The sequence below is a fragment of the Sciurus carolinensis genome, chromosome 16 (assembly GCF_902686445.1).
Source record: "Sciurus carolinensis chromosome 16, mSciCar1.2, whole genome shotgun sequence".
Classification (NCBI taxonomy): Eukaryota; Metazoa; Chordata; class Mammalia; order Rodentia; family Sciuridae; genus Sciurus; species Sciurus carolinensis.
The window spans coordinates 3,413,519-3,545,680 of NC_062228.1; the positions used below are offsets into that span (position 1 = coordinate 3,413,519).

The following is a 132,162-nucleotide window of genomic DNA, read 5'->3' on the forward strand; positions in this document are numbered from 1 at the left end:
TTCACTTTTCTTTTTTTAGCTGTGTGGACCGAGGTCCCAGCCTGGGTGTGCCCCCATTAGAGGTCTGTGGAGAAGTCAGGGAGGAGGCTGAGGTGTGGCTGGTGAGAGCAACCCAGCCGCACCCCGAACGAGCCTGGCTTCCCCTCCTGCTCCCTGTGGTCTCTCAATTTGCCATATTTGTGATCTGCCGTGTACATGTACTGTTTCAGAGAGACTAAATGTTTTAATGTAAAAGACCTTTCTAGAAAGGTCAAACAAGGTTACCATTTGCCGTATGAATCATGTGCTAGTGTATTGTTGACACTTGGCTTTACCCAGGTTAACGTTGTGTGTTTCTTGAAGTTTAGTAGTTTGCTTTTTAGATTTGGAGGAGAAAGCACGGTTCCGTGAGGCGTGCCTGACGGGTAGGATTCGAAGGGCGGCTCGGCGTGTCACGCTTGCAGGTTGATGGAGAGGACATCTAAGAGCACAGCTGAGTAGATGCGCTATGCAGGGTCAGCCCAATGCTGTGCTGCTTTGCCAAGTTGGTCAGGGGTTGGCACCTCTGTAGTGCCCCACCCGGCGCAGGCACTCGATCCAGGCTGCTGGCCTGCCCAGGCAGAGTGCTTGACCTTCTCCCATCATCTCCCCTTCCCGAGGCCACACGCAAGATTTTTGTTCTGCCAGGTGTGGTGGCTTACGCCTGTAATCCCAGCGGCTCTGGAAACTGAGGCAGGAGGATCACAAGTTCCAAGCCAACCTCAGCAACTAGGGAGGCGCCAAGCAACTTAGCAAGACCCTGTCTCAAAATAAAAAGTAGAAATGGGCTGGGGGATGTGACTCAGTGGTTAAGCACCCCTAGGTTCAGTCCCTGGAGCCAAAAAAAAAAAAAAAAGATTTTGTTGTTCTTCTGATGGGCCCTGCTCCCAGCTCTGAGGAGACCCCCTGGCCTCCTGAGGAGTTTTGTGAAATTTGTAGACTGTGTTGCAAGTTCATAATGGCCCATGTCTACCGTCAGGTGTCATGCCGAGCAGTGACACTGCTTTGAGAGCCTCCCCTGTTCCTTACCCGCCTTCAGCCCCTGGCACTCACGGGCTGTTCACCACCCATGCAGGGTGCTGCAAGGTCAGGATCCTCCAGCGTACAGTCTTGGCTCCTCTCTCCAGCGTGCTTCCACGTTCATCCCTGTCATGTGGCAGCAGCGTGTTTCTTCCTGTTGCTGAGGCCTGTGGACAGATCCAGTTTCCCACCCACCTTTTGGAGCGTACCTCTGTTGCTTCCACTCTTCAGCGTGTGTGAATCAAGCTGCTGTGCGCTGCCCTGCGCGCTCTGGAGCAGGGTTTTGTGAATGCTGTTTGAAGTTCAGGTGTGGCCTTACTGGGTGTGTGCTTTGCAAGTCTCCCAGGGCTGTGGCTCTGCCTTTCCATTCTTGGAACAGTTTCCTCTCTTTCATATTTTTTCCTTTTGTTCTCTGTGGCTTTGTTCCCTGCATCTACAGATGTGGACCCTGGTTCTTTAAAAACAGAAACTTGGCCGTATTGCTTATGTGGCTACAAGAAAAGTTCAAAATACGAAGTTAGAAAAAAGAAACAGGAGCCCACGCGGCAGCCTCCTCACTGGTGCTCTGGTCTCCTAGTTCACCGGATTAACTGGGCGTCTCACCTCTTTGGGTCTTGCCTAGGCTTTTAGGCAGTGTGTACTGTCACAGCAAGCTGCACCGTGGTGCTCTTGGATGGAGCACGGGGACCTGTGCTGGAGACTGACACCTCATGGGCCAGCCCTCCCAGGGCCCCGAGGGCGCTCGCCTGTAAAGCGGGATCTGGCTCTTGCGCTCTACTGCAGTGCTGGGAAAAGGTCCTGATGACCCAGTCGGTCTCGTCTGGTGCTTCATTTGGGGTGGTGACTGCTCTGGCCCTGCTTCCCTCCTGCTCCCACGCTTGCCCTGTCCGCCCGGCTCTGCCCTGCCCAGCCTCCTTCCTTGAATGCCCTGTCTCCAGAGTCCCCGCATGGCACCTCTGCAGTCTCGGGTCTGTGGCTGAGCTCATCTGTTCTCACTGTGCCTGACACCTCTGCTGGGGGCTCTCATTCTAGGTCAGAGCTTTGTCCACGGCCCCTTGGATCCAGTGTGCTGTGATCTTCACATTCTTCCCGAGTCTGGCTCCCAAGTTCAGAGAGTCAGTGATACTTTTCCATCCTGCTGGCCACCATGCAACTGTGTGTCTTTCCTGTGACTGTCCCCGTCTCCTCAGGCCCTGCAGCCATCCTCCTGCTTTCCCCCTCCTACGGTCATCGTCCTCTTGCCAGCCTCTGCTCGCTTTGTTGACAGTGATCTTTTTAAAACATCTGTTTTCTTACCTGAGTTCAGGTGCCTCTTGTGCCCACAGAATAAAGCCCCAACTCCAGGCTCTGCACATGGTACTCAGAGGACTGGTTAGAGGACCCCGTCCTGTCCTCTTGTCACATCTGCCTCCTCCATGCTGTGACCCTCTCCCCTGTCTCCCGGGTCCTGCCTTGCTGGTCTGCAGGCTGCTCATGCTGTCCTCCTGGTTGGCAGTCCTCTGGTTCCTCCAGACAGAGCCCTGATGTCTCTCTCACACTGTGCTCTGCTTTGGGAGTCTTATTTGCAAGGCTCACTCCCACCTTGCTGGTTCCAGAGCCCCTGCGCCAAAGCTGGATGCAGTTGCATGTCCCTGGGGCCTTGTGTAGAGTCTGGTACCCCCACCCGTCAAGTTCGACTAAACATCTCTCTCCTGGTAGGGTTTGGGTGCCTCCCAAGCCCTGTACTTGTATGCCTGCAACAGAGATTTGCTTCTTTCTGTTTTTCTGAGGTTGTCGGTGATTGTGAACAACGAAGCAATGAGGAGCCTAGATAGCTTTTTTTTTTTTTTTTTGGTACCAGGGATTGTACCTGGGGCGCTTAACCATTGGGCTGCATCCCCAGCCCTTTTTTACTTTTTGAGACAGCCTTGCTAAGTTGCTGAGGCTGGCTTTGAACTTGTGATCCTCCTGCCTCAGTCTCCTGAGCCACTGGGATTATGGGCATGTGCCACTTTGACCCAGTTTAAAAGGCAGTGCTGAAGTAATCATACCTTGATACTTTTTATCTTAACTGAACGCCAGAATAGTCGTCTCTTTTGTTCACTTATGTCTTGTGAGCTTTGCTTATGGCCATGAAGAGAAGAGGAAGAGCTTCAGAAACTTGCTTGAATTTGCCGCTATGACGGGCCCTGTCTGCTGCGTGAAGTCTGCGTAGGAAGGAAACAGAGCAGCAGGCTGCGGCTTCTGTGCCTTCCAGCCTGCCCTGGGGACCCCTACTGGGAGTGTGGCTGTCCTTATTGAGACACGACTGACACATGCTGTCATGTGTCACACATGTAGTTCTTGGTTTTGTTTTAAACAACTGAGTGAATTTTGTCTGATGGGCGCTGGTACCTGTGTGACCCCCTTCCCTACACATGCACAGGGTCTCCACACAGCCATGTCGTCAGCTGAGAAGCCACCTTGGGGCTCTCCTTGCTCCTTTTCCCTGGTAGGATTTCTTTCAAAGTCAATCTGTCATACAGTGGAGTCACACTTGGTGTTTTTGGGATTGTCCATGCTGTTGCTGGCCTTGGTCATTCCCTTTCGTTGTGCAGAAGCATTCCTTTCTTCGTATGACGTGTCACGGTGTGCTTGATTGTCTCCTCTTGACGGCCCTTTGGATTTTTCTGGTTAGCTTTTGTGATAGCTACAGCAACTTCGTACAAGTTTTTGTATTCAGATTCTGCTTAATTTTCCTTGAGCAAATGCTGAGACATGGACCCACTGAGTCATAGGGTGGTGTTTGTTTAACTTAGAAAGTATCAGACCCCTTTCCCAATGATGGGTGTGTTGGTTGCTTTCTCCGATTTATAAAAATAATTAGGGATTTGGTCTCATTGAAGGAATCCTGCTATATCTGATGCCTGCTTTGGCACTTCAGCATTTTTAAGCCAGCTTCTGATTTTAAAACGTTGCTAAGATAAGCTCATTGGAAAACATTTCAAGATTTCATCGAGCATTTAAAGTTGTTGGCTATTACATAGATACTTGAATAAAGTCACTAGAAGTATTTTATTTTGGTACTGGGGATTTAATGCAGGGGTTCTCTACCACTGAGTCACATCCTCAGCCCTTTTTATTTTTCTTATTTTGAGACAGGACCTCACTAAGTTGCTGAGGCCAGCCTTGAACTTGTGATCCAGTTCTTGCCTCAGCCTCCTGAGTTGGTAGGATTACAGACATGCCCACTATGCCTGGCTAAGTACTGTATTTTAAAAGTCACCACTTTGACTTTAAGCAACTTGAAATTCATGGCCCCATTGGTTGTTAAAAGGCTCAGAAGGGCTGGGCAGGGTGGTGCACACCTGTAATCCCAGCTTCTCAGGAAACTGAAGCAGGGGGCTTGCAAGTTCAAGGTCAGCCTGAGCAACTTAGTGAGACCCTGTCTCAAAACAAAAAGGGCGGGGCTGGGGAGATAGCTCAGTTGGTAGAGTGCTTGCCTTGTAAGCACAAGGCCCTGGGTTCGATCCTCAGCACCCAAAAAAACAAAAACAGAAACAAAACAAAAAGGGCTGGGGATATACTTAGTTCAGTGATAAAACACTGCTGGGTTCAATCTCCAGTACCAGAAACAAAACAGACAAAAACCCCAAAGAGCTCAGAGGGACTCAAGAGCTGGAAGGATGTCAGGGAACCCATAGACATGTGGTGTTTGCTAAAGGCTTGGGGCAGAGACTGGTGAGTGCTGAGGAGGGCAGACTCCTGAGGAGTCTTGCAGTGCGTGGGGTGGGAACAAGCCACCAGCAACAGAATCTGGCCCTGGTGGGCCTGGCAGACCGAGGCAGGAAACATGCACAGTGTCCAGGGTGTTGGGAGCCACCGTGAAGATTTGACAGCAGAAACTATGGGTACTTGACTCTGCTTGCCCCACCAGATCCCTGACCTCTCCTCCACTCAAGCCTCCTGTAAGCTGCTCACAGCACCTGCTTCCACCACAGGCAGCAACTTAAGACTCACTTGGGCAGAGCCACACTGCCTTGGAGGGATTGAGGCACACACAGTGGACAGACTGCTGGCCCTCGGAGCCAGTGTCCGTCTCTGGAAGGGCTGCTGTATGTGACTTTTCATTACTGAGGTGCCTTGGCTGAACCTGCAGTTTGGAAGTGGACTTACTGGGTTTTCCTCTATTTTAGAATTATTCTTTGTGTATTGGATGCATAAAACTGGTGCACATTTCACTATATGGTGCTCTTGTGACAGTCGCCCTCCTGCCTTCCTGTGGTGATCTATTTTATGTTCCTTCCTGGGCGTTCCCTTCTCCCAGTCCTGTTTTTAAGTTTTTAAACTTTATCATCATATATTTTTCAGTAACCAGGAAGTTCCCAGTGTTCCTCTTTTTGTTTTGCAGACAGTCTGCCCAGTGTGGGAAGGTGAAGCCTGGCCGTGCTGTTTGACTCTCTTCTCCCTGCCCTGTGCCTGCTTGGAATTCCTTTTCTCTATTTCTTTTTGGTTTCTTTCTCTCTTTGGTAGTCACTTGGTTTTATTTTGCACCAGGTGGGGACACGCAGCAGTCTTCCTGAATAGAGGGGAATAGAGGTCCAGCTTCAGTGTTGATGGCCATGCGTCTGAGGCAAGTGTCTGTCCAGTACCTTGTTCTGTGGTCCAGAAGCACGTTAGCTTGGACAGAGGCGTTCAGGAAGCACAGCTGGTGAAGAGAGCCATGAGGACACCAGCACAGCACAGGAGACCAGGGCCCTACCCTTTCCTTATGCACTGTCGGGGTCCAGCCCCATTCTTTCGCCTGCCGTGTTGCCCAGGATTTGGAGACCCCTTTGCTTCCTGCTTTCAGCTCACCTTCTGGATCCCTCCAGAACTTTCCCTTTAAGGTTCTGCGTCTGGAACATCATCATCTCTGCACCGTGGCTTGCAGGTTTTTCTGTAGCAACTTGCTTTTTCCTCTTTAACTCTGTGCCGTCTTCACTGTCATACTTGCTGCCTGAGGACCTGGCAGAAGCAGGTTCCCTTGATGGCTCTGCTCCTGACTGTGGCTGTTTGAGACCTGTGTGCTAGCCAGGCTCTTTGTTCTTAGGACGGAGCTGTGTGAAGCTCTGGGAACCTCTCTGTCTGTGGATAGGGTGACCCGGCAGCCTCCTCCTAAAGAAGTGTGGTGGACCCTGCATCTTATTGCACCCCTGCTCTTGGTCCAGCTCTGTGCTTCTAAGAGGATCCCTGCACCTTCCAATTGCCAGGGTTCTGTGAGCCCCACAGGGCAAGCCCCAGGCACCTCCCTGAGCAGGTGCCCTTCACTTGGTTCTGGAGCTTCCTTTGCCTGCCTTGCGCCCTGCCCTGTGGCTGTAGTCTGCTTACCCACCAACTCTCGGGCTCCCTCTCCCTCTTCCTGGAACCCCTGTGCCGTGGCTAGTGAAGCAGTGTGCTGATGGTGAAATAAAGGAAAGCCAGGTTGGACCTGGGTTATCCCTGGGATCTTTCCTAGATTTTGGCTCACAGATTTGTATATAATACTGGGGCTGCAAAAGCAGGAGGAAAAATAGATTTGAAGTACAGTGCACTCTGGCGTGGTGGCATATGGCTGAGGCCAGAGGACACTTCCAACGTTCAAGAAGATCTGAGGCTTCTTAGACTCCATCCCCCCAAAAAAGTACAACAGAATGAACAAACAGTTTCCAGATGGTCATTGTTCATTGGTAATCAAAACTTAGAAGAGCACTGATTTCCTAGTTGAGGTTGTCTGCATGACAGAACTTCATGGGTAAAATGTTAGGTGGCTGGTAGAGGCTCCAGAAATTGATCTTGTCTGAAGAAATGTCACACATTTTTCTGTCATAAAATAAATAATTTCTAATTTAACTTTATTGTCTTTTAGATCCTATCACATAGGACAGCATGCACCTTAAGATCCTGAAGAAAAGGCACAAAATGTCCAAGTGATGTTTAGAAATAATCCGTGAGGTAAGCTGGTGACTCCAGGTCTCCCCCAGCAGCTGGCAGATGTGAGTGGTGTGCACAGGAGCAGTCCAGGCTGAAGGCAGCAGGTGGCCCTCGCACCTGTGGGCTTCGTGCCTGCCACTGGCCCTAAAGGAGAAGAGTTCTGTGTTGGGTTGGGTGTGGCCAATGTTAAGACGGGGACACTCAAATGTAAGTGGAATGGTGGGTTTTAGGTGCAGCGGTGCCCGGATAGTGCACATCTGTGGCATTGCTTTTCCTGTCCTGGGAACAGCTTTATGTGGCCCAGGCAGAGGTCTAGGACTGTGGGCAGAATCCCCCGGCTGGGAAAATGGTGGTGCCGCAGCCACGGTCATACCAGTCTGTTCAGGGCTCTCCAGAGTGACCGTAGGGTGATGCTGGGGACTGGCGTGTCGCCCCGCAGTGGAGCACCTGCCAGCCAGCACCACAGAACAGCAGTGAGACTGGCGACTTTGGCCCTTGCATACTGGTGGATGTACCTGGCTCCTGGTGTGCATGCACATCTTGGCTCTGCATCTCAAGGTCCTGTGCCGCTCTGTGGTCCCCAGACTTTGTGTCAGCTCCGTTGAGGAGCCATCTTGGCTCCCTTCCCACTGCGCTGATGGAGTGTGCATGTAGTGACTCAGCGCATGCCAGCCCTCTTTCTTACCCAGAGCAGAGACCTTGCTATCTTGAAAATGAAGTGCTTTTTGGACCTCATAATCTTCTTATCGATGTCCAGTGGATGTTATAGACTTGACACTTCAGAGTCAAATCCCAGCCGGGCACGGTGACCACGCCTGTAGTCCCAGTGGTCTGGAGACTAAGGCAGAAGGATCACAAGTTCAAGGCCAGCCTAAGCAACTTAGTGAGGCCCTGGCTCAAAAAAATAAGGACTGTGAATGTGGCTCAGTGGTAAAGGTCCCCTGGCTTCAATTCCTGTGCCAAAAAATATGACTCAAACACCACACATCACCACCCTGATGTGCTCTCTAGGAGTGTCCTGCCATTGCCAGCACACAGTGTCTTTGTGGGTCCATGTCTTACATGGATGCCCCTGCTGTCCACGCCTGCAGCAGAGCAGCTGTCACAGGTCGCATCCCACGCTGTGGTGGTTCTCACAGGGCCTTGCGGGGAAGCCCCGGTGTTAGTTGGCGCACTTTTAAAAGGCTCACAGGGTCCTGCTCTGTGACAGAAGTATAGCTTGTGGACTTACTGCCACCCAGCAAGCCCCTTTCTTACCAAATGTGTTCTCCTTGAGGGACCCAGAAAGCACAACGGCTCTGGTCAGATGAATTTTTCAGCTTGAGGCCTTGGTGTGCCTGGACCCAGAGCTACAATTCACTCGGAAGCTTACGTGGAGATCTCAGGAGATTGTTAAGGTCAGAGAGAGAGGGTCCCTTTCCTTTTGTCACATCTTAAAGCAGACTTGCCCTTGTGGCAAGCCAGTACCCAGTCTCACAGGGGACAGGGAGAGGAGACCAGGCCTCTCTAGAGGACCTGAGGGCAAGCAGGGCTGGGGACTGACGTGGTCAGTGCCTGGAGGTGTGGCTGGTGAGCAGGCCCTGCAAACTCTGGAGGCAGAGGGACTGGCAGCCGCATCCTTGGCCCTGTGGCCAGGCCCTGCTTGTGGTGCCAGCAGACAGTTGCAGGCATCGTCAGTGGATAGTTCTGCCACTTCTCAGAAGTGAAGGACGTTCTAGAAGCAGGTTGAAAACAGGAGCCAGACCACAGAGGGAGAAGGGGAAGCAGACTGGGGAAGCAGGTGCACTCAGCCAGGGTCCCTCGCCCGTCCCCCTTGCTGCCGGGGTTGGCTGAGCCTCTCTCGTCTGCCCTGCGAGGCGGCAGAGGGTGGGCGGGTCCTCTGCCGTGCCGGGGCCATGGACTTGCTTGTAGCTGTCCTTTTCATCCTCTTGGCGTGTGGCCAGGTGACAGCCTCACGTCCTGCGGTCTGACCTACACCCTGGGGCCTGCCATCATGCACAAGTCATCAAGGCAGAAGGTCTGAAGTCCAGCTCTCGACTGGTTAGGCCTCACGTTCTTTTCTGCCTCGTGTGCATGGCCTGACCTCATGAAATTGCCAAGGCAGACTGGAACGTCGGAGGCGGCTCTGAGCCCGCGTAGGCTCAAGCGCGTGTGTGCACAGGTGCGTGTCCCGCCAGCCTCACCAGCTCTCTGTCCACCCCGCAGGGCGTGTCGGGGAAATCATGCAGCCATCAGGACACAGGCTCCGGGACGTTGAGCATCATCCTCTGCTGGCTGAAAATGACAATTATGACTCCTCGTCCTCCTGCTCTGAGACGGACATGGCCGACAGGGTGTGGTTCATCCGTGACGGCTGCGGCATGGTCTGCGCCGTCATGACCTGGCTCCTGGTCGTCTACGCGGACTTCGTGGTGACGTTTGTCATGCTGCTTCCTTCCAAAGACTTCTGGTACTCTGTGGTGAACGGAGTCCTTTTCAACTGCTTGGCGGTTCTTGCCTTGTCCTCGCACCTGAGAACCATGCTCACTGACCCTGTGAGTATCCAGGCCGGCTCCGGTGTGGCGGAGGCCCGGTGCAGCCTCGGCTGTTGTGGACTTCTGGGTGCGTGCTTTTGTGGTGCCTCCGGGACTTCCTGCGGAGCACGCGCTGCCCGAGGGGAGTGTGTGTGCACTGGTGGGAGGCAGTACCCCGGGCTTTTGTCAGATGGGGAGATCCTGCTGGAGCACTTCACTTGAGAGGGGTCCCCTTGCCTGGACCTCTGGAAGGTAGTTTCTAAAATCCCTTCCAGTTGGCGTGTTATCCCCTAAAGGTGGCCTAAGGTTGAGAGGCCTGGCTCCAGGGGTCACCCCAGCTGACCCTGAGGGCTGTCCCTGACCACAGATTCCTCTGGGCTTAGGTTGGGTGTCACCTAGTTCTTTCGCTTTCTCTTTAGTCCCTTGTATCAGCTGGCTGGCAAAAGGCCAAGGTCCCGCCTGCCACTGGAGCAGAGGAAGGCCTGGTCACTGTTCTGCAGGTGTGACCTGTTGCCCTGGAGGGAGCAATGGCAGCGTGGAGTTAGAGGGACAGCACATGGCGTGAGTGGCCAGCATGTGGGAAAGAGGTGTGCTGGGTTTGTGTTTGGAGCGGATTCCTGTTAGAACCAGAGAGGAGGCCCCACCAGCTCCTGTGGTCCTGGTGCCTCGCAGTCTGGACTCGGAGCCTCCACCTCAGGAAAGCTGCTTCTCTGAGGCTCAGAATGTCCTGTAGGCAGACTGCAGACCCTCGGGCATCCTCCTACCGCAGACCTGCCCTAGAGCTCGGGGCAGGTGCCATGGCCTGCAGATCACACAGGAAAGGTGGCCAAAGGCAGCCAATGCTGGCTTCCCACTCAAAGAATGTTCTCTGCACGGCTTTAAAGCGCGGGTGGATGCCACGGGCACAGGACTTGTGCTTTGCACTCGTCGTCCACTGAGCTCTGGTCCCGCTGTCAGTGTCCTCCAGGGTGCTGAGAAGGCATGCTGTGCTGCAGCTTTTGGTAGGTGAGGGCAGGGCTCCTTTTTGAGAATGACCTGGTACTGACCAGCCTGAGTGTGGTTTCCAGCTGATGCTTGCTGGGTCTGAGTCCATCACACAGGGCCTTCTGTACACCGTTTACCTTCTCTCCTGCTTGGCTAGTGGTGACCTTGGGCATCTGTCCCTGGGAATAAGTCAGTGTCCTAAATGCAATGGTGACTTGATGTGGCGTCTGCCAGTGGTTTTGTGGCCTGGTCTGGTTGTGGGGTCTTTGGCCACAACAGAGTCTTCTGCAGGGTCGTGCTTTCATGACCTTTAAAGGACTCTTCTCGTTTCCTCTTAGGCAGCAAATGCCCCTCTGATACCTGCACCCTTTCTGATCTAGGGCCACACAGAAGGACATTCCTAGGACAGGGGCCACGATGGCAATTTTTGTTAGAATATTGCAGTGTGGGAAAGCCCAGTGAGCGTGGAAGACTCCTCCCTGGGTGGCAACAGCCATCCAGGTGCAGGCCTGTGGACATTCCTGGTGAAGGACTGGGCCTGTGGAAGCTTCCTGCTCCTGTGTGCTGGGCCTGGGAGGAAGAGGCACAGAGATCTCTGGGCACTTTGTTTCTGCCGACAGGTGCCCTGGTCCTGGACGTCTCTGCCTTTGGACTGTCTGGTTACTCAGCAGCCCTATCCTGTCCCTGCCTTTCCTCCTCAGGAAGATGCCTCAGTGCCCACAGGAAGGGCAGGGCAGGAGGTGTGTGTGGGCATGTTGTCTGTCTGCAGAAAATGGTGAGTGCAGCCTCGCCAGGATGGGACAGGCAGAAGGAGGCACGGGAGGCGGGCAGCACTTCCCACCCAGCACAGCCTCGTGAAGTTCAGTTTACGACACCGCCACACCAATCTCAAAACATCTGCATCACCCAGGAGGAAGCTCCACGCCTTCCCCATTGCTCCTCCCAGCCCTTGGCAACCGCCCTCTGCCCAGTGATTTGCCTGCTCAGAGCATTTCATGCGGATGGAGCCACAGGGTCCGTGACCTTCATGCTGGCTTCCTTGACAGGGCCACTCTTGCAGAGAACCTCAGCTCTTGAACCTGTCCACGGTTTAGTCATCCTCCGCTGTGTGGGCGGGTCAGCTTGTTCACAGTCATCATCATCAGTGGCATTTGGGCCGTGGCCAGTTTCTAGCCATCGTGAACAACGCTGCTGTGATTTTCAAGTACAGGTTTTTGTGTGGACGTGCATTCCTGTCCTTGGGCACATACTTGGACTGGAATTGCCAGATGATGTGGGAACTCTGTTTAGATGTTTGTAGAACTGCCAGATTCTTCTCCAGGGTGGCTGTGCTGTCTCCTGTTCCCACCAGGTTGTGCATGGGCTCCAGTTTCTCTGTGTCCCCACCCACGCTTTGGTGTCTCTTACGACGTGGGGTCACTGTGGTTTGGATTCAAGCATTTTCAGGTGTCTACATGTCTGCTTTGGAGAAACATCTGACTCTTATGTCCTTTTGGATGTCACTCTTTCAGTGTGTCACATTTGGGCCTGGTGGCATCTTATAGAAGACACTGGGACTCAAAGTCAAACCGAGGAGCCCGTGGCGGGATGGCACCCGGCCCCTGGCAGACGATGATGCTCTCAGGAGGGTAGTGGAGAGGCTGGCAGATGCCTGGCATCCTCTGCCCTGGGCTTGTGCTGTCTTCCTCAGTCCCTCAGCTCCCCACTTCACTTGGCTGCTGAGACCAGATCAAGTTGGCATCCTTAAGTTGCAAATCCACGTTTCTGACTGGCTCAGCAGGGTCATGCCCAGGGTGGAGCAGGGCTGCTTTCCGCTCTCTACCAGGTCATGCTCTTGCTGTGCAGGGTCCGGTGTGGGCTGAGCGAGAACCCTTCTGCCTCCCTGAGGTGGAGTAGGCATCCTGACCAGCAGGACTGGGTGGCGCCTGCGGGGAGTGGTCTGGGCTCCTGTCCTTGAGAATAGTCACTGGGACTTTGAGTGAGGCATGTGAGGAGGAAGGGCCGATGGCGTTGGCAGTCAGACATCTGGTTGTACAGTGGTGAGCTCCGCTGCCGGCAACAGAGACTGGCCAGGGCTGATCTTGGGAGCACACGGGAGCCATCACTGTGCCCTCTGCTGAGCGCAGCAGTGCCTCTGTGCCACCCAGCGCTGCCGGTGTCTTCCATTTGACCTTCAGGGACTCTGGGGAGCACTGAGAAGGGGCAGCATGTCCACATTGGGATGGGAGGTCGCCTGGTAGGGAGAGCAGAGCGGGACTCGCCCTGCGTGTCCCCACAGCCCCTGCTTCCTACCAGCTCCCTGTAGGAGGCTTCAGGCACTGGCCGGTGCTCACCTCCTGGGTCTTTTAGCACAGACCTCATCTGAGCACAGGACACGCCTCTGCGGCAGCGCGGGGGCACGTGCAGCGGGCTCCCACTCTCTTCACCACTCTTGCCCTCCGTGGTTCCCACAGTGACTTTCCTTGGGATCTTTTAAAATTGAAGTAGCTTGGTCCTTTGTGGGTCTGCAGTTACTGACCTGGCCTGGGACTCGCCTTTTTTAAGTCCACAGGTCGGTCTTAGCTGCCCCTCTGCCAGGTCCTGTGCATCCGGGGTGTGTGACGGAGCAGGACTGAGATGGGCACCCCTTCCTGACGTGACATGGGTGGGGCACTGTCCCAAGACTGGGCCCGGCTGCCCTCACCTGGCTGGCGGGGGGCAAGTGGCTACTGGAGAAGAGGCAGCACAAGTCAGGAAGCAGCTGCACTGGGATGCCATCTGGGCGAGTGGGCGAGGAGGGAACTGGAGGGCACGTTCCGGAAGCATTCTAGAAGAATCCTCCATTTGCAAAAGGCTCATTGTGGCAGAATGAAGGGTAGTCCCCACGGTGCTCCCGGGGCTGCCATCCAGCAGTCCTGGTCAGCCTTGGTGGCCTTGCTGTGCAGTGGCAGGTGCTGGGAAGGGCGCTGCCTCCTGTGGAGTGCACCTTCAGTCCCAGCTTCTCAGAGGCCATGGCGTGAAGACCTGGTGTCCCGTCCAGCCATAGCAAGAAAAAATAGGACACTCAGAACGGGAGGTGCCGAAGGCCAGCGCAGCCTCAAGCTGTGAGGACTGTGGGCGCCAGCGCCTCCGTGGGCAGGGCCCGAGCGATGCAGAAAGTAGCTGGTGTGGGCGCGTGCTGTGCAGAGCTCTGGTGCCCTGTGCTTATGTGGCATCTGCGCAGTTCAGGGGCTTGGGTCAATCCAGTCCCCTTCTTACTGGGGAGACTCTGACACGCTGTGGGTACTGTGCACTGTCACGGGACTTCAGAGCAGTGGAAAGGGTGCTTCTTGTGCAGGGGTGTGGGTTACAGACTCCCAGTTGTGGTATGCAGGTGACATTTTACCCAGTGTCATTTGAATTTTCAAAGACAAGAAAGTTTCAACCTGCTACTTTCTGAGCTGCTTCCAGGAAAGACAGGAGTGTTAGGAAACATCAGCATCACTGCTAGAGCAGTGTCCCCAGGGGCTTTGGGTGACGGGTGGGACAGCAGGTTGGCCTGCAGTGGGCCTCAGGCCCCAAGCCCACAGTACTCACCTGCAGGGATCCAGGTCGCTGGCTCCGGCCACGGCCCAGCCCAGCCCCTCGGCTTTAAGGTGCTCCAGCTGTGGGCAGAGCCGCAGCTCCCCGAGCCCCTGCCTCATCGTTGCCCATGCCAGCATTGTCTGTGTGGCCTGGGCTGCTGCCCCGCAGCGTCTCACTCTCCAGATTGGTGCTGTGCTTCCGACCAGGCCCAGGCCCTGAGCTAACACATGCAAGACCCCGTCCCACCTTGAGGCCTTCAGAATTCTGATTCATTCCACCTGGCCACAGCTTGCAGGATAATCCCCCACAAGTGGATTTTCATTTTCACTGCCCAGAGAGCAGCCTGCCCAGGCCTCAGCTGTCCAGCCTACTCTCCCTCCCTGTCCATCTGTCCTGTGGTGACCCTCAGCCTTTCTGGCTGCCTCTTGCGTGGCTTTGCCCTCTCTCCCCTTGTTCCTGCTCCCGTAGCACTTGGACTGGGGCAGTAGCACTCTGGGCCGCCTCCTTGCCAGGCACAGGTCGGGTGGGAGTCTGGGCCCCGACTCGAGGCCTGTGTGTGAATGTTCTTGAGGAGCTGCATGTGATGTGACCGTGACAGCCGGAGTGCAGTGCATGCTGAAGTGGTTTTGTTATTGTCCCCAGTGCTTATCAGACCAACCCTTCCCAGTAGCCTGGCCATGGGGAAGTGGCGCCTGCAGGCTGGGGACCGCTAACTGCCCTTGGGTTGGAACAGACATCACCTCTTGTGTGCCCTGTGGTAGGCTAGAAACAGCTCAGGTCATTTGGCAATACGTGAAAAATAACAAGGTATTTATTTCTTGTGATTTTATTTTTATGTAAAATAAAATGTCTGGTCTTGCCTGAGTCAGGGTTACTTTTCATATTTAATGTGCTCTAAGTGATGGCCACAGCATTATGATTGATGGTACATGACATCCAAGATGAATTCCTGAGCTGATTTTTTTTTTTTTTTTTTTCTTTTTAAAATCTTCCTCTCTCCCCAACTAAAATGCATTCCTCTGCCGTAGGGGGCAGTGCCCAAAGGAAACGCTACAAAAGAGTACCTGGAGAGCTTGCAGCTGAAGCCCGGGGAGGTGATCTACAAGTGCCCCAAGTGCTGCTGCATCAAGCCGGAGCGTGCCCACCACTGCAGGTGCCGCCTGGGGGTCCTTCCTGCCAGGGGAGCCCCAAGGGAATGGCTTCCAAGGCCTGGCGCCGCAGGCAGGCGGGCAGGCGATGCTCACACCTCCAAGCTCACGTAGAGTCCAGGGGGAGGCATGGAATCCCCAGGAAGGGCCACCATGTGTCTGGAGTCACCCTCACCTGCAGGGGCTCTTGGGGGCTACAGTTAGGTGCCAGGTTCTTTAGACGTGCTTGCACACACAGTTACTGAGACAAGGATCAGAAGCGTAGCACGAGTGGACACGTCCCCTCCGTCGTCCCCCTTCGGCTCTCTGCTGCCTGCTCTGCTTCCCCCACCCTGTCGAGCCCTGCCTTCCAGGGAGCACTGCCTCTTGGGGGAGAGGGAGCGTTGATCCCGGTGCTGAAGTGTGCCGGCCTGGGATGGTCCCCTTCCTCGAGTGTCCTTATGAGTCTCGTACCTTCTGCTTTCAGACTGAAAGTTCAGGGCCTTTTTTTTTTTTTTTTTTAATATGTATATATATTAAAAGATGGACACAATATCTTTATTTTGTTTATTTTTATGTGGTGCTGAGAATCAAACCCAGTGTCTCATACATATGAGGCAAGCACTCTACCACTGAGCCACAACCCCAGCCCGAAAGTTCAGGGTCTTATACAACCCATGTCTTTTTTGTAGTGGGTCAGGATTTGCCAAGATGAACAAACTGGGGCCGTTTGATGGACTCCAGCTAGGAAACTGATGTTTTGTCAGTTTCCAGCTAGGAACGGTGTTTTGTCTCCTTCGTGGCTGTTATGAAAGCTTTGAAATGTTCATAGTCGTGCAGTTTGGCCAGAAGGCACCCAAAGATGCCTTGGTGTAGCAGCAGCAGAGGAGCCCTCGACTGTGGGGTGGGGCAGTGGGTAGTGACTGTAGTGGGCACGTTGTCCTTTTCACACCTCCGCAGCTGTAGTGAAAAATCAGTTATATGATTTAAACAAACAATGTGGTATGTGAATTATACCTCAGGTCTGTTTACAAAGATGATGTGGAAATACTTTGAAAGTTACTGGATTAACCTGTATAGTAGAAATCAGGCAGAGAGCTGGGTGTGGTGGCATGTCTATACTACCCAGGAGACTGAGACAGGAGGTTCTTGGCGATGTAGGGAGACCCAGTCTTAAAAAGGACTGGAGATGTAGGTCAGTGGTAAAGTGCCCCTGGGGTTCAATCCCCAGTAAAAAGAAAAATGTGGGGGGGTGTAGAACAAAAGAAATTAGGCAGAGAAACTGTATCCATGAACAGAAAGTGATGCTGTTAGGAAAATGTCATGAGAAGTTAAGAGCTGTTGCCACAGACACTTCACTTGATGCAGATAACTAGCGTGAGCTGTTTCGAAACATCATCAGTAGCAAGTTAGTTCAAGTGTGAGGTGTGAATAGTCGGGGAGGAGTGAGACGCAGGTGTGCAGTGGGCGATTCGAGACGAGCACGGACTCAGTGGTGGAGTCATTTCCGGGTACCAGGAGTTCTTTCCCTGCGTGTTAAAGTCCAAGTCCAGGTTTTTTCTGAAACTTGCACACTCACAGCATCAGGAGCTTGACTGCAGAGTCTGGGAGCACCGAGGCACGTGCAGTGGGACTCTGCGCTGGGCCTGCTGGCCTGCGGCTCCGTCCTCGGGAGCAGAAGGCATTCAGTCTAAGCGAATTCGAGTTAGGAACCTCCAGGTGTGCGTGTGTGAGCACGTGTTGTGGGTGTCCGGGGCGTGCTGCATTGACTGTGGGTTCTGACGAGGCCCCGCGCCAAATTCTCCTTTCAGTATCTGCAAAAGATGTATTCGGAAAATGGACCATCACTGCCCATGGGTGAACAACTGTGTGGGAGAGAAGAATCAGAGATTTTTTGTACTCTTCACTGTGAGTAAAAATGTCTGTCGTGATCTCATTGGATTTAAAATCCGCCAGCTAGAACCTTGCCCGACACCTGACCAGTTGCCCTCCAGCCTTCCCTCCAGAGTCCAAGAGCTCCCCAGCTGGCGCACAGGACTCGCCCATGGGGCAGGCTTTCTTGTCCCTCGGGCTGCTGCTCTGGTGCAGTCCTTCCTGGCGTCTTGACTTGCCAGTGGGCTCCTGCTCTGCACTGTGCTGGGGCCTGTTTCCCACTGTGGCTTTCTCTAATTTTTTTTTTATTAGTTGTTGATGAAACTTTGTTTATTTCATGTGGTGCTGAGGCTGGAACCCAGTGCCTCACACATGCTAGGCTAGTGCTCTGCCCCGGAGCCAGCCCAGCCCTTCTGAGTCTGTATTTTGAGGCAGGACTCTAAGTTGCTGGGCCCAGCCTGGGACTTGCAGTCCTGCTACCCAGCCTCCACATTGCTGGGCTCATCGGCACAGGCCCTGCACCTGGCTCCACGGTTGCTTTTTCTGTGGTAATTTCACTTGGTCGAGATGCTGTGCTGCAGGCAGACGTCAGCAGTGGCGATGTGTTCCTGCCTTGTGTTTTCTAACAAGTAAGATGCTTCTGGAGCAGCTGGCTGTTGGAGCCTCCTAACCAGGCGTCTCCTTCCAGATGTACATAGCGTTGTCTTCAGTCCATGCTCTGATTCTCTGTGGGCTGCAGTTCATCTCCTGCGTCCGAGGGCAGTGGACAGGTAAGTCCTGCTCACGTGGGCCCTGGGCGGGGAGGTGTCAGGCAGTCCATTTTCTAGTTTGGAAGGGAGTCCTTGCTGTTTCTCAAAAGCACATGGCTGCCACTTTGCCACTGTACTAAAGCATTGCAATTATTCTTCCTTAGTAGTTCCTGCTAAGCAATTTTAGTTGTGTTTTGCAGGTTGGACTAGAGGGAAGTTAGTGCCATTGCCACCAGGCTTGAACTTGCCTGCTGCTGGCTGCTGGTCTCTGTTCACAGCAGTCCTTTGCTTTGCTTAGTCTGAGTGAAGCCAGGAAGCATCGTCAGAGCAGGTGACCACTGTCGCCTTAGACAGGTGGTTGGGAGAGGTTCGCCCCAGGCAGTGGATGGGGAGTAGATTCCTGTGAGAACAGCACAGATCCCGGGCTGGTAGAACCTGGGGGATTCGGGGTCCCTTGAACCTGCTGGCAGGGCAGTGGTGTGAAGTTTGCTGGGAAGGGCAGTGCTGGCCCACTCCTCCAGGATCAGTGACCTGCCCTTGACAGCTGGAGCATGCTCCTGACCTGGCCCCGTGTGCGGGGGAGGGGAGGGGTCCCTGCGTGCCGACCTGCCGTCACAGCTGCCTCGCTCTCGTTCCCAGAGTGCAGTGACTTCTCCCCTCCGATAACCGTGATCCTGTTGATCTTCCTGTGCCTTGAGGGTCTGCTGTTCTTCACTTTCACTGCGGTCATGTTCGGCACCCAGATCCACTCGATATGCAACGACGAGACGGTAGGCCTGCCTAGGCCTCGAGCGCTGGGCCGGACGGTGTGCTGAGCTTCCCCGGGTGCCGGCCTCGGTGCTGTGCAGGGTCAAGTCTGCAGAATTGGGCAGGTGGAGCCGGGCAGGCTCCCAGCCCCAATGGGCTCGGTGGACGCAGGGCGTTTGGCTGCCTGTGTCCTGGTGCTGCAGTCCTAGAGTAGGTTCCTGGGAAATACTTGTGGGATAAGTGGACAGAAACATCAGTGCCCAGCGTGGAGCCCCTTGGGCGGTCTCTGCTGGCCAAACCAGACCCTGCACCCCATGAGCAGATTGCGGCCGTTCCCTGTTTTAGCTGCTCTCCTGGCCTGTGTCTGTCACCAGCCCTTCCTGGGCTGCCAGCCACTTGCTTGTCTTTCTGCTTCCAGGAGATCGAGAGACTGAAGAGCGAGAAGCCCACATGGGAGCGAAGGCTGCGGTGGGAGGGGATGAAATCCGTCTTTGGGGGTCCACCCTCGCTGCTATGGATGAACCCCTTTGTCGGCTTCCGATTCAGGCGACTGCAGCTGAGACCCAGGAGAGGAGGCCCGGAGTTCTCGGTGTGAGGCCTCTCATCGGGCTGGGACTTGTCCTTGGACTCTCGGTTGCCGGCTTGGATCTGAACAGGCCTCAGCCTCCAGATGGCATCGGCAACCAGCGGGCGAGTGTGGCCTGCAGCCAGCAGCCTCGCGGCCACGCGATGGGCTCTCCCCAGCCCTCATCTGAAGGGCACGCGGCCACTTGGGGCGCGGGGTCGTCTCCTCCCTGCAGTGGCATCTCTTAGGGACATTTGGGTGCTGCGTGGCCTGTGCGCTCCAGTGGCATGTGTCCGCAGAGACCCATGGCCTCCGTGAGCTCTGATGCTTTGCAGTGACATGGTAGAAGTTCAGTGCACTGGACGACAAAGGCAGCTTCCAGAACCTTCCTGCTGCCCCAGAAGAAGCACCCTTGACTCTTGCTGCAAGTCTGTGTGCGCCCGTCTGTGTGTCTGTGTGCGCGTGTGCATGTGTGTCAAACTGGCGTGTTGTGTAATGGCTGTGTACAGCAGACGAGCGAGTTTTCAGAAGCCGAAGTTTCAGGGAAGAGGGGCGAGCTGCGGCGGGGCCCCTGCCAGGAGTCATGAATGTACTGCAGGCCGGAGAGTATCTTGATCCAAAGAACAGTCATTCCTGTGTGGCCCTTGTCGCCCTCCGTTTTGATTTTACTTTAAAAATCTTGAGGACTTGGAACTGATCTTTTGTTGTTCCAGGCAAAATAGCGATGTGCACCTGGCTCAGTAAGAGGCAGGTGGCCTCAACCACAGCCGTTCGGGTGAGGTGCACCCTGGGCGCATCGACGCGGGGCCGCCTTCGGCCCTGGGGCAGGCGCGTTCTCCATGCAGGCAGCCCTGATGCCCGAGTTGGAGGGCACCACCAAGTGGCTTTGGTTTTTATGTTTGTTTCTCTACCCACAGCACAGGTGATAAAATTGGACCCTTGGTGCGAGCTCAAAACTATGCCAGAAAGAACAGCTCCCCTCCTGGGGACTTGCCTTAAACTCAACTGGGTTGTAGTGCTGCCCGCCCCCAGGGAGCAGCGGAGGGAGCCCGAGGCCGCCGAGCTGGGAAGGCGGTGTTCCCACCCCCCAGCCCCCGGCCACTGCGCCTGACCTCCCCAGGCTTCTGCTGCTGCAGAGGCACACCAGAGGGGCCTGCAGAGCCCGTCCTAGCCATGTGACAGATCATGGGACTAGAGTCACTGCAGAGGCGTGAACTGGCACAGCCAGGGGGCGGCACAGCAGGGGTGACCCAGGACAGTGAGCTGCAAAGATTGTTTTGCACCTTCACTGCGCATCTGTGTCTGGGCCGGACGCTGTGGGGCTCTGCGGGAGGCTAAACGTGCGCTTCCTGATCATCAGTCATTGTCAGGCGGTTGGACGCCGTGAGACCGGGCAGGTATGTGCAAATCAAGTATACTTGACCTCTACCCTCCTTTCAGTGTGACTTTTATATGAAATAAAGTAACCAAGCGACCGTTCTCAGACCCTCTCCAGTGGCACAGTTCTTGGAGGGCAGGGGTGGCTGTTGTCTCCAAACCTCTGTTGTGCACTTGACAGGCGACTTGGGTGTTCACATCCTCACAGATTTTGCCCAGACACATGATCCAGTAGCACTTCACCCTGGAGTTTCGTGTAGCTTTAGCCTGAACAGTTCTTGGTCATTTTCCAGAGTTCATACTGGTAAAAACTATTAAAATCTCTTTATATGGTACAGAATATCAGGCACCTACAACTTGATTTTAGTTCATTTGGCAATTTAAAAAAATACCTGCACTCAGGTGAGTGCCCCTTACCACCGTGCTCACCCTGGGGCGTGTGCTGCCCGTAGTCACGGGCATCCCCACAGGAGCGTAGGAGCCTGGAGCAGGGAGGCGCGTTGCCGAACCGACGCAGGCAGGTGTGGCCTGCAGTTTTGCTGAGGTGCCATCTATCCCCCTTCTGTTGGGGTGTTGAGGTGCCACCAGAGTGAGGCAGTCTCAGTACAGGGGGACCTGAGAACGCGGCCGGCTGGAACCTGCCTTCTGCCGTACTCGGTAGCACAAGGGGCCAGCGTAGCATCCGGGTGCCCTGGGGCAGGTGGCCTCCCTACTGTGCCTATGGGGTCCATGGACTTGTTAGCCAGCTGGTGATTTAAGCAAGGACAACCTGAGGACATGCAGGGAAAAGATACAGGGACCTTGGCTAGCTAGCGCTGAAAACTGGCTGCCGTGGGCTGTGAGGAGGTGGGGGCAGGGCAAGGCCCATGTGGCAGTACCCAGGCTCTGAGCCAGGAAGGGGTTCCAGGCCCTGTGCAGCTGGTCACATCTCGAGCTGCACCTGGGGCTCCCCCGAGGGCCCTGAGCATTTCCTCCTGCGTGTTCGACTCTCTCGCCGGGGCTTCCTGATGACTTGAAGCTGACGCGAGACGCTTGGCAGAGTCTCCCAGATGTCTGTCTCAGGGTTGGGCGTGGAACCCATGGATCTGACCTCCACTCATGGAGACCTCCAACCTACTGTCACATCCCAAGGTCTGCCTGTTGAGCTTGCTGCCCCTAGGAGGTGGCATTTCACAAAGAACAGGCCAGTTTCCCTGGCGCCCTGCTGGCTTAGCAGCAGGCTTGCACTTCCCAGGTGTTACCTGCCCTGGGGACACGTGCCCGATCCTCTGGGCAGGTCTTGCTTACTGAAAACCTGCATCCCGTCCTGTGCTCAGACTAATGTGCATGACTTTCCGAGGCCCAGAGACGCGGCCTGGGGGCGAGCGATCCCGTGCGTTCCGCGGTAGTGCTGGCTGTTCTGCCAGTCGTGTGCGTGAGTAACCAGGAGAAACTGGCCGCGTAACCACCCTCTGCCTCACACGGCAATCCAGAAGCCAGGCTCTGACGGCCAGGAGCTGCACTGCGTGGACTCGCTGCCTGGCTGGACGTGCCTTGGCCACACCCCTCGGGACTGGACCCCAGGGGATGAATGCTGCCTGAAGGGTTGGTGCTGCAGGTGCGCAGGGACCACCAGGGGGCGCCAGGAGACAGCAAATGCCTGCACGCCGCTCTGGTCAAAACCCAGGTGTTTCACAGCCGTCGCGTCCATCAGACTGCAGGTGTTCACTGAGCACCTACTCTGCGCTGGCAGGGTCTCTGCCCTTTTTAGACACTAGCACGAGGCGTTGCTCATACGGCCATGCACTGTGCCTCCTGCGTGGAGGAGCAGGAGGAGAGAATGCTTAGGAGGACATGGGAGGGAGAGCCATCCAGGAAAAGACGAGCAAGCCACCTCCCACGAGTCCAGCTTGAAGCCACTTTTGGAAATAAACAGTTCTAAAGACATTTCCACCTTGGGGGCTGCCTGAGGACACCTGGTGCAGGGTGGGTGGGGTGCGAGTGGCCAGGGGGCCTGCACTGGCCGCTCGCTGGCCTCTGCTGGAGGTCCAGCATCTGCAGCGCAGGGGACAGTGACTTGCTGGGTGGCACTGCAGGCTGGTTGTGGCCCACCCTTGGAGATCTCGGGTGGTCCCTGGCTGGGGAGGGCCCACCAGCACTGCCATCAGTGAGCACTAGTGTGCCCCAAGTGTGGGTGGGACTGGCTGGGCCCCCGGGGACAAAGCGACCTTTGTGCAAGCTTTTGCCTGGTGGGGTGGTGGGTCCAGGCAGCGCAGCCCCCACAGCCACCCCTGAGCCTGATTTGCTTGGCCCGACCCTAGGCCTCTTCCAGCACCTTGCCGTCCCAGGTCCCAGGAGGGTCTTTTCCCAGACGCCGCCCTCCCTGCCTGCCCGCACCTCTGCCCGCCCCACTAGGGCACCGTGCCTGAGCCGCCATGCCCCAGGTGAGCTGCTGCCCTTTCTCCGGCATAGTTTCTCAGAGTTCCCTCCCTACCCAGCAGCTCGGGCATCGCAGGGAGCTTGTTAGAAATGGAGGCTCCTGGCCGACCCTGTCCTGATTCAGGAGGACGTCAGCAAGCTGGCCAGGCAAGAACCACAGCGCTGGGACAGCCAGGAAGGAGGAGGTCTCCGGTTGGAGGGAGCAGGAGAGCGGGCCTTCTGAACTCGGTGCAGCCAGAACCACCAAACCTAGCCACCGGCCAGCAGTTGTGATCCCGGCCGGGCGCCAGCCAGCTGTGTGCCTCTGCACCGACTCCTCACCTGTAGGACCAGCTCCTGCCTTGTGTAGCTGTTTGGGTCAGTAAGGAGTCATGAGGGCTGAGGGGACACGACACAGCGGCCCCTGAGGAACGGCAGTGTTGGGTGGGGTGGCCCGAGGCATGTGGCCCCCGACAGGCGAGGGACAGGAGCCTGGTGCCCGCTGGGCCTGTTGCCCTTAATGACTAACAGGATGTTCTTAGTCAAGATGGGCTCACGGGTTTTTTAAAAACCAAATACTAAACTAAACTGAGTTCGTTTCTAACAGCTCCCGGCAGGGCAGACATTTACCGTCTCCCCAGAAAGCACTGTCCCTGGCGGAGGTGCTACGGGTGCCACTGGTGCGTCTCTGGAACCGCAGACGCTGGCGCTTCCCAGGCCCTCCTTCCTCTGGCCCCGCGTGAGGTGCAGGCTCCCAGGCTCCCCCCAGCCATTTCGGGACGGGACGAGGCTGCAAGCGGGGTGAGGTCTGGCCTGCCCGACAGCACTGACTGCCGAGGTCCACAAATCTGGGGACTTCACCTCGAAACTCAGACTCCGCTTCCCCGGGTCCCCATTCCCACCTGCCCAGCTGGCAGGAGCAGGGCCTGACGTGCCTGTGGACACTCCTGGGACAGCAGTTGAGGGGTTTTAGAAAGGATTTCTCGGAATAGACTTCACGTGGCATTCACGTAACCACCTTGAGTGGACAACTCAGGTGCCCTGTTCCCGAGTACATGTCCTGCCTTGTTCTGCCACTAAAAAAACCACGTACCATCCAGTGTCGCTTGGTGCTTGGTGACGCTGTGCCATCTCACCGCTGAGCACCTCGTGCTGTGCTCAGAAGGTCTTCAAACACTCCCGTTGCCTGCTCAGGAGCCGCTGCCCACACCCCCTGCCAGCCTCGGGCACCCCTTTCTGCCTCCTGTGCCTGGCTTTGCCCTTGTGAACCTCTCGGGAATGGAATCCCAGCACGGGGCCTTGGTGTCGGGCCTGTCAGTTGGCGCCACGCTCCAGGCCCGTCCCTGCCGTGGCACTAGTGCCCGCGGCTGCTTGGGGTGAGGGCGCTTCCCGTCAGCAGCTCCACAGGCTGGGCCGCCCCTGGGGCTTGCTCCCCAGACCTGAGCCGAGCCGTTGGCAGCTGGGCTGGCAGCACTGTGGGCGTGTGATTGCGGGCAACTGAGGTTGTGTGTGCTTCCTTGTGACCCTCAGGTTGGCCCGGCCTGCACCGTCCAGGAAAGAGGCGAAGGACTGTCCTGCCGCTCTCTGGGCCTTGCCCCTCCCGCAGCCTTGCATGCCGTTTCCCAGAGCCTGGTGACTTTGGCTCTGTAGACTTGGGGAGCCGCCGGGCATCCGTTTGTTTGGGTTGTTCTGTTTTTGGTTCTGGGCCTCAGGCACTGAGTGTTTTTGAGATCAGGTCCCTGAGCCGCTGAGGCTGCCTGGAACTTGCCATGCTCCTGCCTCAGCCTCCCGAGTCCCTGGGATCACAGGCGTGGCCACCGTGCCTGGCTGCATGCCCGTTAATCAAATGACCCAGTGGCCGCTTCTCCCTCATGTTTAAATCCTGGCTCAGACACCTCCTCCAGGGAGCCTTCCCTGGTCACCCCAGTCAGGGTTACTGCCCCTCTGATCCCTCGGCCCTGAGGCGTCCTCACAGCTCCTAAGCCCCTGCGTGTCCCCGATAGGCGCAGTGTCCGTCTCTAGCTCAGTGCAGCTCTGTTCCTTCCTGGATGGCCCCTGACTCAGCCTTGAGAGCATGGAGAATGGATGACACGGAGACATGTCTGTCCTGACCCCTCTGAAGAGCCCCTGCCAGAGGACAGCTGCATGGCAGTGTGCTCCGTCCAGCTGGAGCTGTGCTGGGGAGGGGCCGCTGGTGGCTCCCGTGGCTGCGACCCAGCTGCCCTGTCTGCCCAACTCAGCCAGGCTCGGTGCAGCCCTGGCCAGGCAGTCCATGCTCACGAAAGAGAGCCACGTTGCCCAGGCCGAGGCCCTCGCTGCCCGCTTGACCAGAGAGTCCCTTCCACCCTGAGCAGTCTCCACCTGATCGCTGAAGTTTCCTGTGGACCACTCTCCCTTTTGTGGGAATTCAGAGGAGTTGGTTCAAAACCTGGGGTAAAGGAGGCTGGTTTGCTCCCTCGGAACCAGCGAAACAGGCAGCCTGAGACCTGCCGGTGGATGGGGCTTGTCCTTCCCTGCGGGGACCTCGGGCAGAGCGCCACGCACTCGGTTCTCCCTCTGAAGATCTCACTCCTGGGGCTGGGGTGCCCCAGTGCCTCTCAGCTGTGCCTGGGAGAGTCCCAGGGGGCCTCTGCGCAAGTGCATCCCCCTCCTCCCCGTCCTGCCTCCACGAGAGCAAGGGCTGCTTTCCAAGTCCCCCGGAAGCCTCTCCTGAGCCTGCGGCGCGGCGGGGCCTGCTCACTCCATTCCCAGCCTTCACCACCCTCGGAGGGCACGGGCAACTCAGGACGCCTGCCCCTGGCCACCACAGCAGGCCCAAAGGATAGGCAGAGGACCACGGTGGGCCAAGCAGCAGCCTGCCGGGGAGCACACTGTCGGCCGAGACGCTCTCGCCGTTCGTTCCCTGCCGTGTGGAAGGCCCGCCTGCATCGCTGTCCCTCTGCTGGGGGGAGCGTGAGGCCCCCACGGAGCAGCCAGGAGGGTCAGGAGAGGTGTCATCCCAGCACCCTGGGGGCCCTGATGGCTGCCAGAGGCAGAAGCTCCCTCTGCTCGAGTGTCTGTCCTGGACAACACAGGTGTCCCTCCTGGCCAAGGGCTGCTGGGAGAGGTCAGGACAGGTCTCAGAAGCGAGTCTAGGCTTGTGGAGCACACATGTAGGGACTTAGCGTCTTGGTGACCTATTTGTAGCGTCTTTGCCCAGAGACACCTAAGACAGCTGGGGTGTCCAGCCTGGATTTAGGACAGACTGGGGGGGGGGGGGCTGAACCAGTTTAGACCTGCTACACAACTGACCGAGGCCACCCTCACCCCAAACCTCAGGATGCCGGAGACACAGCAGCTCTCATGCCTCCAAAGCCCGCGTCCCAGGCTTGTGAATTTCATAGGAAATCAGAAGTCTCTGAGAACTAACCAATGATCAGACAGATTCCGTGACCAGCTCCGACCTCCATCCCATCACGAAAGGAAAACTTTGCCCCAACAATGCACGGAGGGGATCTGGGTTCCGGCAGTCTTGGATGTGGACATGCTGGGGACACCTGCTCAGTTTCCTTGATGACTGGGCAGTGTGACGGCCCAGGTCTAGGCCCCTGAGGATTGAGTGGGGAGGTGTACAGCAGCAGAAGCGAGTGCTTGGTTCTGGAAGCCACAGGCTGAGTGTCCCCCGAAACTCTAGGGGAGGACCCCAGCTGTTCTCTTTTGGCCTCTGGCACTGTCAGCCATCTTGGGTCTCCCTGGTCTGTGGACATTTCACTCCAGTCTCTGCCCCCATCATCCCACATCCCTGTCCAAACCTCTCTCCTTATAAGGACACCATCCAGTGAGGACCCTTGGTGCGTCATTTACGCACCAAGATGGCACCAAGTAGGGCAGCTTCTTGCCCAGGGGAGCTCAGGGTTGATCTTGCAGTGGTTTTATGGTGGCTGGAGCTGGGACCCCGGTGGTCGGGACCTGCTGCCAGGAGCCCTCTTGCCCAGCCCGTCCCCTGGAGAGGCGCCACAAGCCACCATACCTGCGAGCCAGCGCCGTGGCTCAGGCGACGCGGGTCTGCCCGGGGTTCCGGTCCCCGCTCGGGCCCCACCGCGTCTTTCCTCACAGCCTCTGCTTCCTCGTGGTGCGCTGAGCTGCAATGGGAGGACGGGGTGGCCTTGGGCAGGGGAGGCACTGGGGGCCCAGTGGAGGTCCCGCAGCTGCCGCGAGGGCGCCTGCCGCCAGCAGCCAACAGCAGCCACTTTCACAGCCCGGGAGGCCAGAAGTCCAGCAGGGCCAGAGGTCAAGATGCAGGCAGGGCCAGAGGCGGGCCTCTCCGACGCTTCCTCGCTCACACAGCTCCTCTGGCTGCAGGTGGGAAAGGCTGACTCAAGACAGGGCGAGGCGGCCTCCTGGACAGCAGGCCGCCCTGCCCACCCCACACCCGCCAGGGCCCTTTGCACAGTAGGTCCTGGAAACCCAGGTTCCGAGAAAGAGGGTGAGGACGTGCTGGGCGGGCAGGATCTGCTGCCCACAGGCGGCTGGAACTGAGCTCCAAGGTGGCGCAGCCTGGGCTGGCCAGAGGCCTTCTTTCTGGAAGCAGAGGATCCCACTGAAACCGGCGCCTCCGCAGTCCTTTCCCATCTTTCTACTGTTTTTGACTCTTCAAAGAGGTCTTGTCCGGCCCAGGAGACGGCCAGGTCTGCCAAGCCGCAGCTCCCAGAGACCCGGCTAGGAAATTTCCATGGCCAGGGCCTCTCCTCTCCCACAGACCTGCCCGAGCCCAAGCCAGCGCCTTCCTGGGCAAGCGGCCGGGCCTCGTGCTCCTGAAAACCCGCTTCTTGCTGCGGGTGTTGCTTTTGCTCGTCTTTTCCTGTCAAACTTGATGTGACCGAGTGCCCCGCATGAAGGTGGTGGCCCTAGTCCAGGACTTGGAGACCAACTCAGGAGAGTCTTCTGCAGATCAGTCTGGCGGGGCCCGGCTGTCTAGTCTTCCCGGCCAGGACACGCAGGCCTCTTCCTGCGGGCTGCAGGAGCCCGTGTCGTGGCAGGCTCTGCTCGGACACAGCCCCCGGGCCCGATACCCAGTGTCTTTCACTTTATTTGATTCATGCAGAAAATCATGACTTACACCAGGTCTCTGAGTCCGGGGCTTTTGTGGGGTGTACTCATTTTGAACTTCTAGCAGGCGTAGAAGGATAATTCTCCCACCACCAGGGCCTTCCCTCCTCGAGAGGAGGCTGAGGGCTGGGGCGGGGACTGGGTGTGGTCCCGGGGCCAATCAATGACAGCTAGGGATGCACCTGGGTCCAAGTCCCCCTCTTCTTTCTTTCTGAAAAGTCCAATTGGCTCAATTCACCTTGTTTGAAGTGAAGAAAAGGAGGAGGAAGAACAGCTGATGGAGATCCCTCTCGAGCGACTTGCTGGGCTTGCCCCCGCCATGCACGGCCTCCTGCAGGACCAGCCTCTGTGTACGAGGGAGGACCTGCAGCAGCCCCAGGACCCCTCCTCTTGGCCGTCAGGGCTCATCTTCCCTCCGTGAGGAGGATGTCTTGCAGAGACTGTTGTCTGTCCAAACAGTGACCCCTCAGGGGCACACCCCAGGGCTGAGACCAGAGACTGCTGCAAGGCAGGAAGGTAGTCAGGATTCTGCTCCTGCCCTTGCCCAACTTCCAGGGCGCCCATTGGAGAAACCTTCGCCGTCTGGGTCTGTCCACGCTGTGTTGTCCTGTCTATCCGGTCCTCCTGGGGAATGTGGTTGGTGGTAGGCCATCTCAAGTATCTCCTGCAGGCTGGAGGCTTCGGTATTGCCTTTGTCAGGGGACTGGCTCCTGCCCTGTGCCCTCCTGGCATCAGTGGGACGGGCCGCCTCAGGATCACAGCAAGGCCAGAACCAAGTGCAGGTGGTCAGGCCCGGAAGGGTGCCATTCCCCAACAAGCCACCAGAAGGCACTGTGCAAGCCACATCACCACTGCCCCCGAAGGCGGCCTGCGGCCACCCGTGGCTCCTGGAGACTTGGCCAGGTTCAAAAACCTGGCCTGGAGCTTCCAGCTTCTCCTCACTCTGCTTCACACTCTGCCCTGGCAACGCCGGCCTTCTTACGGTGCTGGGAAGAGGACATTTCCTGAGCCGCAGGGCTCTGGCGGGGCCCTGCCGCTTCTCAGAAGGCGGTCCCGCCCTTCACCTGGAGGTGGCCCAGCAAACCTCAGGTCCTGTTTAAATGCCAGCCCGAGGGGAGGCTTTCCAGAACCCTCCATGACCGTGCATCTGCTGCAGGTCACCCAGTGCCACCTCCTCCCGGGCTCACGCTGTGCAGTTCCACTCTCAACTGCACCGGGGCCTCCCCGCCGTCTGCTGCTCCTGGTCAGAGTCCACCAGCCCCGCCGCGCGCCCGGCACGCAGGAGGAGCTCAGTCCCCTGCGCCTTTGGCACTGGAGATTTCTGGCTTCGTGGTGGGGTCAGGGACCCGCGCGCAGGACTTAAAGTCAGACCCGGAAGCCACCGAGAGCTTCATTGGACGGGCGAGTGAGGACGGCGTCACAGCAGCCAGGCCGCGCGGCCCTCCCTCCCTCTCCGGCCTCTCTGAGCAAGAACCACAGAGGCAGCGGCGACGCCATCTCCAAGTCTGTTGCCGCTGGCCGCTGACCAGGAAACCTGGACCCCCTTCTGCATGCTTGGCCCACCAGGGGCTCCCCGCTCCTGCACGTCAGGCGGTGGGGTTCTGACCCTCCTCTCTGGGACCGTCATGGTGGCCATCCTCTCTGGGGGGGCTTCAGCGACAAGTCAATCCCTTGTTAATGTGGTGCTGGGGTCGAAGTGGCCGGAAGTTAGCTTAGTGCACCTGTGCTGCTGAAGAACCCCTCCTTCCCCGACAGGCGGGACGCTGAGCAGGTAATCCCTGACCTCAGTCACCCTCGGGCGCCAGTCAGCAGTCAGCCCCATCAATCCTTTTCTCTTGACTTGATTTCCAACGAGCTCCCTGTTTATTTTCTACATATTTACTGCTGCCCCTGGCTTTCTCGCCCACTTTGGAAGCAGCTCGAAGAAGACCCCGAGGACACAGTGACCTCGCCTGCACTCACGCTCCTTGCTGGCTGCACCCCGCAAGCCGACCTTGCCATCACAGCTAGCATCCTTCCATTCCCGGGTTGCAGGAGCTGCTCCCGGGAGCTCTGGCCACAGCGTAGTGTCAAGCAGAGTGGAGCCGTGCCAGCTCCCTGCCCAGGTCCCTGTCCTCTTTGGTCCCCTTGTTCCTCCACCTCCCCTGGGTCTCCTCAGAGCGGCACAGGGTGGAAGATCGGAGGCTGTGGCAGCCTTGCCTCTGTCCCCGGCGTATGTCGCCACCCTCCCGTGCCCAGGTGCTGAGGTGGAAGTGCCTTGAGCCTGGCTTGCCTTGGGGGCCAACTGGGATGCAGTCCACCAGGCCACTTCACCATGTGCTGGTGCCCGGGGGGCAGGGAAGTGGGTCGGGCAGCCAGGCGCAACCCCAGCCCTGCCCAGTGCCCCTCCCCTTGGCACCTGCCCAGAGGCACACGTGGCCACGTGCACGGAGACACACACACGAATCGCGTGGAGAGGCACCCAGTTCCACAGCGGGACACTCGACACACTTGCGCACACGCTGCCCCCACGGCACTGGAGCAGCGGCCAGCAGGTCAGCACGCAGCCAGCCTGTCCAGGTCCTAGGTGCTGTATCTGCAGGTGCTGGAGGGCGGCCCCGAGTGAGCCTCCGTGTGCCAGCAAGTGCCCCTGTGGGCGGGCACCAGAGAGGAGCCAGCTGAGCACCACGTCAGGCCAGCTGGCCTCAGCCTGACCCGGGGACGGCTCTGCAGACCAGGTCAGCCTCAGTATGGCTGGTCTTAGGCAGGAGCGGGGTCTCAAATGCAGGTTCCTGTCCCCAGAGCCACACATCTGGGGTGTGTGCCACACAGAGGCAGCCGAGGGAAGTCCTGGCAGGAGGGGGTGGGCACCCCTGTGGGGAAGGACAGGGGTCTGTGGGGAGACTGGTCACCCACGTCACCTGCCATGCACGTGGCTCCCACTGGACGCACACAGAGATGTCTCCCTGGAGAAAAGACAACTTGGCCTGAGCAGCTCAGCTTGCCAGAGCCTTGGGCCCCCCCAGCACCCCCTCCACAAAAAAGAAAAGAAAAGAGGAATACCTTAAGTTTGTCCTGAATATGGGAGGAGAAGCGAGAGGACCTGCTACCTGTGAGCACTGGTGCGGCCACCCCAGGCCTCAGTGTCCCCTTTGGGGCCCTGGGGAGGGCCTGCTGAGCTTCAGGGACGGGACCGCGCGTCTCCAGACCCAGGCCTGCACCGAGGTCCCTGGGTGCCGCTGGCCTCTCAGGGAGAGGTGAATGGCAGGTGGGCCAAAGGCAGCTAAAGGTGGGAGGGAGCAGGGGCCAGGCCCCCACTAGACGTGTGGGAGGAGAAGCCGGAGCTGCCACCCAGGCTGCAGCCAGGAAGCAGCCGGCAGGAAGCGGCTGTCGGTCGGCTGGGCTCGGGCAGGACCCAGTCTTCTCAGGGCAATGCCAGGCGGCTCCGGGAAAAGCTGCAGGCCCATGGGAGGCCGTGCCCTGCCCTGGCCAGCAGCCTCGGCTGCCCCTGATGACAAAATCAGAGACCATGCTGTCCCTGCCAGGAGGTCGGGGCCTGTCGGGGCTGGGGCCTGACTGAGGGGCTGGAGAGACCCGGGGCCTGGCCAGGCCCAGGGCCAGCGGCACCCGACACCCCCCTTTCCTCTCCCCGCATCCAGATCCTCCCCATGAATACGTCAGTGGTTCCTGAGGGCAAGGACGCTCAGGTCGCACGGGCAGGGCCACGGTTCTGCTGCCAGGCCACTCTACTTCCCGTTCAGTCTGACCTAGCTCACGCTCAAGTCCGGCGACCACCCCTGGGTGCCCACAGTTTTCCGTTCCTCATCTACAGTTGGACCCGATCCCACGGCCTAGCTGGTCGCCTGACTCTCTCCTCTATTTGAAGCAGCTCTGTGCTGCGAGGCGAGATATGGATGAGGACAGAGCCCGACATGGCGTGGCCTGGGAGAGGGGGCGGAGGAAGGAGCCCACGGGCAGCACGGCTCCTTCCCAGCCTCTCCCTCCCCAGCGGCAGGACAGTACCTGGGAAGGAGACGTCCATCAAGCCTGGACCGCAGCCTCTGGGAGGCCGAAGCACTGACCCTTCCCTGTTGAGAGCACAATGGGCCCTGAAGGGAAAGAGGTGAGCCCGGAACGCTGACCGACCCTTCATCCTCCCCCCAGTGGAACGCTGCCCAGCAGAGGCGGATTTCGAATTCTCCCGACCGGTGTCCCGAGTGCCCAGCCTGTCACCTCAGTCAGTGATGAAGTCACCTCTCCGTGCGGCACATGTACGCACAGACTCCCCTTGGGCCAGCGGCTGGTTTTCCGTCAGGAAGTGGCTCCCTGCTGGACGGAGGCTCTGCCGGCCCGTGGAGGTTACAGCCGACTGTGTCATTTTGTGCTAACAGCTGACGTTTTTGAAGCGTATGGCCAGTGACTCTGTCCAGCGTCCCTCAGCTGAAGCTTGGGTTGCCTGTTTGGGTGACGTGTCCTGGTGCCCCATCAGGGCACAGGCTCACTCCTGCACTGATGTCAGATTGGTCACTCGATTGGCCTCTTTGCTGGTCACTGTCTTCCGCTTTGTAATTAATGACTTGTGGGGAGATGGAGGCTATAAATACCAGCTCAGGGCTGCATTGGACCCACCTCCCGATGCCTGGGCACGGCGACCCCCGTGTTGCTGTCTGTCACACGGCCCGGCCGGCTTGATGGTGACTCTCCCGCCCTGGTTCTGGTTTCTGCTGTGGCCTGAGGGAACAAGTGCCCACTCGCCCTCTGGTCTCTCCCTGGCACCACCCTGGTCAGGCCCCACAGGATGTCGAGGGCAGCTGGTCCCTCCAGGTTGGTCCCCAAGGCCAGCATCCACAGGTAGGGAGGGTCAAGGGCCACGGGCTCTGTGCATGGACATGCAGGTCCACATGGGCCTCAGCGCCCTCCAGGACAGCCCCTGCTGCAGCGTGGACTTTGGAGAGCCAGATAAGCCCCCTTGGAGTCTGCGCCCGGACTTGCTAGGAACACCTGGAAAAAGTTACCCCATTTCCCAATTTCCGCCGATTGCTCCTGGACTGTGGGACACTGCCCTTGACCACACGGGGACAGGAACGGGGTGTGCCCCTGCACTTAGGCTGGTAAGTCATGTGCAAGCTGGGGCTTGTGTGGACACTTGTTGGCTGAAAGGCAGACGTCACCTGGACACTGCAGCAGGTGGCGGAGACTGTCTACAGGAGGGTGTTCTGGAGCCTTCCAGGGCCACCTCCCGAGGCCTGGGTCCTGGCCCAGCCCCTCCCCTTCTGCTGCCCTTCTCTGGAGTTCCCACTCTGTCTTTGCCTCCAGGGTGCCCCTCCCTTCAGATCTCCCAGAACATTCTCTCTTACAAACTGGGCCAGGGCTAAGGTGTGGGCCTCCAGCCTGAAACAGCCATGACCGGGACCCTCCCGAGCAAATGAGCTGGGCTCCCCTGAACTTTCTTCTCAAGGGGGCCTGGACCTGAGCTTCCTCCGCGAGTCTCCTGAAGGTGGGCGGTGGCCTTCATCTCTGGTCCAGCTCCTTGTCACGCTGCCCCAGGCGGGTCCTGGGGCCGGGTGGGGTCATGCTCTGCCTGCCCCTGCCTGCCTGGTTTCTGCCGTGGGGAGCTGAGCTGAGCCCCTCCCTCCTGTGATGCCCCTAATAGCTCGTTTTCACGCTTCCACTCTGTCCTGCGCCGGGCCTCTTTGATGGTCAGACGGTCTGCCTTGCCCCTGGCCCGCTGGGTGGGCAGGGGTGGGATACCTGTGCGTGGTGGACACGAGGCAGGGTTTGTGGAATGGGAGTGGTGATCGGACACCCCCAGCACACGGTCCCTCTCCGCGCTCGTCCTGAGGGTCGCGTCTGGACGACTGCTGATGGAGTCCCTCCCTTCCCTTCACAGGCTCCTGAGGTTCTGGGGACGGGGAGGCAGACTCCTCACGAGGCGTTGCCTGGAGGGAGGCTGCTCTGCAGGCAGCACCGGCCACTGACCAGTGCTTCAGCCGCTCTCCAGTCCTGGAGGGCCGAGGTTTAGCAGCTGGCCGGGAGGTGGGGGCACCCGGGCCTGGCTGGGTGGAGCTGCAGGGGCCCCACACTGTCCCCAAGACCTCGGCTCGGGTGGACACACGGAGCTTCCGCCTGGGCTTGGCTGTCCCCCCGGGGTTCCCTCCACGATGGCACAGGGTCTGAACCCCGGGTCGCATCGATGTTCAGATTCCAGGGCCTGGGGTCCAGGTCCGGGTCCAGGAGCCTGCCAGGGAGAGGCCCGGGACCCAGGCCGCCAGAGTGGCCTGTGACTCTCTACAGAGGGTCCCCCAAATCCAGAATCCCGAGGTGGGGACCCCAGGGAGCCACAGGCGTTCAGACGACACTCCTAGCCTGGCAAGGCTGTGGTGACCGCGGGGTGGAGCCGGCCGTGAGCCACCGTGGGCCTCGGAGCATGAGGTCAGCAGCCTCTCAGAAAGCCAGGTCTGGAACCGTTGCGCAAGGAAAGAAAAACGGAAACAAACAAATAAGAATAAAGAGGGAACGTTTTTCCTGCTTTAAAAAGGGCTGGAATCAATTTGGGGTTAAACCCAGCTGCCCACGCAGACTCATTCCGGCTTTTAAGTGTCTTTCTATGTGATTTATCTCCTCTCCGCGAGGGACGCTGTTGGGTCAAGGTTTCCGTTTGTTCTGGAGGAGCCTCTCTCCGGCCTCGGGGAAGGCCTCCCAGGACCGGCCAACTCGAAAACCAAACCCACCAGAAGACGGAAGAGTAAATAAGTGCTGACGCCAAGAGGGTCCCAAGCGTCCCACCATGAGTGGCCCAGGTCCCTCTGGCCCTGGCCAGACCTGGGTTTGAATCCTGCTCTGTGTCTTGTCAAGCTGCTTGACCTTTCTGGGCTCTGTTCCTGCATCTATAAAACGGGACACTCGTCCGGTGGCCTAACAGGATGTGATGGGTATTGGCCAGACTGGACCCGGCTCACGGGGGCCTCTGGAGGGGGCGGCTCATCTTTTAACCCGGAGACCCTGAGAAGGTGTGGACGTCCTGGCTGTGCTTGTCTTTGTCGGCTCACACTGGACAGGCTCTGGAAGGCGCTGGTGACCACCAACAAGCGCTGACGGTGACCGACGTGTTAAGATGAGGCTGTGGAGACTCAAGCGGGGAGAAGCTTCCATTTGTTCAAGGACTCGGTCAACCGAGAAAAGAAAGGGGTTCTTCTTTAGAAAATGGTTCTCAACCTCACGGTCAAGCCATTCCTTTCCAGCCATAAAAAGTCCTTCCCCAATTCTGTGAAGTCGGTTGGAGAAAAGGACTGACCGCGAGCCAGGTTGAGGTGTGTGGGAAATGCAGGTGTGGACCGGGTTTCCTGAGCACCCGGGAACCAGGCTGAGCTAGCCAGGAGGGCTCGCTGCTCCTGCCGCAGGGACCAGGGCAGGGCAGCAGGCGAGACCTTGGATTTCGCGTCCATGTGGGGAGGGCAGATGGGCTGGGTGGCTCTGTCCTGCTCACGGGGCCAGCTCACGCGGGGTCCTCGCACTCCTGCCCACACGGTGCCATTTCTGCGGGACGCAAGGCGAGCCGCTCTCCTGGTCTGTGTGGAGCAGCCAGGGCCTGCCCACTGGCCAGAGTCCAGACTGACCTGATGTGGCCAGCGGGGCCGAGGCACCAGCCAGGTCAACGCTCAGAGACGGGCCCTGCGCCACCCTGGTAAGTCCATCAGTTCATCCGGGCAGCTGTGGCAATGGGGGCGGGACTGGGACCGGAGGCCAAGAAAGCGATTCGAGGTCAGCACCAGCAGGGCCAGACAGGCAGCGCAGCGAGAGCCAGCCAGGCCAGCGGGCAGCGTCGGCCCTGGGCCAAACCAAGTACTGTCGGCAGGGCCCAGGCCAGCCGAGCAGGAGGCCAGCGTCGGCACCAAGATGCTGACCAGGCCTTGGAAGGGCCCGGCAGTGGGTGGGAGCAGCCGCCAGCCCGGGGACACGGACGGCTGGCCCTGGCTGAGGCCCGGGAGAAGCATGGGCCAGAGCCAAGGTGGCAGGGCGTTGGGTGACCTCAGGGATTGGGAGGCAGCTGAGCCTCGGGCTCGCCGCTGCCATTAGTGCTCTGACCGGAGGTCAGGACACAACTCAGCTGGGCCAGCCTCAGGCAGGGATGCCCCCAAACTCCAGGAATCTTCCTGACAAGCCAGGGCAGCTCAGAGGCAGGGCCGGGCCCCCGCAGGCTAACTCACCCTCTTCCGTGTTTTAGGAGGGAGAACCTGGGAACAGGAGGACACGCATGGCCACCCTCAACAGTGGCTTCTTCTCCCTTGGTGCCCCTACCCGGGGCCGGTGGAGGGGAGCCTGTGGGCTGGCCTGCGGTTTCCAGCCAGCTCAGCGATGGCCATGTGCGGTGGACAAAGCCCTGCTGTTCCACAGCAGTGGGGGAACACAGAACATCTCAGGTACGTACCCCGTGTGCCTGAGTTAGGAGGCGCTGTGTGACCAGGAGGCTCCCGAGTTCCTGATACCCGGGTCTGAACAAGCTGACATTCACTTCTCTCCAGGGCAGAGGGAGCTGGCCAGGCTGTGCCGCTCGCTTCCAACGCGCCTCCTCTTTGACTCCAAAGCGCTTGCTCTAGCTCCTGCCATCAAGTCTACATCCCAGAGAGTGAGGAGGAGGAAAAGGTCAAGGGAGCCCATGCCCATTCTTTTTAAAGCCACACTCTAGATAGCTTTGCCCACACTCTACTGGCCAGACAGACGTGTGGTCATCCCTAGCTGCAAAGGAGGCTGGGAAATGGGGTCTACAGAGTCGTCTCTGCTCACTGAGAACTGAGGCGTTCCAACACCAAGGGTCGGGGGAGAGGGGCGGGTGATGACAGGAGATGGAGGGACGGCTGGGCAGAGGGCCACGGGCACGGCATGCAGGTGGCCTCCAGGGGCTGGAGGAGGCCCAGAATGGCCCTGCCCTGCAGCCTCTGCAAGCAGCCGGGCTGCCCTCGCTGACCTTGGCCTGTGGGTCCGTGGGGACTCGGGCCGCTGACCCTTGGGGAGAGCAGGCCCAGGCTCCGGTGAGCACACCTGTCTGTGGGGCTGCTGCTGAGCCTGGGGACTGAGCCACCCTGTGTGACACAGGGCACGGTGCTCCTCGTTTGGAAGCCTGTGACGTCCTCTCCTGCCCCGCAGGCCAGGTCTGGGTGGGGAGCTGGGCTCCGCCCTGGAGCGGGTCTGGGGTCCTCGCGCCTCTGGAGCCGTCCTCTGCCAAGCTCAGGCCTGGCCTCCTCGTGAGCTCAGCCCAGGGCCCTTGAGGAGACAGCCCAGCCTTGGCCTTGGCCTTGGCCTGCCTAGGGACTCTCGGGTGCCGGGCCGGCTCCTCTGCGTTTTTCTCTCCTGTTCACCAGCTGGCCAGGGAGAAGCGGTTCTGTCCCGCGGACTCCCCAGGCCCCCTGGCCTCCCAAACGCCCCAGTGGATCGGATCACGGGCTCGGATCACGGCTCCTGCGGCAGCTCCTTTCCCTCCCGCCCCTACCTGGAGGCTGCTGCGGCGCTCCCTGCTGTAGCCTGCTGCCCAGGGTCTCTGCTGCCCCACCTGGACGTCTTCCTGCACCTGGTTGGAAGTGTGGTCTCTCCCTTGACCTCTTCAGATGGCATTTTACAAAGGCCCCCCTGTGTCCAGCACTGCCTGGACCTTCCCAAGCTGACCACCCCTGTAAGGTGTCCTTCAGAATGAGGACCGTTAGCATGTGCCAGTCCCCTTTTAGACACAAGGAAACAGGCTGGAGGGGTCCCCACAGTCTCCCTAGGCATCAGGGAGCCAGGGGCGCCGGTAGGGCAGGTGTAGTGGGCACTGGGGTCTCTGGTTGCTGCAGGACCCGTGTGCAGAGACCATCACTCCCCTCTGACCGTGGCTGCATATCCACGGCTTCTTCCAGAAGGGTGACCCTCAGGCCCCGGGACACCCCTCTTCCTGACACGGATGATATGCCAGCTGCGTCCAGGCGAGCGCGGTTCCTGCAGCTCTGGCTGGCAGCCCAGCTCCTGGCCAGGGTGGTGAATCAGCAGAGGGGGCTGAGCCCTGGGGACAGGTTCCTCGAGGCCGGAGGAAACAGGACCTCTGGCAGCCCTGCAGAGGCCTCCTCTCAGCGATGCGCTTTCAAAGGGCTGGCCAGAGCCCACCTGAGCTCTTGGCCCAGCGTCCTCAGTCCTGGAACCCGGCCAGCCAGGGAGGAGGAGGACTGGCATTGAGACTGGGCTCTGAGCCTCATGCTCACCTGCAGAGGCTCAGCCAGGTGCTGTGTGGACCAGGCGGATAACCGAGGGCACTGACCATCTTGCCAAGAGCCTGCGGAGTCCAGGTTGCGGTGGGAGCAGGCAGGGGACCAACAGTGTGAGCCCTGCCCTCCGGGGGTGGCCGAGGGGACTCTCACAGTCTTCAGGGAAGGCCAGCTGTGCACAGAGGAGTGGGGCAGCTGGCAGATTTGGGGGCAGGTGGGAAGCCACTGGAAGCACAGGTGGGCAGCTCACAGGCCACAGGGACAGAACGCTCCTGCAGGGAGGAGTCGGAACCCATGACTGACACACCAACGGCCCCAGGAAGCCCCCCCCTCACTACAGGGGGAGAGAGGCCCTGGACAGGGGGACTTTCTAAGGGCACAGCGCTGGGACCTGGGGGAGCTGAGTGTCCCCGGCCTGTGCAAAGGCCCAGAGGTGCAAGGAGGCAGGAGCAGTGGCCAGGCTGTGCCATGAGTCTGCACAGGCTGGCAGCGGCCAGGGTGTGGGGTCCGAGGCTCACCTGCCAGTCTGGAGGCCAATATGATGGTGAGGGGCCCCGTGGGGGATCTGAGGAGGTGGGCGCTGAGGACCAGCAGCCTTCCTCCGGAGCCCTGCCCGCTGCCTCGGCCTCTCACCTCTGCTGGGGCAGACGTTCCCCTGGAGGGGTGTGGGCTGCTTATCTCTCGCGGCCGCGCAAACATTTGAGCTGGACGGGACTTAGCCTCCGTACACACGGCCTGGGCGGGCCTCGCAGACCTCCCTGGCGCTGCCTGCCATGGAGTCCAGCTCTCTGGGCCTGGAGCTGCTGGACTCTTCCTGGTGGTAAGACCAGCCCCTGAGCCCTGCCTGAGGAACTGGAGGGCGCAGCCTGCCTCGAGGACTTCACGCTGTCCACAGAAACCCAGCTGCAAAACCCAGCAGCAAAACGGCCTTCGGAAGGACCCAGGGTCCGAAGCCGCGCTCTGCTCTGCCGTGTTGAGGCCTGGCCACCGCCAGCGGGCCAGCACAGAGCCCTGACCTGGAGGCTGAGCTCCAGCCCAGGCGTCTTTCCTGAACGTTTCTGCCTGAGGGTTAATTCTGGGAAACTAAGCTGTTCACGGCAGCCCTGTACCGGCGTTGACAACGAGAACGGTTCAGAGAAGCGCGGGTTTTCAAAGAGCCCTCTGAAGACGTGATCTGCACTGGACGACTTACACCCTTGGGGAGCCAGTGGGGGGCTGTGGCCAGGGAACAGTTCTTGCTGCAGTGCGCAGGGCTGAGGCGGGTCATGTCCCAGGAGCTCTGTCCTAGCGACCAGCAAAGTCTGAGGAGGACCTGGGGCTTCCTTCTGGACATGACTGTGGTCATTTGGAGAACGGACCCTGCCCAACCCCATCTTAGGGTGTGACGGTGGCCTGTTTGGGACACGTGTCCTGGTTCTTCCCACTGCTGGCTCCCTTTCCCTTTGGCGCGTATGAAGCACCTGCTCAGCCTGGCAGGGGCAAGGCCTGCAGAGCCGCGTCCCTGAGCCAGGCCAGCCGCCATGCGGCGTGTGCCCTGGCACCACACCTTCCTTACCAGAAGCCCCCTGGTCCCCTGTCGGTGTCCCCTTCTAGTCTGATGGACAGCAAGGAGGGTTTTGCATCTGTGTGGCCTGCTGTCCTGGAGGGCTTCTGACCACCCGCCGACTGCGAGAATGTGCATTCCCAACAAGCCCCCAGGCAAGGCCGGGGACGGCCCAGGGACCCGTGACAGCCACCGACACAGGCATGGGGCGTCCGCCCCAGGACCCTTTCTTGGGTGACAGGTGTAGAGCCTCAGTCGCCCCCATCTGGCGTGTGGTCCAGGTGAAGGACCGAGCAGGACAGATTGGGGCGGAGGAAGGCCCTGCTCCCGCAGAGGTGGGCTCACAACTTACTGTCCTCCTCCGTCCCCGGCGCTCTGCTGCCCCCTAGCGGAGGGGGTTCTGCTTGGCCTCCTTTGAAGGGACATAAATGGACCCTGATCCGGGACCCCACGGCCAGGGCGCTCACGTTTGCTCTCTCAGGATCCGATCCATATCAGCTGTTTGCGCCTTAGTAAGGATGAGTTAAGTCCTCGATTCTCTTCTCTGGGGACATTGACAGTTACCTCCTTGGACAGAAAGGTTTGCTCTTGCCTTTAGGCTGCAGGTACCAGAAAGAGGTGGAGGTCTTGCCTTGCCTTGGGGAGCCAGGCCTCCTGAGCCCGCGGGAGGCCTGGCTCAGGGCTGTGCCGCAGCATTCCGCCTGGAGCCCTTGCTTGTGCTGAGCGGCCGAGGTGACTCCGCAAGCTCCCTGCAGGCCCCGGCCAGTCCCCGTCCTCCTCTACAGACGGGCAGTGGTGGTGCCCGTGGCTGAGATGCGCCTTCCTCACTGGGCAGCTGAGCACGGAGAGGGCCCACGGCCAGCCGGCTCCACGGGCCTGGAGCTCAGGAGAGGCAAGAGTGAATTGGGGTGCTGGGTCCCCACAGTGGACACCACTCACAGCCTGGGACAAGATGACTCTCAGAGGCAGAATGAGTCCAACCAGAAGCAGGGGGACCAGGCTGGCCTGGCAGCAGGAACCAGAAAAGACGCCCCGAGGCCACCGTGTGACCTCCTGTGAGTCGGTCGTGTGAGCCAGGGAGGGACCTTGAGATCTGGAGGGGCGGGACTGACACCTAAGGACGGTGCCCCCACGGGGACAGGAGAGCAGAAACAGGAGCTGCGGAGACCAGACAGCCACCCACGCCAGGGCCACGGCCAGGCAGCCGGAGCCCAGCAGCCGAAAGGCAGAGATGAATGCATGAGGACCTGTCGCCCTCCGGCGTCCGCCTGTCCATCCACGGGAACCTGTCCGTTCACACGCGAAATGCCTGTGCAGACCGCTGGTCATGTAAAACGGTCATCCCCCTGCGCCCGCGTGTCTCCAAGTATGACCTGCACTCTTGCCTCAAAATGGCAAAACTGAAGGGTCCAGCCCCGCCTTAGACCCGAGAGTGGACTCTGTGGGTGGCCCCCATGTGAGGAGGTGGGACAGGCTTTCCTAGTGTCCGAGGCAGCGGGAGGCTGGCGAGTCCCTGGACATGGCTGGGACAATGGCTCGGGCACCAGGGTTGTGTCCAGGAGGGAAGGAGGGTCAGGACCTTGTTCAAGCTGAGGGGAGGCCACCTGCTGGACCGCAGGGTGTGCTGTGGGCCCAGGTGTCCAGGGTCACAGGGACCCTGCCCCGTCCCCCTGCTCCCGAGGCAGCCAGCAACACAGAGGCTACTGGGTCGGCGCTCACGCTGGGCCTGGTCTTCCTGACGTCTACACAGCTGCTGTGCGTCCAGGGGAAGTGGCCGTGGCTGATGGCCCGGGAGCAGCTGGCGGGGTGGCTGCAGGGCCATGTGGAAGTTCCCAGGCCTCAGGGAACACTTACGTAACTGGCTTAGAGAGGACGTTGGGAGGTGGGTTAGTTCAGGGGCCAGGCACAGTCTGGGCGCCTCAGCCTGGCAGGGCAGGCCCGGCAACGCCGATCCTATCGTCCTCAAGGTGCTTGGCAGAGTGCTGGACAGGGCGGAGCGGGAGCCAGGACTGGAGCAGGGCCAACCAGCCGGGCAAGCGGACCAGCAGCGCCAGGGAACTTGGACCTGGCCCTGCCGAGTCAGAACGGGGTGGCCCACCTGTGTGCTACCAGCCTGCTAGGCGCCACGGCAGGCGCCACGGTGAGCGGCCGGCGGTCAAGCAGGGCAGGTGGCGATAGCCGCTGCACCCAGGGGCTCCCAGGGCGCGCTGGCACAAAGCTCAGCCACCCACCCTGCCAGCCGCGTCCCGAGGTGGCCCGGGCACTCAGTGGGCCCCCGCACCTCTCCTGGGCAGCTGGCTGACCCCTGGTTGGGTGGAAGGGCACCCGGGTGTGGAAACGGTGGAGGCAGATGCATCCTGGTCAGATGCACCTTCGTGGCCAGGAGACTCTGGGGCATCACCAAGAAGCCCTGTGCCTGTTTCCCCACCTGCAAATGGAGGGTGGTGGTCCCAAGTCCCTCCTGTGGGTGGCACCGACTGCTTAGGCAGAGTGGCGGCTGCTGGTCTCACCGAGTCCACCGTCCGTCTTTCTCTGCAGAGAACGTCTCCCACGGTGGGGTTGGGTTTGCAGGTTTTATTGGGAGAAAAGAGTCCATTGAACTTAAAAAGAAATTTACAATGAGCTGTTAGAATTCAGAACATGGTGCACCAACCTAGATTTGTTAATGCAGCAAAATGCATCTTCAGAGAAGATCCCACGCTGAGGGCCAATCCTGGCCGGCAAGTCACTGTGGCCATGAGGGCGTCGAGCCAAGGGTCCCTGAGCCCCTTCTTCCTTCGCTGACCAGCTGTTACTCTGGAAAAACTATCTCTGCAGAGGATGCATGTGTTTTCCTAGAGCTGATTATTCAAGCGTGGTGTCCTTAATTATGATATTTTCAAGTAGAACATTAATAAAAATTTAGGAAATGGAGAAAAAGAGAAGACAATCCTGAGTTCCCAGAGAACCTCTGTTAAGTTCAGTGAATTTCCTTTCAGGTTTTTTCTCCACATTGCATTTTATTTATTCTCCTAGGGACCAAGTTTTCCATCCATTTAAGAACAAAGACACTTTCCTATTGTAGATTGCAATTCTCATGTTGCTAAGACCCAGGATGAAAAGGTTTTTCCTCCTCGCTCCCTCCCCAGCCTGGAGTACTTGGAGTTACCGTCCATCCAGCTTCCCTCTTCCCAAAGCCCGTGTGTCCCCCAGGTCAGGGTTGCAGCCTCGGTATCTCTGGGGGCCAACCTGATGTCTGAGTGGCCAGCTGCCTCCTACCTGGCCTCTGGCCTCCTCTCTGCAGTCCCCTTCCCCCGCCCAGCTTCCCTGCCCCGCGGCGACCGACACTCCTCTGGGCAGCGCGAGCGCCACCCGCTGCCAGCCTGCTGCCGACTGTATCAGTAGGACTGTGGCCAGTCCCAGCCCCGGTACCCCGAGAACAGGTGGCAGGCGCTTCCCAGAGCGCAGTGTCCCCGCGCGTGCCGGGAATGAGCAGGCCGAGGCACTCCTGGTTCACGGGGGATGTGCCCCTGCCTTGGTCCCGGCTCCGCTGGACTCTCCCCTGCAGGGCCGCTGGGGTTGGTCCTTGGTGTGGAGATGCAGGGACGGACTCTGTGGCGGCCTCTGGTCTCTGGGCACTGTCCCAAACCTCAGGTCATCTGAAGTCCTGGCTCCCGGGTGGGAGCCACCTGCAGTGGCCACCCACCCCTCCCTGCTCCCCAGAGATGGGAGTGTCCATGCCTTGGCCAGCCAGGAAAGGGCCACCTGGGGCCATTCAAAAAGGCAGCTGGCGAGGTGAGCTGAGGCCACAGCCCCGGGGACTGGCAGCCCGGAACTCCCTGCCCTTGATCGCGGTTTGGGTCAGGTCACCAAGCCCCTGGGGGCCTGCAGGGATCACACAGGAAAGGCCACGCGGACAGAGGCCTGGCGTGTGAGGTCACTCGAGCGGGCCGCCTCAGCTGACCCGTTCTCTGGCTGTCTGTGGCATCCCTTTGGGCAGCGGCAGGTGGTGGGCTTGTTCGCACAGCCACACAGTCCAGGACGGAGGCTCCGGCCAAGCAGGGAAGCCTGGCCCTGGCTGCCGGCGTCTAGGCTGCTGGACGGTGGTGCAGCGTCCGCCTCGGCACGGCCGGTTCCTCCAGGCGGCTCTGGCAGGAGGGAGACTGAGCCCTGGGGAGAGCGGGCGGCGGGCATAATCCTCTCCCCCCTAAGGGAGCCCAAGCCCCGGCCACACCCAGCGGGCAGGGCATGGCTGGGCTGCGGGTCTTCCAATGCTTGCTGGGGGTCAGGGCTGCCGTGCCAGCCACGCCTGTGTCCCCGGATGGCCACCCCATCCACAGAGGGCTGGGCCCCAGCTGGCCTGGCCAGGGTCTTGGTTCTTATCTCCAGGACCTTGGCCAATGACTTGCCTCCGGCCTCAGGTACTCGTCTGACAAGTGGACACAGCACTTCCTGCATGGCAGACGAGGCCTTCCAACATCTGACCATGTTCACGCCGCTCCACGTTCATCACCTGTTGGAGGAGAGCAGGGGGCCGGGAGAGGACAGAGAGGAGGGAGGACAGGCGGACAGGTGGACAGGTGGACGGTGGGTAGTGTGTGGATCAGGGCGTCTGCAGGGAGACAGCAGCTTGGGCTGCCTGGAGGGCCAGGTCTCCCACAGGGCCCTCCCGCTGTGGAGACCCCCTTCAGGATCTCCAGCCCTCTCCTTTGGGGGCCCTGGGGTCCTAGGCCACTCCGGGATATTGGGGCTCAGACAGGCTGTCACATGAGTGCCTCGGCTTGCAGGCCCAGGGACTCTGGGTGGAGGTGGGGAGTGGGCTCTTCTCCCTTGGGCCTCCAGAACCCCGCCGGGGCCTCCTCCTCTCAGCCGTGCGAGGCTGCACAGGTGACTGTTCCCACCGTCCTGAGCTCACTGAAGAAGAGGATGGCTTGGTTACAGGGACGTCGAGGACCCTGTAGACCCGGGGAGAGCTGGAGGACCAGGTGGGGAGGCTCTGCCTCCAGAAAGGACACCTGAGGTCACAGCACAGAGCCGGTCGACGCATCCCTGGGGAGGAAGCCGGCCTGGCCCGATGGTGCCGCCTCAGATGACGCGTCAACGGCAGGAGGCAGGAGGAGGTGAGGCGCCCTCGGGCGAGCCATCTGACCACTGTTATTTTGCTCTGTCTATGTCTGCCTGCCTACCCACCACGCCAGAAGCCACCACCCGTGCTCCCGAGAGGTGCCAAGCCCTGCTTCCCTGTGAATCGAGGCAGGGGCACGTCCCACATGCCATGGCTGCAAGGGCAGGCTGAGCCTCGGGTCCTCTGAGCGTCTCCCCGGGAGGGCTCTGCCCTGGGCCTGGGCCCCGGGGCCCTGCCAGCATCTGGTTTTAGGCTTCTGCTCCTCCAACTCAGGCCCAGATGGAGAGAGACCGGACTGTCCACCTGCCTGCTGTGTTGGACTCGACGGTCCCTTTCCTCGACCCTCAGGCTCTGTCCGAATCTCATCTATTGTGAGAACATTCCCTCTCAGAGGGAGGCTGACGCTGGGGCTGGCCGAGGACAGCCGGAGGGCCTTGCTCCGACAGCAGGCCAGGAAGTGCCCGGAAGCCCGGGTCCTGCCAGCAGCACCGAAGCAGGCCCAATGGGTGTGTGCTGGGTCCCCGCCCACCTGTGTCCAGCCTGGGCCACAAGTGTATGGGTGACCAGGTACAGGGGGCAGGGACGGCCCTGCCAGCTCACAAACGCACAGGGACAGGGGATGGGGCTCACCCTGGCAGCCGGCGTGAGATGCTTGTTTCCGGCAAGATTCAAGAGAGAATAAAGTGGCGGCAGGGGTTTTATGGGGACAGGACGTTTGCCAGGGTCAGTACTCTCCCCACAGGGCGAGTTCATCTTAAAAATGGAAGCTTCACCACGGCGGCCTCTGGGCCTCCTCAGCCACAGGAGCTGACGCCAACGGGGCCTCCTCGTCTGACGCAGAAGGACACAGTGTCCCTTCTGTGGTGTCCCTGCCCCACAGTCTGACTCTCATCAGGAAGAACCCACGGACAAACCCAGGCTGAGGCCCATTCTGCAAACCATCTGCCGTTAATCCAGAAAGGACGTCAACACCATTAACGGGAAGGCAGACTCCAGAATCCAGGGCACCAAGGGGACGGGGAACCGCAGTAGCCCTGGCCTGGGGTCTCCTCTTGCCCTGAGGACATCTCAGGGATGGTTGGTGGCATCGCGGCCTGGTCTCTGGCTCAGATCCTGCTTTCTGGGTTGCCCCTCAGTGAGAGAAGTTCCTCGTTCCCAGGAGCACACGCCCAGGGACCCAGGAATCCAAGGTCCCCGTGTTCTGTACTTTGCAGAGACACTGAAAGAAAACTGACCAGGCAGACGTGAAGGACCTCCAGGGAGCCAAGGCCCCTGGGAACCCCCATCGCTGGCCCACCACTCGGAAAATCACGTCTAATCAGGTCCAGAAACAAGCGCGAGTGTCTGCCAGGAAGCCCAAAGGCCACCGCCCCTCCTTCCTGCCATCCCACTGTGGCTGCCTTGCCCAAGGGGGCCGCCGGGACGGGGAGGGCGGGGCAGGGAAGCAGGGCGTCCAGGAAGGAGACCCTGGGCCACAAAGGGACAGTCGGGACAGGGCTGGACAGCAGACAGTGGCACTGGTGACCCGCCGGCCTCATGATGTGTCACCGGGTCTGACGTGGCACCAGGATCACCCCACGCAACAGATGAGGTGTGCGAGGCCCATGGTGAGGCTGGCCCCTCGGCCGAGGGTGGGAGACCCGGGAGCAGGAGGGTCCAAACGCAGCCGGCCGCTCAGGTCCCCGGGCCGCGGAGCGCTCATCAGGAAGACCTGAGGTCACACCAGCCGGGGCTGAGCAGGGAGCGAGGGCTGACAACCAGGACCCGGCCGCTCCCCAGCACCTCCCCGCCTGCCAGGGTCCGGGAGGGAGGCAGCAGCAGGAGGCCGGGCTGCAGCGCAGTCACAGGGACGTGTCACCTCTGGCCTCGGACCAGATACTGTCTCCCGAGTTGATGTCCTCCTGCAACCTCGTTTTGGAAGCAGGGTCTTAGCCGATGTGACTGGTTAGGGACCTCGAGGTGAATGATCTGGATTTAGGGCGGTCCCACCTCAATGACGAGCGTCCTTACAGAAGAGACAAGGACAGCCAGGCAGGGAGAGAAGGCCCGGCAAAGACAGGCAGAGACTGGAGTCCCGTGACCACCACGGCGGCAGGAAGGCCTCACCAGAGCCTTGGTTCTGGACGTCTGCCCTCCAGAACTGAGAGAGGCCACTTCCTGTTGTTTCAGGCCACCAGATTCATGGTCACTTGTCACAGTCACCCTGAGAATCGAGGCATCTGTCATGGGCTCGCAGGTGAACCGTGGAGGACCCGCTGGGGTGGGCGCCACAGCCCCGGTAGGGACGCTCGCCTCCCCAAACTCCCGTGCAGCTAGGAGCAGCCGCGAGCCCTCTCCTGCCTCAGGGAGGAAGTGGAAACGGACCGGCTGGACTTCTGGACAAACTCTGGATCCACATTTTTCTTGGAACAAAGTTGTAGCCCGGGGGTTCTGCTTCCAGGAATGGCAAAGCAGCCGCCCTGGGACCAGGCGCTCCGCACGTGACAAGCAGGAGCCCAGACAAGAGGGAAAGGCAGCCACCTGCGGCCACTGAGAGCAACCGGGCAGGCAGAATCGGGGCGTTGACCTGAGAGGAAGGGCAGCTGTGAGTCCCGGCTGGAGCCTGTGGTCCTGAAGGACAGGGACGCAGCAGCGACTGTGGGCAGGGTCATGGTGTTAGGGTTTGGGTGAGTGTCCCTCAGGCCCACCTGTCGGAGGCTCAGCCCCAGCCCATGGCACTACCGGGAGGCGGTGGAGACTTGGGCAGGTGGGCCTGGTGGAAGAGAGCAAGGCCCTCAGGGCTGCTCCCTAAAGGGGCGTTGGGGCCCCAGCTTCTTCCTCTCTCCTTCTGCTGTCCCGTCTCCATGAGGCGAGAGACCTCCTTCCCGTGCCCTTCCGACATGATGCTCTGCCTCACCACGGGCTCTAGGCAATGGTGCCAACCAACCGTGGCCTGAAACCTCCAAAACTGAGCCAAAATAAACTTTCCCTCTTCGGGAGTGATTGTCTCAGGGACTTTGTTATAGTACCGCAAAACTGATGAACACACGGAGTCACCTGAGGGGAGCACCAGTTCCCAGAGCCCTGGCTGATCTCTGAGCCAGACAGCAGGTGACCTCCACGAAGCCCAGCCCGGGGATGGACTGGACAGGGGCTGTAGCAGAGGCTACTGCCGTGGAGCAGGAATTTGGGTTTGGATCCAGCCCACTCAATTTCCTGCTGAAACAGAACCACACTTGAGTCTCCAGATGCAGAACTTACCCTGTCCAAGAAGCACCCCAACGATGCTGGATACTCACAAAATGCAAAGCACCTTGTGTACTCAAAAGGTCAGGAAATGGCCGCCTGCTCGTGACGTGGCCCCAGGGGAATGCGGCCACACTGTCTCACTTGACCATGTGGTCCCTTCACACTGTCCGTGGTGGCCGCCACACTCCAGGGACACCAAGTTGTTGGGAAGGACTGGCCTAGCTAGTTAGTAATGGGGTCCTTTCAAGGAGCTTGTGGGACCAACAGGCCCTGGATGACCAGACGCGGGGTCACTGCATGCATTAACACGAAGGCAGGAATAGGAGAATATTTTACAAATAGATTTTAAAAACCCTAGGAAATCGTATGGAGAATTAGAAAACAAACCAAATGAAAATTCTAGACTAGAAACACGGCCCCCTGGAGGGAAAGGAGTTTGGCACGTGCCTCTTGCCCGGCAGCGGAACCCCGTCCTCGTCCTGCCGGGCGGAGCGTGGGTAGCAGCCTGGGGCTGGTGGCTCCCGCTGCCCGCACTGCCCGACCCTTCGGGCCCAGGCTGCTGTCTCGTGCAGCCACACGCTCCTGACCACTTTGACAAGCACTCGAGTCCACCTTTGGGAAACAGCAAGTCACCGAAAGATGAGAGACATCACGCTCAGGGCCAGCGGGTACCCAGCTCAAGGTGGCATGTGGCACAGGTGAACTCCTCCCTGCTCTCCCGAGTCAGGCTGTGGGGACACTCTGCTGGGGCTGGTGACAGTGGGTGGGGAACCTCCTTCAGAACGTGACCCTTACTGGTGTGACAGGCTGCAGGCAGGCCAGCAGGCCCCTGGTCCCTCCAGCAAGGGGGCAGCCCGGGTGCCGGGGAGGCCCTGGGTCCCTGGCCAGGCTGCCATGAGGGCCGTGCCTGGTTTTGTTGAGGGAGCTGAGTCCACTTGGCGGTGGGACAGGGAAGAGGAACGTCACCACTACTTCAGAACCTGGGCTCACGGCAACCAACGTTGTTTTTTAAGCAACTAAAAGCTCTTTGAAGCCCGTGGCGGTCTAGGCCAGGCTTTGGAGAATGTGAAGGAGGACAGACGTTCAAAACAAAGCCACCAGCCCAGGAAGCACCGGTCCCGGGACCCCTCTGCAGCCTCAGAGGACGTGGGGGCCTGTCCCCAGAAGGAGACGGCCAGAAATCCATCCCCAGGCCCAGGGATGCTGAGCCGGGGCCACATGAGCCACCGTGGTGCTGAGCAGAGCTTGACCCGTCCTCGGCCGCGGGGCTCCTGGCCAGTGAGACCAGCTGTGGTCCTGCCCCCATGCCTCCTGCGCACGGCTCAGCTCCTGGGCCCCGCCTGCAGCCAGGGGAACCTCCCGCGAGGTGGCGCCCCTGAGGCCCCCAGCTGGTAAGAGGCAGGGGACTCCCAGGCTGGCTCCCTGCTCGGAGGCCGCCTTGGAGTGTCCCCTGCTGGCGGGTGTCACCAGGTGCTGTGGCTCAGCCCTGAGAGGAATTCTGTCACCTTGTCCTGAGACACCTGGGCAGTTTTCAGTGCTGAAGGTTCTGGGGAGGGTGGCGACTGGCGGTGGGGTCCCGGGCTAGGAAGCCCCTCTCAGAGGCAGGAGGCAGGTGGCAGGTGGGCCACCTCTGGGCTGGGAAGAAGGTCTCTGCTCTGGGCCAGTTGTGCTCCCTCCAAACGCCGTGGAGCCCCGCCCCCAAGGTGACTGCATCTGGACGTGGGCCTTTAAGGGGGCAGCTAAGGTTAAATGGCTCGTAGGGCGGAACCCTCGTCCAACGTGACAAGGCCTCGTAAGGAGAGAGGAGAGCCCAGGGCGTGCACGCTGAGGAGGTGGCCCTCTGCAGACCCAGCCCCTGGGGACACCGCGACCCTGGACGCCAGCCTCCAGAACTGTGTAGGTAAACGGTGCTCGAGGTGCTGGCCTGTGGAATCTGACCGAGACCAAGACAAAGGACCATGAGCCGGTCACAGCGGGACCTGGGCACCACCGGGAGCCTTGGAGACGCAGCCGCAGGCCCTGCTGCGCTTTGGCAGATCACAGGCCCGGACGGGTCTCGGCTGGGCTCCATGACATCACTACAGCTCAGGGCACCCGGCCTCCGGGCAGCTGTCACCGGGAGCAGCCAAGGGACCGAGAGGACGTCGTAAAGGTGCATTTCACAGATCGTTCAGACTCGTCGTGGTCACGGGGACATCTTAGAAATCAACCAGTTTTATTGAAACAAAGCAACAACCAAGTGGCCCGTGTTCACGCAAAGCACAGAAAACACTTACAATGAACTCTGTACACAGGAAGTGGTAAAATACATCATTTTTCATAGAAAAAAGCACACACATCAACTGCGGGCTAGGTGAGCCTACAGATACTGTGGGGACCAGCCAGCCCAGACCCGCGTGGGCGGACGCAGACGGTCTGCAGCGCAGGAGCCGCTGACACCCTGGGCTGGGCACGTCTCTGAGCACGGCTGTGCTGAAGGCCCTGGGCGCTGCTGGCTGCAGTCAGAGGTGGTCCCCAGTCACAGGGGCGGAGCACTAGCGTCTTATTTCCATTTTCTGGGGGAAAAAATGGTTCCAGTTTCAAAATGGTCATGGGGAAGAAGCTGCCGGGCGTGGCTCTGGTGGGACCTTGGCCTCCTGTTGGAGGCTGGCAGAGGAGGCAGGAAGGAACCGCAGCTGTGTTCCTAAGCAATGGGGCCAACTCACACTGGACGCCTCGGCTCCCATGCCTGAATACCCCAGAGGTAAGCCAGCTGGACCCCCGGACCCTCCACTGATTCCACGACCCACGGAGGAGCCCTGACCCCCAGCGATCTCCCTGTCCCTGCAGCAGTGACCCGGCCACAGCCAGAGTGGGCAGGGGGCACCTTGCATGCTGAGGTCCCCAGTTGTCTGGTGGGATCTAGCCTCGCTACCCAGCAGGCTGAACAACTCCTCTCGCTGTGCTGCGTGGGGCGGGAGGGTTGGTACTTATGGGTCATGGCGGCCACAGCGCAGAGAGAGACAGCCTGCTGAGTTCCGCTCAGTCGAGCCAAGAGTTCAATTGCTTTTTACAAATTCTCTAAGTTTTTTTTTTTTAAAAAAGGCTTCAACCTTCAATTTCTGAATTAATTAGGGAACAGAGAAGGCACCACCCTGGGTGCCCAGGTAGAGCTCCATGGCCAGACTGGCTTAGCTCTCCTGCTTACTCTCTGCTTGTTCTTTTGCCTAAGCGAGGTTTTGCTGGAGAGGGATCGGATTTGAAACCAGGGCTCACCCAAGTGGAGTACTGGCTGGCCTTGGCTGGAGGTGGGACTCCGCCTTCGCTGAGGGACGCTGTTTACTAAAGGGTATTTCATTTCACCTGGGGTTTCTGGTCTGGTATATGAAGACCTTTTACAAGGGAGGGAGACCAGCGAGCACCATGCTCCCGGGGCCTCGGGACCTCTGGCAGGACGCACTCACAAAAACAGGAAAGGAGGTGCGTCCAGGCTGCCATATCTGCTGCTACACCGCCTGGCCGCCGGGTGACCACAGGCGGAGCCACTAACCTCGGCAAGGAAGGTGCCCAGGAACTTCCTCCCACTGCTCAAAAACGGGTCAGCGAAGCAGGGGCTGGCACATCGCACGGGCACTTAACAAGCGGCGCCCAGGCTGGGAGCCGAGGGGGCAGCCCTCAGACAGTGGGCCGTGAGCGAGAACCCCGAGGCCAGCGGGGTGGGCGTCAGGCTGCACGCGGGAAAGTCCTGGTTCATCAGTCCTCAATGAGACCAAAGTCACAGCGGGAAACAGACGGGCCACAGGGACGAAGCAGTGACGGACACAGGCGAACTCTGGAGCCGCTGAACTCTAGTCACCAGCACTGCCGAGCACTCGGCCACACGCACGCCCGGTGGGACCGCGGGCTCTGGCTGCCGCCTCTCGTTCAGCGCGTTTGTCTGACCAGCAAACACTAAACCCATGTTTTCTCCATTGGTACGGACGGACTGTGGCTGTTTATTTTTAAATAACTACTTTATACCCCACTTCCCGAGCTCTCCCTGGCCTGCCACGCCCCAGGCGCCTCCGTCTCTCTAAAGGGTTTGCATCCTCCCCCTCCACCCACAAAAGAACCTGTGGCCAGGAGCACCTTGGCAACTGTCCCCTTGGAGAGGGCAGAGGGCACCCAGGAGGAGGCCCCAGGCCTGGCCGCTGAGCAATGGCCCTGAGGATGCCCTTGCTCCAGGGGGCAGGGCTGGACTTCACCCTGGCCAAGGCCACGGAGGGTACGGCACTGAACACCACTCACAGGAGGCTCCCGACTCTGTGTCCCCACCCACCCACCCCAAATGACAGAATCAAAACCAAAGCAAAATCCCGAAGCCCTCCTGAGGACGCCCGTCTCGGTGCTGCGCTCACTGCCTGACTGCGAAGATCCGGAAGGCCTTCCCATCCCCGGGCGCGCTCAGGCTGCAAGAGAAGGAGAGGCTGTTACTGAGGGAGCAGGGCAGGCAGGAGCGCTGGGCCCTGTGGGCAGCCCCGCCGAGGGACGGAGACGCCCCCGCGGCCTGGGGTGAGTCAGGGACCTGGCAGGCACTGCTTCCTCTGCAGACGAGCCCAGTCTGAATCTAGGTCAGGGCTGGGAAGCGCCTTAGCCCAACGGGAGGCTCTGGCCCCACCTGCTGAGCTGCGCCCACCCTCCAGGACCACCACTTGGTGTTGGCCACACCTCCCACCAGATCATGGCCACCTGGAGGACAGGTTCTAGATGGGGCCAGAACACACAGGGCTCTGGAACACTGGGATCTCCACCTGGTACCCCTGGGCCTCCTTCCTCCTGGGGAGGGCTGTCCTAGGTCCCTGCTCCCCAGAGAAGAGACACAGGCACCAAGAAGTAATGCTGCCAACCCAAGGTCATACGGCCAACCCAAACTCTGAGGCCGGAGCTGCGCCCTGCAGCTGACCGGCTTTACGGCAGCACAGCGCACAGCGAGTCAGCTTGGGCAGTGCAGGGCTCGGCGGGTTTCAAAGACCAGACGGGTCCGGCACTCGCTGCACGATCGAGTTCAGATCGTTTCAGTTGCTCTGAGAGCCCCTCCTGTTGCCCCACGGCCCCTTCTGTGGGGCCGTGTGGTGGAGTCACACGGGGTTCTTTCACCTCTGCTTCTTCACACAGCGTGGCGCCAGGGTCTGCCTGCACGCTGCAGCAGGATCAGAACCCCACTCCTTTTATGGCCGAGGACGACTCCATTGCAGGGGGGCCACATCTTGGGGCCCATTCCTTAGCTGATGGACATCTGAACTTTTATTTTTTATTTTTTGGTACCAGGGATGAACCCAGGGGTGCTCTACCACTAAGCCGTATTTCCAGCTCCTTTAATTTTTTATTTTGAGACAGGGTCTCACTAAGTTGCTGAGGCTGGCTTTGAACTTGGGATCCTCCTGCCTCAGTCTCCTGAGTCGCTGGGATTACAGGCATGAGCCTCTGCACCCGGCTGGACATTTGGATTTCTTCCCCTTTCTGGCTGCTGTGCATAGTATGGCAAGGAGCATTTGTGCGTGACCTTCTCGGTGGATGACAGGCGTGCTCCTCTCTTTGGGGAATTCATGGACGAGCGGGGCTGCTGGCTCGTGAGTTTCTTAAAACCCCAGCGGACTGTGCAGCAGCTGCACCAGGTGCGTCCCCACCAGCGCTGGCTCCTGTCTGTCTGGTGGCCATGCTGGTGGGTGTGCGGTGGCCTCTCTTTGTGGTTTGAATTTGAGTTTTGCTAACGACCTTTCCGGTGTGGACTGATCAGCCGCCGGTGCACCCACGGGCGAAACCTCTCCTCGGTGGTTTCCAGCTCCCCCGGGCCCTTGCTGACACCAGGGGTCGGAGTTCATGCAGGGTGGTGTGCACACAGGAAGACCCTCGTCGGACGCAGTTGGCAAGAACGTCCCGTCTGTGTCCTGCCTGTCACGTTGTCAACGCTGCCTGTTAGAAAGGTTCAAAGGTTTAAATCGTGATGAGGTCCAGGTTGTCAACTTGGTGACTTGCAGATGATGTGACTGACATGAAACCTGAGGTCGCCACCAGCCTCGGGGCCACGAGGATGGGGACTGGCCTTCTAAGAGCTCTGTGCTCTCCAGCCCCGCTGTGGCCCTTCCTTTGGGCCACTGAGTCAGTTTTCCGCTCGGCGTGCGGGGGAGGCCCAGCTTCACCGTGGGCAGGCGCACGCGGCTGGTGCGGCTGGTGCCTTTTCTATAGCACAATTGAACCGGAGCAGGAGAGGCCTGGCTGCCCTGCCCCTGCTTCAGAGGCCCCGGTGCATTTGTGAACAATCTCGCGTTTCCTTGCCCATCTTCACCCCGCGTGCACGTGCGCGGCCGACCCGGACGCCCTGCCTGCTCTGGCGCCTGCTGCTTCCTGTGCTTTGGCACGCCGTCCTCTGTGCACGGAGAGCCGCCTGGGTCTGCTGCCCCGACACAGTGCTCTCTGGGCCACGGCCTCTCGGCCTGGACGCCGTCTGTGGTGTCCAGCTCTTGTTAATCACGAGCTTGGCGAACAAGGGCCTCCCTGTCCAGGGCACTTTTGGCGTCTTACGTGTGTCTTAAGGACAAGCCCCTGGCGTGGACTGCTGGGTCAGCGCAGGGTGCTGCCAAACGGCTCCCCGAGAGCCACAGAGCTGACAGCCCCGGGCAGGCTTGTGAGGCGGCCCTTCGGCCTGTGAGCAGCCAGCCCAGGACACCACCAGCACTGTCCTTGGCCAGGCAAGGGCCGGGAAGGGCATCCAGACAGCTGTAACTCGCACTTGCCTGATAACAATTGAATGTGAGCAGAAGATGAACGTCCCGGTCGTGACTGATGAGCAGCACAGTTTCCTCTGGGGCCCCGCTGGGGATGAGAGACCCAGACTGGCCTCGATGCCTGGACTCCACAGATGGCCGGGACTCTGGGGAGCCTCGTGGAGACCGAGTCCTCAAGACCAGCTGCTTGGAGTTCCTGGTTGTTTTTCTGTCTTCCTGGGCAGCGCCACGCTCCTGGCGACCCTGGGACGGAGCCTCGGAAGTGTGGGTCGGAAGGGAGTGCTTGGCAGGAGGGCTGAGAGCCAAGACGCGGCGGGCCTCGAGCTCACAGGGCCTCCGCGGCCAGCAGCTCCCCTTGTCGAGAGGCAGTGCCGGCGTGGGACGGCAGGCTGGGCCCTGGCTGCCCTGCTGGTTCCTGGGAATCTCAGACTTCACGGCTTCCTCGGGTCTGGGCTTCTCTGCCCAGTGAAGCGTCCTGGAGAGCCACCGGAGCCACCAGAACCACCAGCTGCCTGGTGCCTCCGCCTGCAGGACAGCCATGCTGGGAAAGCTGCCAGCGTCCCCCCAGTTCCCGGGGGGCCAGGGGTGCGTGGATGCGGCAGGGTTCTTATTCAGGCTGCCGTCCACTCCGAGGCCCACCTGGCCTGGACCCACCTGACGTCCCCTGAAACGCCCGATCACCTTGGAGGCAGAGTAGGGGGCAGTGCGCCCTCACACGGCCACCCAGGGCGTCTGGCGGGTCCCCTCCACGGCCCCAGGGAGGCATCTGGGCCTGGGCTGGCGGCCGAATGCTGTTTGGTGTGGGTGGGATGGCCATGCTCGATGGAAGGCCTGGTCTGATGGTCACGGCCTTCCTGCCCAGCCTGCCCCGTTGGCCAGCCCCCCGACTCTCTGGGTCACCTTCAGCACCCGGGTGCATCTGAGAGGAAGGCAAGCGGTACGGCTCGTTCAGGCAGAGGATGCCGCGCGGCCCTCGAGAGCTACTGACTGTTTCATAAAGGCGTTCGGACGCCTTCCACCCCTCTGGACTCGGCAGTTTGCCGGTCATTTAACCAGCAGTTACTGAGAACCTACTGAGTGCCAGGTGCTGCACTCAGTGCCAGGGAGGTAGGGTCGGCAGGACCGCCGGGTTCGTGCCGTCATGGAGCCCATGGTCTGGGGAGGGGAGAAAAGCAGCTAAATATGTGTAGCAAACAGTCCAGGGAGTCTGGGGGCGACAGCGGAGAGCAGCTGGGGGGCGGGGGGGCAACCGCAGTGGGAACGCTCAGGCAGGAGGAAGCGTCCCAGGAAGGCGACATGACCACATGACCAGGGGACCCAGCCCAGCTCAAACAGGAGCTGAGGGGGCCCAGAATTGGATTAGAGCAGGTGCCAAGGCCCTGGGGCAGGAATGGTCTCCATGTGTCCCAGGAGTAAGCGAAGGTGGTGAGCTGGAGGAGCAGCGGTCAGGCACCGCCAGAGACGTGGGCAGGGGCCGGAGCAGGTGTGGCCTCCCATGGTAAGGGGTGGACTTCGTTCCTCGTGCAGCAGAAAGCCATTAACGGGGTCACGCTGGAGGTGTGCACGTGACACAGGAGATGCTCAGAGGCTGGGCCTTTCCGCTAAAGGGGAGTTGGCTCAGGAGAGTGGCAGGAAGTGCTCGTGCTTGTGCAAGATGTTCTCTGTGGTTTGTTTATCACAGTAAAAGACAAACGACCTGTTGGTGGTCCATGCGCGGGATGCCGCTCACCACAGAGATGGCAGTCGGGCTTGGACCGCCAAGGGTGTGATCCCTCCCTGGAACAAGTGCTCGTGTGTAAACAGAAATCACAAAGGAAACACCAGAGTGTCCGTGGCGTTGTGCTGGGTGTGGGTGTCGAGCTGTCTGGGAGTCGGTGGGCCGGAGGCTGCGAAGCCCGGGGCCCCTGCAGAGAGCAGCCCGGACACTGGCTTCCTCCCCGCAGGGCCCAGTCCTACTCAGGGAAGAGCTGGCCCCTGGGCCCACGGCAGACTGCGAGAGGCGGAGGACAGCAGGTGCAGAGGGGTGTGGCTCTCCCAGGAGAGGTCTGGGCGTCCTGGAGGGGCCACTGCCCGTGGCCAGTGTGGAAGGGGAGAAGAGGACCGCCAGGCCTCCTGGGGAGCGATTTCTCTCATTATTAAGCAACGTCAGGGACAAGCCTGCAGGCACCCACACGTGGCCTGCACAAGCACAGCAGAGCCTGGCACATCCAACCCTGTTCTCCGAAAGTCTTGTGCCTCTGCTGATCAGAAACACAAGAGTCAGCAGAACGGCCACAGAGCCCGTTGGCGGGACCTTGGTGAACCTTTCTCTGAGCCTCAGTTTCCACGTCTGTAAACTGGGTTTGTTCATGAAAGTGCTCATCACTCCTCAGGGACGTGAACAGAGCCAGCTTCTCCAGAGGGCCTGGGACAGGGACTGGCATGGAGCAGGAGCTCAGCAGGTGGGAGCTGCACAGTCCCACACCCCGGGCCTGGACCTCATCCTGTCCAGGTGAGGACATGCCCACACGCAGCGAGGACCAACGAGTGAGCCTACAGTCACCTGCCCAGGGAGCCGCCGAGCTCTCAGCTCACACGTGGATGCACTGTTTTGAGGGAAAGGAAGTTTCAGAATGGCGTAGCTCACGAGCTCTGTTTTGATTTTTAGGTGTGCACGGCTCCAAAAGTTCAGGACAAGCTATAAACGAGCAGTTAACAGAGGCCGGGGGCTGCAGGGGACTCTGGTTTCTACTTTCCAGCCCGATTATTTAAATAACAGCACAGCTTTCCTGTATGATGAGTATTTGTAAAGACAGAAGCGTGTGCAGCGGCACCCAGGCGGCCTGGGCTCCCCCTGGGAGGGGTCTGGCAGGAGGAAGCAGGGTCCAGAGCCCAGAGCTCTGGACAGCTGGGCCAAGCCCAGCTCTGCCCTTGCCGGCCGGCTGCCCTTGGGCAAGTTGCTTAACCACTTTTCCTCCCTTTCCTTTCTTCTTTTTTTTGGGGGTGGGGGGCACCTGGGATTGATCTCAGGGGCACTCAACCACTGAGACACATCCTCAGCCCTGTTTTTTGGTATTTTTTATGTAGAGAAAGACAGGGTCTCACTGAGTTGCTTAGCTCCTGGCCTTTGCTGAGGCTGGCTTTGAACTTGCGATCCTCCTGCCTCAGCCTCACGAGCTGCTGGGGTTACAGGCATGCGCCTCTGTGCCTGGCCTTCCCTTTTCTTTCTAACAAGGTGTGGACAGTGACAGCCCAGCCTTCAGGGCCCCTGGGGATCGGATGCACTGCTGGGCGTAGACGGGGAGACTGGAGACCAGCTACCGAACGTGGGAGCCCATCGGACCCGGAACGGGGTCAGTGACTTTTGCCTCTCTCATCCCTAGAAGCAGATCTGAGTTGTCCGGTCCCTGAGATGCGCAGAGCGAGCCTGCCCACCAGTGATGGTGGCTGCTGAACCAAGGTGTGGACAGACCAGGTCTCCAGCCGCTACAGAGAAAGACGCCGACTCCTCACTGGCGAGTCCTCTCGGGATGGCAGATGGAGCTGATGGAGAGGCGAAGGGGACCACCTACCCGAGCTCTTCCCTGCTGCCGTGCTCGCCAGGGTCCCGAGGAACCGTGGAATCCAGCGTGTGGCTCGCAGTTCGCGCCTGTTGGCCCTGCACCGTGGACACCAGCCCTTTGAAGATGGGCGCTTCTGTCCCTTCTGTTCCCTGCTGTGTCCCCGGCCCCTGGCACAGAGGGGCTGCCCGCAATGTTGAGTGAATGCACTAGTCAGACCAAAGCCCCGCCGTGTACACCTCTGCACTCCGGGGACGTTTTAAAGACCGAGGGACTGGGAACGCCGTCACTGTTGCTGTGTTTCCCAATCTCCTGGGAAATCTGTCAAAACACGGTCCTGGTCTAAGAAAAGGCTCAGGTGACGTGCATCTGGAAGGCCAGCTTCTTCCCCAAGGAGACAAGGCCAGCAGGGTCCAGAGTCTCGGCCCCTCCAGATCCCTCTTCCGTCCTCTCCGAGAAGGTGGTTCCCCCACCGCACGGCGCCTTTCATAACTTCCAGGAAACCCTCTTCTCAAAGGACCATTGTGAAACCCACGCCCTGAAGCCAGCCAGCCTCGGCCTGCGAGCCAGTTCCTCTCGGGAGCACCTGCGGGCTTGTGTGCTTGATTGAAGGGTTCCGTAAATTTAAAATGCTATTTGTCACACTGGTCACAGCACATCCCACGCCCTATCTCCCTTGGGACCTGTGTGATCCTGCCAGGGTCTCAGCAGCCATCAGGGCCAAAGCCACCCTCTGGCTCCAAAATAGGTCCCCACATCCCAGGTGGGGATGGGCTGGGGAGGCCCCTGGGCCTCACTGCTCTGCAGGACAAGGGGGCCGAGGCCCCATCGACTCAGGGAAGGACAGGACATGGCCACAGAGGCATCTCTGCAGACCTCTCTGCTGGAGCCTAGTCACCAGGGTCCCTGGTCAGTACACTGGACTCGTTGAGCTCTCATCTCCCGCAGCATCCATCCCCGACGGTGATGCTGGGCCTGAGACGGGGCCTCACCTCGGTGCTGCCTGTCCCCCATGGGACACAGCCCCACGAGGCCGAGGCTCCCGGGAGGAGGTTGCCTGCGCAGACGAGCAGGTGCTGCCAGGGCGACGCGGGGCACCCGCCAGAGTCCGCGAGTCCTCTACTCCTGGTCCCGGGGGAAGGCACGCAGGCCGGGTCTCAGAGGGAGCCACCGCACCCCACGCGAGAGGACCCTGCGCCTCCAGGCTCCACACAGACCCCGGGCCGCGTCACGGCAGCAGGGCCCCCGGCCTGTGGCAGGCTTTCTCCGACTGTCTCAGGGTGACCACCTGACAGAGCAGGGCCAGGGACCAGGCCCAGGGAGCCCTGACCAAGGGGCCCGGTGGGCGAGGCGCAGAGCAGGGCCCCAGGTGCCCCTTGCCACGTGCCTCCAGCCTGGCACGTGTGGCCCGGGGCGCGTCTCTCCTGGGCTACAGGTTCCTGGGGCCCAGGCCTGGCCGGGTGCTCCAGAGCAGTGTGTGACGGATGCCAGCACCGGCTGGAGCCCAGGGTGCTTCTCTCTCGGCCTAGCCCAGCTCTTTCTTTCCAAAAACCGATTTATGTTGAGACAGGGTCTCACTGAGTGGCCCAGGCTGGTCTGGAGCTTGAGATCCTCCTGCCTCGGCCTCCCGTGGAGCTGGGATCACAGGTGTGGCCCCCATGCGGCGATGGAGGAGTCTCCGTGGTGAAACATCTGACTCACGGACCATCCCTGGAACTTGTGGGTAACTGGCTCTGGGACCTCGGGGGGCACCCTGACCTGAGGTTGCTCAAGCCCCTTACGTAGGATCCAGGTATCCCGGGCGCGCCCTCTGCCCGCTGTGGAGCGTCTGCACGTCACCTGGACGGCGGTGCAGCGCGCTGCTTGGGGAACAGTCTGCACACGTTCAGGGCGGACCGGCTTTCTGCTCTGATGTTTCTGCCCCGTGGTTGGTGGGATCCGTGGGCGTGGAGCCATGGAGACGGGGCTGTGGGCAGTGCTGACTCTATGCCAGGCACGTGGTCACCTTCACACGGTTCTTACAGCCCAGGGTGGGCCTCAGGTGTGTGTGACAGTCTGCTGGGCCATGCCAGGCAGGTGACCCAGGAATGCGCTTTCTGACACATTCAGCTGATCTGGAGGCCGCTGGTCTGCGGACCCCCCCAGGAGACCCGCAGCCTTGCTACACCCGTGGGGGCGAGGACAGGGAGGCACAGGAGAGCCAGTTAGCTTAACAGCCTCAGGTTCCAGCCACAGGACGCAGGACGGAGGCTGTAGGTTGGGGAGGAAGGAGCAGGGTCCCGACTCCGGGGAGCCTGCAGGAAATGACTCAGGTCTTGCTGTGTGGCAGCTTCGGCCACCCCCACAGGGGAAGGCCCTGGAGACCGCGGGGATGCGGCCTTACGGGGTACCCAGGTCGGGGGGAGGCCCGCTCTCCGGGACCACCTCCCTTCCCCTTCCGCAGGCCACACTTGGGGTCCTGGAGCAGCTGGTGGAGCTGTGCTCGGGTGGTGGCAGAGGGAACAACCCAGCCACCCCAACTCAGGAGGCTGTGTGCTCTTAACGGGGACACAAAGCGCTCAGTCAACGGGCGTCCTGGGACTCCTTTCCAGCGTGGCCAGGAAATTCCACCTCATCAGCTGCCTTGCTTCCCTCCGCTCACTCAGTGGAATTTCCCTTCCTTAAGCTTTGCCCAAACCCCACTGCGCAGGCGGAGCTGTGGACTCAGCACCCGGGCTGGCGGCAGAGTCACCGCACGCTCAGGCGGGCGGGCACTCAGAGGGCTCATTGCCAGAGCCCATCTCCCCTCCGGCCCTGGACAGGCCCGGCTCAAAGGGGCCAGCCGGCCGAGGAGGTCGGGACTGCCGTGGTTCGGCCTCACAGGGGAGGACAGGGAGGCCCAGAGACACAGAGGCGTGCCCGGCGCTGGGGAGGAGCAGGGCAGCCCGGGGCACAAGGCGCCCGCTGCGCTTACGAAACCACGCGCCGCGTTCCACGCAGGTTTCCACAACTGTTCCGTAACCACACTGATCCCATCTGTCCAGTGGGAACAGGGCAGACGGACGTGCGCACTCGGACAGAAGGCTCCACACCCACAGCTCTGTTCCCAGGTGACAGCGAGGGACAGGGTTTTGTTTTCCTTTGGCTTATCTGATGCTTCTAGATATTCTAGATATTCTGCAAAAACACGCATTGGAAATAGAAAAACAGATCTTGGGACAGGAAAGGAAGGGAGACAAAGAGTCGCTCACGGGGCTGTGTGCGGAATGAACGCGGCCCACCCACGCTCCGCTGCAAGCCCCGGAGCCCAGCCTACCTTTCCGACTGCACCCCGTTCCTGAGTGAGCCCGCAAAGGCCTTCTTCTTGTCCACAGGCATCACGTCCACGTACCCGCCGCTGTCGTCCCTGATGGCGCCGGCATGCACGGCCGTCCTACAGATGCTGGACGTCTGTGGGCACAGGGAGATGGGTCAGAGCCCAGCACGTCAGGGCCGAGCACCCTGTGGGTGGGACCAACATGGCCTGGAGGTGCGCCGCGCGACCTGGACTCCTCAGGGGTCTCTGTGGCCTGGCCTCATCCGTTCACTAGGGCAACAGGCTGGGGTGGTCAGTATGGAGGAACCGCCTAGCCCGGGAAAGGCCAGGTCCATGCCCAGTGCCACAGACGGCAAGGAAAGGAACACTGTTCCTCTGTGTGTTCAGCAGTGGGTTTCTGAGCCCTGTGAGGTGCCATCCCCAGCACGGGCGGATCCAGCAGGGAACAAAAGAAGACCCCACTTTCAAGGAGTTGAGAGAGGAGAGGGGTGAACACACGAGCTGTCACCTCAGCTATGAAGCACATAACCAGGTGCTGAGATCGGTGACGGGAGGAGGGGCTGCTCGGAACTGTGGTTGGGGAAGTTGGACGACATCTGCACAGAGCACCTTGGGGCACCCGGCAGGCGCCAGGCCAGCACAGGTGCAGGTGACCTCTGGTCGCACCTCACGGAGCAGGCAAGGCCACCGCTCAGGGCTCAGCTCCCTGGCGGCTCTGCCCTTCGGGGCCACTCAGCTCCCTCCCGCCACGCCTCTCCCCTGCCAGGCACCTGTGAAGGCCAGGGCTCCCCTCCTTCCTGGGCCTGATGTGCGCCAACACTGGACACTCACTACCTCCCCAAACCACGTCCGCCCCAGGCCCCACGGCTGAGCCCTGGTGGCCGCGTCCACCCCAGAGCTCCTGCCTCTGGGCAGCAGACCAGCACGGTAGCTCTCGGGAGCATCTGCAGAGGGGCCTGCCCTGAGCATCTCACAGCCCGGGCACCCGTGCCACCGGGGACCTGCCGGCAACGCAGAGGCTCTGGCTCCACTGGACCACCAGCCCAGGGGCTGCAGGGGCCTGGGATGTGGCCGTACGGCAACTTCCCAGGCAGCAAGGGGCAGTGGGGACGGCCGGGAGAACGAGGTGCAGGAGGCTGGCCCAGTGTCCCACACCGGGGAACATCTGTCCAGCTGGCTCACTGGGCCTGGACCCAGGCTCCGCTCTCTAGGCCACGCCCGGACGCCTCTGCCTGCTCCCACCACAAGGCCGGGGCGGCCAGGAGCGGCTCTTCTGGTGAACGGGCAGGACTGTGGGCACTATAAGGCCCTGGCAGGGCTGGGGCTGGCTCTCCCAAAATAAATCTCTTAGCTAAACAGACATTTCCAGAAGCCTCACTTCCCAGAATTCAGACTGACCTAGAAACCGAGGCCAGCAGAGAGCTTCTGTGACGGAGGATCCGCCCACCTTCTACCTCCCGTGCTCTCTCGGACTTTCTTGTCCTTAAGAGCTTTGTGGGTACCGACTCCCGGGCAGGAGCACCTTCATTTATTTATCCCTTCAACAAACGGAGCGGGGTGCCAGCCCCGTCGGGAGCCTGCAGCCTGAAGCTCAACCCGAGTGAACACGTCCAGACCACACTTGGGTTTCCAGCCACACCCTGTCACAGCCAGCATGACCGCGGCGCAGGTGAGCTCGGGCAGGCAGAGCAGGTGCGTCCTGCGTCTAGCCTGGGCCACGTGCTCGCTGTCATCTGGGGAAGGTTATCCGAGCCTTGTTTTCCCCTCTGTAAAATGGGGACAGATGGTGTTTCTAAGGGACCTAACACATAGCAGGTGTCGAATAAAAAGCAGTTTATGTTTCAGCCATCAACTTTCCCCTGCATTTTTCTATTCCTTTCTTTGCTTCATGTGTTTAGCTGTTAAGTTGTTTGATGTGTGCAGATTTGATTTCTTACCACTTCACAAACTGCACTTGCCCTGTGATGACACAGGAATCGCTTTGTCCAATTTGATGTACGTAAGTTTAAAATCCACTGTGTCAGCGGGTGACATGGCCACTCCTGCTTCTTTTGTTTGTATTTGGGTGAAACAGCTTTGCCCATCCATCTATTTTAAAATCATTTTAAAACCACTATCTCTGTCTCTTAATAGCAACACAGCATTTAGTATAACAATTGCTACACATTAACTGGTTCCTTGTTCCTAACTTTTAGAACTCCATTTTAGCTGAACAGATTTCAAGAAGGAAAAAAGCTGATTTAAAGAGGAAAGAGAAAAGAGGAGGGAGAAAAGCTTAGTCATGAAGGTTGCCTTGACCTTACAGAGCTAAGCAACCTCACATTTACAGGAATCTGGAACAATTGGAGGCAGATGGAGGCAGGACGGAGGCGGGGGCCGGGAGGGAGGGTGCCTCCACGAAGATCAGGAAAAGCTGAGTGAGATGTTAGCTGGAGACCAGCATCTGACCCAGTCATGGGATCCAGATCCAGAGGGCTCCCTGGACTACAAACCCAGCTCCGGACCATTCCACAGAGGGGTGAACAAATTGGCAAGGTCACACAGCCTGTTGGCAGGAGAGCTGGGACCATGTTCAGGTCTCTGGGTGGCCACGTCCCCAGCTCTGGGCGAGTTCTAGGGCATCCACTTGGGAGAAGTCAGGTCAGAGCTTCTGGCTGGAGTTAGGAGGGAGACGGAAGGAGCCTCCAAAGCAGGAATGGGGGTCACGAGCAAGCCTCGGGTGGGGACTGTGTTTTCAGCTAAGCGCGTGCAGAGCAGAAGGAAAAGCAGCAAGGGCGTGGACCGTTTCCGTGACAGCAGAAGAGGGAGGGATCATGAGACGCTGGGGACACAGAGCACACGAAGCCAGAAAACCCTCCGGGAGGGACGAATCCACGGGCCCGCCTGTGCCTCGGGGTGGGGCGGGGGGCACCTCCACAGACGTGGAGAAGGGGTGCTGCTTGCAGAAGCCACAGTCTAGATTTCACTGCAGGCACTGGGGTGAGGCGCTGGCTTCTGTACCCAGGCCGGGACTCCGAGGTCTTAGCAGGTCTCAGGAGGCCACAGATGAGGCCAGAGTACTCACATCTGCATAGACGTTGCTGCCAACCACCGGGGCCCAGTAGGACGGCTCGTCTCCACAGTGCGCAGGACAGTGGACTCTGGAAAACAAGCAGCATTCGTGGGAGGGACAATCGGCAGAGGGTAGACCCTCCCGAGCTGGCTCTCTGTCTGGATTTCCAGACCTGAGTTTGTAGGTGGGAGGAGACCGCCCTGCCCTCTTGTCCTTTAAGAAAGACCACGCCTGTCCCACTGCGCGGGGTAAGGACACTTCTGCCCTCCCAAACACGCAGGCAGAACTTTAAAACCCCAAGCAAAAGGACACCGGGCAAGAAGTTAAAAGGAAATAAGTCTGAGGTGAGGTGGGGCGTGGAAAACCCTTGCTTGGTTGTCGCAGCTCCTACTGTGGGTTTATCATGCAGATTATCATCAACAGACCTTTCCAAGGCCACTTCCGTGGGTGGGGAGGAGAGGGCGGAGGCCTCACCTCTGTGAGTCACAGGCCATTCTGGGCAGGGGTACTGATAACCTGAGGCAAGGGCTAGATCCAGTGGGTCAGTTTCCACAGCCCAGCTCATGATACAGGGTTGAAGAGAGCACCTCAGACTAGAAGGGGGGCACTCTAGGTGGTCAGAGAGCCTCCAACCAGGAAGCAGCATGAGTTGTACTTAAGAAGAGGTCTTTGTGTTTATGCGGACACTTTGCCACAGGTTGGAGCCCAGGGACCAAGAAACCAAAATGGCGTCCAAGAGCCAGCTGGCCGGAGACAGCAGGATTCTTGAAGGGAAGATGGCCAGGCAGAGGAGCTGAAGCAGGCCTTGAGGGAGCAGGGCAGGGGCAAGCAGGCAGAGTGGGGGTGTGTGGAGACTTTAAAAAAAGAATTTGGGAGTCTAAGAGCTCCCGAATTTTCCCACTCCTCCTGGAATGGCAGGTCAGAAACCGACATTGTGGATATTTGCACTCTGCCAAGTTTTTGCTTGTGTTTGTATTTTCTGAAATTACTTCCTTCCGCTTCTCTTTAATATTCTACTTCTACTAAAAGGCATTTTAACATTCAGGGGGATCAACGAGGAGGTGGGGGACAGTGAGCACCAGGGAGAGGGCTCCGGGGGAAGGAGTCCAGGCCCCTCCCAGGCCTCTGCCTGAAGGTACCGCTCAGGTCTCCACCTTCTAGAACCCACGTGTCTCCAGGCCCAGGCGAGGGCTCTTGGGCCCTCCTCACTGGCCCCTGGGGCCTCTCTGGTCCTCAGATGCCAGGGGCTCACACCCCCTGAGTTCCTGACTGCATGGCGCAGCTTTCAGAGAGCCAGCTCTGGTGGGGCAGCTCTGCCGGGCACTATCTTCCGAAGGCTGCGCGGTGACTACGGACCAGTGGGCTGGTCCAGGAGGCACCGGCCTGTTCAGGCTCAGGAGGCTTCTCTGAGTCCACTGAGGGCCAGCTTTTCAATGTCCTGCCTCCAAGGGGCTCTCCAGGAGCTTGAGAGACAGATGTGGCCAGGACACCCTTCCCTTCAGGAGGGACGGTGCCATCCTCTGAGAACCAGCCTGGACACAGCCGTCAGACCCGTCGGGTTGTAAGCTCGAACTGGCCAGTTTTACTGCGGTCCTCAATAAAAGTATCTTTTTAAAGAGGACTTCTAGACAGGGACCCTAATTAGAAAAAGACGTGCTCCGTGTTTATATAGATATGGCAGAATATACTCTAAAAAGAACGAACTTTAAAAAGTTACTTCTGGAGTGATCTGCTGAAAGTCAACAGGCCAACAAACAGGAGCACTGCGCTAACCCAAGGGGACAGAGGGGAGGAGCTCCCAGCATTTCTGGACTGATCTGAGTGACAGGTCGCGCTCGAGGGGAATGGTCGTCCTCTCAAGAACAGAACCCTCTCTGGGGGTCAGTGCAGTCTGGGGGGACACGTCCACTTCCCTGTGGAGGGCACTGGAGTCCTGCCCGAGCCCCGCCCCCGGGCTGCCCCTCCTCACCTCGGGCAATGGGAGGCCGGCTTTTCGAACGGGCAGAGCTGAGCCACAGTGGTATAGCAGTCCACGTCCTGCACTGTGAAGGGGGCAGAGGACAGGTCAGGTCCCCAGCAGGCCTGGGCCGGGCTCCTTCCCTCAGGCCCGCTGTGGTGTCTAAGCAGCAGTGTGAGAAGACGGCTCCAGCACTGCCCCCTGGGGTCCCTGACGGCAGGTCCTCGCCAGGCCAGGGCTGGACGACTTCTTCCAGCCAGTCGATGTTTCCAGCTTTGTGGGCCCTACCGTCCATCTCAAGACCACCTGACTGCTACTGCAGCAGAAGGCCCCCACTGGTGACGTGTAACGAGCGGCCCTGGCTGTGTGCTAATAAAGTTTTATTTACAAACACAGGCGGCAGACAGATCCCACACAGGTCAGGGTTGGCTGGCCCTGGTCCCGTCTGTTACTTGGACAGGTCAACAAAGGGACTGACTGGATACCTCAGGGGCTTCTATTCCGTGGGATGCTGGGGTGGTGGGGTGTCATTAAAATCGGGTTTAGAAGAATACCTAAGGCACTTACATTCTTGAGTCACAATTATTTCAGGGAAAAAAAATCATCAATTTGTAAGTTAATCCATTTCAAACTTAAGTCACCAACATTTATGCTTTTGGTATACAGGGAAAATGAGCTAGGGCATCACCCAAATGATGTGGTTATCGTCACCCAGTAGAGTTTAGGTCACGTTAATGTTTTCATGGAGTTTTAATGGGGTGAGCGCGGGAGCACGGTTTTGCCGTGAGGCAAGTTCCCTGACATTTCTATAAAGGCAACAAACACCCCGGCCTCTGGGGCAAATGACGAGAGCTGCTCTTCCAGAGGAAGAGGGTGGTGAGCCGGCTCGGGGGGAGGCGGGAGCCTGGCCCCGCCTGGCAGGCCCGTTTGGACAACTCCCAGCCACGCCTCCACCTCCAGTGCAGGTGGAGCATGTCCCCCACGGCCACGCCCACATGGCCAAGGACCCCCTGGTGCGATAGGAGGCACCTGCCAAAGGGGGCAGCCAAGCCCTTCCTGCCCACGGCAGGCGCTGGGACTCCAGCCAGCTCTGCTTCCTGCCGGGTCCTCATGGAGGCTCAGAACCCTTCTCAACACAGGGCTGCAGGTAGCCACTGCCACTGCGCTGACAGAGACCCACACCCAAGGGATCCCTAGTGTCTGCAGCCCCGGCACCAGCACTCGGGTGACCTTTGACAGGACACCCCAGACCTGTTTCTGACTCAGCCACCTAGGGCCGGTGTCAAGTGCAGGCCGTTTAGACGCCAACTGGAGCCAGGACCTCTTCAGGAACCTCTGAGAAACCTTCCCGACACAGAGCCACCACTCCAGGAGTGAGCCTGGCAGGAAAGTGGAGGTCACCACGCACAGGTCCCCTAAGGGACCCTAGAGGTCCCCCGCATGCGGGTCCCCTCAGCGACCCTGGAAATCACCCACGCGCAGGTACCCTAAGCGACCCCAGCTCACCTTTTACTTTCGACACCATGAAGGAGCTGGAGGGCTTATATTTGCTGGAAAAGAAAACGCAGGTCAGGCCCGCGGGCTGCTTGTGGGAGCTCACACCCTGCGCTCAGCCTGCGCCCGCCCAGCCCGCCCTTCCCGAGTGCCAGCGCTCTCAGAATGTTCTAGAGCAGGGCTTCTAACCCTTTTGCATGAAGATGCCCGTGGAAGTCTAGTGGAACCTACAGACTCTCGGAACAATGGTTTTAAAGTGTGCAAGACACACTTCAAACATGGCAAAGACGGTGGCCTTAGTACCGCCGTGTGACACTGAGCCTCTTCACCAACACACAGCAGAGCAGGAGCCAGCGAAGGAGCCTCTGGCGCCCGTCATCTCAGGGTAACCACCCCAGGGACGAAGCTTCACCAGCAAGGAAGTCGTGGCCGGTGATGCTGCTCGGTTGTGCCCGGCCCTCGGGAGGAAATCCTCCACGCCACTTAGATGTCGGTGGGGCCGGCACGGCTTTCCCCCTGCCCTGCTGACCCTGCTCCCAGCCCAGGGAGGAGCAGGAAAGGCTGCCTCAAGGAGCCCCGGGCACAGACACAACAGTTACCTCAAAGACTCCACGCCGTGCCTCTGAGACTTGACAAAGAAGGGCACTTGCCCGTTCCTGGTGATGTCCACCAGGCCTCCCTTGTCATCCAGGACTCCGGAGTGGATGGCGGCCCGGCAGATGCTGGACGACTGTGGGAGGGGGAGGGGAAGCCACAAGTTCAGTCTGAGTTCATCTTTGCAGCAATGCCCAAGATGTTTGTCCCGACCCACTGAAAGCCGAGACCAGGGCCAGGGCTCGCTGCCCTCTGACGGGCCCTGTCCATGAGCACGTCTTTGTTCCTGGGCTTGCTTATCTTGAGGAGCTCATCTGATCGCTTTACCAGCTGAGGACGGTGACAAGAGCCCTTTCTCCCCATGCAGTCGGGCATGCTAACCGGGCTCTGACATGCAGACAGGCCCTCGTGAGGACCAGCCCCGGTTCCCACAGGTGGCCGCGACAGCTTGGGAGTCCCTGAGCCCACACACGGATCAGTCCCAGACCCCCAGGTTTGACCCAGGAGCGGAAAGAAAGCCTTGTCCTGTGAACGCAGCAACCTCTTTAAAACCACGCGGCGGCACCACACGAACCCCTCAGAGCAACGCAGACCACACTTACACTTTCATAAAACACAGACCCGAAAATCTTCGCCTTGTGGCTCAGGCAGCCTCCCGGACACTGATACCTGAGCGGAAGAAAGAAAATGGTGTTCAGAGATGACCACGCTGATTAGGCTTCACAACGATCTTATCATATTCTTCAATGGCCGCATTATCACGTTCAGAGAGGCGTGACTCAGGGAGACGCCATTGCGCTGGAGCAAGCCAGTTCACCCAGGCCTGGGCTGGGGCGCCAAGCCGCACACGCCCAGCTCTGGCCACGATCAAGTGCTTAAGCTTGGTGTCGAGGAGACGGGCCACAGAAGCAGGACAGGTGACTTCGCCTGCACCAGAAGCCCCAACCCTCACCAAGGACATGCAGGTGACGAGAGCTGCTTTCTAGCTGTCACTCGCCGGGCACTTAAGAAGGGCACCTCAATGAAGCTGCCCTGGGCATGACCCCACAGACTCACCCTCAAGGGAGACCCCAGCACCCCGGGAGCTGAGGCAGGGGGATGGCAGGATCAGGCCAGCCTGGGACACTTAGGGACACCCCGTCTCAAAAAAGCAGAGAAGGGACGCAGGGCATGGGCTCCGTGGGAGAGCACCTGCCTAGCATGGGTGAGGCCTCCACACAAGCACAAACGCCTTCACATCACCTCGAAGGACCCTGGACTTTCCCTCCTATGTCCACATCCTAAGCAACCAGTCACACAGTCAGCCCTACATACACCCGAACTGTAACCATGGAAACTGGGGAGAAGCCCCAGGTGACATTCGTGTGGCTGAATGTCGGTGGACTATGCAGCCACTCAGAACGAAGTGTTTGAGGATCCTTCATGGACTTTGGTAAATCTACGTGACAGTACATAAGAGGCGTTCAGGAAGCTGCGCGGGCAGAGAAGAGGGCGGGAAGGCCCCACCGAGGTTCCGGTGGCCTCTCCCGTACAGGTGGCGCTGCGTTTCCTACGGGGACAGTGAGAATGCCTCTCAACTTCAGCAGCGCCCACAGCCATCGTTTCTCAGGGTGCTGTGGCACTTCCTGCCTGCAGCTGGGCATGAGCTGTGTGCGCTGACCGGAGGCTGCGGCCAGTGTCCCTGGACAGTCCCCTAGGCTTCCTGCCATCGACTCCCGCCTGGGAGCCGTCCAGAACCCAGGCCCCACCTGGCCCGGCACAGGGCGGGCAGTGTCGCCCTGACACCGGCGCTAGGACACACTGGTTCTGGCGCGGTCACGCCCCCCGTGGCCCCGCGGCTCCTCGGTCGGTCCCGCTCTGGCCGCCTGGACCTGGGGCCGCAGCCAGGACCCCTGTGTCCCTGGAGCAGCCCCACCTATGCAGAGTTCCACATGCCTGCCCGAGTCTGAGTGGCTGTCCTCCTGGCGAGCCTGGTGCCAAGTCCCCGTGGTAGAAACAGGAGCCGCGCCCTCTTTTCAACAGATGCTGTAAATAACTCCACTCAGCTTTAGGCAAATGGCTGCCAGAATTCCAAGAAGGTGATTAGGGTCCCCTCTCCTGTGACATGGTTTTCCCTCCACGAACCCGAGGGGCCACGTGACGTGCCACACCTGCTGGCCACACGCTGCCAGAAAGCACAGCCGGGCAGCCTGCTGCCAAGACCCAGCGCCTCACCCTGGCAGCTGTCCCCTGGCGGCGTGCTCAGCATGCGTGGGCCGCGCTCGCTGGCTCCGCCCATACAGGGTCCAACAACCAGGAGACGCTGGCCGCTCACTGGGCCAACAGGGCCATAGCCCTGCTCAGACCCTACAGCAGCCCCACAGGATGTGCCAATGCCAAGGTGCCCTGGCCAGGCAGCCCTGCTGGACCTGGGCCTGCCCTGCGAGCCCTTCGTCACAGGGAGGTGGGAGGGGCCCTAGCCCTACAAAAGCATCAGTCGAGCCCTCGTGTCCTCAGCTGGATGACACATCTGCCACTTGACAGCTGGCATTTAACCAACAACCCAGCACAGCTGTAACTTGGCACCACTGGAAGACCCAGCCTTGAGCGGGGAACAGACCCGACATGGAGGGAGAGACCGACCCTCAGAGGGAGCACCATGGAGACCCCGAAGCCATGAGCACCTCATTCCAACTCCCCGGCTTCTTTCAGAACCGTGTCTAAGTTACACTCCCAGCCAGGTGACCAAGCACCCCAATCGGCCCAGGACTACAGGGTCTCCAAGGACTTTGTACTAAAACAGGAACCGTCCCTGGCAAACTGGGACCTGTGGATCCCCTGTTCTGGGCCTCTGGGGCCAGGAACCCGCTTGCTTCCCCGGGCGTGGTGAAGGCTTCAGGCAGCGGTTGGCATCTGCCACCGAGGTTGTTCTTGTGCCCTCCAGTCCCCTCTGTCCGGCCCCCACCCCACCTGGCTCATTCACCCCCTTTCAGCTAAGGCCGAGTGACCTCTGCGGGCCTCAGCGGCTTGTCCAGGTGCAGCCTGAAGACCCTCCTGCTCCTTGCTCCAGAGGGTCTGGGTTGGGGAGATCCCGCCAGGCTCTCGGGTTTGAGGACACTCACACCATTTAGGGCTCACGATAGGGGCTGCAGGTCACAATCTCCCAGGGAGGCTTTTGGAGACGCTCTGAGAACCCTAAGGCCACAGAGAGGCTGTGCCCTCTCAGACAAAGTCAGTGTCACGGGCGGAGGCAGCTAGGATGAGTCCCTTCTAAAAGGCCCCTGGAAGATCCTGACGTGCACTGGTGGGACGGGGTGCCAGGTCCGGCTGGCAGGGACAGCTTGTTAAATACCTGAGGACACAGCGAGCTGGCTGCACACGGGCAGCTGGAAACCCGGGCAGGGACCGTACTCACACCCGGGACAGGCACAGGCCACGTTGCCATCGCCGTCTTGAGAGCCAGTTGCCCGCACACCACTGTGACTGTCACTGGGCTATGGGGGGGTCTCAGTTCACGACCCCCAGGCACCTCCTGGTGGTGCAGGGTGTGAGCCTCCCCGCATCACTCGGCAGAGTAAACACCTGGCCAGGAGACCCAGCACTCCGGTCGCCCCCAGATCCGTGGGTCTCACCTGGGGGCAAGCTTACCCCTCAGAGAACTTGCTGATCCCTGGAGACATTTGGGTTGGCAGCACTTGGTGGCTTGCTACTGGCAACTGCTGGGTAGGGGCCAGGGAACTGTCGGCCCCACCCCAGAGACTCATCTGGCCCCGGTGCCAGTAGTGCCCAGGCTGGACCTGCTCTGGGATCAGCCTCGTGTGCCAAGCTCTTAACCAGGGGTGGCATTCAGAGAAAAGGCTGGCTGTCACGGCCAGGGCACCCCTGACCCCGAACACGCTCCTGGCTGGCCTGGCACAGCCTTGAGCCGAAGGGAGCGAACACCACTGTTAGGCTTGGATGTGAGGTGTCCCCAAGCCCCCCACGTCCATGCAGGGGAAATGACTGTGAGAGCCATGACCGATCAGCCCATCCCAGTGTGTCCAGACCACCTGGGTGGTCAGGGTCGGCAGGTGGGCGTGGCCAAGGAGGTGGTCACTGGGGTGGGCCTCTCCCTGCGGCCCCTTCCCCTCCGCTTCCTGGCGGCCGTGGCTGAGCAGCTCCCCCGCCCCACGGCCGAACCTTGGGCCAGAGCAGTGGAGGGGCCGACGTGGACTGAACCTCGGACACTGAGCCAACACCGGCTCTTCCTCCTCCAAGCTCTTCTTGTTGGGCATTTGGTCACAGCCACTTAACGCTGACCAACTGCCCCTGAGTTTCCAGGCAGCTGGCTCCGGGCAGCGAGCACACTGCCATCCACCTGTGGTGGCCCGGGGGAAGAGGGCCAGCAGGGGCCCAGCCCAGACCCACCTGTTGCAGGTAGACCCCTTGCACTTGTCCTTCATCTTGGTGTCACAGCGGATGACTTGGGCTGGAGAGAAACGCAGAAGTAGGTCACAGCCAGCAGCCAGGAGCAAGCGGAGCATGAGCGGGACCTCTGCCGCACCCCAGGGGCATTCTGGAGCCCTCCAGAACCCAGCGGGCATTCTGGAGCCCTACGGAACCCAGCGGGGCATTCTGGAGCCCTCCGGAACCCAGCGGGCATTCTGGAGGACTCCGGAACCCAGCGGGCATTCTGGAGCACTCTGGAACCCAGCAGGGCATTCTGGAGGACCCCGGAACCCAGCGGGGCATTCTGGAGGACTCCGGAACCCAGCGGGGCATTCTGGAGCCCTCCGGAACCCAGCGGGCATTCTGGAGCACTCTGGAACCCAGTGGGCATTCTGGAGGACCCCGGAACCCAGCAGGGCATTCTGGAGGACCCCGGAACCCAGCAGGGCATTCTGGAGGACTCCGGAACCCAGCGGGGCATTCTGGAGCACTCTGGAACCCAGCGGGCATTCTGGAGCACTCTGGAACCCAGTGGGCATTCTGGAGCACTCTGGAACCCAGCGGGCATTCTGGAGCACTCTGGAACCCAGTGGGCATTCTGGAGCCCTCCGGAACCCAGTGGGCATTCTGGAGCACTCTGAAACCCAGTGGGCATTCTGGAGCCCTCCGGAACCCAGCGGGGCATTCTGGAGCCCTCCGGAACCCAGCGGGCATTCTGGAGCACTCTGGAACCCAGTGGGCATTCTGGAGCCCTCCGGAACCCAGTCACAGCCAGTGCAGGAGCGGCGCCTGGAGGTGGGGCCTCATGGGACGCCCAGGTCCCAGACCTGCCACTCCGCACAGTGGAGGGTGGCCGTGGGCGGGTGGCTCACCCTCGGGGGTCCCGTGCACACGTAAGAATGGGGATGACACGGTGCCCACCGGGAAGGCTCGTGAGCATTAAAGGGGCGAGGAAGCAGGGCCGGAGCAGGCCCCACCCACCGGTCCTGGAGGCAGGACTCTCGGAGGTGAAGAGGACCTCACCCTGCCCAGGGCTGGACACGCCGTCTCCCCACAGCCACGGGGAGCTGTGCTAAGCTTTCGAGGTTTGTCTTATAGGGGTGGCGTTTAAGAGAGATACTCATCACGTCATGTTTTATATGATTAAAATTGGCACCAGTTTGAACTTCTGGAGGGACAAGAGGACCAGCGTCCTGGTCAACATAAGCTACAGAACAGTCACCCGTGGGGGGAGAGGTCTGAAGGCAGGAGGGGAGAGAAGGACGCGTGGGCAGGGGAGGAAAAGAAAGGGCAGGGCCTCCAGGGCCTGCGGGTTCCCCTCAGCGTGAGTCCAGCTGGGTGCTCGGGGGCCGCCGCGCTGAGAGAGGAAGTGCCCGGACCCTGCAGGCCTCCCCCCACAAGAGGGGAGCCAGCTCTACCCACACGGAAAGCTCTGGAGGGGAGGTGCCCAGACGGCCCGAGGGCAAGAGGTGGGCGTGGGAACATTCTGTTTGGGGTCCCCAGAGTCCTAGGAAGAGCACTTAGCTCCACGCCCGTCAGGGATGGTGGAGGCCTTCATGATGGTCTAAGGGGGACACTGGGCTGGGGTCACTGCGGACGACCCCCAGAGCTGCCCCGAGCTGGGCACAGTTTCCCCACTCCACAGATGAGCAAAGGGTCAGCTGGCCCAGAGCTGGAACCCCGCGGAGAGGTGGCAGGAGGTGCTGGAGCCCCTGGACGCGGTACATGCTAGTTCCCGCTGTGAGGCCAGTTGTCCCAGGAGGGACATGATTTCAGCCCAGGTCCCCTTTGGAAGGACCTGGGAAGGTCTAAACATAAATACCTGCCTGGGGGAGCTGTTGATTCTGGCCAGCCCTGTGCCTCCCCGTCCTGCCGCCTGCCACCCGCAGGCTCCACCTCCAGCGCCCCCTCAGGTGGCCCCAGGTGGCCCTGCGTGCAGGAGGCAGGGGACCACACTCACTCATGTATTTGACCACAGGGGTCTTCTTGGGCTTCGTGGGTCTGACCACCCTTGGTTGGACCCAGACGTGCTTCTCGTCAGGGGCGGGGGCCGTTTCCACCTCGTTCATCTCGTCCGTCTCAGGTTTTTGGACGTAGGTTTCCTCTTAATGGTGGCGAGGGAGAGAAAAAACGTACCAGGTTCAACAGAAGGCGCTTGGGGAAAAGCAATTTGAAAACGGCACTTGTTTGAGGGTTAGTTTTGCAAAGAATCATTTCAGCAGCAAAGAGAAGGTCCATTCGGGACAGACCTGGCCTGGTGGAACTCTGCCAGCCCGGAGCGGGCACGTTCCCGCTGCCCTGTGTGCCTCGGGACCAAGAGCCGGCTTGAGGCTCCTCCAGCCAGAGCTTGTCCACCAGCCGCAAGGAGGCAGCTTCAAGGAGCTTCCCTGGTCCCTGACCCAAAGCCCGAGCTGTCCCTGAGGGCCCCTGCCCTTTGTTGGGGAGGGGTCACGGACCCACTCGCGTGCTCTGGGGCCCCAGCCGCACCTCGCAGCCAGCTGGCTGTGCCCTCCCTGCCCCGGAGGCGGATTGACTCCTTTCTCTGCACTGGGCTGTGGCTGCTTCGGGGATCGCAGCTCATCACAGACCCGACTCCTGCTGCCCTGGTCCTAGTTCTTCCTCACAAAGGGCACTGTGTGCTGCCATTTCTCCAGCCATGACCACCAGCCCCAAGTCTTAAAACATTCTAGTTAACTTATCAGCCAGCAGTTCACCCACCCTGGCATTCATCCTGACTGACGGTCCCGTGTGGCCTGTCCTCCAGGGCAGCAAGCTAAACTCCAGCCACAGCAGAGCCCGAGTGCCATCCTCCTTAGCAAGAGCGAGCCGATGTGCAGCCCTGCGGGGGACCCCTCTCCTCCACCACTCACAGCCTGGCCTCCTGTCCTCCAAGACCTGGGTCCCCTGTCTCCCGAGCTCCTCGAAGGAAAGGGACAATAAAGGTGCTCCCTAGCTAACCACGTGGTCACCTCCCGAGAAGCCCAGAACAGGTGGAAAGCATCCCGCGTCCAGTGCATTTAGAACGCTGAGCTGCCCGACGCCTGGCCTTGCGCCCTGGCTGTGGAAGCCTGCCTCCTGGGAGCCTCCATCTCTCCTGGGCTGCCGGCCACGGCCCAGCATGGACAGCGCTGGCCGCACGTCGCCCGCCTGGGAAAGATCAGACTCGGAGCTCCGAGTGGAGTCTCCATGGAGTGCAGGCAGCTTCCAAGCCACCGCGGTCGAGCCACCGCAGGGCGTGGGCGAGAGAGTCGCAGGAGAGGCGAGGCACCCTCCTGGCCCGCTCAGGCCCGCTCAGGACTCGCGCCCCCGGGGCCCCCGCCTTCGGAACCACGAGCGCCCGGCCAAGGGGCAGAGCAGCCCCAGCATCTGAAGGACGTGTCGAGTGCCTTCCAGCGCTCTCCCAGGCCCGGGCCGCCCTGCTGCTCCTGGCCAACTCACTACCCTCCACCCGCCCAGCCAGCGGGAGGAGCACGGGCGGGGGAGCCCGGGCCTTCTCAGATGCTCTGCTGGCTGCGGCTCTGGGTCGCCCACCAGCTGCGAACTCCCGAGACCAGCCGCTGGCCTGCCACCCGTGCCACGCGACACCACCACCTGGCACTCAGGAGTCGAGTGAGGACCGTCCAAGGTGCCCAGGAAAGGACCGTCAAGAGCCTCGCACCGGGGCTGTCGGTGGAGCCTCCCAGACGCGGCTGGCGAGTGTGCCTGGCACACAGGCCCTCCTGCCCGCTGTGCCCATCAATGTGGCCATTCAGGGCTGCCCTTTCCTGAAGCCGGAGCTTCTTGGCAAGGAGCTGGGTTTCTTCCACCAGCCTTTGGGACTTGAGCCTCATAATTGTGGCTTTATTTAGCAGAATGTAGCCTGGTGAAGCATCAAGGCGTTTGAGGCTCAGCGTCTCAGAGGCTGGGCAGACGGGCCCTGCCCTCAGACGCACACGTGAAAAGCGGGCTGCGTCCCGGGGGTGGCTGACTTTGGGCACATCCTAATTGGGAGCCCTGTGAGGACCGGCAAGGGGCTGGGGGAATCCCTGTCCCGTCCACCTCAAGGTCACTCGACCCAAGGTCACGCTCCAGGCTGGGAGTCTTGGGGCCCAGAGCACCGTGGACACCATTACGTCACTCAGCAGGTTCCGCCTGGCCCTAGGGTTGGTAAGGAAGCTCAGAGCTGAACCATGAACGTGGACCATGTGGCCTCTGGCCAGCTTGGGTTCCAGCATCCCCTCACTTCATGCTCTTGTTCCCTTAGGAGACACAGCAACTCCCAGCACAGACGAGGAGACAGTCTCAGAGAGGTGAAGCAACCTACCCAAGCTCACACAGCTGGGAAGTGGCCGGCAGGCATCCAGCTCCTGTCCAAGCTCCGGCCTTTCATCCCACATGGGGCGGGGCTGGAGGGAAGCTGGCTTCTCTTTTCTATCCTTATCCTTAAATCCCCATATCACCATTACGGGTCAGGGCCTGGCCGGCACCCGCGACGCACGCTTATTAAGAAGCTTATGCAGGTAAGCAGCTCTCGGGGAGAATTTCTGCATGGTTGGCTGAGGAAATTGGAAAGCCTGCCAACAGAAGTTGGGCGTTTTCCACCAAAAATAAAGAAATCTGTACATGGGCATCATTTCGGGGGTAAGCTGGCATCTAAGGTCTCTGCATGCGTCTTTCCTTTGAAAGTGACTCTGGAAATCGGGGCACATTTATCCAGAAACATGCAGGACACACGTGACCCCGCGGGGTCCCTGGAGTGAGCCAGCAGCTCTAACAGGGCCATAAGGCTCGCGGGGCGTCTGGGTCATGAGAATACCGGCAGGTCACTGTCCGCCTGCGGGTCCAGGAAGCTCCTGGAGGAGGGCCACTGCAGAGCCGCAGCGGGCTGGCCTCCAGGGGCTGGGGGGCTCCTCAGAGCAGAGCCCACAGGCCGCCATTCCCGCCTCCCCTCCGCGTCCAGGTTGTTCCTTCTCTGTCCCACCCGCCTTGGAAGTCCCGCAGTGGGCAGTCCGCTGTGCACAGCAGGCTGGGGCAGCAGAGTGCCTGGGTCCCTGAGAGGGTCTGCAACCTCATTCCAGCCTGCCTGTCCTTCATGCCAGAGCCTCTAGACTGACCCCCTGTCCCCCTGCCAAGAGCTGCTCCCACCTGCCCACCGTCCGGCCAGGCCCGTGGTCACTGCTGAACCTCAACTGCAGGACTTGGCAGCCGGGGCCTGTCCGGCCCTTCCTGGGACACGGCCTCTGGGAGCCCAGGGCAGGGCTGAGACAGCAGGCGTGGGGTCATGCTACGTACAGCAGCAGGAGACATGGAAATACCCCAGGGCCCAGCAGACGCGCATGGGGACAGGCAGAACGTCACGGTGCCCTGGCGCCCCAGCTCCCAGCCGCCGAGCCCCAGGAGGAGAGAAACCTGAAGGCTCGGGGCAGCACGGGACGAGCAAGAAACACGGGTGGGGGCCTTGGGGCTTTGGTTTTAGGGTCCAGTTCCCCGTTTTGTGCCATGCTGTCTATGACTAGGGCGAGGAGGGTTCCATGTCGCCTGGAGGCCACCCACGACCCCCACCGGGGTGACACGACCAGGGCTCCCTACTCAGGGCCACCCAGGGTTCCCCACCTGGGTGACATGTCCAGGGCTCCCCACCTCGGGGCCACCCTGGGCTCCCCACCTCGGGGTCACCCTGGGCTCCCTACCTCGGTAGCACAGGCCGTTCCTGCAGTTGCCTCCGTAGCTGGGCGGGCACTCGGAGCAGGGTCGGCCGCTCTTGTACGGGGCTTCTCCAATCCAGTTCCCCCTGGGGGCAGACCAGAAACACCATCAGGAGGGGCCTCAAGGCCCGGAGACTGTGACTCCCACCAGGTTGGGGAGGAGGTGTGGCCAGGCAAACAGGGCAGGCAGCGGCCGGGGCCTCCAGGGCAGCCTGGAGAACTCCAGAACCCCAGAGAACCACGGCAGCTGGACCCTTCCACCGGCACCTGCTTCTGCCGCCTCAGCCCTGTGCCAAGAGTGGGCCTGGGGTGGACGCCAGGCCCGCCAGCAGAGCCACCTTGGCCAGTCCCCAGTCCCTGCCTTGGCTCCTTCCCTTAAAGCAGGCTGCTAAGAGTGGGCTGTGGGGAGGCTTCAACAGGAGGCCAGCAGGAGGCCCTCAGCCAGCCCGGCCGGGGGTCAGGGCTGCTCACGAGTGTTTGTTCAGTCCCGAAGCCCAGCCAGGCTGCTTTGTGACGGCTTTCCAGGAGGCAGGAGGGCCTGCTGGTGTCAGCCAGAGACCAAACTGAGAAACGGGCCCGTTGAGCGTGCGCCCCACTGGGCCTCAGAGCGACTGCCCGCGGCCCAGGAGCAGGTGCAGCCCTAGGAGCCCGGGGAGAAGGCGGGAGGGCGGCCACCTCCGTCCTCCTCACAGGAGCTGCACCCTCTCGGCCAGTGCGCACCCCTGAGCCTGGGCCAGGTTCTCTCCTTAGGACAGAAGCCGGGGATGGAGCTGAACATCACACAGCCACAGTGAGCACACCCACCATGGACGCATCTCACCGAGGTGACGCTGGGCAAAAGGTGCTGGACACCCACAGCCCCTGCCGTGGGACGGCGCCCAGGCAAGCCCGCCAGGGGTGCCAACAGGGGCACTGGAAGCATTCCGCACCCAGGCAGGCAGGCGTGTCGGGACACGGGCCCACGGCTGTGGCTGCAGGTGTGTGCATGCACGGGTGTGTGCCCCGCGTGTGTGGACACGTCCAGGCACCTTCCCAGGATCCACTGTCGGAGCCCCCACCCCGCGTGGCCTGCATTCTGAGACGGGCTTTACAGAGGTGCCTAGGGCTGGAGATGCCACCGGCCGGGTCCCGGTGCGCAGGTTGGTGTCCCTCCCGGGAGAGCCCAGAGCTTGTGCCCTGGTTCCAGGGGCGCACACGACAGGAGGCGGTGGGCGCACGTCAGGAAGGGGCCCTGGCCAGAGCCCCCCAGGGCCGGGTCCTGCTCTGTGACTTCCAGCCTCCAGAGCCGTGTGGAGACCGTGGAGCCGCACGCCCGGCCACGGCTGCTCCAGGGAGGCGGGAGGGCCGAGCAGGGGCTCTGCTTCTGATCGCACCCTCGAGGGTGTATTTTTTACCCAAAGAAGAGTCAGATCAAGTCGGCCTCCCTCCCCGCCTGCTGCTCGGCCAGGACCCACCCCTGACCAGAGGCTGTGCTCTGCGGGCTCAAGTGCCTCCTGGGCCATGTCACCACGGCCAGGCCGGATGGCCCCTGCAGAGCTGCTTCCCTCCCAGCCTCAGCGATCCCCCCACTCCTGACCCAACCCAAACAAATGAGGTCACTCCCATCTCCTTCAGTCCTGGGCAGCTGTGCCCTGAGGGCCCCTCTGCAGCATGCCCTAGGGGACGGCGGCCAGCGGAGGGACCAGCAGGCAGACTGCAGGCGGCACACAGGGAGAGCGAGCCCCAGGAACAGCACGTGGGGTGGACAAATGAAGGGCCAAGTGACAGCTATACAGGGCCTCGGAGGAGGGGCTCCGCTGACTTCCTGTGGTCTCTCAGGAAGGAGCGGACAGGTGCTGGAGGGTCAGGTCCAGCCTGAGCGTGTGTCCAGAATGCCGTCGAGGGCACACTGTCAGGGAAAGTGGCGACACCACCACGCAGGCCCTCCGGCTTTGCTCCAGTGGCACCAGGGGATGACTGTGAAGCCACTGTGTCCCCTCCCTGATCAAGGCCACCTGGGAATCAGGTACCCTGCCTGTGGTTGGCCCAGTTCTGGACACATGCCAAAGAGGAGCCTTTCCTACCATCCCACTTGGGAAGACGGGATGCCGGTGGTCTGCAGCCACCTTGTGGTCATAAGGCAAGGAAGGTACGGAAGGAAGACAGAAAGGGCGTGAGTCCCCACCGACACTGCTGAGCTGTCACACTGACCCTAACCCACTTCTAGACCCCTTGCATAAGAAACAGCTATGAGTCCTCGGGTGAAGCCAGTTGTAGGTGGGCCCCATGGCGGACACATGCACCCAGCCAGGCCCCTGGGCGGACACTCACTTTGGAGAGTAGTTGCAGACCAGGTAGACTGCGTTCTCCCAGATGTCGCCCCACACGTTCATCCTCTGGCAGGTGTTGACGGCACAGCCGATCTTGGTGGTGGTGGCCCAAACCATCTGGAAAGACAGTGCACACGTCACGGCCCAGGCGCAAGGTGCACCTCCTCGGCTCTGGGAGGAGTGGCGTTAGAGGACAGAGTGGGGTGAAGGCGTGGATTTGTTTCCCATTGAAGCACACGTCTCTTTTGATAAAAGACCCAAAAACCAATTAGAGTTGGGTGCAGTGACCCAAGCTGGAGATCCCAGCAGCTGGGGAGGCCGAGATAGGAGGATTGCAAGTTCAAAGCCAACCTTAGCTAAAGCGAGGCACTAAGCAACTCAGTGAGACCCTGTCTCTAAAGAAGATACAAAATAGGGCTGGGGTGTGGCTCGGTGGTCAAGTGCCCCTGAGTTCAAGCCCGGGTACCAAAAAAAAAAAAAAAAAACAAAAAAAACAATTATACACACATAATGAAAGTCCCCAGCAGGGGTGGCGAGAGCCTGGGCTGGGGGCGGGGTGGAGGGTGGCTGGCCCAAGTTACCTGCGTGTAGTGGGTGCACATGGCCCCCGAGCACCTCTCGGGGCACCAGGGGTTGCACTCGTGGGGGTAGGGGTAGGTGTAGTCCTTCACCTCGTCGTACCAGCTCTGCACGTGGAACCCTGGGGAGCGGTACCTGCGGGCAGAGAGGGCTGCTGTGTCCCGGCCAGCACGCTGCCAGGGAGGACCCAGTCTTGACGCACTGCCACCCTGGAGGAGGCTGCAGGGGCTCCTCGGGGTGGCCCCGAATTCCACCCTGCCCCTGGCACAGGTGCCTGCCACCAGAATCGGTGCCCCAGCGGCTCCTGGGCAGCCACACTCGCCTGTGGGTGCAGGAGACTCGTACCTGGCCCTCAGGGTCTTTTCCACGCTGACTTTGCGTTATTTTCACCTACGGGAGGACACACACAGTCCAGCACCCTGCCTTTCCCGGTTCTATTGCTTAAGAAAGATGGACTTCAGCTTGAGGAGGCCACCCTCAGATGGGGCACCACCAAGACGAGGTGTCCCTACTGTCCCTCAAGGAGCAACCCAGGGCCTGACGCTTCCCCAGAGCCAGGGCCCTGCTGTGGGGCGCCCCAGGACGTGGGTCAGAAGTTCCCTGGAGAGAAACCTCCGAGCCTGCAGCCTCGCAGGCAGCAGGAGGGCTGGGAGCCAGCCATCTGGGGTCTCGCCCACACGGCCCCCTGGGCACCCACAGGGAGAATCAGGCACCACAAACAGCCCCCAGTGGCCTAGCTGCACCTGTCCCTAGGTGTTCTCTGCAGGGACATGGCTCTGCAGCCACTGGCCTGTCCACCAGCTTGGCACTGTGCTACTTTGCTTTGTTCTAACCAGGAAAGAAAACTGGATGCAAATCTGTGGTCACCGTCACCAGCAAGTGTAAACAAAGTGGTTTCAGTAGAGAAAAAGCTCAGGGCGGAAGTGACCATTCATAAGGGCCACGCGGTCAGCGAGGCAGTTAGAGGTCTTGTAACAATTACGGCTTGGACCCAGAGCCAAGGGTCGTGGTCAGCCCAGGAACGGCCTCTCTCGTCTTGTCCTGGGGCCAGCTTGGGGACACCCAGTGAGCGGATGGTTCTCCACATCTCTCGCGGGCAGGAGGACATGTGCACAGTCAGTGCTGGCCGGTGAGGGAGGGGCCCGCGGGCAGCACAGGGCCACAGCCTTAGCAGCCCTTGTGGAAAGCGAGGGAGGAAGATGTGGAGAAGCCCAGGGCCTGACCCGTGGATCCGACTCCTTGGTGACCCTGGGCTGATGCAGGGGAGCCCCAACCACACCCCACAACAAAGCTGCAAGGACAGGCCAGACCAGGACCGCGAGTCCGGTAAGAAGGGGTAGGAGGCGGGAGAGAAGCCCACTCAGGCTGCAGCTACGACCGCAAAACGCAGGTCAGCCTCCAGCCAGCGCCTCGGAGGGGCCAGAAGAGCAGAAAGACACATCTCCCCTCAGACGTGTCCCTCGAGGGTCCGCGGAGGGCTCTCACAGAAAGCCAGCCACTGAGGGCAGCGCAGGCCACGGGGTGAGCCTGCCGTCCACCCCGGAGGCCGTCACCACCTGGAGAGCAGCTCTGCTGCTCGGGCATGAGCCGCCGCTAGGAAGCGTTCTGCCTGCAGTGACCGCGGCCCTGACCGGTTTGACCGGCTTTTCAATGACCAGGGCGGGAGGGCAGCAGGCCCCGGCCTGGAGAGGGGCCAGGTGTGCGAAGTGAACGGGGGATCTGGGCCCTGGGGTCTCTGCGGGTCCCTGACACTTGTCCGGCTGTGGTCGAAGGACGCCTTCCCTGCTCCTCCAGGGACACAGCCCTCGCCCCGGGGACTGCAGACTCTGGAGCAGGGGCATGAGCCCCGGGCACTTCACGAGGGGCCCTGGCCACGCGGAGCGGACAGCACCCACCCTGCTTATGGAAAGGGGAGAGTGGCACTGCGGGAGAAGATCCAGGGCGGGTGGAAGGAGTCCAGGGGCGTCCCAGGGCTAGGCAGACAGGAAGGGCGGAGGTGCGGGCAGGCAGTGAGGCACCTCGGAAAGGGCAGGCACTCCACGCCCAGCCCGCCAGGCCCGGCAGGCCGGCAGCCCCTGAGGCTCAGGGCCCTGTAAAGAGCTGAGACGGCCCCTCTGAGTCCTGGTCCACTCTCAGCCTGGGCTTGGCTCCTTGAGCTTGAATCCCCTTGGCCAATTACTCCAAAGTGTTTGACACTAAGCCTCGGTTTCCCCACGAGATGCTCCCTCTCTCTGCCTCCCTCTGTACCTCTCCCCCTCTCCCCCTCTCCCTCTCTCTCTCCCTCCCTCTGTCCCTCTCCCTCCCTCTCCCTCCCTCTGTCCCTCTCCCCCCCTCTCTCTCCCTCTTTCTCTCCCTCCCTCTGTCCCTCTCCCTCCCTCTCTCCCTCCCTCTGTCCCTCTCCCTCCCTCTCTCCCTCCCTCTGTCCCTCTCCCTCTCCCTCTCTCCCTCTCTCTGTCCCTCTCCCTCTCTCCCTCCCTCTCCCTCTCTCTCTCCCTCTCTCTCTTCCTCCCTCTCTCCCTCTCTCCCTATCCCCTCCTAATCTCTCCCTCCCTCTCTCTATCCCTCTTCCTGCCTCTCTCTCCTTCCCTCTCTCCCCCTCCCTCTCTCCCCCTCCCTCTCTCTCCCTCCCTCTCCCTCTCTCCCTCCCTCTGTCCCTCTCCCCCTCTCTCCCTCTCTCTATCCCCCCCACCTCAATGGGCTGAATTCAACAACAGACAGAAGTGCCAAGCCTACAGGGGTAGGTGCCTGCCATGGTGGCAGCTAGGCAGGGGGACCGTGGCAGCCAGGGGACCCCCAGCACTTACCTGCCCCAGTGCACGGCCAGGTTCTGTCCCATGGACACCAGCAAATTGGTGGGGCCATGCTCCCAGAGGCACTCCTGGGCCCAGGCTGCCGCCGAGCGCTCCAGCTCCTCATCCCAGGTCTGTGGGGGAGAGGGACAGGCACCGGTCAGGACCAGGGGAGGGGACCCACCAGACTGGCCAGCCGTGTGCAGGTGCACCTGGCCTCGGGCTGCGTCCGCATCCCTCTTGTCTGCTGGCTGAGGACTTGGACCTGATCCTCTAATTACCACCTGCCAGGGTCCCACAGGGTCAGAGCCAGGAGCCCGCTCTCTCCACACACGCTGTGGTGCGTTGGCCACGGTGAACGCGTGAGGCTCTCCGTGGCCCAGGAGTAGGAATCATACGTCACGCGTATGGCGCGGGCCGTGGTTCTGGACGTGGCCCTGTCGAGACCGCACCCCACCCTCTGGCTTCCCACCTGTAACTCAGGCACCCTGGTACCAGGGAGATGAGGTGGGAGGTGCCCAGGGATGGGCGTGGCCGCAGGCACAGAAGAGCCATCGGGGCTCCTGGGAGTTTAGTCTCAGCGGCCCCAGGGAACCTGGGATCAGAAGCACCGATCACTGGGTACACGGGTGGGACGGGAAGGGAGCGCCGGGGCGCCTCGGGTGCCCGCACACGACGCACGCGTGGGGAGGGCCGATGGTGCAGGCGAGGCAGGGGTTCAGCACCGTCCAACAGAAGCTCAGCCAGGAGGGGCTTCTGCACCGTCCTGCCCGGCCTCCAGCACGGCCGGCTGAACAGGGGCCTGGCTGGCGTATGGGCCAAGGCACCCGCACACGGGCGGGGCAGGCCCCGGGCTGTGGGGCACACAGGGCGCCCTGGGAGAGCGGGTCGCAGCCAGGCCAATGCCCTTCCCTCCTGCAGAGAGCAGATGCCAGTCCCCCGGGCAGACACCGGGCTCTGGGGAGGCAGCGGCCCTGGCACGCAGCAGGGGCTCACCCGAGGCCGTCGTGGCAGGACCCAGGCCTGTGAAGCCGGCTTTGGGACCCCAGGGCCCCCGGCTGTGAAGCTGCTGGCCACAGTGGCACATCCAGCTCCCTCCCGGCCTGCCCTGCCTGCCCTGCCTGCCCTGCCTGCCCTGTTGGCCAAGATAAGCAGGACGGTCCCACATCTGGGGGCAGAGCCTCCCCAGGACAGATGGTGCTGGCTCCCTGGGCCACACCCCTCGCCCCGCCTCCCACCAGAGTGGACAGTGGGGAACCTGAGGCTCGCCTCCGGGTGACCGCACCCCGACCTCAGTGTCCACAAAGCCTGAGCTGCTTTCTGCCCAGACCGCCCAGCACCACAGAAGCCCCGGGGCCTGCGCCCCGACACGGCTGGAGGTGAGGCAGTGGGCACCCCCGGGAGCCCCTGGGCCAGCGGGGGCAGGCCTGTGGCAGGGACGCAGGGCCTCCCACGGCCGGAGCGTGTGCAGCTTCCTCGGAGCCCCGGGCCCTGATCCCAGCAGGACTCCTGCCGAGCTCTCACGCCAGGTCCTCCGACGCTGTCCTCCAGGTTCATGGGCACCCCCGACAAGCCCTGCCCCGCGTGCAGTCTCCACTCTGCTCCAGGCGAGCCCAGACTGAGACGCCTGGCACCGGGGCGGGGGCGTGGGCTGCTGCCTGCAGGGTGCCTGGCTCTGAAGCCCTCGCCTTGCCGCAGAAACAGGTCCTGGTGGCCCTGCCCTCGCGCCGAGGAGGAGCGGGTGGAAGGACGCTCCAGCAGCACTGGCCCTGGACAACGGTGCTCCAGGGCCCTGAGGGGTCCTCTCAGACGGTCTCTCTACATGGAACCGTCCCCACGGACACAGCGGGCCCTGCCCACCCCACCCGAGAGGATCGGCTCCTGGAGGTGCCGATGGGCCCGGCACTGAGGACGGCGGGTGTTCACAGGGGACCCCGGGGTGTCCTTCCAACTCCTGTGAGGAAGGTGTGGGCCTCTGGACGCACGCGTCCCACCCGGGCCTCCACTGCAGCTCAGGAGAGGGGTGCGCCCACCTGACCCGAGGGCCTCCATAGCACGGTCATCAGGCGGGGCAGCGACGGTTCTGAAGACACTGATGAGACGCGGCTCCCGCGACAGAGCCGTCATGGGAGGCTGTGGGCCCTTTTGAAGACTGTACCTGTGCACACGTCTTCCAGCGCCCCTCAAAGACACCCCAGAAAGCGGTTCTGGAAAACCAGCCAGGAGTGAAGCTTGCACACTGGAGCTGAGGGACAGACAGCCATGTCACCCCAGCTCATGACCTGGGTTGTTTGTTACCCCTGGCAAAGGACAGGGTCAATGGAAGCAGGTTGCAGGACAAGGAAATGCGCAGGGAGGCTGAGACAGCTGACCAAAGTCACACAGCAGAGCTGGGACCCAAACCCAGCAGGCTGGCTCCAGGCTGAGGCTCCCACCTGCAGTCACCATGCCCAGCTGGTTCCATCCAACCAGAGTCTATACTCAACTGAATCTGCCACAATTTTACGTATTTTTAACCTAAAGCAGCTCGCACAGGCTGCCAGGTGCATGGGTATTTTGAAAGAGTGCCCACCTCTCCCCCCAAAGCAGCTTGACCCTTTAGAATGAATGGCTGCCCAATTTTCCTGAAGGGAAAAAAGTTCCCTACACATTCCCTAACTCGGCCTTCTTCCCTGGGCCCCGACCGTTCAGATGTGAGACCGCCAGGCAGCAGGCACCTGCTGGTCTCCGAGCACCAGGCCACCGCGGTCAGAGCAAAGGGAAGGTGGCAGCCGAGTCCAGGGGAAGGAGGGCAGCGGCCTGTGACGGAGGGCAGAGGGTCCCAGAGGGAGGCACAGCAGGGCGTGGGGACAGTGCCCGGGGAACACCTGCTGGGGCCCCCGGGACGGTGGGCCGAGGCAGTGCGAGAAGTCAGTCTCCACGGCAGACAAGCGCTCCTTCTAGAAGGAAGCACATGGGCTCCCTCCAGGACGCGAGGGCCAAGGAGGCCCGGGCAGGAGAGAGGCAGGAAGCAGGTTCCCAGGGCAGGATTCAGGAGGGCAGGGGATGGGAGGCGGTGAACCCCCTCAGGCCGACAGCGAGGATGTGCAGGGCTGCGGGTGCTGGAGGAGGACGGAGAGCGCTCTGAGGACAGCGGGCGGGGCCTGTGCTGGCATCAGCTGGACCGGGTTCGATCCTGGCTCTGCTGCTGGCCGGCCGCAGCCACGGCCTCTGCCTCCTGACCCGGAGACGGGAGCGGCAGCAGACCCCACGCTCCGGGCTGAGCGCATCAGCAGCATCGTAAGAATCGGGGTGTCGGGGGAAAACAACTTCGGGGGCAGGTGTTCAGAGTGCTCTCTGGGGTCCACTAGGCCTGACTGCCCAACGTGGTGGTGGCCGGCTGCTTGAATTAAAAACTGAGTTCCTCCGTCAGGCTGGCGACACGTCAAGGGCTCAAAAGCCACACGTGGACAGAGCTGCCCACTGTGAAGGGTGGTCTGCTGGGCAACTTGCCTTGGACCAGAGGTCGCGCAAGTGGAAACTTCCAGCGGCCCGGAGTCGCGAGTGCAGGCGGGGCTGGACACCAAGACCCTGGGGGGCAGGTGCCCCGCCCACTCCCAACGTGGGATTCTCCAGTTCCCACGGGACCCTCCACGGCCCCCTCCTGCCATTGCGTTAGCGGCAGACGCCCGTTTCCCACGGACTCAGCCACGCTTCACTACCAGACATGAGCCAGCAGGACAGAGGGAAACCAGGCGGGCGCATCGCCCCAGGGTGCTGTCACGGTCCTCGCAGTTGACTGTCGCGGGAGCGTGAGTGGGACTCTCAAAGTGTAAGGAGCTGTGAAGGCCACGCAGCTCGAGGGTGGCAGAGTGGGGACTGGGATCCCTAGTGCCCAGGCCTGTCCTCCCCGGCTGCCCCAGGAAGCCTGGCGGAAGGGCTCTGGGCTGGGCCTTGAAGAGGAGTCCTGGGAGCAGGCAGCCAGAGTGCCAAGGACAGAGCCAGAGGCTCTCTCGCCAAGGAAACCCGGGGCCTGCCCCTTCCTGCCCCTGGTGGACACGCCAGGCAGCCAGGCCTCCCACTCCGGCGCCACCTCTGCGGCTGGAGCCGACGCTCACCATGTACTCCATGTTGGAGGCCGGCGGGTACACCTGGCCCCGCAGTTTGTTGTGAAGCATGAGGATCTCCTCTCGGTCCGTCCTGGGGATGGCCCTCCGGACGCGGGAGTGAGGCTCCGTCTGCTGGTATTTGCTGAGCAGCTTCTCCAGGTGCGTGACGTTGGGCAGGAAAAAGGCTTGGGCTCCGCAGACCAGCAGAGCCAGCCCCAGGGATACGGTGCCGCTCGGGACACAGCTCATGGCTCCACACCTGCAGGAGCAACTGTTCTGGCTCTGGAGACACAGCTGGGTGCTCAGGGGCTCTGGAAGGAAGAAGAAGGCACGGACGGGAAGGCAGTGAGGGCTGAGTCCGTCACAGGGCTGGCTTGGCAGCGAGGGGGCGGGCACCAGCCGTTCCTGCTGGCAGACATGGACGCCGAGGCTCACGGAGGTGACCAGCCTGCCTGCTGATAGGCAGTGGTGGAGCTGGGACCCAAGTCCAGGGCTTCTGGCAAGAAGAGCCACCTGGACTCCAAACAGGAGACCCTGGAGCTGCGCCCGTGGACTCCATTCTCCCGTCACCACACCTTCTGACTCAGAGTCAGCATTTTTATCCATTTAGGACTCACAGGGGTCATGGCGAGAATCAAGTTCTGTCTCCTGCCCCCAGGCAGCTGTAGACATTTTCTACCACCAAAGGATTTGCTGGGAGGCAACATCACCAGCAAAACCCGAGTGAAATAGCCTCAGTTTAGCACAGAGGTTGGTGGACCTCAGAAGGCCCCTTACTGCCCTGGGGTCCTGTCATTGCTGCCCTCCCGCCGGCACCAACATGGCTTCGTCACACACTATGACAGTTGCCCCAAGTCCAGCAAGAACTCGGTGCCTGCTGCAAAGTGACCTTTACCAGCTGACTTGTTCCTCAGGGAAACTAGAAGTGGAGAGATGGAGACCACCAAGGGAGGGCTCTACACCCCACTTGTCCTTGTCCCTGCAAGGAAACCCATGGCTATGGTTCCAATGTCCCCCCTCCAAAGTCCATGTGTTGGAAACCCTATCCCCAAATTTGCAAATGGGTGGCATTTGGAGGTGGAGCTTAGGAGTTGATAAGATCATGAGGGTGGCCCCCTTGATGGCATTAGTGGCTTTACAAGAAGCTGCTCTTCTCTGTCTTACCAGGAGATGTTCTCCGCCATGTCCTGATGCAGCTTAGGCCCTCACCAGACTCCACACCATGCTGTTGGACTTCCAGCCTCCAGAACCATTAGTCAAGTCAACTTCCAACCTTTATGAATGAGCTGGCCTTGGGCATTCAGTCAGAGCAACAGAAGACGGACAAGATACCCTCCAACAACCAGGAAGGCGGCCTCCCTCCTCCAGCCCCTGTCTGACAGCAAACCTGTCACTGGTTGCTAAGTTAGTGGTCCATGTGCCTAACTAATCAACCGTCACGTCAGTCATGCCACGTCCAGACGGACCTGGGTTGACCTGCCAGATCCCCTGGCCAGACCTCTGCAGTTGATAAGGCAAGAGCGGGGCTGAGAGGACAGGAAGCAGCCACTGCCCAGGCACCCGGAACTTTCTGGTCCTGCTGTGGAGCTGCACTTCCCTAGATGCTCCTAGAAGCCCAGTCCTGACATTTGTTGAGGATCCCCCAGGCCACTCGGCTGGGATGTGCCCCCTCAGAGTTCCAGAGGACCCACTACTTATTAATGTCACCGAGCAAGTCCTTAGGTTTTACTACCCCAGTCTCACACATTGTCGCTTTCGACGAGGTCAGAAAGCTGTAGAAGTTTGGCAGTGCCGTTTGGTTCTTTCAGGAAACCCATCATAAGCATCTATCCAGGTTGGTGGCTTAATGTCACTTCCAAGCACTGTGACAACCCAGGAGGCTCATCTATTATGACCCACTTTACAGATGAGAAAGCAGAGGCTTAGGGTGGCAGCAAGACCAGCCCAAGCCCACCCTCATCAGCCCTCAGGAAGCAAGGTTCTGAAGACCTGGAACTTTCCGGCAAGCTCCCTTGGCCCCATCTCCCAGCAGCCAGGGAGCTCACCTCCACGAAGGATCATAACCCTGGACCTCCTGGATTCTAGGGGATGTTTGGTCCTGACCCAGGAGGCAAGAGAGGACTTGACTGAGCTCTACTCCCAAGGGAGCCCGTGGCCACCGGGCCTGCACTGAGCACTCGTGTGGGGCCTGAAGAGGAAGAAGACATGGTCCCTGGCCACAGGGGGCTCCAGGTTGGGCTGGGGAGGGGAGCAAGATGGGCATCCCAGGACCTGAGCCGTTGGCATGGAGGCACAGAGGGTGCCAGGGAGCTGTGGGAATGCTGCCGTTCCCATCTTCAGCCTGGAAGCCCTCCAGGGCCCTGACGGAGCCTCGTCCCAGGCAAAAATAGCCAGCGCGCCCAGGGAGAGGCTTGGCCGCTCTGGTGCTGGACGTGGCTGCCCTCCTCCTCCAGAGGCCACCTCCCTGGGGCAGAGCCAGGACGGGTGGGGAGGCCCTCTGCTGGCTTGCCTGCTGGGAATCCGAGCCGGCCTGCGGGAGTTCTGGAGTCCCCGGCATCTCTGGGGTTGGTCACATGACCATATATGCTCATTTCCAACTGCAGGCCAGCAACAGCGCAGACCCAGGAAGGAACACTGACGCTTGGTCAGGAGGTGGGAGGGGGAGCTGGCGTCACGGGGAGTCCACCCGAGTCACACAACGCGCGACCTGCTCTGCTCCGTGCTCCAGGGCTGAGGTGCAGGGCCCCAAAGGCACAAGCATAAAGCCTCATGTCTGCCCACCAGAGGAAAACCTGGGTCTGATTTCAGTAGGCACAACTCTGGGGCTGTTGGCAGGGGGAATGGGGAGGGGGGGCGACGGTACGGTGGAGTAATATGCACCCAGCAAAGGAATGACTCAGACTACTTCTTGGCATTAATAAAGAGAAAATGCAACAGGGAGTTGACTAAGCACGTGGTGGAACATCAGGCATTTGTGTGGATTTTAAAACAGGTGGCTGGGCATGTAGCTCGGTGGCGGAGTGCTCACCTAGCATGCAGGAGGGCCTGGGTTCAAGCCCTAGCATGCAATAAAACAAAAGCCCCAGTCTGCACGTGCATACAGGCATACACTCGCGTGTGTGATTCAGGGACATACGTGCACGGGCACGTCTGAATGTGCACGTATACGGTGTGTGTGAGAACCAGGACCATGTTCGTGGTGGGGGTGACTTCCGGGTAGAAGAAAGGAACAGGGGAGTAATATGAAAGGCTCCTCTTTACCTTTAACATAAATTTCTATTTTTCAAATCTCAGGCAAATCTGGCAAAACGCCAATGCCTGTTGGAGCGCGGGGAGTGACCGAGGGGGCTGTGCTGCACCATGGTGCGCCCAGGGCCTGGCCCCGGGGGTGGCCCTTCTGTCCTCTGTGCTTGCCCATTTCTCTTGGTTTAAAGTCATCACTTAACAAAATGAAGCAAAATGCCAAGGCCTGAAACATGACCACCGGTGCTTCCAGACGCTTCCTCCCGCACACCTGGACAGCGCCGGCCTGGTGAAAGCCTTCCCAACCACCCCTTCCCTCAGAAGCGGCCGGGACTTCCCTGGCCCACAGGCCACCTCCTCGAGGTTCCAAAGGAGTTCTGAAGTCTGGGGTGGAGCCCGGGAGATGGCGGCCACCAGACACCGCAGCCCCCGCTGCAGAAGAGGAGAGACGAGCAGAAGGGATGGAGGTCTCTCCAGGTCCTTCCCGGGCCTCCTGCCGGGCACTGGCCTGGGCATGACCCAGCCTTGGTCGAGGCACTCAGGGCACTGAGCAGGTGACATGCCAGTACTACGGGGTCTGAGAGCAGCCTGGCCTGGCCAGACGCCCAATCCGTGCTGGGGAGGGGACAAGGTCCAGATCTGGATGGCTCCTGGGTTTCAGCTGCAGGGAGCAACTGCAGATTTAAGCAGAAAGTAAGGACAACAGGGCCAGTGTCCATTCGTGTCTCCACCACAGAGCCCAGGGCTGCGCTTGGCATGTGGGAAACCAGCAAACGTTCACGGGCTCAAGGACGTCCCCCCAAATCCCTGTGCTAAAGTTCTAACCCCAGGGCTCAGAATGTGACTATATTTGGAGATGAAGCCTTTAAAGAGGCTATCAAGTTAAAGTGTCCGTAGGGTGGGCCTAATCCAAGCCAGCTGGAGAGGACACAGCCACAGGCAGAGGGACAGCCCTGCCAGGACACAGGGAGACCACACCGTCTGCAAGCCAGAAGAGGACTCAGGAGGACCCAGCCTGCCCACACCTTGATCCTGGACTTGGGGCTTCCAGATCGGGAGGAAATGAAGGCCTGCTGCTCTGTGGTGAGCGGCCACCCAGCCCAGCAGGCTAGGACACAGCAGGTGATGAAGGGCGAGCAAGGCTGGGGTCCCAGCAGCCTCCGTCGCTGATGGAGAGGTGGGAGAGAACAGAGAAGTTTAGAGGCTGAGATGAGATCCCAGCGGAAGCCGTCAGTCAGAGCAACAGGTGCATGGGCGAGGGTGCAGTCCACGGGACACTGCTGGCCATTCAGCCCTGCTGCCCAAACAGCTCAACTGGAACTGGGCAGAAGCTCTTCTGCCATTTTCCTAGATGCAATTGAAAAGTAGCAACTTTTCCCAAAGGAGACTGACCTGCCACGGCTGCCTGCTGATGTCAGGCACGTACTCCTGCCAGGGAGCCTCAGGCCAAAGGGCTCTGCGGGGGACACCCACCCCCACCAGTCCACATCACGTCCCCTCTAGATCGCCCAGGCTTTGGCTCCGAGCCTCCTGTTCCACACAGGTGGAGGCCAAGCCCGCAGATGTAAGAAGCAGCCCAGGGTCACCCAACCAGCAGACGGAACCTGGGAGGGCATCAGGCAGCTCTGCCCAACCTCCAGGTCCATGCGTGCCCTCCACTCAGCACCCTCCTGCTCTCCCAGGAGGGCTTCCCTGCCACCTGAAAATCCCAAGTCCCCTCCACAAACAAAACTGCCTCTTGGGAAGACGGCTGGGCTCTGTGGAGCGGAGACATTGCATCCTGGGTCAGATGACCCATGAGGAGCTACCCGCAGGCCACCTCCAGGGAGGGGGGGTCTTCAGATCAGGGTGGCACTGCGCCAGAAACATCCCTCACCAGTGCAGGGCACCCGTCAGCCCCCTCTGCCAAGCACCTTTGACTATGTGCTCAACTGACCTCTGACCCTGGCTGTCCAGCTGCTGCGCCCCAGCCACTCTCCCAACATCTGGAGTCGCTCACCTTGAGCGGCTGTGCCCAGCTCGGCTAAGGTCCGGCGCTGAGGAGGCCTGCGCTCCTCAGGCCCCACCCCAGGCACGGCCAAACCAAACACCATTTCCAGAGAAGCCTCGACCTGTCCCCCTGTGGCTTACCAGTAATTGGACGTGTCCACCGTGGACTACGGCACAATACCGCCGCCGGGCTCTCCGGGAGATTTTGTTCTCCGTTGCTGGAATTGCAAAACTGAGCCTATCAGATCACAAATATGCTGACTGCTCTGAGATCCTGCAAGAACACGCCAGACGCTCGGACTCACCGGGGGCGGCAAAGCTTTCCAACCCCAGGGTCAGTGGTCAGAGCAGGCTGGCAGATGAGAACTGCAGCGGTCCTGGGCGTGGCTTCCACACACACACGGTGGCCCTCTGGGGAAGCAGCCCCACTTCACAGCAAGTGAAACCGAGTGCGGCAGAGGCCAGCTGGTATTGGTGGAGCTGAGCGGCCAGTTCAAGATGGGACCACCACCCACGCTTTCCAGAACCTGGGGTACTTTCCACACACCTCTGCCATGACTACAGCCCCCACCCTATCCTCCACAGCCCAGCCGAGGCTTTGTGGACACTCGGGGCCAGAGAGGCAGAGGGAGCAGCCTCGCGTCACTGCCCGGGCTGCGCAGGCCATGTGTTTGGAAGAGTCTGCCAGAAAGATGGATCTGAGGACTAGGGCTGCCAGCCGGCTCTGCGCCTGCACATGCTGTTCCCACAGCCCAGCCCGTGACCCCGGCCCGCCCCCGGGCCCAGGCCGGGCAGATTAACTCCTGCTCCTCACTGGCCAGCTCCAGAGAGCCGCTTCCTGGAAGCCTCCTGGGGCTTAATCATGCCGCAGACCCGTGGGCTGTGATCACCAGTCGCCAGTGCCTGACAAGCCGCTGTCGGGTAAATATTTATGGACTGAATGTGCCCCCTCCTCCTGGCGAGATCAGAGGGCCATATAAGGACTTCGTGTGACTTCGGCTTCCTCACTGACCACAGCTTGGGCTCAAGGGGAGAGAGCTGAGCTTGGTTCTTTTCACCACCTGCCACCAGCTCCGTGGCCCTGGATGCAGCCTCAGCCTCTCTGGGCCCAGTTTCCACATGGGTAAGGTGGAGGGCCCCATCCTCAGCCCGAGGTGCAGTAATGGGACCCGCAGCCCAGGGCAATTCTCTCAGCTACTATTTCACCTTTGCCTTAACAAAATTCAGTCGTTAAATATCCTATTAAATGGCAAATGCTGGGGAGAAACTGAAAAAACCTCCACCAAATCGGAAACAGACTGGGGCTGGGGCCGAGCTCTGAGCACTGGCCACGCCCTTCCAGCTCCCTGAGGAGTTCCAGGCCGCTCACGGCCTGGAGGAGCCAGGTCCACCCCTGGCCAGGAGCCTCTGCCAATGACCCAGGTCGGACGCCAAGCCTGGTTCAGGCTGGAAGTGTCCACCCATGGGTTCTGGTGCTCGCGGCCTGCGGCTGTGCCCGCCCCACGCTGAACCTCCCCAGCTAGACTAGCGGCTCCCCACGGAGGAACCCGTCGTGTGAATGATCCACTCAAAAAACGGAAACACTGACTGTGGTGAGAGCCACTTCCCTCGGCGTGAACGCCGCCATCCAGCACGAAACCACCAAACACGGTGTTTCCGGAAAGGGCCCTGCAACCACTCACCATTGTGGAGGGACAGGCTGATAGCCTCAGGGCTGGGGTAACGGCACAACGTAGTGGAACCCCGAAATACATTCCGAGCACTCATTGCCTTTATTTTAAATGACTTATTTGACACCAAGCTGATGTGATCTGACAGTCCACCGTGCTGTGTTCCGCCGGGCTTGCTCATGCCAGGCAAGCATTCTGCCAGGGGGCTGCACCCAGTCCCCAGCTGGAATCTAAGAGCATCAGCCTTGGGAGCCAGGATGAGCCGGGTGGGCGGGTTCCCCACCCCGACGGGCGAGTCTTGCTCCCCTTGATCCCCCAACGAGCGTGTGACCAGTTGGGAGCCAGCCAGCCCCTGGCGAGGGGCCTCCTCTCCACACATGGGCAGGGCCACGGCCATGATGAACTGTCCCACTGATGAGGAAACCGAGGCTCTAAAAGAGAAGAGGCCTGCTCAGGCTCAGCGGAAGCCTGCGGGCGTGCCCATCTGCTCCTGGGCCTCCCAGCAGCCATGGCCTGGTCATCCGCGAGGAGGCTCCCACACGTCAGGGCACTCCTGACCTGCTGGCACATCAGTGCGACTCACTCCGCGACGGCGGCTGACCCTGAAGGCTCTGGTCCTTCTCAGAGCTAATCAAAGAGAACTCAAACACCCGAGCAGGAGGCCAAGGACAGATCCAAGTCATAGCCACAAACCGCCCAGAAATCCCAGGAATGAAGCCGCGGCGGGAAGGAGGGACTCCCTCCACCCCAGCGCGTCTTGGGCAGAACGTCCCGTTACAACCGCGGGAGCACCAGACAGCGGGCAAGGCCACCCCTCCTCCACCGGCTTTTCCTAAACCATTCCACAGGAGGGGCCAGACCCGAGAGGGGCAGCGGCTGGCTCCTCCCTGGCCTGCTACTCTGTGCCCCGGGTTCCCCTGAGCCCGGGGCGGCCGGCAGTACACAGTCCGGTGGCCACAGCAGCCCACAAGCACTTGTTTCCCCAGACCCCTCTGCAAAGTCACATCCTCTGGGACTCGGGAAGAGTGCATCAGGTGCTCAGCAACTGAGCCCGGTGCTCAAAGCCTGGGCGACACTTTAATACTGTCTGAGAAAACACGTTAACCCCAGACAAAGAGAGGAGCGACATTCAACAATCTACTCTGTGGGGAAAAGACCAGAAAGCCAGGTGTGTTCCCCATAAGCCAGGCAAATACATGAACAACACATTAGGACATTCCTAGAGACCCAGGGCACACTCCCTGCTGATGTGTGGATGCTCCCCTGGAAACAAGGTTCCCAGCAAACCTTGGGGAGAAGGGAGGAGCCCTCCATCTCCAAGGGAAAAGCAATTCCTGGCCCCAGGCTGTGGCATGGACCCTGGTCAGGCTGTGTTGGATTCCAGCCCCTGTGCAGTGCTAAAGGCAGCCCAGAGGGTCTGCCACCCCTTTGGGCCTCCAGGCCCTCCCCACAGGGTAGCTGGGCACAGTGCTCATGAGCGTCCAGCTGTCTCTCTCCCTCTGCCCCCTGGGAATTCGGATCCTGTGCTGTCTCTGCTCCAGGTGACGGGATTGTAGCTCACTGGCTCCCCTGCGTGAGTCACTGGATGGGGCGACCCCGCAGGGCTGAGTCAGGGGCCAGGCTGGGGAATCCCCCTACACTGTCGCAGGTGAAAAGCTAGGACACCCTCAGAAGTCCTGAGACAGGCCCCGGGGACGGCAGGAGACAGTGAGCTGTCACAGGGCTGCTGCGCAGGAAACACTGGGCAGAGCTGGCAGTCATGGCCACTCTGGCTGGGTGGACGGGGTGCCACCAACACCCTAAGGAAAGGGAACCCAGCAGCAGAACTGCCGGGGGTGCTCATGGTTGACTGCAGACTAAGCACAGAGCTAGCGGCTCAGGAGAGAAAGGGGGTCGCAGGCGGCGGGCTGGGTGTGGCAGGCTTCAGAGGCCACCGAGTCTCAATTTTATGCTACGTGCAAAGAGGGCCTCGAAGGGAGGGAAGCCAGATGGGCCTGGGTCTGACTACTCTTTGAAGGCCCCTCCGCCAAGTGACAACCCAGAAAACCTCAGAGACCCTGCTGAGCAGAGGAAGCCTGACACCAGCGATCAAACACGCAGCGTCCACATATGCCAAGTTCAAAGCCAGGCAAAACCGGCCTCGCCATTACAAGTCCAGAAAGGCTTGCCCTGGGGTGCGGGACCCTGGGAGGGCCTGGGGCCTCTGAGGACTGGTCTCTCTGCAGCTTCATCGTTCAGAAAGTTCACCCAACGTCACGAGTGACTGCGTGCTTTTCTCCAGCATGTTAAACCTCAATAAAAAGTTGTCTTATAGAAGTCTGAAACGCTCAGACTCGGCTTAGAGAAGGGGTGCCACGAGCGTGAGTGGCCGTGGGCAGGTGGCCACCGGCTTGCCCTCCAGGGCTCCCAACTGAGACAGGTCCCTGGCCTGCCCCAGGCAGCCCTTCAAAGTGAACTGCGGAGGGAGGAGCCCAGATAAAGGCCTCAGAGCGGCCGGGGCTCCCGCGTGGCCAGCTCCGACTGCCCACAGAGGCCCGGTTCATCCCCAGTCTGAGAGGGCACTTTGTCCCGGCGGCCAAGGCCCTGCTGAGAATATCTGCCGCGTCCGGCAGCCAGGCCTCGAAGATCCCAGAATAAACGGTGTTTTCAGCGGCCGTGTGCGCCGGAGAACAGACCGGCTGTGTTGGGAGCTGGCGGGGACGGAGGAGGGTGGCAGCGGGTCAGCCTCCTGACAGATGTCTGGGGCCCCGAGGGAGCTCCCGTTCTTGCAGGGCTGGTTTTAGGGGTGCAGGCTGCCAGGCACACGTGCTCTGGAGGAAGCTGCGGGGACCCTCAGGACGCCTGCTGGGGCCCAGAGCGTCAGGACTCCAGCCCTGCACGCGGGGGACACCAGCTGGCGCCTTCGGGAGAGGGCGCCAAGCAGGCCGACAACAGGCTCTTGTGTTTCCCCTCTGGTGCTGGGGTCAACCCGGGGCCTCCCACACGCCGGCTCCCACTCTGCCACTGAGCTGCAGGCTCTCGGGGGCAGCAGTCCCTCAGCCATGAAGCCAGCCACCCCCTGTGGTGAGGCGATTTCTTTCTGGTCACACCGGACGCTGTCACCAGAACCTTCCCCTCGACGTCACCCCCGCCCCGCCCCGCCAGCCTCCACAGCCCTGCTCCGCACCAGGGCCCAGGTTCTCCACTGCCAGCTTTCCAGGACCACAGGCCTCACACCTGACCTGACCAGGAAGTGCTGGTGCCTTGTTGAAACACACCTGCCGCCCCAGATTCCAACGCGGGAGGTCTGAGGGGCTGCGTCTCGCACGCCTTCTGAGGTGCCGCTGCTGCGGCCCAGGAACCCCACTTTGAGAAGCACTTCTCTAGATCACACAGCCCATCTCCTCCTTGACCTCCTCCACCTTGATCCTGGGTTTCAGGAATCCCGATCCTTCCCATCCCCCATTCCCAAGTGTCACCTCCTTCCAAACATCTCCCTGTACTGGCAAATATTTTGTGTTGTTATTTAAGTCAGTTCGCTTCGGGGTTCCAAGAAGTTTGCTTCAAAAAAGGTCACTTTCTCCCCTGCCACTCATGGAGAACCTGGTCCCTGCTGCCTTGAGGGGAGGGCACCAGAACAAAGCCCCCTGTCTCCCCTGGGCGGGCCCCAGGCTCTGCTGCAGAGGGCCAGGCTCGGGCTGGGAAGGGGGTCAGGGCTTGGAGGGCATTAGGTGCAGATGGCCCCACCCAAGGTAAGCCTCCCAGTGAGCAGGAGGGGCCTAGAGGTGGGAAAGAACAGCTCCTGGGTTCCGAGGTTTGTGGCCGGCCTGCGTACGCTCGGTCACCTTGCGGGCCACCGGGGATGGAGCCCCCCGCAGACTTGGTGGAAGTAGCTCTTCCATGTCACTGCCCTGGAGAGCTGCCCCGCTCAGTGGTGCCCACTAGTGATACGGCCCGCACACCGCGGCAGGCCCTTGCCACCTCCAGGTCTTGGCACCACATGGTGCCCACCTGGGGCACTCTGCCAACTCCCCTCCACCCTCTCTCATCTATCCCTGCCCGCAAAACACCACCTCCTGGTTCTAGGAGTCCCTGCACTCAGGTCAGTCCGAGACGCAGCCGTAGCCAGCTCCCGATCCTGGAGAGCCCACGGGCTCTGCCCATCTGCAAGAATCAGGGGCAGGGGCGGTTCCAGCGTCACTCGACTGCAAGCAAAATAGAGGCGTGACTCTTGTTTCTTTTGGAAAGCTGCCATTCTGCACTCAAGATGGGAGACAGTCCAGAAACCAGAATTGGAAATGTGGGATTTCGTAATTCATAATATTTTTTGAGGGCCCAGAAGTTGCAAAATCCTTCACTGGACTCTTTTCTTCTGATCCTGTGGTTTTCATCCAAGCTGATGCAGCACTTGAGACAATCAAAGATGAGTCTCCCTCTGGCTGGACCACGATGTCCCCACAGCCCTGAAAGGGGGTTTGCGAAGAGTGCTGGCAGCGGCCCGCCTGGGTGCCTGGCAACACGTCAGAGAGGACCCTGCCAGGGGCTGCTGAGAGCTGGGTGGGACACAGCCCTGCCCAGCACCAGCCCCGGGCTCTCCCTGCACCGTGGTGAGGGGCCCAAACATTGCAGAACGAGATCGCCAGAGCAGATGCTTCTTCAAGGACCCAGCTTCTCCATGAGCTCTGCAAGTCCCCACGTGGCCCAGCAAAGTCCACTCGAGGTCTACACGCGAGAGCGAGGAAACGTGAGAGCGAGGAAACGTGAGACCACAAAAGCTTGGGCACAGATGTTCACGGAGAAGCTGCTGTGTCACCAAGATGGGGGTGGAGGTGGGGACACAGAGATGGGTCCCAGCCACGCAATGGAATATTTTTCAGCCACAAAAAAGAAGCGACCTTCTGATATAAACTATGAGGTGGACGAACCTCGAGGGCATTTGCTGAGAGCTCCAGACAGCAGACTGGACCCCGGTACCCGCCCCACCTTCGGGACGCGTCCAGAACCAGCCACCCAGAGACGGAGGGGAGGGGCTGCTGCCAGCACAGGGGTCCCCAGGGTACTATGAACACGCCCTGGAACCAGACAGCAGCTAGGGCCAAACAACAACGTGAACGTGTGAAACCACCCAACGGGAAGCCACGAAGTGGTTCAAACGGGAAGCTGGATGTTTACGTGCCTTTGTTGTTGTTGGTACTGGGGTTGAATCTGGATGCTCCACCTCTAAGCCAAGTCCCCAGCTCTTTTTTAGAATTTTATTTTGAGGGGCTGGGGTTGTGGCTCAGTGGTAGAGTGCTTGCCTGGCAAGTGTGAGGCCCTGGGTTCCAGCCTCAGCACCACAAATTAATTAATTAATGAATGAATTAATTAATGTACATTGGGGGGAAAATTTATTTTGAGACACAGTCTCATTAAATTGCTGAGTCTGGCCTCGAACTTGTGATCCTCCTGTCTTAGCCTCCGGAGTAGCCGTGAGTAGCCATGCCTGGCTGCTTATGTGTACTTCGCCATAATAAAATGTTTTTCAAGGAAAAAGAAGAAGCGTGGCTGAGACTGCCAAGGCCCCCCCAAGCTGTCTGCCCCTCTGGAGGAGCGCTTGTTCCATCTGGGACTTGGCGAGGTGCTCCAGGCCCCCAGCCCGCAAAAGTCTGAGCATCTCCTGAGCTCAATGAAGTGAAAAAGTCATGCCTGCTTTGCATTTTCCCTTCTTGACAAGCCCTCAGCCCCTCTGACTGATGCTGGGTTCACACATCTGCGACTGATCAAAAACCAGTGAGTTTGCAAAAAAAAAAAAAAGCCTCCTGAGCTGGGAGTAGCAGACACAGAGGCACCTCCTGCACAGCGAGTCACACTGGTGACAGAAGAGGAACGATCCAGCTCTGAGGCCAAGGTCAGCCTTAGCTACCTGGGAGGTGAGGGGTGAGTGCAGGGACTCCCCTCTCAGCCCAGAGGCAGGACTCTGGGGCCAGCATTGGTCCGGGACCCAGGCAGGGCTCTTGGTGGGCAGAACCAGTGCCTGCTGGCAGAGCCGAGCCCAAACCCAGGTCAGCGGAACACTTCCTGCCCCACCCCTACCCGGCCAGGGACCCAGGTCCCCGGCAATGCTGAGTGCCCATCTGGCACCAGAAGCCTTGTCTCCTGGCAGCCAAGTGGCCTGGCACTGGACAAGCCCCTTCCTCTAGCACCTGGGCAGGGCCCAGTCGGGACAGCCGCTCTCCTCAACCTTGCCTGATTCATCCTGAGCCTCAGTGTGCTCCTTATTAAGTGCCCACCTCACAGAGCGACCAGCAAGATCATTCATGAAAACCCGGCCTGTCTGGTTCACCTAAGCACCAGGTAAGTGCCAGCTGCCAGTGTTAATTATAAACACTGCAATCGCCATCTCCACACTTGCATCCTAGGGGCTACGAAAATCAGAACCTCTCTCTCCACACCTCCTCCTGGGTACCCCATTCAGCTGTTTTATCCTTCAGACAAAACACCTGCGTGAAAGTCAGGTTCAGAGGTGAAGTTAGCAGTGGACAGAGAAGTGTCCTAAGAGGCAGGCCCAGGATTGGGGTGCAGCTCAGTGGTAGAGCACTTGCCTGGCTTCTGCAAGGCCCTGGGTTCCATCCCAGCACCACAAAGGAAAAAGGAGGTAGAGTCAGAGGTCAAGTGTGCAGGGTCTGACACCAGACATATCCCAACCCAGCCGGGGCACCTGGGTAAGCACTTCACTTCGCTGGACCTTTGTTTCCTCAGCTGAGAGCTGGGGACCAAGAAGCCCCCTGCTCAGGTGTGTCAGGAGGGATGTTCATGCAGGCAGAACGTGTGGACAGCCTGTTCTGCTCCTTGCCCAGGTGACAGCTGGGCCAGCAGAACCTGGTCCACACCACACAAAGAGCCCTGGGACAGCCCTCCCAGGTGATCTGGGGCTGGGCATGTCCCCAGTCTCGTTCCCTGATATGGTCAGACTCCAGATCCTAGACAGAAGGACAGGCCCCCATCCTACCAGAGCAAGGAGTCCAAAGTCGCCAAGTGAAAATTCACAGCTCACGCTTGGTGCGGAGTGAGCTGGGCATGTGCACAGCCTCCCAGAGGCTTTGTCAGACTGGCACCTGGGCTCTTGGTTCAAAGGTGCCCAGTTCAGGCTGAACTGCAAGGAGTCGACATCAGCTAAGCCCTTCCTGGCTTGCTCACCAGCCAGCCCTTGGCAAGGAAGGCTCCAGGTCTGTACCACACAAGGGGCTGGTCCTGGCTCTCTGTCTGCGGCAGTCGACTCCCTGGGACCGATTCTCCCCACACAAGGAGTTACACAGATGCCTACTCCAGATGTGTTCCCGACACTGCAGCACCTCTGACATGGCCTCACACCTGGACTCATCCCCCTGAAGCTGTGGAGGCAGAGAGCTGGGTTCCAGCTGTGGCTCTTCCTGGACAACTCACTTCACCTCTCTGACCCTCAGTGCCTCCATCTGAAATATGGGTAGAAGGGCACCTTGCAGGTTTGTTGCAAATGAAACCCAGAGGTGTGGCCCTGTAAATTGCCAGGCAGAAGGCACCTGCGGCTGTGTTGGCCCACCACTCCACACGTGGGAATAACACTTTCCGCTGCCTGCCAGGCCCATGTCCAGGATGCCCACCATGAACGGCGGAGGCCACAAATGGCAGCGAACTGCACCGCAGGCAGAAGAGCATTCCACCTCCAGGGAGCCGGGAGCTGCCACCAGACAGATTGAATCTTGGCTGCTAAGCTTCCTAGCTGTGAGCCCTGGGCAAAGGACTTAGTCGTTGATCCTGTTTCTTGGTCTGTAAAACCTGCCTCAAAAACAGGCTCTGAGATGCAGACGGGCGCAGGGCGCAGCACAGCGCTTGCCCACAGCCTGCGAGGTGGCACTACTCTGGTTACTTCAGCTGCTCCAACATTAGGGGAAGCAGATGCAGCTTGAAAAAAGAAGGGAAAGTGACACTTACCTCCACAGGGCTCCAATCAGCACCTCACTGGCGTCTTCTGCGGCGAGCGGAGGCAGCGCTGGCACAGATGGCTCAGAAGGCTAGCGGCAGGTCGCAGGACTCCGCACTGGCCCAAAGAGGCGAGTGGGTCCCGCTGCCAGCGCGCGTCCTTTTGAAGGCTGTCGGTGAGCCCAGAAGCCACGCCCCCCGAGGACCGGCGGCGCTGATTGGGCTGCGCAGTTCAGGCCCCGCTCCTTCCCCGCCCAGCGGGTGGGCGAGGGCCTGCGGCCAGTTTGCAGTGCCCTTCGTAAGAGGAGAACGCGCGCAGTTTCCGCACCGGGACCATAAAAGTCGTTTTCATTGAGCGCTTACTGTGCGCTCGGCGCGGTGCCAAACACTTTCCGCCAGGGGGTTGCAAATTTAATAAATCCCAGCTCTGTGCAACTCAAGTGGAGAATGAGATTAGGGAAGAGACCTCCCAGAACCGTCGCAAAGGAAATCCGCAGGGGCGTGTGCTCTGCAAACAAGTCCAGAACACACGGGTGCTGGGTTCATTCCCACCTTCCGCACGTGTGTGGAAATCCGCGCCCAAGCTGCCCGGACACACACACTGCCCCCAGTTTGCACATGCATAAACGGAGACTGGGAAATGCCTGGAGGGCGCACTAACGCAGGCGGCTGCAGTTCACCTCCTCATCTCAGAACCTGCTCACCAGTGAGGCGGAAGTTCCCCTTTCACAGATCAAGTAACGGGCTCGGAGAAGAGTGCCCGCGGCTGAAGACTGAAACCTCCGTCTTACCAAGCCGGCCTGTGCAGGGCTAGCCCTCTGCCAACGCAGTCAGAAGAATCACCCCGGAACACACAACCCCAGGTCCTCTGCAGGCAGGTGCAGAAACTCAGCCAGGAGAGCTGAGGGCCCCTGCAGGGTTCCCTCCTCATCACCGGAGCCGAGCCGGCACCCCAAGGAGGAGGCAGCCTGCCCCCCTTGCTTCTAGAAGACCCCAGAACCAGCTCTCCCCTCCCTTGATACCCACCCAGGCCTCCTGTGCCTGGCCCTGTGCCAAGTGCAGCCCGGACTCAAGACAGGCTCCTGCCCTTGCTGGAGACATCGGGGCCCTTGGCTGCAGAGCTGCCCTCTGTTTTCTTTCTTCCCCTTCCCCTTTCTTTTCTCATTTCTTTACTTCCCTTCCTCCTCTCGGTTTTGGAAGCGCCCTTCTCGGATCGACGCACTCATTTGAGACTTGCGAAGCACCTGCTGCAGAACGCTCCATCCCGAGGGCCAGCGGAGGCAGCAGTGAGTAGGACTGCCCCAGAGCAGTGGCCCTTGGTTTGCAAAGGACAAACCCAAGGGGGAAGAGAAGTGTGTCAGCAGGCTCCTCTCAGGTGCCCGTTGCATAGGCATCATCTCCCAAGACCCCAGCCCCGCCGATGCTGGTGCCATTATTAGCAGCCCGGTGTTTTGGGGCTCCCCCCACTTTGAGACAATATCTCACTAAGTTGCCCAGGCTGGCTTTGAACTTGTGATCCTCCTGCCTCTGCCTCCTGGGATTAAAGTGTGTGCCACTGTACCCAGCTTCCATTTTTCCAATAAAGAAACGGCACAGAGAATGCAATTCACTTTCCTGAGGCCACAGATTTCCATCGTGCAGACACTAGGACTTGAACCCATGCTTTGACCCACTCAGCTGCCAGCCCCGAGTACAGGGGGTGAGGTAAGCTGCATCCTTGCCCCAGGCTCACCTCGGGGAAAGGATGTTACAAAGGATCAGATTTTTCACAGGCAAACGTTTGGGTGGGGCCAGGGTTAATAACGAAGTGTCCACTGCTCCACTCTGAAATGTGCTTTTCAGAGAAAACTTGCCAACTCCTTGCTGGCCCTGGACAGCTCTGGGGACACCAGAGACACGAGGGCAGAGCTGCCGGCAGGGAACACTGTTCTGCAAGCCTGTCATCCCCTGGCCCAGCTGCCCCAGCCGCAGAACCTTCCAGAGCCTCCCCTCCTCCTCTTCGTCTGTGGTCTTCTCCTCACCTGCCCCGGCTTCCCGTCCTCCCTGCTGAGTGCCCGGGGCCTAGCCGTGCCCGCCTCTGAGCCCTGGCCTCCTAGGCACCAGGTGCTATGTGCCAGGCTGTCTCCAGCCAGCTTCTCACAACCCAGTGGGAGGAGTGCTTGGTGTACAGATGGGGAAACTGAGGCTCCGGGAAGTGATGGCGCTTGGCTGTTCACAGGTGGGCTGGGCCTCCGGCTCAGGCAGTTTGGTGCGGGGGCCCACGGCCGGGGCTAATGTCCTGTGTTGGAACCTAGGTGCCAGCGTGAGTGCAGGAGGAGGTGGTGCTGGAGCTAACCAGGTCCTGGGGCTCCGCAGTGGGGTAGCCGCCCTCTCGAGGAGAACCAGCAGCGTCCTCGGCCCTCCCACCACACGGGACGCGGAGAGAAGCCTCCCAGACACCCACTCTGCGGGTGCCTGGCCTTGGACGTCCAGCCTCCGGAACTGTGGGAAACGCGTGTCTGCTGTCACATGGCATTCTGTCGCAGCAGCCCGAGAGGACTCGGACCCCGACCCTAGGGGACGGGGGTTTCTGAGCTATTTCATTTCACGTTAGTGTTTCAGGAGCGGTTAAGTACATTTCCCAGATGCGATGGTGCAGCTAGTGTAGCTGTCTAACAAATGGGCCCCGAACATGAACAACTGCTTCATGGTGCCTGTGATTTTGTAGGTCAGGGGTCTGGAACAGGAGCAGTTAGACGGCTCTTGCTTAGGGGCCCCTTGTGGAGTCCAGCCAGGTACCTGCTGGGGCTATGGACAGCTGAAGGCCCATGTGTGGACGTCCAGGCTGGTTCCCCGACAGGGCTGGCATCCAATGGGGCACACCAGCCAGGAGCTCGGCTGGGGCCATTGGTTGCAGGGCCTCCAGGTGACCTTTCTATCCTGGCAGGGTCAGGTGGTGAGACTGTAACGCAGTGACTGACGCCCCTAGGCAGGAGGTGCAGGGTCCCCTGTGAGCAGGGTCACAGGTCTGTCCTGCTGCACCGCCTGGCTCTCAGAGCCTGCCCAGGGTCGGGGGGAACACAGACCCTGTCTCTGCACCCATGGAAAGCAAAGAACTTGCCAACCTGTTTAATAACCTATCCAAGAGACAAGACGCCGGAAGACACGCAGCACAGGGCCTGGCAAGGAAGACTCGAAGCCAAGCAACCTGTTCCCCTCAGGACGCTCCGCGCGGTCACCGGCGAACGCCGCCATCTTTGCATCTGGGCAAGCAAGCTTGACTCCTGACTGCTGTGCCCTGCTGTGTGTATTTGCTGAAGTCACCAGACCTCTCTGAGCTACACTTGCTTCCCAGGCCGGTCACCCCAGGGGCAGGCTGAATCCTTCCTTTCCTCGTTGGCACCCCTGTCGGGAACCATTCAGCTTGCTTCAGATCCCAGCACCTCCACTCCCAAGCTGTTGGCCTTGAGCAAGTCACTTACCCTTTCTGGGTCCAGTGCCCCATCTGCAAAATGCCGGTGATAACAGGGGCATTAGGTGTCGACACAGGGGAGAGAATTGGACTGACACGTGGCACGTCTGAGTTAGTATTGCTTTTAAAGGGCCGGCAAAGTAAAAGGAGCAAGTTTGGTCTTGATCAACTTTTCCATCATTTTGCAATCTCAGAGTGTCCTTTCCAAAACATCTGAATTTGAATTAAGTGGCTGCTGTGGGCGACCATTCTCATTCCGGAACGTCCCTGGTGAGAAAGGATATGATGCATCCGAGTGTCCTCCGGGAAGGGACTGGCCACTGATGTCCTTGGAAGTCCCAGCAGAGGGTCCTGTTTGCCACCCAGGCCAGCAGTGGATGTGGAGAGGCTGAGAAAAAGGGAAGCTCCTTGGGTCACAATGACAGGGCACAGCCCCAAGCATCATCTTGGAAGCAGAGAGCAGCCCTCCCTAGGCACCAAACCTGCCAGAACCTTGACCTGGAACTTCCCAGCCTCCAGTCTCAAAAACAAGAAATAAATCTCTATTGTTTATAAAATACCCAACCCCATGTATTTTGTTATAGCAGCTCCAACAGACTAAGACAGCATATGGCATGATGACCCCAAAGTGCCAAGGATTTAATACCTCCTGGGACATTGGCTAACAGCAGTAGACAGGGACGGGTATCTGAGCACCCTGGAGCCCTCCTCCATGGCTGGGATGATTTGCAGGTGCTCCCCAGTTTCCCAGAAGGATTCCATTTGACCGTGTGGCAGCAGGCTTGCCCACACACCGCACCTGCCTCCTTCCCTTCCCTGTACCACTAACCCACCTCCTGCGGTTTTCCTTGCGCCTCTCAGATAAACTGCTGCCCCCACATCCTTACTCAGGGTCTGTTCTGGAAATCTGAACCAAGACCAGGACCCCAGAATTTGGGGAAGGGATCCAGGAATCTGCTGTTCCCTTAACAGAGCTGTGTGTTCATCCCTGTATCCACTCAAAGTTTGTGAGCACCTACTACACGCTGGGCAACACACTGACGTGTCAGGTACAGGAGGGAAACGAGACACAGAAGTCTGAGTTGCCACATGACGAGAGGAGGGCTGGGAGGCCGAGGCGGAGCTGCGGTGTTGTTTAACTACATAAAAACTGTGACTCAGAGGAAAGGGGAACACCGGATCCTGGAACACGACAGACACCCCGCGAGCCTGAGAGGGAGGGTCAGGCAGGGGAAGCAAGTTCCGCATCCAGCACCCAACAGCAAAGCTGTTCAACCGGGGCACCTCGCAAGGACGACAGGCAGCCATGGAAAGAGTTTTAAAAATAGATGAAGGAGAGGGTCAAGAAACTGTAGTTCGTGTTTTTTGTTCTATTTGATGACATTTATGAAGGACCTGCTTTGAGTCAGGCATTAGAAGGAGAAACGAGTTGAATGAGGAAATCCGAGACAAAGCTTTGGGTGGAGGGACCCCAGGGGAATGGCCACTGCTGCCCTCTGGGCTAGAAGCAATAACAGAAGGATGCCCAGAGACTCGGGAGGCTGAGGCAGGAGGATTGCCAGTTCAAGGCCAGCCTCAGCAACTTAATGAGACTCTGAGCAACTCAGAGAGACCCTATCTCTAAATAAAATATAAAAAGGGTGGGGATGTGGCTCAGTGGTTAAGCACCCCAGGCTCAATCCCCAGTACCAAACAAACAAACAAAAAACGCAGAAGGGTGGAGAAGATTCCAAGAAGCCCGGGAGAGGGACTGGCTTCAGGCAAGCCTCTGTTGAGGATGTTGAATATGACAGCCAGTCCTCCTCCCTCTCCTTGTGTCCCCTCTCCTCTCCTGGCTCTTTGTAGCCACATTTTCTGTTTGGTACTCCCTGAGGCCGAGGTGGTGGCTGCTGGCCCCTCCCCACTTGCTGCAAACTGAGGAACAGAATCCCAGGGCAAGGCATTGATTGGCTGGCTCAAGTCACATGTCCACTCTGGCAGATGATGTCGTGCCGCTCCCTCTGGTCTTCACATCCCACCTCCTGGGGCACCTGATGGGGATACTCCACGCCAGGGAGGACCTGCAGTGTCTCCATTGGCTGCGAAGGAAAATGGCACAGCAAGAGGTTCAGAGAGAGCGAACCCAGAGGCCCAAATCCTGGCCTCCCTCCTGCCCTGCCATGGGCTGGCCAACTGTCCATGCCAAGAGCAGATGCCTGCTCCGAATGTGCTCAGCCGAGGTTGCTGACTGCCCTTCAGCACCAACGGCTTCCTGCTGGGGCCCTGGATGGTGAAGGGGGTGAAGGTCAGACGAATCCTTGGTTAGAATGTTCTGGAACATTCAGTGGCTTCTGCCCCAGGCTTGGGGTGGAGATGCTCTCATGCTTTGGTATTGGCTGTTATCCTGGGACACCCGTGCCCTTCCTCCTTGGCCAAGGAGAAGGTCAGAGGGCCCAGGTCACCCTGTCAACACCTGCCATGTCTGTGCCACCTGGGCTACGGTGCCAGCTCCTCGGGCCTCCCTCTCAGTGTGACCCCTCGTGCCACAGGGGTCCCCAGCCGGGCACTGCCTCCCATAGCTCATCTTCTTTCTCCTCAGTGATACTACCTCCTTGTTCAGCTCAAGACCACACACCCCGCCTGCCTCACAGCTTCTCCTGTCTGCAGAACTAAGTTTGGGGCAGAGAGGAGTGAGTGACAGCTGTGTCACTTAGAGAGAGGTGTGTTCTCGTCTCCTGGAATTTGGGTATGATGGCTGCAGCCCAGCAACCATTTTGAACCACGAGGTGCCTCGCAAACAGTGGATCTCGACTCCTGGACGCGCAGGTCTCTACGCCTGTCCGCTGCCTACATGCACCACACTTTTCACATGAAGGAGGAATAAATGTGGAATCGTATTTGGGTGCAGAGGAAGGGCAGGGTCTGTTACGGGTCTGGCCAGCCCTGAAGCATCTTCAGCCTAAGACAGTTCTACTGCTAGAGCATGGGGGTTTCTTGGTGCTGTTTCCGGGTTTCCTCTCCTTCGAGTCTCGGGCTGGCAGCTATTCCTCCGTGGGGGAGCTGGCAGAGCGGAAGTGATTGCATCTCAGTTCACAGTCCTGCGAGACTCTTGCTCATGCCACCTGCGGGCATGGGCGCAGGACCAGACAGCCGTGCCCCTGCCCGAGACGCGCCCGGGTCCACCGTGCCAGCACAGGCGTCAACCAGGCATGACTAGGAGTGCACATCCCCGGTGAGACAGCGCCCGGAGGCAGGCCTGCTCCGCAGGGGGACCGGAGCTCTGGGGCAGGGCTGGACACAGGTCTCGGCCCGGGCGTGGTGTTCCTGGAAGGCGCCAGCCCTCCTGTCGGGTGCAGGGGAGGCTGGCCCGTGACGGGCCTCCTGCAGAAGTCACCCTCCTCACCTCTGCCCCAGCCAGTGCCGGTCCCCACCGCGAGCCTCAAGCGGGGAGGGAGACTCTTGCCCTGGTCCCCAGCAAGGAGTGGGCAGCCCCAGCTTCCAGCTCCCCTTTGGCCAGTCCTGGCTCCAGGTGGTGGGCAGTGCCTGGTCCTCTGCCTGCCTCCGTCTCCCGCCTGTGAAGCCCCAGGCTGCTGCTCTGGGGGTGGCCGCCATGCAGGGCTCCGTCACCGGCGTTGCCCTCCGCCTCTGTCCTCCGGGGTCAGTGCTCCAGAGTCAACGCCAGGCGACGCCTCCTCTAGGACCCCAACCACCCCGGCCCAGAGGACGCCAGATAAACAGGTGAGGGTCTGAGGCCTGGGAGGGAGGTGGGGGCCCGGCCCTGCTGCAACCAGCCTTCCCGGACGGGCCCGAAGGTCCAGAAGCACCCCTGTCTGGAGGTGGGTCTGGCATCAGTCTTGGCCTCCAGCTTCTGAGGCTGCCCGGGCCTTGCTCCAGGGGCTGCGTCCTCGTGTCTCTGCCTCCGTGGCCAATGGCTTTCCTCTCCTCCCCGGCTGCCTGTGCCTTCTCTCCTGGCAAGGACCCCAGCCACCAGTCTGCCCAAACCCAGCAGGACCTCATTTCACCTTGACTGATCACCTCTGTGAGGACCCCGGTCGTGAAGAAGGCCATTCCGAGGTTCCGGGAGGGGGCAGGGGTCCCGCTGGGTGAACGTGTGGAGTCTCAGGCACGGCGTGACTGCTCACACGATGGCCTCGAGTTCAGTTTTACCAACTTCGGTGACAGTGGCGTCGTTCCTGGGTGAGGGACTCAGCCTCCCGCTCCCTGGCCGGAGCCCACGCAGGCTGCTGAGGTGCGGCAGGAGCTGGGACAGATGGAAACGCCAGGTAGGTGTGGCTGGGGAAGAAGACTCGGAGCACCTGGTCTCTGCACCTGCAGGCTGCCAGGCCCCGGAGGCCATCCCTTCCAGCACCGGGCAGGAGGGCAACTGGCCGTGAGCCCCACTCCCCAGGCCAGTGGGCACTCCCTGCTTTGGACATGAGACAGGCAGGTGCACAAGGGTGGACAGCAGGGGCCAGGGGCCAGGGGCCAGGCCCCGCTTCCTCCCGTGACCTGCTCCAGAACAGATGCCTGTGAGCTCAGTGGGTGGGATCTTGGTGCTATTTAGAAATGGCCCAGGTGCTCCGACCTCAGGAGATGGGGCCAGGACCCCTTCCCAGCTCTGAACCACATGACCTAGAACATGGCAGAAGGACACTGCCTGTTTGGGGTCCAGAAGAAACTGGTCGCTCGTGTCCCTGACTGGGACCAGCCCCATGCAGCGAGGGCCGAGCGCTGGAGCCGGAAGCCAGCAGCCAGCGCCATGCTGCCGTCGCTAATGTGCCACCCAGAAGGGAGTCCTCCTGGCCAGCAGAGGCTGCACCAGCCTCACCCGCCCATTCTGCAGACACCTCCACAGAGCCAAGGGCCGCTGCCCAGAGCCCCGGTGGGGACCAGCCTGCTCTGCAGCACCAGCTAGCCGAAGGGAAGAGCTGTCAACTCCTTGCTTCCGGCACAGCTGGGCGCATGGTGGGTGCTCACCACGTCTGCTGCCTGGAGCAGCGTCATCTTCAACCCCAAAACCCCCGGATGTGGCAACCTCGAAGCCTCTCAACCAGCGACAGGGAGACAGCCAGCCTGGGCCAGCAACCGCGCGCCTTACTTCTGGACAGGGCGGCCTCGGTGCTCCTGATGAATCGGTGACTCTAGCCCGCGATGGAAGACAGAGCTTCCGGCCCCGCAGCTTCGGCGGTGAGGAGCGACCTCCTGGGCCACGGCTGTGCAGGACTCCTGGTGCCTGGGCAGGACCACAAGGACGACCCCTCCTGCATGCTCAGTCCAACCAGCCAGGTTGAATGCAGGTCCGCTGCTCGCGGTCGTGCCGAGAACGTCTCTTCTGCGTGTCCTCGTCCCCAGCTCGGCACTCTGGGAGGGGTGACAGAGCATTGGTGCTGAGCCTGGGGCTCCAGGCCACCCAGTCTCCGCTCTCGCCCTCCCTCAGGACCTGAGATGCAGCCTGCGCTGACGGCACTGCCACCAACGTGTGTGAGCAGACCAGCCGTCGCTCTGTCCACCGCACTAGAGACCCCTGGTGAGACCAGCGGCAGGACTGCCAGAGCACCCACCACAGACGAGGGTGACGCGCGAGGGGCTCTGCAGCCTGGGGTGCTTGTCACACAGCAGAGGAGCAGATCCTGTCGTGTCGCGGCGGACCACACGGAGGAGGGAATTCCTCCTGACGCTCCCCTCCAACTGCCCACTGGAAAAGAAAGCTCGGGGATGCTTGCTTTCTGGAGGGGCTGTGTCCCCTCCAGATCTCCTGCCGACGCCCAACCCAGCTCCTCAGTTGTGTCTGCCTTAGGCCAGGGCCCCTCCAGGGATGGCGACGGGGGCAGGTCACATGACTGAGTCCCAGCCCAGTGGCACAGGTGTCCTCATAAGGAGAGGAGGTTAGGACACGGACACGGGGGCCGTGGGGAGACCCGAGGGAGACGCCCACCTGCAAGCCGAGGAGCGAGGCCCCGGGAAACCGGCCCGGCCACACCTCAGCCTCAGGCCTCCAGTCCCAGGACCGTGGGATGCGACTCCCGCTGTCCAACCCACCCAGTCTGGGGCGCTTCCCCACAGCAGCCCCAGCAAACAAGAGCTCCCGCGTGGCTCTGGCCGGCCTGCGGGCTGGAGGTGGCCTCCCGCAGGGCTCTGCACCTTCGCGCTGCAGGCCTTCCTGGGCCTCCTGGGGCGCCGGGAGGACGTGGCGCACAGGAGGTATCAGGGCTGTTCTTCCCCTCGAGCAGGTGGAGGCCGAGGCCCGAGGGCTGCCCAACTGCCCCAGGCGACACAGCCATGAGGTGGGGGCGGGATTCAGGACGGTCTTGTGACAAGCCTGAGGCAGAGGCCCCGTCACGAGCACTCCGCGGGGTCTGCACTGACACCTCTGCGGCTCCTCGAGGGCGTATCCAGCACCCGCAAGGCCCAGCAGAGCCTCGGTCATCTGCCAGGCTGAGCCCGTCCATCGCCACCGGCATCCTGGCTCCTCCGGCACGGAGGTTGGCCTGATCCCCCTCGCTGCCCGCTCAGTGACAGCCAGCTAAGTGACAGCCACTTAACAGCTAGGTCCTGCTCCTGGAGCCTCTGGCTGGTACCTTACACGCAACACTGGGTTCCTTGGGGCTGATGTAGCAAAGACCCACAATCGGGGCTTGGAACCCAGAACTGTATTCTCTCCTGGTCCTGGAGGGCGGAGCCTGAGCCCAGGTGTGCAGAGCTGGGAGGAGTCCCACGGGCTCCCGGGGAAGATCCCCTCCGTGACCTTCCTCTTAGCTGCTGCTGGTGGCCAGCGTCCTGGTGTTCCTTGCCTTGTGACTACGTCCAGCCTTTGCCAACATCACATGTCTTCCCTGTGTGTTATAAACACACCACTGGATAGGGGCCCATCCTGATTGAATATGGCCTCTTCTTAACTTGATTACAGCTGCAAAAACCCTGATTCCAAATAAGGTCACATTCTGAGGTGCCAGCTGGACAGGAACTCTTCAACCCTTGTAAAGGGGCCTTTGCAGATGCAATTAAGTTAACCTTGACACATGGAGTGTCCTCAGCTGTCCCATGGGCCCAACAGAATCACAGCTTTGCTCACAAGAGGGGCAGGAGAGGCACAGGAGGAGGTGACATGGCCACAGGAGCAGAGACTGGCTGGATGCACTTTGAGGATGAAGGATGGGACTGCCAGCCAAGGGATGCAGCTGCCTTTGGAGCTGGAAAAGGCAGGGCAAGGATTCGATCTGGAGCTCCAGAGGGAGCCAGCCTGCCGACCTGGACCTGGGCCCGGCAGGCCCAATCTCGGACTTGGACCTGGGACTGTAAGACAGTATGTTTACGCTGTTCTAAGCTGCGAGCTGTGTCATTTGTTACAGCAGCTACAGGAAACTCATACAGATTTGCAGTCACCCGCATCTACGAGAGGGCACCAGGGAGACCCGGCCACAGGCTCCTGCGCCAATCTCCAAGGGAAACTGCGTGAACAGCCGCGGTGGGGCCAGCTGTTTCCAGGCAGAGCTGCGCGGGCCCGGCGGCTCCAGACCACACAGCTCTTGCACTGCCCTGAGTCATCTGGCTCTGTGAGGTGCCTCCTTGGAGCCTCTTTACCAGAAATGCCCTGCATTTGCCCTGATTATTTTTCTAGCAATCAATTAACACGTTCCAGATGCAAAAACTGGCCTCTGGCCAGACAGAGACTCCGCATGGTCTAGGAGGCCTCATGTAAGACTCTGGTGGGTCCTTCAGCCTGAGGGGCCGTCACCACCACCATCCGGGAAGCCAGAAATGCTTGCAGATGCTCTGAGCAGGCTCTGAGGGCCTGGAAGTGGCTGTGGATGGAGGCCTGGCGGGCGCTGCCGTCTCCCTGAGCGCCCCGCCCCCGCACGTCCCACCTCGCTGGGGCAGGGCAGCTACCTTCGCCCCCACCTGGGCAGGGCCTCCCACGAGGGGGTCGGAGGGGACCTGCTGGACAGGAGGCATCCTCCTGTCTCCACGCGGTCACCTCGGTTCACTTGGAACTGTCTCCCGGGTAACGGTCCAGGCCTGGGGCGCTCACAGCCCCTCCCCTTCCCAGAGGGACGCCTGCTGAGGGGGCAGCTTAGGGTCTTTGTGACTTTCTGGAGAGATCCCGGTACAGCAGAAGGAGCCAAGGCTCGCTCCCCGGCTGCGCTGGCTGGGAGCGCGGCAATGTGGGCCCCCAGACCTGGGGCGAGAGGCGCTGGGCCTTCCCAGGCTCCGGGGCTCTTTCTTTGCCTCCTCCAGCTCCGAGGGCCCCAGGCGTCCTCGGCTTGGGTGGCATCTGTCCAGTCTGCCTCTGCCTGCACGCGGCCCTCTCCTCTTCCTATGCGGACCCTTGTCCTTGCCTGCAGGGCCGGCCCTGGGGTCCAGATGAGCTCGCCGCCAGACCCGCTGCTTGATGACATCTGCAAAGGACCCTTTTCCAAACAGATCACACTCATGGGCTCAGGTGAGGCTTGGACCTGTCCTTCTAGGGGCCACCATTCAACCCACCCAGCCGGGCGTCCCCACCTCTGCCCTGGTCCCCACGTCACATGCCAGAGCTGTTTTGTGGCCTGGCCTCCCTGCAGGCAGACTGGGGTGTCTTCACCCCTGTGCCTCCAGCCTCCCCTCATGAGCCTCCTCTCCAGGGTGTGACCCAGAGGTGACGGCTCACCTTCCTTCCCCTCCCCTTGCTCCTCGGGGGCCGGGGAAGGACTGTCCCTCACACGAGGCCCTGGGCACACTTGCTCTGGCTGATGAGGAGCGTGAAGTGCGACTTGATGCAGAAGTTGAAGCCCGAGGCATCGGGAAGCCATGTCTCCCCAGGAACTCTGAAAGCTAAACTCTGCCTTTTCTTTCTGGCCGTGCTCCAGCCAAGCATTCCAAGATCCTGGGGCAGACGGGGGCCTGAGCCAGGACGGGGAAGGGGGAAAAGCAAGTCCCCTGATGCTGGTGGCACAGATGCCAACCCGCCTCACCAGCGGAGGCTTCAGAGGCACTGTGGATGCCAACACTGGCCATCTGCCAAAGCGCCCTCCCGAGCGCGAGCTGGCGAGTTCTGACCAAGGTCTACACCCGCGCGAGCACCATGACCCTGACACACCCACCCACCCGCCTCGCTGCCTCCCAGCCCCAGCAACCTGTGTGACTGCTACTGTCTGGCAGCACAAGCTCGTCTGCCTGCTCTGGAACATTCTGCCTCTGGCCTCATAGGGCATGTGCAAGGGGCTCTTTGCTCTCTTGCCCTCCCGTCCACTGGACGTGGGGAGACATCAGGGCTGCATGGCCTGCTGGACTACGGCTCAGGTCTGGGCCACCAGCCCCAACCCAGGAGGCAGTGGGACACAGTGCTGTGGCCCAGCCTCTGCGGTGGGACCCTGGCCCACGATGTCTTCCTGGCAGGTGCTGGGCATGTGGCTCTGTCTCTGGGGAAGTTCCTCATCTAGACGAGGGGCTGCCATGCTACAGGGACAGTAACTATGCCCAGCCCACATTCCCACGGCCGAGCCCAGTCTGGCCACCGGCTCATTCATCGTGGTCAATGAGAGCGTTTTTAAATGAATCGCTTATCTCTATGCTAACATCGGTGATACCCTTTTCACTAGGTTGTCCGGTGCAATCAGACATAAAGTGCTTTTTTTGTAGTGATGGGCGTGGAACCTGGCTCCTCGTGTGCCAGGCGAGCACTCTGGCCCGGCGGCTCCCCAGCCACTGCTGTTTCCCTGAGACCATGCATGTCAGTAATCGTGGCTCCTCTTCTCCTCTCTCCCCTTTACATCCAGGATTGGCCGGACGCGGTTCTGCTGACCAAAAGCCTGCATGTTGTCGCTGGCGGCTCCCTGGGGCCGTCTCCTCTACCACCCAACCCCAGGCGGCCGCCATGCCCAGTATCACCACACTGCAGCTCCTCCTGCTCCCTGAACCCACAGGGGCCTTTTGTGCCTCGGGGCCTTTGCCTGCGCTCTGCCTAGCCACCTGTCCAGACCCGGCTGCTGCCTTCTCTGTGGAGGCACGGGGTTGGCGAGCAGGCAGGAGCTGGTCTGGCTTCAGCCTCGATCGGGCACCTTACTCCACTCCATTAAGCGGACGCCTGCTGCCCGTCGAGGAGGCGGAGACAGGGCTCACTCCCCCTTTTCTTCGGCACCAGCACAAAGCTGACACCCGAAGGCAAGCGGAGTTCAGAAGGCCTCGTGAAGTGACCAGTTCTCAAATTCAAACAGGAAAAGGCAGGAACAGGAAGTCCAGCGCTGGCAGGCCCCTGGGGCAGCTGCGGGGCCCTGATTGCAGGCCTGATAGCTGGACAGCACAGGAGGAAATTCCAGCACAGTGCTTCGGGTCACTGAGCCTTCCTGTCATCAGCCTCAGCGGGGCCGGCAGCAGTGCTGGCCTCGCAGCATCTGTGAGGAGGTTCGACCAGCTCACTAGGGCCAGCTCTGCACAGGGGCCGGCACCCTGCATACTTCCGAAGCCAGCATGTTGGCTGGACCTGCACACGGCCACGACCAGCTCTGGACGCCACTCGCTGAAGAAAGACACATCTGGCCAGGAAGCTGGGGGACAGAGGCTCTGCTTGGGGAGAGGGCCGAGCCTTAGGGCAGGAGGGAAGCCTGCTGGCCAGGCTCTCTCCAGGACCCCTGTCTCCCAAGTGCCCAGGACTCTGGCGAGGCTCCTGTGGTAGCTCAAGTCACAGAAATCACCATCCTGAGCTGGATAAAGGCAACAGCCCCAAGTCCAGGTTCATTCTGTTTCCCTGGTGCCCAGAGCTGAGTCCCAATATGCATTTTTATGATTGGTCGTGACCAATCACCTCATGACTGGTCTGATCATTTTCAGAAAATCCTCTATTCTCTCTAATGAAACTTCAACTTTAAAACATCTGCAAGCAAATAATGTAGATTAAATTGGGATCAGACATGATATGCAGTTGATCCAAACGAAGACACAAAAAATAGAAAAAAGGTAAAGGTGAGTTGAAAAAACAACATTATGGCAGATTTAAACCCAATTACATGGACATACATATTAAGTTTAAATGTTCTAAGTGCTCTAACTAAAATGTATAGGTTGTCAGTCTACATGAAAAGTCAAGGCCTAGCCATACATGGTGGCACATGCCTGTAATCCCGGTGACTCGGGAGGCCAAGGCAGGAGGGTTGTGAATTCAAAGCCAGCCTCAGCAAAAGCAAGGTGCTAAGCAACTCAGTGAGACCCTGTCTCTAAATAAGATACAAAATAAGGCTGGGGATGTAGCCCAGTGATCGAGTGCCTGTGAGTTCAACCACTAGTACCAAAACAATAAAAAATCAAGGCCTAACCATATGCTGTCTACAAGAAACCAACTTTAATACAAAGATCTAGACAGGATAAAAATACAGAGATGGAAAAATGGGGACCGTGCAGCAAGTGTGTTACACTGATGACAAGAAAGCTGGCGTGATGGTTAGTACCAGGCAAAGCAGACTTCAGGACAAGGACAGCGCCAGAGGTAAGAGGGGCTTACCATGACCATGAAAAGGCCACCACCTCAGGAAGATGTAAAATTCCTAAATGCATATGTGCCTAATAACAGAGCTTAAAATACATAAAGCAAAATCTGGTCAAACTGAAAGAAGAGCTAGACAGATACAGATTATAGTTGGAAATTTCACATTTTTCTCTCACTGATGGATGGAACAAATAAACAGAAAACCAGTAGGGTTACCAAAGCTTAAGCGAAGTTACCGGCTTAACATTTATAGAATACTCCCCCAATTGGCAGAACCTATATTCTTCTCAAATGCATGAAATACCCACTAAGACAGTGTATGGGTGCAGCCTGACACGACTGCTGCCACCTTGGGTCATGGCCACCACGATGGCTCCGGAGCAGCCCTCCCTGGTGTTTCCTGCAGTTTCTCAGCAAAGCCATGAGCAGAAAACGCCGCAGTCACGTGTGGAGCTTTGCGAGACCCTGGCTCCAGGGATGCACCTGACTCTTCAGCATTATCTGAGGATAAACAAGGTACATTCCATCCAGGATGAGCTCACTTTTCCCTAACCCAGTGTATTACCTCCTCTTTGTGAGCCAGATTGCAGGGATCCAACTGGTCTTGCCACCTAAGGCCACGCTTCTGTCACTAAGTCCCCAAGTTGCCCTCTGTGCAAGCTTGGATCTTCTGCCTCTGTCTACACTGGGACTCGGCTGTTACAAAACAACAGGCCATAATCTGAGCCATAGCTCAACCAATTTAAAAGATTTAAATTTACAGCTTCTCTAACGATAATAGAAATCAAATAAAAATGTTAATAAAAGAAAAATATCTCAAAAATGTTCAAACACATGGAAGTGAACACACTTCTAAATAACCCATGGGTGAATGAAGACATCACAAGGGAAAATAGAAGTATTTTGACTAAATGAAAAATAAGAACATGATATATCCAAGTTCGTGGGGTGCAACTAAAGCAGCACTGGGAAATTAGCTACCAAGCACCAATATTTGAAAAGGAGAAAAGTCTCAAATCAATGACCCAAGTTTCCCCTTAAGAAGCCAAAAAGAGACGAGCATGGCAACACATGCCTACAACCCAGTGGCTCAGGAGGCTGAGGCAGGAGGATTGCAAGTTCAAGGCCAGCCTCAGCAACTTGGTAAGGCCCAAGCAACTCAGTGTGACCCTGTCTCAAAAGCAAACAAACAAATGGACTAGGGATGTGCACAGGGGTTGAGCGACCCTGAGTTCAATTCCTGGCATCAAAAAAAAAAAAAAAAAAAAAACCACAAAGCAAAAAAGATGACCAGGTGTGGTGGACACCGGTGGACCAAGGCAGGAGGGTCACTAGAATCCAAGAATTCCAGGCCAGCCTGGGCAACTAAGTGAGACCCCTTCTCCAAACAATGACAACAAAAGAGCAGAAAACAAAGAGCAAATTCAATCTCAAGTAAGAGAAAGCAAGGAAATGATAACAAAAAAAGCAAGAATTCATGAAACAAATCAAATCATCAATAGAGAAATTCGACAAAGACAAAAGCTGGTTCTTGGGTTGAGTATAGTTGTATCAGACTGATCAAGAATAGAAGTGGTAAGACGGACCGGCACAGAAAGAGAATCCCTACAGACATCATAAACAGTGAGGAATCACAGGAAATCTCCTGAAAATGTCAGGCCAATAAACCCGACCTATTAGGTGAGATGGACTAACCCATTAAAGACCAAATTACCAACGGTCATCCAAGAAGCGGCACATACTGTTAGCAGCCCGTGCCTATTGAAGCAGCTAGTCCACTGGTTGGGACCCATCCTGTAGAAGACTCGACTCCCGATTCTTTCTGGTGACTGCAACCCGAATCCTAAGAAGGAATCATTCCAGTTCTACAGCAACTCTTCCTGAAGACGCAGGAGCAAGGAACACTTCCCAACTCGCTCCATGAAGCCCGCGTTATCTGACACCAAGGCCAGGCGAGGAGGTCAACAAAGGAATATGGCAGACCTCAAGAATACCTGTCAAATCCTGAGCAAGATGTGGGCAAACTGGGCCAGGGTGGCGCTCAGCAAGAGAGCCGATGCTTAGTGTGCACGGGCCCGGGGTTCGATCCCCAGCACAGGAACGGGTAAATAAACCACCCGCCAGTACCACACCCGGACCTCCTCCACCACCATGTGATAAATTCACCAGGGCTTTCTTAGAGAGGCAGTCGATCCTCCAGCTTGACAGGGAGAATATAGGATGGGCCTGGAGGACCAGAAAGTAAGGGAATGCTGAAAAGAAAGAAAGAAAGAACGGAAAAGAAAAGAAAAAAGAAAGAGGAAGGAAAGGAGGGAGGGAGGGAGGGAGGGAGGAGAGAGAAAAGGCAGCTCATGTCCACAGGACACAGGAGCCAACCAAGAGGCTGGCACGGCTGGGGGACAACACGACATGGTGAGGGTGCAGCAGCAGATACCACTGAGGGCACACGGTGGCTCTGTACTGTCTTTGTGATTTTTCTGTAAAATCTACAATTATTCTAAGTTTGTTTAAATCAATCTACATGATTCACAACATGAACAGCTTAAAGAAAAACCATACAGATTGAGAGTTCATCCACTCCTGATTGAAAAGAAAAACAAGGACTAGAAACGGAAGAAAAAGTCTCCTCCTGATAAAGGGTATCGATTTGAAAACCCATGGCTGACGTCCTAGTTAGTGGAGAGGACACACTGCTGCAGCGGACAGCCTGAGAGGGCCTGGCCGCCCTGCTGCTGTCCCACACCCAGCCTTGGGGGGCTCAGCCGGTGTAACAGGCGAGGGGGCCAGGCGGTGAGGGGAGTGTGACCCTAGCCCCAAGAAGGAAGGACACAGCTGCGTGGCCACAAGGAAGCCGTGAGGGCGCGAGGCGTCTGCTGTCTGCCTCACGAGTGGCTCAGCATTGACACACTGCTTCTGGAGCTCGCAGGGACGCAGGAGGAGGTTGGGAAGGGAAGGAAGGCGCGGTGGGCAGGCGGGCTGCTGGGGGCACCTGCCACAGGTCCACCCTGTGGCCACGTGGTACCCTGAGGAGCGAGGGCAGTTGGAAGTGCCACCATCTGCTTCAGAGCTGAGGACAGAACCAAGCCACCTCCTGCACCTGCGTGGCAGGGCAGCCACGGGGACCCAGGTGGCCCGCCTCCCAGGCACCCAGCAGGGCCCAGGATGCCCACGTGCGACCTGGCAGCCCGTGTGGCCTGGTTCTGAGACAGACGACCCAGAACGACAGGGAGCAGCTTCCCACTCCTCCCCAGTGCTTCCCATGGAGCCTCTGCGTCAGTGCTTCGTGACATGCAGGATGGGGTCACTGCAGACGGCTAGAACGTTCCCACAGGACTTGATCTTGCTCCGTCCTTGGGAGGAGCCAGCGTGTGAGGGGCGGACAGTGGAGCCTCTACTGAGAAGGTCTCGGGCTTCCCAGAATTCTTCATCAAGGCGGAATGCTGGGACCCGAAAACTCCAGGGAAACTGTGCTTTAGAACTTTTCCCACCAACAAACGTCAGTCACCGGAAGGGCGTGACCCATCCTCCCGAGCCTCGGAGGCTGCTCGTTGGTACAGTGGCTGCCGCGGGGCCAGGAGGCGAGGGAACCTGTGCCGGAGTTGAGCCCCTGCCTGGGCCCCTGGGAAGCTTGCTCCCCTCTGGGCCTCATGCCCTCTCTGTAAGGAGGACAGGGAACGCGTGGACCTCAGGGGCTGCGCTGAGGTCGTGGAGGACAGAGGACGCAGGTGCCTGGCTGAGGTCCCTTACCTACTGAAGATGCGCAGGTCCTCGTGGTGCTGGGCCAGACTCCACCGTGCCCCGTCCCCAACACTCAGCTCCGCCCCGTGTGCGCCCTCTCCGCCTCCGCTTCTCCATTTGTAACTGGAAGGGGCATGCCCAGCTCTCCAGGGACCCCTACGCTCTGTCCCTCACTTTGCCAATGGAGAATTAAGTCCACCCAAAACACAAAACTGGAAATGTGTGACAAAGCCGGGGAGCACGTGTGGCTGAGAAGCTGAAGTTGCGGAGCGGAATCTTGGCATGTTTGAAATGCTGGGCAAGCACCCCTGAATCACCTGGACACGCGAGCTCAGGGCCCCAACACTGTGCCCCGCAAACTATCGCTGTTAGCGGTGAGACCACCGCCAGGGTCTGGTTAGCGAGGTGGAGCGAGCCCTGTGCGGCCTGTCTCTCCTCCGAGGCAGTGGAAGCCCCGGCAGGGTGCGGGCAACCAGCAGGCCAGGGAGGCAGCAGGCTGGGGTCACTGGCAGGCAGTGCTGTCCATGCCCCTCCCTCTTGTCCCCAGGCCTCGGCTCAGAGCTGGCTGGAACCTCCCAGAAAAGGTGCCCTCAGGTTCACAGGCAGAATCTACCAAATGCCGAGAGGAGAAAGATCACCCCCACAGTGAGATCCAGAAAGCAGAAGGGAGGACGTCCTTCCCGATTCATCTAGGAGTCCAGTGTTGTCCACGCGGCCAGCCAAACAAGGTGCCCGAGAGCGCACAGACCAAGGTCTGTCAAGCAGACAGGAAGGTCTTCAACCGAACATTACAACTGAACCCAGCAGCATATAAAAAGTATGACACACCACAACCCAGTGGGGTTTGTCCTAGGAGTGCAAGGCTGGTGGAACATCTCAAAAGTCAGTCAATGCAACTCAACATACTAACTGACTAACCATGAAAAACCACAGGATCATAGCAACTGATGTGGAAAAACAGTTGACAAAACTCGCCAGCCATTGCTGACAAGCACTCTGGAAGAACTGAGAAATGGAAGTGCAAGAACACTGCTGGGCAGACCATGAGCAGCCCACTCCGGGGCACCGCTCCCAAGGTCAGGAGCAGGCAAGGCCCACACTCGCCCCGTTCCACAATTATCAGGAGGCCTGGCCTGTGCAATACACAAGAAAAAGAAAACAAAGACGTCAGCCTGAACAGGGAGAGAGGGACAAGGAGAGAGGGACAGGAAGAGAGGGACAGGGAGAGAAGGACAGGGAGAGAGGAACAGGGAGAGGGAGACAGGGAGAGAGGGACAGGGAGAGAGGGACAGGGAGAGGGGGACAGGGAGAGAGGGACAGGGAGAGAGGGACAGGAAGAGGGACAGGGAGAGAAGGACAGGAAGAGAGGGACAGGGAGAGACAAGGAGAGGGGGACAGGGAGGGACAGGAAGAGAGGGACAGGGAGAGAGGGACTTCTCTGTATCTACCACGTGACTATCTCTAGAACATGCTAACAAAACTATTAAACAGCTTACGAAACAATGAGTTTTAGCAAGATTCCAGAATGCAAGTTCAAAATATGAAAATAAATGATATATCTATATAGTATCATAAAGTATTAGATCATGGAATTAAAAAAAATTTACAAGAGCTTTCCAAAAATGAAATTATCAGGTATAAATCTAATGGAGTTTGTAAATCTGTATGTTTCATCAAAATGCCTTGGAAGAAATTGAGGAAGACCTAAATAAATGGAGGGGCATACCATGTCCATGGACTAGAAGGCTCAACCCAGGCCTCCCCAGGCTGAGACATGTGCTCAGGAAGAGTCATGATTCCAGAGTTTCTGTAGATACAATGGACATAGGTGAAGGCCCCTGCCCAGCAGCCCTGCTCCACTGCCTGATCCAGGCAGGGTGCTCGACATTAGCCTGGGTCCCCTGGCCTTGCTTTCTCCCCCAGCTGCCAGCTCTTCAAGACAGGAGTGGTCAAAAACCTACCTTTCATTTTTGGTGTCCCTGCAGCTACATGCAAAACCTGGCACCGTTGGTGCTCAATAAATGTTTGTGGAATGAATAAGTAAATACATTCGAAACTGGCCAAGACCTGCTTCTGGTACTGGCCGACAGCAGGCTGGGGTGGGCATCTGTAGAAACAGAAAGCCTGTGTGTGGTGGAGGGAGGCTGCGAACAGACTGCGGGGGTCCAGGCCCACCCGCACCACCAGAACCTCTCAGAACAGACCTCACTTCAGCCTCTTACGGGGACAGTAATCGACTTGAGAAATTATTAAGCGTCAATTAGGATTCAAGTTGGAACTATGCAGGGTTTGGAAAAATGTTTTCAGATTACTTTCCAAGTGTTTGATGAAACCCCAAGACATTTTTCCCAGGCATATTTTCCCCTGAAGTTGGAAACCCAGAAATATTTAAGGGAGAACTTAATCCTTAGGTTTAGGATCCGTCTGTGCTGAACTCATCTGAACGGAACGGCGCTTGGTGCCCAAGAAGCCTCCACTCCTCAAGTCTCAGCGCAAGCGACCGAACCTCAATGCTAATTCTCAAACCAGCACTGGGGCTTCAGGAGGGCGTAACTTGGCACAGGGGTTATGGGAATCCAGATAAGGCCCATAGGCTGTAACAAGGCCAAACCGCAGGCCTCAGAGAACCGGAACCCCGGTCTTCAGAGAGGTGGAGGGCAGAGAGGGAAGTTGCAGCAGCTACCTGGGCCTGCCACCCTCGGAATGGGCACACTGCAGACAAGGTTTCCAGACCTAAAAGGAGAAAAATGCCCACCGCAGAAATCTTGGAATACAGACAAATGGGAAGGCGGAGAATCCACAGCCTGAGGGGACAGCCTGGCACGGCTCCCTGTGGCCTTTCCTTCAGTCCTTCCCTCCTGCACTTTGGGCGTGCCTCCCAAGGTGGCAAGCAGGGGTGGATGAGAGGTGTGGTTGCCCGATTATCAGCCGGGGCCCCTCTGGCAAAGCTTAGGGGGCACTGAGAAGGAAGCGGGTGGCCCTGCCCGTGAGCTGCCTGGTGCAGAGCTGGCGGCACCTGCACTCTCTCACACCTCAGAAACAGCTTCCGGTTCTGCTCATGGAACAAACCGAGCACAAAGCCGGAGGGGGAGAGGTGGCATGCCTTGGCAGACACCGTGCGGTGACTCTGAATGCCACCACCAAGCGCTCGTTTCCTCACTATGCCTGGGACTCATCCCACCCCATCCCAAGGTCTTAGGGAGCATCAGGAAGGCTTAGGTAGCCTCACGTTAGCTGGTCAGCCTGGTGCCTGGCTGCACACGGTGACCAGGACAAAGGGTGTCATAGAGCTCAGAACATGAGAGCGTGACATTTTGAAAATAACTTCTTAATGGAGAGACTGTTATCACAACTGGCAGAATCTAAGCTGGGTGCAGTGGTGTGCACCTATAATCCCAGCGACTGGGGAGGCTGAGGTAGGAGGATTGCAAGTTCAAAGCCAGCTTCCGCAATGTAGTGAGACCATGTCTCAAAATAAAAAATAAAAAGGTCTGGAGATGTGGCTCCGTGGTAGAATGTCTCTGGGTTGAATCCTCGGTTTCAAAAAGCAAACAAAGCCGGTCAGAGCCTGTGTGTACTTCTGTGAGTTCAAGACCCTGACGGTGAATTTCAACATACAGGGACTTGAAGCCAGCAGTCCGCACGGACCCTGCAGCCCGATGGAATCACCATGGCGCTCAGTGGCTCCCTTCATGGCTTGCTGGGAGTGGACACTGGGAGCGTGGTGTGACATGTCTGCTCGTGCCAAGCACATGCCTGCCCCAGACCTTAGGGGTCCACTCCTGAGCGTCCCCCTCAAGGACATATCCAGGAATGTCCAGAATAGCTCAGCTGGAAGCCGACTGCCATCAGCATGGGATGGACGTGCACCCAGCGTCCTTTCTCACGGCAGCACGCAGCTCGGCGCTGGGGAAGGAAGAACACGGCGCGGGCGCACACGGCCTCATGGATCTAGGTCGGGCGTGAGGCTGAGGAGACGGGGAGCCGTGCAGGGTGCCGCCGATAGCAGTGCAAACTGAACACCATCCAACCAGGTCTGGCCGCCCCCGGGACGTCTGGCCAGGTCTGGGGTCACTGTTGGTAGCCCCACTGGAAGGCAGAGATGCCAGTGGCATCCAGGGGATGGTGGCCATGGAAAGTGACACCCTACAATGTGCAGGACAGCCCCCACCAGAGCAGCACTGGCCCCAGTGCCAGGAGTGCAGGACGGGAAAGCGGTGCTGGGAACAGCCAGACCCAGGGGCACCCGCGCCGGCCCCGCCAGCCCTCTCTTAAGTAGGACAGGACATTTGAGTCAATGCATCACTTCTACTGAAGAGAAATGAGGGGTTTGGCTCTTGGGTGTCCCAAGGCAAATACCAACCCCATGAACACGCCGACTCATGGTGGCCACTTGGGCCTTTCACAATATTTTCCAAACCACGTGTGGCAGTGAGTGGGCAGCACAAGGCTCCCCCATCTCACCGCCCTGGCTCCCACCTTCCGGAGCTCGCCACTGCCGTGAGAAAGGGGTCGCACTCGGCCCCCATCCCTCGCTCCACCAGCCGCAAGCCTGCCTGGGGCATCTGGGGTGTCGACGCTGGCCATGTTCACAGACCATGTGGGCCATCAGCTCGGGGGCACCAGGTCAGTGTGAGGAGTGGTGATCGCTACCTGTGTTCAAATTTGCAGCCGCCTCAGGGTAAACGCAGGGTGAAGCAGTGGATCGCAGGCCCTGGAGGTCCCGCTGGGCACGGCTCCATGGGAGCAGATTCGGCTGCCCCCAGCGGCAGCAGTGCCTGGCTTGGTGGGTTTTGTTTTCTGCTAGGTTCACATGTTCTTGCACTTAGAACCAACTTGATCAAGGGCCTGGGATATAGCTCAGTTAGTAGAGTGCTTGCCTTGCACACACAGGCCCTGGGTTCTAATCCCCAGCACCAAAGGAAAAAGAAGAAAAAAAAACTAACAAGGTCCAGGTACTGAGAGAAGACTCATAGTGGCAGTAAAGGCGTTTTTATAGTGCAAGCTTTAGGCTCCAAGCAGGGCAGGCCAAGGCCCAAAGACAGAACATCCCACAGGCCACATAGACACTTACAAATCTTCAAAATGAATTTCTCAAACACAAACCTGCTCTCAGTGCACGGAGTTTGTTTTAAATTAAGGAGAGACATGGTGACCAGTCACCTTCCAGTGGAGGTCAGAGGGCACGGGTAAAGGAAGCAGATCCCAGGGACTTGTGGTGGCCTGAGGTGGCCCAGGATTGCAGTTTGGTCATTGCTGTAGAGCTGTCCTCGCCTGAAGATCTGCCCGGGGCTGGCCCCTCCCATGCCCTACCTGGCCTTCACGAGGAGTCCGTGCCCTTGACACTCACTGCATTTACGGAAGGGCGTTTTCTCCTGGGTGTAAACCGGGCAAGCTGGAGCTGTCCGTTTCTTTGCCTCCAGATCTCAGGTGGAGGCAGCCTTTCCTGGTTTATTCTGTGCACCAGTGACTTCCAGTGTCCGGGATGCTCCTGTCAAGAAGTAACAGAGCACACGTGTGCTGCCACCTCCTGGCTGTGCTGGGAACTGCAGGGAACAAGTACGCCAGGGAGCGAGAGGCCCTGGCTCCTTGGGGGATTCAACCTGGCGCCCACCAGGGACTGCTAGGCAGGGACCCTCGGGTTTGTTTCCGTTGGAGATTCGCCCAGGTGGTCCCTGGCCAGAAGATGACACCACCCAGAGGCGGGACTGAGCTGACAGGAGGGGCTGGAAAGCAGGGTCCAGGACCAAAGGAGGCACACCACCAAACTTCCAACAGCCATCTGCTCCAAGCAGAGGCCCAGCCCCAGGCCCCCGTGTGCTACCTTGAGGAGGGCCACAGCACAACTGCTCTGGTGTGCCTCCCGATCCCGCCAGAGGGCGTCGTGGGCCAGGTGCTGAGGGCTCGAGTGCAGGCCCACCTCAGAGAGCAACCACACTCACGGGGTGCTGCTTCCCGCTCCGGCAGGGATTGCAGGGGGTGCAGGAGCAGGGCCCACACCAACACGGGGCCAGTCTCCAGAGCGAGGCCCTCTCGTGGGCCTGCAGGGGGCAGATCACACCAATCGCCTCACTCCTCCTACCTGCAGGCCCAGGGTGCCACTCCTTGTCATTTACAGGCTCACAGGCAGAGCTTGGTGACCAGCCCGGGTCATGGCCAGCTAACAGCAGGGTTGGTCAGGCCTGCTGCGGAACGGCTTCTGCACTGGGCTCAGGCCTCACTCCACCTGCCTGTCAATTCATCTAAACGCTGTAAGAAAAACCGAGTTCATCCCGACTCCTAAGCGCACTCTGCTGTCTGCTGGTCCCCATTCACTCCCAAGTGCCAGTGGCTGGCTTCAGCAAGCAGAGCAGGTGGCACGTCTGAAGGGGTGTGAGAGCCGGGTGTGGTGGCTGCAGGCCCAGCCCTGGAGGCTGAGGTATGAGGGTCTCACGTTCCAGGACAGTTTGGGCAGCAAAGCAAGACTATTTCAAAATAATAAAACCGAGGAGTGGAGTATCTGCCCGCAGCACGGTGTGGCACTGAGCGTGGCCACGGTGGCCGAGCCGAGTCCCTATTGCACAACACGGACAGTACTCCTTGTAGGCCCTCAGGTGGGAAGAGCTCAGGAGCAAGCCTGTCTGTAGGAAGCCCAAATGTCAGCTGTCACCAGAATATTTAAGACAATAAGCCTGGCCTTGAAGCAAAAGAAGCAGCCATGTTCCAGAGAGGGGAGGGGCAGCAAGGCTGGAGAGGCTGGGGCGGGGGCACAGCACCCTGAGCCTGCTCGCCGTGCCCGGCACTCAGCATCCAGATGCCCACCGCTGCTCCAGGTTGGATTTCAGGGCTGCCAGCCGGCAGGCAGAACAGCATTCTCAGGGTAGAGCGCTAGAAGGTGTGCCCTGCCCGGACGGGAGGGAGTGCTGGAAGCCACAGAAACAGGTGTCGTCTGAAGTGAATTTTATTCATTACAAAGCTAACTTACACCTTTTCAAAAACATGGAAATGACTTATCACAGCGCCAGTCCCTGGGAGTGCCCCCTTGCCTGCCTGATGCCAGGGGCCTGTGCTGCACTTGACGTTGAGAGGCAGCGTGCTCTCTGCGGAGCACAGGAGTCGTCTCCTGTAGGCTGCAGGCGGTGAAGGAAGACTAGAACGCAGACCCCGGCAGCCCCACAGAGCCACAGCGGCTCTAAGCAGCAGAGAAGTCACCAGCGCAGGGACAGATCCGGGGCAACAGGCCAGAGCTGCTCCCCTCCCACGACAACAAGAACAACTCTCGAGCGAGAAGAACCCGCACCTCCGGGGAGGCTGGCCACACACAAAGATATCAATGGAGGTTTAACGTACATTTCCCAGTAACGAGCGAGGACTTCTTCACTCAGAGAACATCAAACTACTCGGGGGTGGCAGGGAAAAGAGAGCAGCTGTCTCTGAAAGCCAGGTAGGAAGCTCAAGGTCAGGTGTTTCCAACCCCAACCCAGAGCCCCAGGCCCCATAGAACGCTCTGGAAACCATGTCTCGCCTGACAACATAAACCAAAACAGCTCCAGACGGGCTTAGAGGTTTGGGGGCAAACAACCTTCCAATTATAAAAAATAAAAATTGTTTAAAAGGACAGGCTATCTGTGCAGTTCTCAGATGTGCCCAGCACCCTGGTATCCTGCAGGCCACACCAGTTCTCCTCACCCACTGGCCACCTTCCCTGGTGCTGGCCTGACACACAGGGACTATACAAAGAGGCCCTGATGTTTCTATAGCATCAAATGGAAAATATGTTCCCCACAAACAACTGGTAAGACATACCAGGCACTTAAATAAGGAGGCTAAGAGACAGAGGGACGTGAAAACTTCTACATGAAAATATCTTCATTTTACTGTGAAATCCTGGAGTCAAAACCAAGTGCTCTGTGGACAACAGCAGCCAGGACGGGGTAAATTTCCTTCAGTGCAAATACAGTAATTTAAAGCACACTTGCCAGCATCTCCAAAGGCCACCGACAGGGCTGAGCTCTGGAACCTAATGAGGACCACGTGTACAGGGGAGGTGAGACCAAGTGTGGGATGCGAAAGCCAGTGCGGTGGACACGGAAATTCACACCGAAACCCTAAACCCCCCACACGTGCCAAATAAAATCACACCACATTGCCTGCTGGGATGGGGGATAAGAAAAGAGAAGGAAAGCTCAGAAAAGGAAGACGTTAGCTCACTGTCTGTCGTCCAAAAGATGGAAAGCAGCATAAAAACAATTCCCAGGAAGCAAGGGGGGAAAATCCGGTCCACTGGGGCATTTTCTGATTTTAAAGGAAAAACATGCATTCGGCTGGTGAGACAAGCCATCCCCAGGCATGGTTATTGAACGCCACCACCACTTTGTGTGATGTTTTTAGGTTCACTGTTGCTCAGGAAATTGGTGTGTAGGACTCTGGGGACAGCTGACAAGGCAGTTTCTGGAACCAGAGAAGTAACAGAAAGCCTGGTCTTCCATCTCTCGTTTCCTCCTTCTGATGGACTAACAAGAGAACGTAGCACAACAGACTGCACGTCCACTGGCACAGCTTAGATCGCTGACTGCTGCAGGAGTTCACAGCTGAAGGCGACGGCACGGCCTGGCCTGGTTAATTCAGAGGCAACTCACTGACTGCATTCAGCTTTCTTACCTGGCACCCTGGGCCAGTACCAGAGCTGCTGACAGTAACGGCCAGGGATGTCACTGAGGAAGACATGACGTGATGCCTTTGACCCAGTTCCTGCTTATGTCATGCACAGCAGACCTAACGACACAACTGCACTGAGAAATGACTGCAGTATGCTCCCCAGAAACTCCTGGTGCCAGGGCAGAGAGCCGTCACCATTTTCCAGCCTGCATCAAAAAGCACAGCGGCTCAGGCACCTTGTTGGCTGGCAGGACCTCATTAGGTTCCTCCTGAGAACTTCCATCCTGTGAAATACTTGCCACAATAGCTTAGCCTTCACTTTTGACTTAAAAGCCACTTACAGAGAACTGCCAAATGTTAGTGAAGGAAAATCACTAATTTTGTAGCTGCTAACATTGAAGTTAACAGGCCAAGTCCTAAATGTAAATAAATGCCCAGAGCCAGGATGGGCCCACGATGCACTCCAGACCTCAAACATGTTTTGACTTGCTGGAATCATCCAGCCCTCTACGTATGGCCAATTAACGCCAGGACCTGAATGCTGGTGATTCCTAATTCCAGGCTGGCCTCTCCTTGGTGTGTTCTGCTCCTCCCTGAGTTTTGCTCTCCTGCCTGTGGCTGATGGTGTGCTGACCTTGCCTGGACAATACAAAACTGAAAGCTACATCTCCACCATAGGTGCGACCTCGGGAGCTGAATGGGGTGGGGACTACCACCGTTAGGACTGTTTCGTGCCACCTCCCAGTGCTGAGGCTGAAACCTAAACCTTCCACGGAATGGCACCAGGAGGTAGTGCAGTGGTTAGGGTTGGGTGAGGTCATGGGGTGGAGGCCAGGGTGGGACAATGGTCCTTGTAAAAAGAGGCTAGAGCTCACCCTGCCACCTGAGCACACAGCCAGAGGACATGTTGACTAAGACACCTGGAAGTCCCACTGGACAAATTAATCTCTAGTTTCCTGAAAGAGATTCACGATCCTCAAAGGGACTCACTTTTCCATCCTTCACAACCCATTTGGGCTTAACAAGCAGATGCCTATCAACTCACAGGCCATAGAAAAGCCATGAATGATACTTGAGGGAAATTCTCTTATCTGCACACGTGATGTGTTTGCAGACTGGATGGGGCTGGAGTGCCCAGCCCACTCCAGGCTGGCCTCTTCCTTCTCGCTCCTTCTGCCTGGGAAAAAGTACCCCACCCAGAGGCCCTGCCCCGAGGGCACTCCACCAGGCACCTGGGAGCGCCCAGCAGCAAGGCCATTTCACAGGGCCCAGGCCAGTGACCCACAGGGGACACAGCCCTAGACGTAGGAGGCCCATGAGTGGCTCAAGTAGCCCCATCCAGAAACTGACGCTACAGAATCAGTTGCACTTCATCGCCGTCTGGGTCTTTGTGGGTGTGGGTTGCTCCCCACAAAGCTAACTGGCTGCCCAACTCCACGTGTTCTGTAGAAGTGGTGCATCACTCTAATAAGAAGCTAATTAGATCGTGATTCAGCCAAGTAAACTGGAATAGGGTCACAACTGTGTAAACAGGCCAAGTGGGTGACATTGTAC

The 132,162-nt window shown here is 59.6% G+C and overlaps 3 protein-coding genes across 9 annotated transcripts in view; 2 read left to right on the top strand and 1 right to left on the bottom strand.

The window, feature by feature from the left end:
- Window positions 1–20,533, top strand: part of Zdhhc7 (zinc finger DHHC-type palmitoyltransferase 7) — a 34,423-nt gene extending 13,890 nt beyond the window's left edge. For 3 of the 5 annotated variants that reach the window (XM_047528463.1, XM_047528460.1, XM_047528462.1), the window contains exons 2-8: window positions 6,884–6,969; window positions 9,154–9,482; window positions 15,017–15,141; window positions 16,927–17,023; window positions 17,676–17,757; window positions 18,376–18,506; window positions 18,902–20,533. In XM_047528463.1, the coding sequence (XP_047384419.1) occupies window positions 9,171–9,482; window positions 15,017–15,141; window positions 16,927–17,023; window positions 17,676–17,757; window positions 18,376–18,506; window positions 18,902–19,078 (924 nt within the window). In that variant the 5' untranslated portion in view covers window positions 6,884–6,969; window positions 9,154–9,170 and the 3' untranslated portion in view covers window positions 19,079–20,533. Of the gene's footprint in view, window positions 1–5,553; window positions 5,630–6,883; window positions 6,970–8,232; window positions 8,346–9,153; window positions 9,483–15,016; window positions 15,142–16,926; window positions 17,024–17,675; window positions 17,758–18,375; window positions 18,507–18,901 lie in introns of all 5 variants that reach the window. The other 2 variants (XM_047528461.1, XM_047528464.1) reach the window with 2 other exon arrangements.
- Window positions 20,534–40,969: 20,436 nt separating this feature from the next.
- LOC124967013 (uncharacterized) lies at window positions 40,970–46,002 on the top strand. Its single transcript, XM_047528940.1, has 5 exons — window positions 40,970–41,030; window positions 41,283–41,804; window positions 44,065–44,230; window positions 44,585–44,763; window positions 45,905–46,002. Exons 1-5 carry the CDS (start codon window positions 40,970–40,972, stop codon window positions 46,000–46,002), a joined length of 1,026 nt encoding a protein of 341 aa, XP_047384896.1.
- Window positions 46,003–51,011: 5,009 nt separating this feature from the next.
- Window positions 51,012–103,479, bottom strand: Crispld2 (cysteine rich secretory protein LCCL domain containing 2). Of its 3 annotated transcripts, none has more exons than XM_047528185.1 (15): window positions 103,358–103,479; window positions 88,536–88,837; window positions 84,454–84,572; window positions 81,652–81,784; window positions 81,072–81,187; window positions 78,747–78,847; window positions 75,038–75,181; window positions 73,057–73,117; window positions 69,273–69,339; window positions 68,676–68,806; window positions 68,089–68,132; window positions 66,595–66,667; window positions 64,638–64,713; window positions 61,574–61,707; window positions 51,012–52,423 (listed from the first exon to the last, which is right to left on the bottom strand). In XM_047528185.1, exons 2-15 carry the CDS (start codon window positions 88,773–88,775, stop codon window positions 52,369–52,371), a joined length of 1,494 nt encoding a protein of 497 aa, XP_047384141.1. In that variant the 5' UTR covers window positions 88,776–88,837; window positions 103,358–103,479; the 3' UTR covers window positions 51,012–52,368. The 3 variants fall into 3 exon arrangements, with proteins under 3 accessions (XP_047384141.1, XP_047384143.1, XP_047384142.1); XM_047528187.1 differs by lacking the exon at window positions 103,358–103,479 and adding an exon at window positions 99,481–99,560; XM_047528186.1 differs by lacking the exon at window positions 103,358–103,479 and adding an exon at window positions 93,900–94,192.
- Window positions 103,480–132,162: the final 28,683 nt, after the last annotated feature.

Coding starts and splice junctions, on each gene's coding strand:
- LOC124967013 (XM_047528940.1), top strand. CDS start 40,970: ATGCCTGTGCAGACCGCTGGTCATGTAAAACGGTCATCCCCCTGCGCC. Junction 41,805..44,064: donor GCGCCACGGCAGGCGCCACG/GTGAGCGGCCGG, acceptor CTCCGGCCTCAG/GTACTCGTCTGACAAGTGGA. Junction 44,231..44,584: donor GACAGGTGGACAGGTGGACG/GTGGGTAGTGTG, acceptor GCTTGGTTACAG/GGACGTCGAGGACCCTGTAG.
- Crispld2 (XM_047528185.1), bottom strand. CDS start 88,775: ATGAGCTGTGTCCCGAGCGGCACCGTATCCCTGGGGCTGGCTCTGCTG. Junction 73,118..75,037: donor CCCTGTGGTCAAATACATGA/GTGAGTGTGGTC, acceptor GTTTCTCTCCAG/CCCAAGTCATCCGCTGTGAC. Junction 52,424..61,573: donor AACGGGGTGCAGTCGGAAAG/GTAGGCTGGGCT, acceptor CTTCTCTTGCAG/CCTGAGCGCGCCCGGGGATG.